This window comes from Lissotriton vulgaris, chromosome 5 (assembly GCF_964263255.1).
Source record: "Lissotriton vulgaris chromosome 5, aLisVul1.2, whole genome shotgun sequence".
NCBI lineage: Eukaryota > Metazoa > Chordata > Amphibia > Caudata > Salamandridae > Lissotriton > Lissotriton vulgaris.
The window spans coordinates 1,811,957,194-1,812,101,372 of NC_141693.1; the positions used below are offsets into that span (position 1 = coordinate 1,811,957,194).

A 144,179-nucleotide genomic window follows, 5' to 3' on the forward strand; every position below is an offset into this window, starting at 1 on the left:
TCAAAAATTTGCAGACTGAAAGCCTTTCTAAGTAAATCCTTGTCCATGCAAAACTCTAATTCACACTTATCACTCCAATCAAATGAAATTCCCTTTTTTAGAAGAGCTCTCAAATTCTTTGTCTTTTCTGCAAAGTTTGGAATAAATTTGTTATAATACTCAGTCCTACCCAAAAATTTAACAACTTCTTTTGATGACGGACTGACAAGATTGTTTATGGTGTCAACCAATTCTCTCTTAGTCTCAATACCATTTGAAGTTATCTTGTGACCCAGATAATGTATTTCCATTAAATAAAATTTGCATTTACTGGGTTTTAAAGTAACACCAATCTCTTTAAGTAAAGTACTTACTTACTTTACTTACAAACACCATTCTCTTTAAATATCTGTAACACTTCATGTACCCTTTCATTGTGAATAGAGACATTTTCAGCATAAATAAGTATATCATCTTGATGTATTTTAATACCTTAAATACCATCCAACATCTTTCCCATCACACACTGAAAAACTGCAGCAGCAGATGTCAAACCAAATGGCATGCGAACATATTTAAATGTACCAAATGGGGTGATGAATGCTGTTAAATCTTGAGAATCATGGTGAAGTCTAACCTGGTGATATGCTGATGTAAGATCCACCGTCGTGAAACACTTAGCTCCCCCCAGCTTTACCAACATTTCATTTATGTTGGGAAGAGGATAGTGATCCACAACAACGCACTCATTTAACTTGCGCAAATCAACACAAAGCCGAACTTTACCATTGGACTTGTTCACCATAACTACTGGAGCCAACCATTGTGTGGCTTCAACCTCTTCTATGATACCATTTATTTTTATTTTTCTAATTCAGCTTTCATCTTTTCCTTGACAATTAATGGTGCATTCCTAACCTTACTAACCACAGGTTAAGCTCCTTCTTTTATTTTAATCTTGTGTATATATTTTTTTATACAATCAAGATGTTCATCAAACACATCTGGACACTCCTCTACAAAATTAACATCATTAGGAGTCACACTATTCACATGAAAGTTTTGTATTAATTTGACTGAGGGAGACTCATTAGCATCTAAATATACACCTAAATCTTTTTGATGAATCCAACTAATAAGAGAGTCAACCCGGACTGAAATAGAAATTTTCCCTGCAGTTGACCTATCTTTGAACTGAATTGATCCATTAATATAACCTACAACTTAAATGGGTTGTCCTCCATATCCTTTGAGAGAGATATCAGGTTTTAGTAACTTTACTCTGTGTGCTAGATTATTCTCATAGAAAATCTTAGGAATTAAGGTTATCTTTGAGCCAGAATCAAATAGCATGGAGACAGGTGCCCTATTGATTTCAACTGTTTCCAGGGACCTCCTGTACATCTTGTATTTGCATAATAATTTCATCCTCCGATGAATCGCCAACAAATTCACAAGAAACCTCTTGAATTTTCTTTTTCAAATTAAAAGTAGCAGAACTGCGACAACAATTTGAAATATGACCTTTCTTCTCACACTTCTTGCAAGTGGATTTCCAACCCACACAACCTTTAAAATTAGCAAAATGTCAAACATCACCACACCTGTAACATTTTCCTGGGTTGTATTGAGAAGTATTAGTAAAATCTTTTTGTTGCGGACGTGAGGTGGTCCCAGAATCCTTTTGAGAAGAACGTGAAGTGTAGGTATTCATATTTTTCTTGCGTCCAGAAACAATTTGAGTAGAGTCATATTTTTGTATAATTTCTTCTTTTGGTGTTATACTATTTTTTTATCACTTCAACACAAGTTTTACTGTGTTCAAAACTCTCTGCAAGAGTAATAACTGCTGAAAGAGATGGGTCATCTTTATGCCAAAAACTTTCCCTAGTTTTCTCTACACAACAGCCTAACATAAATTGATCACGTACTCTTTCTTCAGAACTAGCACCAAAAGAACATGTTTAGCAAGTTTGCTTAATGTAGAAACACATTCTTCAACAGATTCACCTGATGTTTGCATACGCTTACCAAACTGATAGCGTTTTAAAACTCTTGAAATTTAAGTCCAATTTCCATAAATAATTTCATATTCATTTAAATCATTGCTTATTTCGGGCGATAAATCAGGAAGATGTTGAAAAACTTCTTGGCCTTCTGAACCAAGACAATGAAGTAATAAGGCTGTTTTGCGTTCCGCACTTAACGAAGTTCCACATACCCTTGCATAAGTGATGAAAACAGTTTTCTATTTTTTCCAAGGGATAAGTGGCTCTCCTGGATTCATAAGAAAAAATGGAGGTGGTGGTACGTTTTGCATATTGATGTAAATATGGAAATTGATTTCTAATATAAATAAAATAAGTAACTAGAATAAACTACAAATATTCTATTGGGCTAACACTGATTTACAGCATACATCAGTGTTAGCCATAAGATACTACATCCTCCTCACTACTCAATCTGAAATTTCACTAAAACAAGCCCATCCCTAACCATGCATTAATTTGTCCAACTCTGCACTTACATCCGCACCCAAATTCATATGGTCACCTTACTCACCCTGCAGTCACTCCTGTTTCCCTACTCTCACACTGTCTCATCACTCACTGTGCACTCACATGGGTACTCCTGCCACCCACCCAGCGCAGAGGGTTAACGTGCCTGCTACAAAGAACGTTTACCATACAGATCTGAGTGTGAGTAAACTGTGAGTAGCGCTGTTAAAAAATGAAATGTTTGACAGTGCTACAGAGAGATGAGATACATTGTCGGTGACTGGTAGTGAGAGAATCCATGGAAAAGGAGGAAATGGGGGAGAGGGCGCCAAAAAAGACTGTTGCACTGTGTGCGGCCAGTGCTAGTCTCAGCCCTGTCTGGGATTGTTAGCCCCCCCACCCCGAAGCTCGGGTCTAGATGCGCCCCTGTTGTATACTACGTACTTCTACCAGCAGGTTCCATCTTTCTTCCTCTCCTCAGATTTACCGGTTCCTCTTTCTTGGTTTTGTTCCTTCCTTGTGTCTTTCCCTTCTCCCCTTTATTTATTATTTTTGTAATATGTCCCCGTATGTTTTACGTCGTTGTTTTACGTTTATCTTGTTTTCTTGATTCCTTTGCTACGTTTAATATGTTCAGCTGGTAAATCTTCCCCTGATGCTGCTTTGTTTTTGCCACAGGGGCCGAGGTGGTGAATTAAAGTGTTCTGTTAAAAGCTAGAAGTGTAGGAGAGTTTGCTGTTATGTGCTGCTGTCCAGACAGGAAGCACCTGAGCCTCGAAGGCCCCCCGCCGGGCACAGGGGGCGGGGCGGAGGGGGGGATGAACGCCTTTATATGGCGCGGAGACGTTCGTTATCTCACCCGCACGTGCTGAGCGCTGGAGCGCATCCCACAACAAAGGAAGGGGTGGCTGAGAGGCGAGAACAGAATAATAGGGCGGCACGGAGTTCTTCACGCATTCACACAGAACAGTACAGGCTGGCATAAGGGCAACCTGGGATACGCCATGGCTCAAGACAACGGTGAGTACCCTCCAACCCCACTCCAACATGTCTGGGGTGCACTTCCAACCTGCAGCATCCTAACGCCTGTTAATCATAGCGCTACAAAGCAGCTGTCCTGCTGGGGCAAGCACTGTATGAAACAAATCATATCAATTGCCAAAACGAATGAATACAACATTATACTTTTAATATAGTTAACAGTTAGCAAGCTTAAACTTACACTTGTATAATTAATGTGTGTTGTCGCTGGTGTACTCTTGTTTTTGGCAAGATTTAAGATTGAGATAGCGTCATTATCCTTCATATTGTCGTTCTTGTCATGGCGTTGTTATCACTTTTGTAATTGTAAATATACATTGTATTTATATAGCACTTAGTAAAACCTACGGGACTTTGAAGCGCTTTGCGGCGAGTAGTGTTAAAAAACTAGTAGATTGGTAAAAAAAAAAATCTTGTTTCCTTGTGGATTAGTTATGGTAATTGTGTAAATTAGTGCTTACTGAGATCTGATGTTTTTACTGTATTGTTTTGAAGGGCTAGATCTGTTATTATTATCTCAAGTGGCAGTCATTAACACCAAGATATTTAACGCTTAGTTATAAAGCGTTCCCTGCGGGGTTCTGCTTCTAACCTGCAGGTCAAAAGTTTGAATCTCAGCAGGGCCGATGCAGCCTTTCATCCTTCAATAAGAATCAATAATTTGAGTTTGGTAATAGTGAACCATGTTGTTTGATACACTGAACAGTAAGAGCTAAACCCGTGATAGCAAATGTTCATAATTTAAAGCAGGATGATAGCCCCTATTGCTTCTAGCCGGGTGGCCTCTAACAGCCACCCCATGTTCGCCAAGAGTCGCCAGCATAGCCGCCTTCAGCTCCTACCCTGCCCTGCACACAGCGAGCTCCAGCCCCTAAGGACATAGTGCCAATATCGGCCCGTACCGGCTTACACACAACCCCCCCATCCCACAATAACGGACACCACACAAGTTGATGGAGAAAGTTGTTGCAGTTTATTAGCATATACATTATGCCAACATGTTGGGTTAACTTACGGGCGATCCAGAGCAGGCCGCCCCTCGCGACCCGCCCACCTGACCGAGCTATAACCCCCCGCGGTGTTAAACCTTAGGGGCGTTATCAGTTTGGGGGGGAAGGTCTAATCCCTCCCCCGGCGAACCTCTCGTTCGCCCATTTACTCAAACCCCCCCCCTCGGGGGGCAGAGCGTTGGCAACCCCCGGTTGCTCAGGTACACAACCGCCCGAAGGACTAACGGGGCGCCGTCAGTCCCCCAGGATCCTTTTACTGTGGATCTCCCTGGGGGATATATCGCCCACGCACCCTTCCGGTGCTCCTGTAGAGGGTACCCTTCTGTACCTTCCTGTATTGGATCGCCCTGTAACTCCGCCTGCAACACAAAAACAATTCATTAGTAGTAGCCCCCCCCCCACCCCGATCTGCCCAAGAGCAGGGTAAGCGGATGGGAGGGAAAAGAACGCCGGGCAGTCCGGGTCCGCGCTGCGGGATTCTCCAGAGGCGGGGGGCGAGGGTCTACGCGCCGCTGCACAGGAACAAAAGAGGACGCCTGACCCTCGCCCCCCGGGCTATATAGCCCTCCCCCCCTCTCCCCCAGGACCGGAAATGACCTCACGCGTGGGGGGAATCTCAGGTTGACCACTGGCTGACCACCGCGTCAGCCAACCACTAGACCGCTCAGGGTCCGTGCCATCCTATGGCACTAAGGATGGCCGCCCTCGCAGGTAGCCACCTTTGGTGTCCCGGGGCAGCCTGTCATAGTGCCAATATCGGCCCGTACCGGCTTACACACAACCCCCCCATCCCACAATAACGGACACCACACAAGTTGATGGAGAAAGTTGTTGCAGTTTATTAGCATATACATTATGCCAACATGTTGGGTTAACTTACGGGCGATCCAGAGCAGGCCGCCCCTCGCGACCCGCCCACCTGACCGAGCTATAACCCCCCGCGGTGTTAAACCTTAGGGGCGTTATCAGTTTGGGGGGGAAGGTCTAATCCCTCCCCCGGCGAACCTCTCGTTCGCCCATTTACTCAAACCCCCCCCCTCGGGGGGCAGAGCGTTGGCAACCCCCGGTTGCTCAGGTACACAACCGCCCGAAGGACTAACGGGGCGCCGTCAGTCCCCCAGGATCCTTTTACTGTGGATCTCCCTGGGGGATATATCGCCCACGCACCCTTCCGGTGCTCCTGTAGAGGGTACCCTTCTGTACCTTCCTGTATTGGATCGCCCTGTAACTCCGCCAAGGCTCTCGGCGCGGCAGCCGCCGTCCGAGAGTCCCCCCAACCTTTATCTTTCCTCTATTTACCACCCGCTGCCCCCATCGCTTCAGATAGGTCCAGCAGGAAAATGGCTATCCCTACTTCTGATAGATGAACGCCATCCTCATCAAAACAACCCCTACATTTGGTGTGCAACAAACTGTCTTATGACGCTGAAACCCCTCTGCTCTGTGAATGTGCGCATGGCACTGTTCACTCGTTTGCGGGAAGTTTGGATGACCCCCCCTGATCTAGCGCCCTTCCAATGCAGTATAGGCGTGATCCCAGACCACCCTACTTGCCACGGCCCCAACAGATTGCTCAAATCGCTCAGCGTGCCCCTCATTAACTGCAGCAGGGCCCTGCGCTCCAAGGGGACCAATTCCTCGCCTCCCCAATGCACAATTAGCAAGTCTGGTGGATATTCACCCCCGTCCAATAGTTGCTGAAATACGCGCTGCATGCTACTCAATGACCGCCAACCAGTCTTGTGTCACCCGCTCATGAGCGTATGTACCGTTTGCAACAGCTGGACTCCCAGCGCCCCCCCTGCTTTATATTGCCACTGGCAGCCATGCCTGAAAAGCTGTAGTCGCAGCACCTCTCCTAAATGAATGGGTACAAAACCTTTTTCCCTGTCTGTTGTAGCCAGCCAATTCTAAGCAAGCGTCCTTGACGCGCCGCAGCTGGTACTTGGTCAGGGCTTTTCATCTGCATGAATCAGCAGGTAACCTTCCCCTGCGGGCGCCGCGCAAGATAAGTTCCCACCAGTTGTACGGGGCAATACCTGGCGATTCCCAACCTGTTCAGCACTATTACATTGCCTACACCTCCTTGGTCTGTTGTATATTGCCTCTACATTATATAGAACGTCCTGGGATCAGACTGGGGGAGGTATGTGTGGCTAATGCAGGCCCAAAATTCTGAGCAAACAGACAATGCATCAACCAAGTGGCAATTAGCCGGAGAATCGCAAACTGGCAATGCTGTGGTCCCACTAAATGAGTGTCTTGGCGTGGGCCAGGAAGTATGGGTTATCTGTGTGGCTCATGCAGGCCCATCTAAAATGTAGTGCTAACCATCTATTCAGGTGCAGCGCTGATCATGCCTGAAAAGGCTGCTACGCCATAGCCTCCCTAAATTTCTTACAAAAGGAGCCCTACACTCCCAACCGCCCATCTGTTGACATGGTCGATGCTGCTTAGTGCACAAGCTTAAGAGGCCACAATAAAGCTTTCTCGCATAGTCCCTCATGAACTGGCCACCATTTTTTTTTTTTTTTTTTTTTGAGCTACACGGGTTCCCCTGAACAACCATTTAACTACTGTCTGTGATCAAACGCTCACCAGAGTACCTAACCGAGGGCCCTCGGCCCCGTGTAAACCCTTGCCGTTCAATAGACTATTGTTGCTACTTGCCCACCTCTGGGCCCTACCAGCAACTCTTGCCAAGAGAAATGCAGATCCTCCTGTCGAGACATAACCCTATCTGGCCAGAAACGTGCCAGCAAGAGTCGAATTATTCTGGGCCCCAGGAATCACAACACGCTATTTCAACGGCAAAGGCCACCCATGGTCTTGACTTACTTCGTGCCTGTTGTAGTGGACATATCCAAAAGCCCAGCAGTGCTACTTAGCGATCATGAAGGGATGGTGCATTGTACCAGCAACCCCCACCCTGGCTCAAAAGCCGTTATCTTGTTGTAGAAAGTAGCATCGGCGGGCCGTCTCCACCATGAAGAAGTCCAGCCTAAACTTTCTCGCCTAGCTGGGTTAGACATTACCAGTATGACCAGTGAGTACCCCATGACCAAGTGGCGAGGAGATTAGAAAGGGCACCCCTCCTCCTTTTGCCGGAGGTGACTTGCCATGACAGGAAGCATAACATAGTTATACTTCAGTGAGTACCGGTGTATTATTGTACATCAAGTGAACACGTTCCACAATGTTTGCTCACAACCCAGCATAGCTTCATAGACAATTCCACCAGTTACACTATTAAAGTGACGCCCTCCTGCGAGCCCTGTCAGCGAATACTTAAACATAGTCAGTCCCTCCTTGTGCATGATATCACAAGCTAATGTATCCCTGAGTATAACCCCAATCTTAAGTGCAACAAGCACACCCTTTTATTCCCAAACTTTAAGGCCTTGACTGTATACTACGGGTGGAGCCTGTGTACTTGTTCCCATTGTCATGCAATTTGGAAAACAGTTACACTAAACCCTGGACGTGCTGACCCAGAAACCCAATCACTGGACCCCAGTGTATTGTTCCCTAGATCGTGCTCCGCGCCCAGCAGGCCACCCAGCAAGGCAAGGGATTGACCATGAAGACGAAGACTGTGCGTTTCTAGAAGAGAGAGAAGATCCCTGAGAACAGCCTGTAACCAGTAATACAAGAAAGCGACATGCTAACTCGCTCGCAGCTCCTGGTCCCTTACTTACGCACCAGGTCCTGTACAAAGAACATGTACTGTCCCAGCACGGGAGATGCCTGCAAAACTGACCCTCCAACTGCCAGTTGGAAGAGGCACCCAATCATTCTATTACTAATAGTGAGTTGCTGCGAAAACGTATAGCAAACGCGTACCCCGTCCCTGTATAAAGATGGAACCACCTTCTGAAATAGCAGGAAATATGCCCAGGCCTGTCAGTAACCCTTCCCTAAGAGGGCGTGACAGAGCTGTACTGTATAAAGTCAAATTAGATCCCAACAGCTGGACTGTATCGAATACAAAGCTGATCCAAACCCGGGGCCCCCGGCTAAGTATCTACCAAGGGTAACCTAAATTACTACCGCATGTGTGTTGTGCCCTGAATGCACTCCTGCCTGGTTTGGGGAAATTACAAAATGACATGGAAAGGTATGCTATGCCCTTCTATACACCTGCATGGAATTAGCGTGCAGGACACCGAAATGAGCATGGCCAGAAGCTGCCCTTTGCATGGGGAAGGAGGAAGACAAGCAAGCTTGCCCTAATAAAATGCGCAGCCAAGATGACAAATGCACATAGGAGTGAGTAACATTGTTCACCCCTTACCATTCTACCCAGAACACCTCACCCCAGGCCTCCAAAATGACCTCAACCAAATACAATTATGCCCTCTAATAAAAGAATGGGAACCATACATAAGGCTAGCGATAATCCCCTTGATCCAGGAAGTGTCTTACCCGTGTGTTCATGAGCTATGAATCAGCCATCTAGTACAGAGTAGCTTTCTACCTGCGTTAGGTACCCTTATGTAACATATACTCAACAAATATCTCTTGGAACATAATTAATGCTCCATCTGTAACATGCATTTATGCTTCCCGTGGTTGGCCACGTGCCACCATGGCCTACGGAACTTTAAGTGCCTGAGATTGACTGCCTTTCAAGCAATCCAGAAAGCTCTCTACCTAAACCTAGAAAGCTTCTGTAACTAGTATTCACGCCACCTTACTTCCTGCAACGTACCTTTTGCTACCCCTAGTTTAGCCTAATTAAAATCAAGCCATAGTCATATTAGTCTCCACAAGATACTCCAATTCGTATGCAGGTGACATAAGTTCCCTATATACCCAATGTTACTTGGGGAAGGGGGCCCCAATATGGAATATCGCACAGATGCGTAAGGCATCCTCCCGCGTGGCACCGCCATAATGCCCGCCATACTAGAAAACCGGAGTCTGTCACCCCTGGACCTAAATTGAGAGACATGCTGGCGCAATCTGACATGAGGTGTACCCCAGAGCACCTTCTACGTGGTGAGGAGGTAGACTGGCTTGAAGAACATTCCGGAAGTAAACATAATTCCCCATAACCTCCTGGAGCTACTGCATTGAAGAAACGAGGTTCCCCCCTAGTACCTGTCATACTGCCTACAATATTAGAGTCTCGTCACTGGCCAGGGCAACAAACTAAAACACACACCTAACAGAATGCCGATAAAAGGCCGCGCCCGGTCAATAATACCCCACAAAGTAATAAACCCACGTCGTACAGAAGTCCGACCATGTCCATCCAACCTCTATGCCAATCACAGGCACCGTAACTGATACACAAGCCTCCAGCGGGGCCAGGTATCTCCACCTAGCGTGCGCGGCTAAGATCTCTTATAACTTCTCCTGCTGCCTCCTCTACAGCAACCTCACGCAAGGCACATAGCGTCATGTGAATTGCCGACGGCCACCACGGAGCGCGCCCGCAGGCCCACTAGTTCAGGCGCAATGCGGAGTCGCGCAGGACCATGCAAGCATTAAGCAGAGTGCGCCTAAATAATACTCAACAGTTGCAAACAAAGGAAGCACGTGCACCGTATTCCCCTTAAACCAATAATATCGGAGGGGCTGCTATGCATAAGACCGCCCCGGACTGTTCCCAAACAAGCACATACTAAAAACGTTGTGCCTCCAAAATGTCCGCCCACAAAGACATACACAAGAGTCAGACAATAAGCCAATCTGTCCCTACAAAATGGCCGCGCTGGGCGCCATTAACTCTCTGCACCGGACCTTAGTGCCCCACCAATGGGCCGTACCTGGCCGCCATTACCACGTGGTGCTCAAACTATAGCAGACCTTCTACTCAACTTTTAATTTATTTTGTAATTATTTATTTATTTATTTATTATTTTAAAGGCAACTGGCTCCTGATAAAGGCTGCGAGTTAGTAGACAAACATCCTTGAACCGGGCTGCATACCTTGCGCTGTTGATCTTTTCTACAGGCGAGACCTAACCCCAAAGCGACCAACAAGTAAAGCTAACATTCTGCGCCAACAGACCTAGCAATCCAAACGGGAAGAATAAACTCGAGAACTGTGGTAAGTGAGCAGAACAGATGACAGTGTTTGCGACTGAATGGCTCTTTGGCCGCCTGGGCCCAACACTCCCACCTACTTGCAGCATTCCCTGGATTATGGCAGGAATTGCCTGTGCACGTTAATTACAAGCAAGAGCGTTTGCGTCCCTCTTCTTACACGTGCGCTTGCCAAGTTGCTTCCTAATAAGACGTATGCCTTGGTAATGTTCACATGTATCAGATTTGTCCCTATTGTGCAACGCTCCGACACCTTCGGGTCAAGTCCACGCTATATAGATCACATAAATAAAATGCAGAAACTGTGCCTACTAAACCCGACACAGCCCGACTGCGTGTAAACTCGGATGTTGCCGCCAAACTTGCCAAGATACACTTAAAGGAGAAGTGTAGTCAGCGCTTGAAGTACTAGCGAAGAGAAGTAACTCGCCCCGCCTCCGCTCCTCCTGTTGTGAGGGGGGTCAGGAAAACGAGAACCCTAGCTCCCAGGCGCAGCTAAGGGCAGGATATTACGCCCAGTCACTATACTGATCAATAAATATACTTGTGGTCAAAGCATCAAGTGGCCCCTAGCGGTAGACGATCCCCAAGACCCGACCGCTCCTTGCCTGGCAAAGCAGACCCCTGCAACTGGTGTCCAATCACGCCCGAAAAAACCCACGACCTCGGGGAGATAACCGGGCCAATTCCAGTCCTGCCAGGGCCTCTAAACCCCACCCAAGGAAACAAGCCACAATTACAGCACTACCACGAAGCCGAATGTATGTGACCAGAATACCCCGCATTCCAAAGCATAACCAACGTGACATCCCAAAACACTGTCACGGAGCTATCCTTCCCCTGCTGAATGAGCACACACAGAGCAGAGGAGGCAAAGGAAAAGGAGGAGGTGACAGAGGGGAGTGGGAGGAAGAAGAGAAGGACGAACAGAGACAGGTCGAACGAAATACTACCATGGCGAAAATTAAAATACTGTTTTAGCGCGTTGGAGCGGAGGACTGAATGACCGAACAAAAGCCGAATGTATGTAACTAGAATACCCCGCACTCCAGATCCCACAGGAATCACATGTGCTTTCCACGGATGCAAGAAATGCGCCGCGTATCATAGCCCCCGTGGAGCAGACTGCTCCTCCACCCCCACCAAAGTGCACCGCCCCATCCCTGGGCAGGGTGTATACCGTTACCACATCACCGCCTCCTGTGAGGACGGGGGCGGCGGGCGGCGGCTTGTATTGGGCAGTGGAGCCTCTGCTGACGTCATCTGTCCCTCCATGAAAAGGGGCGATAGAAAATAAATGCCGAAAGGTGGCGGGGAGGGACGGGCGATAGCAGGCTACTTCCCACTCTGAATCAGTGATAACTTATACCTACGACCGAGGGACAATGACTGAGACCAACTTATAACTACGACCGAGGGGCAATGACTGAGACCACGGCTATCAAAGACACACACCCGCTATGCATGATCTTAAGTAATTTACCGAAGCTCAGCGCCACGACGTTAAATATGCACCACTGTTTACCCACTCCACGCACCCGTGAAACCGAACATGACATGACTGAAAATATGCAAAGCGAACATGACATGCCTGAAAATATGCCACGTATACAAACAGAGTGCTACCCCCACTGGAGCAGTATAAAATTAGCCTTTTTGCCCTCGTCAATTGCACGGCCCGAGAACAGGTCACACTAACCTCATAAAGAGGGCCCGCCGCTTCCTAGTCCCTAAAACCCCGCATAGCAAAATGAACTCCCCTTACCGCAACCAGAGCACTTTCCCAGGAATACGGGATGCTAAGAAAGTGCCGAGAATGAGACTCGAACTCTAGTACACCGGTCCGAGGTCGCACGCCCAAACAGCCAGGCCAAATCAACACCCAGCAAAGATACACAAGGCGGCCGAAGCATTTCATCACACAACACAGCTATGACCCGGGCCTCTCTGCCCCCCCCTCCCCCCAACCCCCGCTCCTTAGCGTCGAACTCGCTGCCAGAAGCGAGGACCCCCTCAACCCTGACTCACCTAATTACCCGGACGACAAAACAGCACAACGATCCCCGGCGTAAAGGAACACCGCGGCCAGACCGCATGGCTGGAGAGACAGCCCAAAACGGCCTCAGGGTGAGGGGACAGCGGACCACGAAAAAGAACGCCGGGCAGTCCGGGTCCGCGCTGCGGGATTCTCCAGAGGCGGGGGGCGAGGGTCTACGCGCCGCTGCACAGGAACAAAAGAGGACGCCTGACCCTCGCCCCCCGGGCTATATAGCCCTCCCCCCCTCTCCCCCAGGACCGGAAATGACCTCACGCGTGGGGGGAATCTCAGGTTGACCACTGGCTGACCACCGCGTCAGCCAACCACTAGACCGCTCAGGGTCCGTGCCATCCTATGGCACTAAGGATGGCCGCCCTCGCAGGTAGCCACCTTTGGTGTCCCGGGGCAGCCTGTCAGACACAGCCCTACACCGAGCATCGCAGCACACCGACCAACAGCTGCTGGGAGTGCATGCGCCTACAACTAACTCCCGGAGAGCCTCACGCGCCGGACAGCTAATACCCGGAGAGCCTCACGCGCCGGAGCTGAATGCTGCTACAGCTAACACCCGAAGAGCCTCACGCGCCGGATCTTCATGCTCCTACACTAACACCCGGAGAGCCTCACGCGCCGGATCTGCATGCTCCTACACTAACACCCGAAGAGCCTCACGCGCCGGATCTGCATGCTCCTACAGCTAACACCCGAAGAGCCTCACGCGCCGGATCTTCATGCTCCTACACTAACACCCGGAGAGCCTCACGCGCCGGATCTGCATGCGCCTACACTAACACCCGGAGAGCCTCACGCGCCGGATCTGCATGCGCCTACACTAACACCTGGAGAGCCTCACGCGCCGGATCTGCATGCTTCTACAGCTAACACCCGGAGAGCATCACGCGCCGGATCTTCATGCTCCTACACTAACACCCGGAGAGCCCCCCCCCCCCCCCACGCCCCCCCCCTCCCCCAACTGTAAGTTTGCAAGAGCTTAGATGCCAATGAGGACTTTGGAGACCAGGGAGAAGAATGAGGCTGAAGGCTGGGACCCTCCATAAGGCGGAGAGGCTTGCAATATCCATTTTGCACATGGGGGGGGGGGGGTACTTTATAAATACAGTTTACAGTCACATCATCATCTCCGTTTGACTCCCTCCCAGTGGTGCTCGTTCTTAGGAGAGATCTCTGAGGGCAGCTGCGTAAAATACATGTGTATTGTGTCTTGTGAAATCAGCACACCATTATGCAGCTTGCAATCTAACACAGGCCACAATCAAGCCTAGCTTTGTAATTAGAGTATGTGACAGCGAGCTGAAAAAATCCCCCCCCTGCTACTCAAGTCAGGCAGTGAAATAAATCAACATTTGTGTCTCCCTAACAGTTATGCCTGTGAACCTTCAATTAAATAGGTTGAGTCGAAGAACACGTGGACCATTGAACAGCTGCAGAGTCCACGGCCCTTCCGCCTGGGCAGGCAGTTGTTTTTGAGACTCTGTTTGTGTTGTCAGAACAAAACAGTAATATGGCATTACACAAGAGTGGTGATGTAATTGTCCAATTACCGGCGAGTACTGATATCCTAGCTAGACGGTGATAAGAACTTTCAGAGCATATTCAGTTTGGGTATTTCATTCTTCTCCATCAGCTCTCTGCTTTTTGTTCTTTTTTTAATGGAGCTCCCAAAATGTCAAAGTTCTACAAGACATTATTAATTTTATGTACCCCTTTCATAAAATCCCTTTGTATGCCTTATCTACTTGACAGTACATACACTGTCTGTGAGGCGAAATATTAACCCATTGCTTACCATTGGCTGGCTTCATTCTCACTCTCCTTCCCTTCTCTTGTGTTTATACCACCCCTGTAACATAGACACATTCGTTGTGTCCTTCCACTGCTCATTTTGCAAGCACTACTTGTTTCTCCTTGTTTAGGCACTCCATGAGAGTGCATGTGTTTTCTACCTGTCTCCCTAGTGTGCTTCTCACCCCCTCCACTATCTGTTTCACACCATCTCCTTGTCCTGTGCTTCTCCCATACCTGCTCCCATTACTGTCCCACCTGTTTACTTTTTCTCTCCCCCTCTATGTTGCTCTCCCTCCCCATTAGTTTGCTTCCCACCTTGGACGCTGCATGTGTCTCACTTCCCAGCACCCAGTGTTGCTTTCGCTCTGCTCTTGGCTTACCCTTCCCTCTTGTTACACCTGCCACCCCCTTTCGCCCTCCATGATTACATCACTCACCCTCCCTATGCTTCTGCTCCCCATGTGCTTCATGTTGCTGTCTCTCGCCCATGGTTCTCTCTTTGTGCTTGACTCCCAACGTAGCTGAGAATATTTGGATCCACTGCACCAGGGAGCAAACGGCCTCCATGACTTTTGGATCAATGACAAGGGGACACACATACTGCAGCTCCCCCTTTTAGGGAGCTTAGTAGCACCAAGACCTCCAGGAGTTACAATTACAGCCTGTAGTCTCACAGTGGGGAAGGTGAAGTCCTTGGATTTCTTTCACTGAAGTGCATAACTCCCCCTGTGACTCACATCACCAGCTGTGCTCCTGTCCTCCCAGAGATGCAGCAGTGGAGCAAAGCAGTCAGTCCTTGTTCCTGTATCACAAGTCTTAGATTTGACTACAAGGACTCCATAGTTTCACAACTTTAACATTTTTAGTTCTCACCTACAAGACACTTTCAAGCTGTCTGTAGGCAAAAGTCTATTGTGGACCACAGTGGTTTGAGTGGGATGAAAACATGTAGTTTGGGGTCTCTAAAAGAGGTCTGGGCACATTAAGGGTGCAGCTTAAACATGTGAACTACAATCCTATGACTAACTTTCATGTCTCTCAGTTAAAGCCTTTTGCACCTGATGCTTTTTATTGGATCTCTCCTCCTCCCATCATTGTAGATGGGGAACTGGAATATGAGGGCTGCGAAATTTGAGACTCTCGAATTTTCAGAGGTTTTTGCAGTTCTTCGTTTAATGGAAGGGCTATCCTACCAGCGAGTGTCCTTGGGTTCCTGCCTCTTCAGTCCACGCCCCAAGACTGGCTTATCAATTTTTCCAGCCTTTCTTGGCAAATTCTAGGAATTGGCAGAGGAGCATTCTGTTGTGTATGTGACTTCTCAACCGGATTGGATGAGCATGTATTCTGAACACTATTATAGTTCAGTGACGCACACTGCCTTCAGGCTGAGAATGAAGGCAGAGTCATTTGTACAAATGAATGATTAGTGCACAGCCTAATGTTCTAGTAGTACATAAAAACAATCTTTGTTTTATGGGTCCTTCAAAGGTAGCGCCTCTTGTCCTGGGCGTTCTGATTCAAGCAAATCCATGATGTTTACCCCGATTTTTTTCGTCCACAGCTTTCACATAGCTTATATGCCTGAACAACACGAGTCTGGCATGTTAGTATCGTTCGTTTTTCTTGCGCACTTTCTTTTTCCGTTGGCACAAGCATGATAACTCACTTTACATTTCACCACATTGGGCATGGTTTATCATGAGTTTATCATTGTCATGCATTAATAGAATGTAAGTAATGAATATATGAATTATGCTGATATGACACATATACATATATATCTCTTCTTTTTAGTGATGCTCCCTGATGAAGGGCCCTTGCCCGAAATGCATAGGAGAAGTTAAAGCCAGATGCATTTAAGTAATGTTGCAACTATGTGAAAAAAACATATTGACATAATATTGCCTCTGAAAGGATAGACATGCAACATTAAAACGTTTATTTCGAAAATTTAACTAAAGAAGTTTGGAAAATCATTTATTTTGAGATCTTGGCACTATTCCCGAGAACAAGTAGGTGTGCTCAAAGGGATGGGTTTCCAAAAAGGGACACTGTTCCTAATGCAGGGTGCAGAAAGTCACCAATGCATGAGGGTGCTAATGTCACACATACGTTAAAAAAGGAAAATAAAAAGGGGAGAAGAAACAGAATCCCTAGGTAAAGGGACCCACAGAAAACAGGGAAACCATTTTGTGTCCTCTGTTGCCCTCACACACCTCGAAAGGTGTCATGCTTCATCATCGGGCAGTTGCTCCTCATAGGGCCGGCGCTGCAATTCCCTACGGGTCCCCCGAGGGGTCTCTTTATCGGAGATCTTTTATAGGACTGCCGGATGGTGCATGCGGGTGTGTGTGTGTGGGGGTGTCGGGGGGGGGGGAGGGGTGGGTCAAATGAGGGTAATAAAAATGCGTGCAAGTGTAAAGTGAAATTCATAATGGGTAACCATGCAGCAATTGTTTTAATCATGTACCCTGAACAGATTTAACAGCTGAATAAGATCTAGCCCCAGTAGCATACTATGCCTGGGTATAGAGAGACATAGGTCAACATGTTTCGCGCCTGCGTCACCTTAAGGGTCGTTGGCGCTTCGTCAGGCACAGAATTATAAAATGTAAAGTGCACGTGATAAACGAATTAAAAATACCCTCATAATCGATCAGGACGGGCAGTAACCTGTATACCCAACATCTGGCTACAGCTGCATGTTTGTAACCGCTCCTGGTCAGTACCTAGGAAAGAACAAAATAGGGTATACATTTACATTAAATTTGAATTCAATCCAAATTTGAGCACCAGGAACACCTTGATGGGACCAGCAGTTTGTTAGAGTCAATTGTACCCCATTATATACACCTTCCCACACCCAGAACTCACTCAGACACCTAAATGCGTCTCACCTCACACGTGCCAAACAAGCATTGGAAAATCCAATAGATCAGCCTTTTAGAGCCAGGACCTCTTGACTTAGTAATGTCAATTCCAATAACCCTACAAAATGTAAACGAAGGCAAAAGAGATTTTATCGATATTAAAAAATTCAGAGTCATAACTTATGTAAAATATGTAATGTATAAACATTAACATATTGCTGAAATTATTGCCAAGGCACTCCCAAAGGCAAGAGCTATTGGCTTTGCAAGTGCATGTTTTGTCTGGCTTTAGTAAGACCTTTTAATTTTACTGATATTATATATATAATATATTTACTTGCAGAGGATTTCATCCAGCCTTTTTCATCCATTGGTCTTCTGTGGTGTCAATCACGTTTTTTTCCACCAACTAGAGCATACAGCATCGGGCACTGCGTCAGCCCATTTCAGCCATTGGCTAACCTCACAGTGAGTGATGGCATGCTGCTCTGTCACAAGGAGACCCTCCACACGTAAAGCAGATCAAACGGTTCGAGGGGCTACTATGGCAATGTGTGTTTTTGAGACCAAAGAAATGTTTCCATAAGCTAGTGTTTTATTGTTTTAGATTAATTAGGACTTGGTAGCTTCCTCAACAATGTTTTGCAAAAACCGCATCAAAACAAGCACTGACAAAGCCAAAGGCTGGCAGACAATTCCAGACCTACAGGCTTTGTCAATGCTTGTTTATTTACTGTACGCAGGCTTACAGCCTGTGGGGGTGTGTGAACGAATCTCACTAGAGGTAGAGCGCGTACCGCTGATGGTAATTGTGAGCGAGTGGGTGGAATGTAGCAAACAATGAAGTGTGAAACTTTCATGTCAGTAGCTTATTAGCCCTCAGTGCTTCTGAAATGACGCACAATACTTAAAACAGAAATCTCTGTGCCTGCAAAATACGCACACTGTTAGAAAAGTGAAAGTAGGTGAGTAAATCTGAAAGTACAGAAAGATAGTGTGAAAGAGAGGCTGCATCCAAACATCTCCATTTTTGATGCAAATATGACCAACTATCTGTCACTAACAGTGCTACATGAAAATGTCAGATCACTGTAAAAATAGCCTTCACTGTGACTTTGATTTTGCATTTCTAAGAAGTTTCATCTTGATCGATGTTGAGAAGATCAAAGAAACCCCCATTTAAGAAATGATAGTTTCAACTGAGTGATGGTCACGGGACAGGGTGCTTTTTTCTATAGGTTGTAGAATCTCACTTCTCAACTCACCTTTCAATACTTCCTTTGAAACTAATAAAACAGTACTGACTGCTCACTCAATCATGTCACCCCGTCCTAAATCCCCCCAGTCTCCTTACCAGCACATCATAGTGAAAGCTTTTGAATATACCCTTGTTAGACCTGGAATCCTTGGTATGGTTCCCCTAACTTTTTGCCTTCAGACCTCCTGTTTTAGCTGAATTTGTTTTTGCTGGCCTAAGGATTCTGCACCTTTTACCACTATTAACCAGTGCTAAAGGTCTTGTGCTTTTTTCCCAAAAACATGGTAAAATTGGCTTACACCAAATTGGTGTATTAAAAAAGTCCCCAGTAAAGTGCACTATGTGTGCACAGGGCCTGTAAATTAAATGATAATAGTGGGCCTGCAGCATTGATTGAGAGATCCACTTAAGTTGCCCTTTAAACATATCTCAGACCTGCCATTGCAGAGCCTGAATGCGCAGTTTTAAACAGCCATGTCGAGCTGGTAAGGTAAACCTCTTGCCAAACCTTCCTTGTTAATACATATAAGTCAGCCCTAAGGTAGGCTCTGGACAGTCCAGAGGGCAAGGTACAATGTATTTAAATAGCAGGACATGGACCTTTAAGTTTTACATGTCCTGTTAGTGAAAAACTCATACATTTGTTTTACACTGCTGCAAGGCCTATATCTGCCATAGTATAACATCGGGATTACATTATTACATTTTATATGTGTAATTTCCAAATGGGAGGATATAATTGGCTTATGTCTTGTGCCTCTGGAATACCAAGTTAAAATCCTACCTAATGGTGAAATCAAATTTTAAATTACAATTCTGAAAATGCCACTTTTAAACATGCGTGCTCGACCTCTGCTGTCATCTGAAGCGTAAAACCAGGAAGTAACGCATCTCAGTACTTCAAAGAGCGACGCCAAGAACAAAGAAGACAACAGCTATTCCAGGAGCTACCCTGCAAAAATTGCAAGATAAAAGTAAGAAAGGAAGATGTGCTCAGCCTTCCTGAGCACACCACCGAAGATTGCCCTCCACGAAGGAGCTGGCCTCCAAATCATGGCTAGGTCAACTCTAATAAGAACACACAAGTCCACACTAAGAACACCTGGCACTGAAGAAGATTTTTCATTAAACACCGCTGAGGTCCCCTCATGAAGGTAGAAATGCTTCGGCATATACCATCCTTAGGTCAAGAGACTAGTTGAACCACTAAAAAGTGCATATAAGGCAATGAGCAGTAAGTGCAAAGAAAGGCGCTACTTAAAACTTTTGATCAATATCTCTGAACTTCCCAGGACCGCTAAATAACACAATCACTTGAAAGCATTAGAGGACATGATGCAACTAGGTCCCTATACATAATAAAAAGGACACACGATACTGTTTTTAAAGTACCGTTTGTTAAAGCAATGTTTGTACCTTGCGCTATCATGAAGTAACAATGGTATACGTCATAGATGTGTAATATAAATTATGTTTCTGCACCATAAGAAGTTAGTCACTAGTGTATATGTAATTTAAGTTCATGTATTTTGTCATAACAAATTGTGGTTGATTTGGTTCACTTCCTTTGTGAGTTTGTCACAAGCTCACATGTCTAAACTAAATGTCAACACAACCATTTGTTTGTATTTATAAATGTTTGTCTTTGCCATTTCACAAATTGAAAACAATAAAATGTAATATAAAGAAATGAAAGAAGTCCTAGTGAAAGCATGGCTCATTAATTGTGCAGGTCTGTAAATCAACATTTTGGAAGAGGGGATTTTTGAAAGATATCTTCAGTGCCAAACTTTTTTGAAAGTATAACAAGGTTAATGAGAGAAACCCACTAAGGATAATGGTTCAGATCCTTGGGTAATAATTCATACCAATTGATGGTCTGGGAGGCAACCTACTATAGAGAAGTGATTTTCTGTTTCCAGCCCCCACAGCCCTTATTTGAATCACTCCCCCTTAGGAGACTAACTTTTAGAAAGTTGGCATTTTCTTGCCTTCGCCATTTGGTGCCTACAGCCTGTCTCTGGCCACATTACTGGATGTAGTTGGCAATTGGGCTTTGGGTATTACTCCTAGACAGCAACACAACACGGGAACTTAAGTGTTACTGAACAGGTCATCACTGACAGGATATGAGGGAGGAGCTGGACCCAGCCTCACTTACAACTGAATAGGCTGTGTCCTGTCCCCACACAAAAAGTTGCATACCCCCTGTAGTTAGTCTGAAGCCAGAGCTAGCCGGGCAGGACATCTGTGCACTTCAAAGACATGCCTCTAGGAGCTTTGATCCACTTCAAAGACAATGTGTATAAAACAAGCATTTGCAATGCAATCGGTCTTGCCATTGGGACCTTATAAGTATTTATCCATGCAGCCATAGTTTAAATACAATCAATAACAATAGAAAAAGCTATTCAATGCTGATCAAAAATTGAACTGACTTTTTCTGTTTTAAGGTAAGATGCTCTTACTACTAAACTGCTGAGTGCCAATACTATGGTCTTCTGAAAGATCACTAATTTTGCCACCCTTTAGTGTTTTTAAATAGAGAATCCTCCCAGTGGGCGAAGAGGGCACCCCTCTCTCCTTTGATTGATATAGTTATTGCAAATGGCTACTTTCCTGGCAGCACAAGCCTTAATTCGAATAAAAGCAGAATCACTCGTTCAGAAAAATTAATTACTGACAAAGGAGTAGGTTTGTGATGCCACCAAATTTGCATATGTATGCATTCACTTCACTTTCATTCCACTAAAGACATTAATTATATGCTACAAATAGCAAAGATTGCCGTCCAGTTAAAAAGAAGTCTAAAAAAATACACAAAGGGAAACTTGAAAATGATCACAGTGCTTTTTACTTGTGAACGGCATAATTCTACTTCACTGGAACAGAGTGAGAAAACATAGAAACACCTAATATTTTCTAGCCAGCCATATCGAATTCATGTACAATGAAATGAAAGCGAAATAATGGCGGTTCCCAGAGAAGAAAATATTAGCATTATTTTAGCTTTTCACCGAGTGCCACACGTGCTCTCTGGTTTGTAGATTTCCTGCCTCGACCCCCAGACAGACAGAGAACTGGTGTTAAAAGAAGTGTCACCCTCCGGTCTGAAGTCATACGAAATATCCTGCCAACCTCCATTGAGTATACTCACCTTTGTTTACTGTTAGGTATGCAGCTCGGCTGAGGTGAAAGCAGCAGGAGTGTCAGGGAGGTTTTATTTGTTGGGTTAAATTGGAGGAAGCTGCTAGGGATGGGAGGAGTTTTGGGGGGTGGGAGGCATGGGGAGATTAAGTGATCCCATAGGCCGCGGCTCTCCAACAAATGGATGCCAGAGGCAGTTTTGTGACAGAGCAGAGCGCAAAATAGACAAGCAAAAGCAAGAAAGTATTTTTACCAGAAAAGGAAACCAAAATACGTGGTTGTTTTTTCTAGAAAGCAGCGCGGTCAGGTCACGTGCTTTCACATTTTAAAATGACTTACTAAATATCCATTGAGTATACTCGCCTTTGTTTGCTGTTAGGTATGCAGCTCAGCTGAGGTGAAAGCAGTGGGAGTGTCAGGGAGGTTTTATTTGTAGAGTTAAATTGGAGGAAGCTGCTAGGGGTGAGAGGAGTTGCGGGGGTGGGAGGCATTGGGGGATTAAGTGAAGTGAAATTAGCGCCAGCGAGCAGAGGGCTAAAACAATAGGCAGAGGCAGACTTTTGGTGCGCATGTGTACGATGTAAATCATTACACGCATGAGAGAGTCTGGACAGATCAGGGAAAATAGAGTGAGAATGCAGGCAGCCAATCACGGGGGAAAAAAGCATTTACAAATGCAATAGGACTCTTATTTACGCAAGACCTATTGCACTGTAAACAAAAATGCAGGCGTCCAAGAAGGCAGGAACTGGAGTGGGTGTGGGGGTGGTGGTAGGCAGAGAAGTCAAAGACTGTGGGAGGGAACGGGGGATGCAGGGGAACTAAATACTTTTTAAAGTAAAGGAGCTGATAGCAATGGAAGGAAAAAAATGACGACATGGTCGTCAGGAGGCGGGACTAACTTGCCGATAACCAATCACAACGCAGCATTTATGATTTCGATCAATAAAAAAGATAGGTAGAGCTAGGATAAAAGTGGGCGGAGTTTCCCCACTATACTGTATACAGCATCTCTCAACGAGACAGCGCATGCACTGCCTAGGCGAGACCTAAAAAGGACCTCAGACACCACCACTTCAGTACATTTTTGGACCTGTGGATGCTCTGTCAGGAAGAAGGACTGCTGTGCTGCTTAAAGGCTGCCACACTGCTAGGCTGCTACTCTGCTGTACTCCTGCTTTGCTGGGCTGACCTGCTGCCCTCTTGCCTGCGTGAGAAGGACTGAACTTGCCTCTCTTGACCCCCAAAATCCAGAATGCCTGCAAGGGCTAGTTGAGTGGCTTCCAGATGTATAGGCCTTAGAGACATACCAGGCTTCCAACAACTTTGTACCTGCACCTGGACTTTGCTATGTGTGAGTCTTCCTTGCCAAGTAGTGCCACCCCAGTCCCGGACCCTGGGAAGTGGCCCTAAGGTGCTTAACCTTTGAACTGATGCATCTTCTCTGTCGAACGGCGTATCCTTGAGCCGAACCAATGCATCTCCTCTGCTGGGCAGTGCATCATTGAGCTGAGCCGATGCATCGCCACTGCTGCAGGGATTGTACCAGGTGCAGAAGGACTGCATCACCCTCGCCGTCCTTGGACGATGCATCACTGAAGGCGCGACATGTGTCTGGCCCAGTGCCTCGAATCCCTTGTCAACAGCAGCCTTTATGACGATGCTGGACTCCGCCTAGCAGCCTCACAGCTCTTCAGAACCAATGCATTGCCCGGTGTGAGTCGCATTCCTGATGCCAGGACTTCGCATAGCAATCCCTGTCACCTGAATCCTCGCCGACGACATAACAGGACCTTTCTTCCGCTGCACTGCACTTCTTAGACCCGGATCCATGCAACGCTCAGCAACCAGGATTTAAGTTACTTTGTTCAGCGGGCCTACCTGGATCCTTTTAGTTTGCCCAGTCTTCATCGTGGACGGCCTGAACATGTGACTTTGTCCTGGTTCGGTGCGACCAGATCTCCCTTGTTGGTGCTTTGTGCTTTTCAACTTAAAACATTCAAATTCAATATCTTCGGTTTACTGATTGGAATTTTCCTACCATGATTCTTTTTTATTTCTTATGATTTACTCTATTATTCTAGACCTGGTGTGGGATCATTTTGTGTGGAATTTTCACTCTTTTACTGTTAGAAGTGTTACACAAATACTCTAAACATTGCCTTCAAGTTAAGCCTGACTGCTATGTGCCAAGGTACCAGAAGGTGAACACAGGGTAATTTGGGGTCTGCTTGCACCTTACCCTGGCTAGGATTGTGTTTGCTGCTTGACCAGGGCTCACAACCCAGTCAACCAGGAAGCCCATTGCTAACAACCCTTAAAAGCTCATCAAAAAGACAGGCTAGGGCAAAGTGAGACCTATGACCCGCTGAAGCCTGTGTAAGTGTGGCTGAAAACCGCCACATCCAGCAGCGGTCCAGCAGGGCAAAAACTGACCATGACCACTATCATATCAAAGAATTCAGACTTAGCACCAGGTGAAAGCTAGCTTAGCATCAGCCTGTACAGTCCTCATTGGTCTATCGTCTTTAAAGAGGACCTTGTGACAATTTCAGGTACTACTGGTACCACTGACCAAATGTCTCACAAACTAAATTCACATGCAGGATTCCGTATGATAGTGTCAGGGTTAGACTCTTCACAGGAAATGCTTTAAAAACACCATGATAGTCTGGCAACAGGTGGCTGTGTTTGGATTGGCTGAGATGTCCACGCCCATGCAGCTCTGAAATAACTTACCAGAGATGGCATATAATTATAATTTCTATGGGTATTATTTAAAGCAATACAATGTTATCCTAAGGCATTTCAGCTAATATATATAAAAAATTATCAGTTCAAGTATTTAATATAAAAGTCTTCAGGTAGAACTACCCCCAAGTTGCAGTGAAGAGTGATGTGCTTGCTGCATTAATACAGACTCTGTTTACTTAGAAAGGAGAGGGACAGTGATGAGATATCGATGACCTCAAGTCTTGATGCACTGCCTGTTCCTTGTAAAATTGCAACAAATCCCTTGATAGCTCAGTGAGCTGAATGCCAGACGATGAGCTATGTGTTAATCTGTAGGTCACGATTTTGAATGCTGGCAATGCTGACTCATCCCCCATTCTTCCAAGGTTGGTAAATTGAGTACCATAAATTAGGAAATAGTCACATTTGTTATTTAAATCAGGTAGAATTGGTCACATCCTGCTATGAACTGTGAGTTATTATTATTTTCATATTAGTTTCCCATCTTGAGCAACAACATGCATTATTAGTGTGCTTTAACTCAATAACAGATTGCCATGTATCGAACTGATTGTGTTATGTTAAACTGTACTGTGTACTAAGCATAGCACCACCTGATAATGTATGGACTGTTTGATATAGACTGTTTTATTCTCTTTGTTTTGTAATAATCTAACACATAATTTGTTACACGTATCCAACACCATCAGGCCAGCTACATAGTTGGCTTTTGTAGAGCTAACAGCAACTCACCCAATAGATCCAACTTAGATGGATCATGTCACATCCATGCTAGAGCCAGAAGTCACGGAGCTCCCAACAACAGTTACCACTAATCACCCTTCAGAGCACCCCATTGCAACGAGTCCAGATCAGATGTCGAAGTGGGCCTGGTCTCAGGAGCATGACGTGCCCATAAGTTATTAATTTGACAAAAACATTTCCCCTACTTTATATTAAAGTCAACCATCACGGGACGGTTAATTCTGACATTTTAGAGGCCTTAGCTGAAGTAGAAGGGGAGAAAGTCTCTATTGCTGGGAAGCCACGGTAGGGACAGACAGCTGAACAAGAAACACGCCTTCTTGCCAGGGTGTTTGCTGCCTGAAAGAAATGTAAATGTGTGCATTTGGTTCATCTGCAAATGTAAAGGCTGCTTGGAAGCTGGTATTGGCTTTAATTGATAGACTCAATTGAAGAGTATTCTTTTTGAGAGGTATTGTAAGGTGACCTGAAGAGCAGTCAAGTGTGTGCTTTTAATGGACAGCTTTAAAAAATGTTTGCACTAGGTACAGTCTGTATTTTACTCAGATCTATATTTTTCTAAGCTCTTTTTTGACTTTAACCTAAATTTTGTGTGCACTTTGTGGCAGCCTATCTTATGCTGTGTGCAATACTATATTTATTTGCAGTGCTTGCTGTTAAAGGTGGGAACCTCGTAACACTAAAAATACACAAATCACTATTGCCACACCAACCGGAATCAAATTCTGTGGCTCTCTGGTTACACACACAGATTTCTGCAGTGATCACATTTACCAATAGAGGTTTCACCATATAAAAAGTTTATCTCCCACAGAATAGTTTAGCTTGCATTTATTTTTCATTTAAGGTGAGCATTGTTTTATGTGCATTTATTTGAAGGTGAAAGACCAACAAAAAAATTACAGAACATGTTTTCTTAGCCACACCTTTGATCCTATCCCCACACTCACTGACCCCATTCCTATCTGGACTCGGGATCATAGTTCCTTCCCATACTTTGTTTATTGCACTTCGACCGCTGGCCCAGATGCATTTACAACTCCAACTCCAAGGAAACATGCATGAATGTTACCCTGGCACGTTCATGTGCAGCATACTTCACCAAAGCCCTATTTTGACAGAGCAATATTTGACAAACCAACAGAACATTTTAGTGAGACCGCAGCACAGTTTCAGGGGCGCAACAGCCCTCAGAGCATATAACAGACCACGGTGTGGCTTCTCCAGCAACAAACCTCGCTTGTTAAATCCCGTTTGTGGAATCAGACCAAGCCACAGTCTGCCGCCACGGTCTCTCCCCCATTGAAGGTTCTGGTCCCTCGGGTCATCTGAAGACTCTTAGCTCGTCTCCTCTCTATATTTGGGACCTCTCAGGGCTACTCCATGGTTGTTGTCACAGCTTGAGAACTGAGCAGTCCAGAACACCTGTCTCCAGAGGTTCTTATATACAACGCATCCGATGATGTCACCTAGATTTGTAAATGATTATTTCTCTTATAAGCATTCGGGAGAACTGTAATTGTTTAAGCTTGGTTCTGACATGTATCATTCCCTCGAAGTCATCACAATCAGTGGCTGCGGCCAGTGCAAAACGACAAGCCAGACTGAAATCTGAAACTAAGACGAGGGAGACATCTTCCAGGGCCATACCAGCCCCCTGCTGCCAATCAGCACGTCATACACTAAATCAAAGCCTTTGAACATACACAAGAAAATCTGCTCCCAACAGGTGACGCCAGCGACCCACGACCAATTCAAGATTATTTGGGTGCTTAAAAAAACTCTGTGAACAATTCAAGACATGGCACCTCTTAAAGCTTCATAAAATACACCAGCATGAAATTCACGAGCTTGCACTGTATTTCGGTAATACACACTCTATTCGAAAGAGGGCAGTGCAACATAAGAAATCAGTACTGATACATTGATTGGTCCATGCTCAATATATGTCCAGTGTAAAGGCACTTGGATTTAGGATGACATTTTCAAGATGGATTTTGCATCGCTCTCTCAGGAGCAGGACGTGACGAAGCACTCTCTCTGGAAAGTAAGCATTGGCAAACCCAATAGGTCTTGGCTTTGGGCTCTATTGGCTTTGCCAATGTTTTTAGCTATGCTGTAGGGGCGGTTTCTCCACTAGGGCAGAGGAGCGTCGCCCCACTGCTTTCTCGCAGTGCGAGAAGCAACAACATAAAATGGTAATTACTACCATTTTGTGTTTCTGCTTCTCGCACTGCGAGAAAGCAGAGGGGTTTGGTTGCGGGCGGGCAGGAGGGTTGGGCTGCTCTGCGAGCAGGGTTGGGGAGCAGTGGTGTGCCCACTCCTGAGTGCGCATGGCAGGTTTGGTCGACCCTCTGGGGCAGACTAAACCAGTCATGCGCACTCTGCCCTCCTCGGAGAACATGGCCGGGCCATTAGCCCCTGGCTGGGCGGTGTCCTGACCAATCTCAACGCTCCTTGCAGCGTTGCGATCGGCTTAGGGGTGGGAGCCTGGCTGCCTGCTTCACATCCCAGAGCAGAGACGACGCGGGACCCGACTGGCGGGAAAGTAAGTTTAATATATTTTTTTAATTATTAAATTAACACCCTCCCCAAACAATCCTCCTTCCCCCCCTCCCACCCCACCCACGAGTCATGCCAACAGCGACTGTGTGGAGTATGCCAGATGCTGAGCAGCATGTCTAAAGAAGAATTAAAAAATGCTTCTAACTCTGACATCCGCATCAACTTGTAAGCATGCGCACCATGCTGGCACGAGCTTACAAAACTATGTGGTCACCTTTTTGTCTTTTTACTTAACAAATCTGATTTGGTTTGGTAAATAAAAAGAAAGCCAAGTTCAAAGAAACACACAATTTGGAAGATAGACAGGGATAGCACGCACAAGTCCCGACTAAAACATTAAAAAAACTTGCAGCAGTAAAAGAAACACAAATCAAAGGGATTGCTTTGAGTATTCAATGCATGTGTGATGATTCAGTGTACTTTTGAGATGTAAAATGGTCCCTCATTCATTGTAATGAAAACACTCCAAAGGAGGCGGAATAAAACACCAAGCAGCTGATAGCATGAAGTAAGAGCGATGTATACTTCTCTGGGAGAGGCCAAAGCCCACAGTATGTATATTTTAAAGACTTGGGAGCATATTATCAAGGAACGGCGTTAAAATTATCGCCGCTTTAGCGGCATGAAACTGCCGCTAAAGCGGCGATAATGGGCTTGATAATATGCATTTGAGAATTCCAATAGAAGTCCATGTTCTAGTGTTAACATTGGCATATTATCAAGCCCATTATCGCTGCTTTAGCTACAGTTTCCTGCCGCTAAAGCGGCCATAATTTTAACTCCGTTCCTTGATAATATGCCCACAGGTAACAAAAGGTCTGGAGTTAGAAGCTTTATTAATCCAGACCTAAAAAAGAAGTTGCCCTCAAACTGACTTGTACTCTTTGTTAAATTTTCATGGTCTAGATCAGGGGTCTCCAACCAGTAGTTCGTGAGCTACTGTAGCTCTCCTGCTACCTCCGAGTAGGCACTCACTACAGGTGATTTCTTTATCTCTATAGAGTAGTACTGGTTCTTTGTCAATGGTTGTTGGAGTTCAAGCTTTCAAATGCTTTATAGATGTAACTTTTGCTTTCAGCACTTTAGGAAATAGGAAAAGAGTTAACAGCAGCAGGTTCTTTTTATGTCATTCACTCTCTAGCTTTTGCATTTCCCCTGAAAATACACCTTTAACTGTAATGCACCATACAGTACGCGGCGTGAATCCATGTGTTTCTTAACCCCTTCCGTGCTCCCGTTGGCCGTTGGCCGACGGGAGCACTACCTTGCTGGTGCTGCCGTTGGTCAACGGCGGACGGAGCCCCGCCCACTCTTCAGAACGCCCGCACCGTGGCGGAAAAACCGCTGCGGTTAAGGCGCTAAGAAGGGGCGTGGCGATCTTTTTTTTGTCATACACATGCATGAGTAGTTTAGTAATTGGTCTGCGTTGTCCTACAGGGCAAGGGAGTGCTAAACTGGAATAGAAATCAAGAAGCAAAGTCGATGTCTCCCAAAGCCAATCTTATTTCAAACCTGCTGCCATCTAAATTCCAGTGTGGCTGCTGTGGGTCAGTCGGTCTGCTGTTCAGATTTGGTCAAATGCCATTAATATGACAGCATACAGTAGCCAAAATGAAATAACCATCATTAGCGTAAATTCAGAATGTAAAGCATTCCAGGGCAGTGACCGATGTAGTAGCAACAAGCGTCTACAAAATCAATAGTCTGTTAGCCTCAAAAGTAATCATTTTCATTGTGCATGGACGGGAATAATACATTTCAGTCTTTATTTACCCCATCCCAGCAGCAGAATACAGGAGGCCTTATTTACAAGAAAGTGACGCACCGGCAGTGCAAGGGGCTTGTAAATATGTTCCAGGATATCTAAGACTCACCCTCTTCACCTTCCTGTACTATATTGTACATTAGGCATTAGCGGTACCTCGCATCATCAAAAGGGATATGCAGGAGAGTGTCTATATTCTGTCATCTCTTTTGAGGTCCTAACAATTCTATAGTATCTTTTGAGGGTGCCATACTCCTGGGCTACATTTCCCCCTTTAAATACTCTGTGAGCCAGTATACTACAGTTGTTTTGCTCCTACTGCAGCTATGACATGTTCTGACATAAACAATAATGCATTTGTGGGATGTGGAAGTAGTGTCCTTTGCACAACTTCTGCATTTCATTACATATCTCATAGTGTGCCAGGGGTGCAGATAGGTCGTCGCAGCAGTTACCCACACACGTGACAAAGCAACAATGTCCTCCATATTGGGCCTATGGCAGAAGTAAACACATGGAAACCATCTCTATAGGAAATATTAAAACACAAAAATGTTGACTTTCTTGAACAGTGTATAATAGGTGCAAAAATTCCCAAACCAGAGCTATATAAAACAATCTATTCACCCTTGCACCACGTGGCAAAGGGTGTCTGAGTTACAAGAAGATTTTTTTTCGTGCAGGAAGGAATGTCTTCCTGCACGAAAGCAATCTCTGGAGGTATTTTTCTCTTTCTATGTGTGCTGCAAGGAAGAGTAAATAACGAGGAGAATTCATTTTTTCTCCTCGTTACGGCATCCTCTTGGAGGCGTAGCGATTTAACACAATCCCAGGTTTGCAAACCTTTGTAAATCTGGTATTGTGTGAAATTCATGGGGTGATGCATGTGAATGCCCATGTTCCACCCATGGACGACTCCCAGAATCAAATGTAACGCAATGCAGTGCAAGCCGTTGCATTGCGTTATATAAATATTTTTTTTTTACAAAAAGGCACAAATCGTACCATGTGTGGCTTTGCAAATATCTACTAACATTTTGCGTCATGGATGCGCCACAAAGGGGGTAAAGCCGTGATGCAAAATGTTAGTAAATATTGCCCTTAACCCTCTGACTGAGTCGATAAAACCTTCGAGGCACCTTATCACTCAGACACTTCTGTGGTTAAAATTCCTAAGCAAGGTGCTATAGCAATTTGTTTTTTGTCGTCTGTTCTTGTTTACCAAAACGTCCTTCCCCTTTAATTTAACTCAATTAAAATTCTTCGATGTGTACAGTATATTCTAATGTGCAGATTATCCAACTTCGGGTCATTTATGGCTTAGGAAGCCCTTCTTCGGGGGACTTCGGCACATATGCCTGTATCTGCTCTCCGTTAAAGTCAGGCTCTCTGGGACTTGATGATTCTGTATTAGATCCATACTGTAGACCCCAGAAGAACAAGCATTTGCAATGCAATAGGTCTCGCATTAGTAAAAGTTTAAGCTTTTGGCATTGTAAATTAGATTGTTTTTTTTATTTTTTGTGTTTGTACGTACATTAACACATAAACAAAGATTATGTTCAGTGTATTTTATAGTGACGAAAATCCAAGAACAGAAGTGAAATATTAATATCTTTTTGTGACATTTGTAATAAAGCTTGAAACATTGAGAGAACATATTCGAACCAGTGATGCTGTGGTGGTGCTGGGAGATGCTGTGGTTGCGCTGAGTGATGCTGTGGTTGCACTGAGGGATGCTGTGGTTATGCTGAGTGATGCTGTGGTTGCACTGAGTGGTGCTGTGGTGGTGCTGAGTGGTGCTGTGGTGGTGCTGAGTGGTGCTGTGGTGGTGCTGAGTGGTGCTGGGGTGGTGCTGGGTGGTACTGTGGTGGTGCTGAGTGGTGCTGGGGTGGTGCTGGGTGGTACTGTGGTGGTGCTGTGGTGATGCTGTGGTGGTGCTGTGGTGGTGCTGAGTGATGCTGTTGTGGTGCTTAGTGGTGCTGTGGTGGTGCTGAGTGATGCTGTGGTGGTGCTGAGTGGTGCTGTGGTGGTGCTGAGTGGTGCTGTGGTGGTGCTGAGTGATGCTGTGGTGGTGCTGAGTGGTGCTGGGGTGGTGCTGGGTGGTACTGTGGTGGTGCTGTGGTGATGCTGTGGTGGTGCTGTGGTGGTGCTGAGTGATGCTGTTGTGGTGCTTAGTGGTGCTGTGGTGGTGCTGAGTGATGCTGTGGTGGTGCTGAGTGATGTGGTGGCGCTGAGTGATAATGTGGTGGTGCTGAGTGATAATGTGGTGGTGCTGAGTGGTGCTGTGGTGGTGCTGAGTGGTGCTGTGGTGGTGCAGAGTGGTGCTATGGTGGTGTTGAGTGATAATGTGGTGGTTCTGAGTGATAATGTGGTGGTGCTGAGTGGTGCTGTGGTGGTGCTGGGTGGTACTGTGGTGGTGCTGTGGTGGTGCTGAGTGATGCTGTGGTGGTGCTTAGTGGTGCTGTAGTGGTGCTGAGTGATGCTGTGGTGGTGCTGAGTGATGTGGTGGCGCTGAGTGATAATGTGGTGGTGCTGAGTGATAATGTGGTGGTGCTGAGTGGTGCTGTGGTGGTGCTGAGTGGTGCTGTGGTGATGCAGAGTGGTGCTATGGTGGTGTTGAGTGATAATGTGGTGGTTATGAGTGATAATGTGGTGGTGCTGAGTGTTAATGTGGTGGTGCTGTGGTGGTGCTGAGTGGTGCTGCTGAGTGATGTTGTGGTGGTGCTGAGTGGTGCTGTGGTAGTGCTGGGTGGTGCTGTGGTGGTTCTGAGTGGTGCTGTGGTGGTGCTGAGTGATAATGTGGTGGTGCTGAGTGATGCTGGGGTTGCGCTGAGTGATGCTGTGGTTGTGCTGAGTGATGCTGTGGTTCCGCTGAGTGGTGCTGTGGTGGTGCTGTGGTGGTGCTGAATTATGCTGTTGTGGTGCAGAGTGGTGCTGTGGTGGTGCTGAGTGAGAATGTGGTGGTGCTGAGTGATAATGTGGTGGTGCTGAGTGGTGCTGTGGTGGTGCTGAGTGGTGCTGCAGAGTGGTGCTGTGGTGGTGCTGGGTGGTGCTGTGGTGGTGCTGAGTGATAATATGGTGGTGCTGAGTGAAAATGTGGTGGTGCTGAGTGATGCTGGGGTAGCGCTGAGTGATGATGTGGTGATGCAGAGGGCAGAAAGGCACAAAAAACGAGTCTAACAGAGGGCAGAAAGGCAGAAAAAGAAGCGAAAAACGAGTCTAACAGAGGGCAGAAGGGCACAAAAAACGAGTCTAACAGGGAGAAGAAAGGCACAAAAAACGAGTCTAACAGAGGGCAGAAAGGCACAAAAATCCGAGTCTAACAGAGGGCACAAAGGCACAAAAAACGAGTCTAACAGAGGGCATAGGGGCAGAAAAACAAGGGAAAAACGAGTCTAACAGAGGCCACAAAGACACAAAAAATAGACACACAGTACTCTCTCAGCAAACAGTGCACAGCGGGCCCACGCATGCGTGTTGCCAAGATGTGTCTCTGGAGGGTGAGCTGGGGCCATTGGGAAATGCAGATACAGAGGAGGGGATGTCACTCTGCATGAAGCACCGTGACAGTTAAACAAGTACATGGATGCATTTAACGAAAAGCCCCGGTATTATAAAGGACAGGTCATCTTTGCGGCCCATCTTAGTCCTTTCCCAATTCATTCAATCCCAGTTCAGCATTCATTTTCATAAAAGATCAATGAGCCGTATGCAGGGTGCGATGATGCGAGCAACTGGACACGCTTCAGCGGAGGCCAAACGTGAGCCAGTTTGTCAGTCTGTGGCTTGCTGGACACCAGGGCCATCTGTAGCAGTCACTGAGCCCTTCACCCACAGACCACCCGGAAGTGAACAGATAGAAAAACACGGACAGTGGAAACGTGCTGATCTTTATTACTGAGTGGGTAGAGAGAAAGCCCGAAGTGCACGGCGAGCACTGGGGCCAGAGTAGATACTGGAAGACTGCATCTTTACTTCTCTTGGGAGGTTTGGTAAATCTCGAACAGAAAGGCCTGCACGAGATGTCCCACCTCGTGTTACAAGGGAGCACCTCGGCCACTAGCTAGATGTAAATGCATTTTCACTCGCCAGAACTTACAACCCAAACAGGGGCGTAACACAGGCCCCCGCAGCCTACGCGGTGCGGGGGGGCCCAAAGCTCTAGGGGCCCCCTCGGCACTCCACTCTGTCCGGAGAGCTCCTAATTGAACCCGGAGGGGGCCCCTCTGCATACCTTGCAGGGAGGCCCCCTTAATTTTCGTTACGCCAGTGAACCCAAAGAACGTAGCGGTGTCCCGGGGGGGGAGGGGGAGGGGGCTGGGGTCTGTCTGGATGGCATAACAAAATGCTACAGCACTTCAGCGAGCAGTTACACAAGTCTGGGATCTTGGAAAGGGTGGGTGGAAAGCTGGTTCCGCAACTCAGTAAAGTAAAGAGCTTTGGCAGGAGTCGGGGTTTCAATTGACTTCTGTAATAATCTTAGTACACTTCCATCTGTGCCTCCTGTTTTTTTTTTTAAGTGCAACACTATGGACAGAATTGTGAGTGTCAAGGCATGTGTACCACCAATGAATCCAACAGAAGGTCCACCGGGTCCTTGGGGAAATATCGGTGATATATTGGGGATCTTTAAAGAGCCTACTGTTGTAGGGATAGCTAAATGGTGGCCGATAACCACAAAATCCGAGTCTAACAGAGGGCACAAAGGCACAAAAAACGAGTCTAACAGAGGGCATAAGGGCAGAAACACAAAGGAAAAACGAGTCTAACAGGGCAGAAAGGCACAAAAAACGAGTCTAACAGAGGGTAGAAAGGCACAAAAAATAGACACACAGTACTCTCTCAGCAAACAGTGCACAGCGGGCCCACGCATGCGTGTTGCCAAGATGTGTCTCTGGAGGGTGAGCTGGGGCCGTTGGGAAATGCAGATACAGAGGAGGGGATGTCACTCTGCATGAAGCACGTGAAAGCTAAACAAATACATGGATGCATTTAACGAAAAGCCCCGGTATTATAAAGGACAGGTCATCCTTGCGGCCCATCTTAGTCCTTTCCCAATTCATTCAATCCCAGTTCAACATTCATTTGCATAAAAGATCAGTGAGCCATATGCAGGGTGGCATGATGCGAACAACTGGACACGCTTCAGCGGAGGCCAAATGTGAGCCAGTTTGTCAGTCTGTGGCTTGCTGGACACCAGGGCCATCTGTGGCAGTCACTGAGCCCTTCACCCACGGACTACCCGGAAGTGAACAGATAGAAAAATACGGACAGTGGAAACGTACAGATCTTTATTACTGAGTGGGGTGAGAGAAAGCCTGAAGTGCACGGCAAGCACTGGGGCCAGAGTAGGTACTGGAAGACTGCATCTTTACTTCTCTTGGGAGGTTTGGTAAATCTCGAACAGACAGGCCTGCACGAGATGTCCCACCTCGTGTTACAAGGGAGCACCTCGGCCACTAGCTAGATGTACATGCATTTTCACATGCATTTTCACTTGCCAGAACTTACAACCCAAACAACGGAGTGGTGTCCCGGGGGAAGGGGCTGGGGTATGTCTGGATGGCATGACAAAATGCTACAGCACTTCAGCGAGCAGTTCTACAAGTCTGGGATCTTGGAGAGGGTGGGTGGAAAGCTGGTTCCGCAACTCAGTAAAGTAAAGAGCTTTGGCAGGAGTTGGGGTTTCAATTGACTTCTGTAATAAACTTAATACAACTTCCATCTGTGCCTCCTGTTTTTTTTTTTAAGTGCAACACTATGGACGGAATTATGAGTGTCAAGGCATGTGTACCACCAATGAATCCAACAGAAGGTCCACCGGGTCCTTGGGGAAATATCGGTGATATATTGGGGATCTTTAGAGAGCCTACTGTTGTAGGAATAGCTAAATGGTGGCCGATAACGGGACAGCTTCTACACGAAAAGATGCCAATGGCCAAGCAGCTGAAATGAGGGCCGTACACCCTACTTCAGATCTACTTACAGGGCAACCCACTGTTCTGTGAGAAGGAACACTCAGTCGAATGGCATAAGGTAAACCCCGGTCATTGACTTACGACAAGTGATAGTCAAGTGGAAAACTGAGGGATAAAAAGAAGACATCAGTGGAGTCTGGAGAGAGGGAAGTTGGATAAACAGCAAAGTGAGAACAAGTTCCACAAAGATATGAACAGAGTGGTAGAATGGCGGTGCTAAAATTGAAACTGGTGACTGCGCAATTACGCTATGAAACGTGGCTCGAGGACAGCTATGCTGATCAGAAGCAAAGAGGGTAATTACGATGTGGAGAAATTCAGTGATACTGCACTAAGGTAAAATTAAACCAGCAGAAGCACAGGCTTGCAATGCAGCCGCGGGTAACTCCAGAGATGGCGAATGTGGGAAGGAAGATATTCTGCAAGCAGCTCTCACCTCAGCTAAACGCTGACACAAACAAGCTCTTGGCATTGCGGTGGGGGGTGCGGGGGAGAGCATTCCTTTAAAGTGTGAGCACAGGCTTGCAATGCAGCCGCTGGTAATTCCGAAGATGGCGAGGGTGGGAAGGAAGATATTCTGCAAGCTGCTCTCACCTCAGCCAAACGTGGCTCGAGGCCAGCTATGCTGATCAGATGCAAAGAGGGTAATTACGATGTGGAGAAATTCAGTGACATTGCACGAAGGTAAAATTAAACCAGCAGAGGCAGAGTCTTGCAATGCAGCCGCGGGTAACTCCGCAGATGGCGAGGGTGGGAAGGAAGATATTCTGAAAGCAACTCTCACCTCAGCTAAACGCTGCCACAATCAAGCTCTTTCCATTGCTGTGGGGGCGGGGGAGAGCATTCCTTTAAGGTGTGAAGCATGGGGCGGGGGCGCGGATCCCTTTGAAGCACAGCCTTGCGGCCGTGAAAGCGAAACAGCCTGAGGCCGAGCGCTCGCTGGGGGAAGCTTCAGATGCCTGTGAGAGGGAGGCTGATGGCTTTGATGTGGACGCGCTTTCCGCACGAGTGCACCACACGAACTGTAGGAAATCCGCAATGGTTTCAGACCTTGGTTTGGCCTCTATACTCTCGTCCTATTATCCCTTGCGGGATTAATAGGCGAGACCTAAAAACCTGTAGCAATATCTTCAGCTTTATTATTTAAAGATAGAAGAGAAGGAGGATTGACCATTACACATTTGTGAAGAAAGAAGATGAGAAAGAGGCTTGAAACCTATCAATTATCGAGAAGACTTACACAGGAGGATCCTCAGCAAATAGAGGGAAAGAGAGCACTGGATTGAGGAAGGAGGCACAAGTCAGGAGCTCACAGCAGAATATACATGGGATCAGAGGAAATAATTAAAGAGAGAATACAACAGTTCCTTTGTTGTAGCTGAGCATGTTCGACAGTAGAAAAAATGAAGTGCACAAAATGGTGTCATTTTAGCCGAGATTATTTTTATGGCAACAAAGCCCTATGAGACAGAGAAGTTCACTGGGATCAGTGGTAGCTCCTCCCGTAAAGTGGCAGAGCATCACCCCACTTCTCGTAGAGCAGTGAAAAAGGGAAAAATACAATGCTAAGAACAACATTATTATCATTTCATTTTTTGTTACTGCAGGACTGCGTTAGGACGGGCGGGGCTGTTGGCTCAAGGAACAGGAGTGGTTTGGGTACACGTAAGTGCGCATGACTGCTTGGCCGGCCATCTTGGCCCGGCCAAACATTCATGCACACTTTGCATGTTCCCCACCAGGCTGTAATGCACAGCCTGGAGGAGAATATGCACACCCCACCCGCATTACATACGACGCCACCACCCTCTTAGCCCTAAACCCCGGTCGACACCCCAACTGCGCCCAAGCCGCTCCTGGACACATCCATGGACCCTTCTCTTGCAACTCCTGCAAGTTCGACGGCACCAAGTACAACTCCTCATCCACGAACACAAAACAGATATCTGACACCAACCACCTACAATGCATCCTGCTCAACACCCGCTCGGTCCACAGACACGCCATCGACCTTTGGAATCTACTCGACACCATCTCTCCTGACGTCGCCTTCCTAACAGAAACATGGATGAACGTTTCATCAGCCCCAGACATCTCCATTGCCATCCCGGAAGGCTATAAGATCATCCGAAGGACCGCATGAAGCAAACAGGAGGAGGCATCGCCATTGTTCATAAGAATTCCATCCGCATCTCAACCAGCTCAGACGTCAACCTGGCCAGCGCCGAACACCTTCACTTCTAGATCCACACCGACCCCAAGACCACACTCAGAGGCACCCTCCTCTACCGGCCTCCAGGACCCCATGCACAATTCAGTGATGACATCACTGACTTTATCACCCCTCATGCCCTCCCCTCCGAGGACTACATTCTTTTGGGAGACCTCAATTTTCACCTGGAAAAGAGCAATGACAGTAACGCCACCACCCTTCTGGACAATCTTGCCAACCTCGGACTCAAACAACTCGTCAATACCCCCACCCACAATGCAGGTCACACACTCGACCCTATCTTCACCTCCAGCAAACATGTCTCCTTCAGTCACACCACAGTTCTCCATTGGACAGACCACAGCTGCGTTCACTTCATCTACAATAAGACCACAACCCACAACCATCCTCAACCTACTCTGCGAAGAAACTGGAACAAAATCACCATCGACCAGATCTCCTCATCGCTTCTTCAAAACCCCCCTGCCCACTCATCGAACGCCAACCAAGCTGCCATTAACCTCACTCAATGGCTAACCAACAGCTCCGACACCCTAGCACCGTTGAAAAAATGCCAAATCAAACTAGGCAGAAAAAACGCCTCCTGGTTCAACGATGATCTTAAGAAATCTAAGAAATTCTGCCGCTCCCTCGAGAAGGCCTGGAAAAAAGACCCAAACACCAGCACCAAGGACGCCTTCAAAAACGCTACCCGCATTCACCACCAACTAATCCGGTCCGCCAAGAAAGCCGCACTCAAAGACCGACTAGATAACAACGCCCACAACAGCAAGGAATTATTCAACATCGTCAAAGAATTTACCAACCCCTCAGCCAACTCCAACGACATCACCCCCTCTCAAGCCCTTTGCGACTCCCTAGCTTCGTTCTTCCACGACAAAATCGCAGACATCCACAACAGCTTCGACAACCAACCCAGAGACCAACCCACCCAACCTTCTGCCGTACCCTCACCCCCCTCTAACATCCTCAACGACTGGAACCCAATCTCCACTGAGGACACCATCCGCCTGATGAACTCCATCCACTCTGGATCCCCCACAGACCCTTGCCCTCACCACATCTTCAACAAAGCAGACTCCATCATAGCACCACACCTCCGAGACGTCATCAACTGCTCCCTCAACTCCGCCACCTTCCCGGAAAGCTGGAAACACGCAGAACTCAGCGCCCTTCTGAAAAAACCCACAGCTGACCCCACCGAACTCAAAAACTACCGCCCCATCTCGCTCCTTCCATTCCCGGCCAAAGTCATATTGAAAGCTATCAACAACCAGCTCGCCGCCTTCCTCGAAAACAACAAATCCCTCGACTCCTCACCGTCCGGCTTCCAAGCCAAACACAGCACTGAGACCGCCCTCATCGCAGCAACAGACGACATCCGAACTCTACTGGACAATGGAGACACAGTCGCCCTCATCCTTCTTGACCTCTCTGCAGCCTTCGACACAGTCTGCCATAGCACCCTATTACAACGCCTCAGAAACATCGGAATCCAAGGAAAAGCACTGGATTGGATCACCTCGTTCCTCACCGGAAGAACTCAGAGAGTCCGCCTCCCACCATTCAAATCAGAGGCCACTGAAGTCATTTGCGACGTGCCACAAGGATCTTCACTCAGCCCCACCCTCTTCAACGTATACATGAGCCCCCTCGCGACCATCGCACGCCAACACAACCTCAACATCATCTCCTATGCTGATGACACCCAACTGATCCTCTCACTCACCAATGACCCGAACACCGCCAAAACCAACCTACATGAAGGAATGAAAAAAGTAGCCGAGTGGATGAAGCACAGCCGTCTGAAACTGAACTCAGATAAAACAGAAGTCCTTATCTTAGGTACCTCCCCCTCCGCCTGGGACAACTCTTGGTGGCCAGAGGCCCTTGGAAAAGCACCCATCCCGACGGACCACGCACGGAACCTGGGCGTCATCCTGGACTCCTCACTCTCAATGAACAGACAAGTCAACGCCGTTTCATCATCTTGCTTCAACATTCTTCGCATGCTCAAAAAAACATTTAGTTGGATCCCAACCGAAACTAGAAAAACGGTCACCCACGCACTGGTCACGAGCCGCCTGGACTACGGAAACACCCTATATGCCGGTACCACCGCAAAACTCCAGAAAAAACTCCAACGCATCCAGAACGCTTCAGCCAGACTCATACTAGACATCCCGCGTAAAGACCACATTTCCGGTCACCTGAAAAACCTCCACTGGCTCCCCGTCAATAAGAGGATTACATTCCGCCTCCTAACCCACGCACACAAAGCACTTTACGAACTTGGACCCGAATGCCTCAACACACGACTTTCCTTCTACACCCCCTCCCGCCAGCTACGATCCTCCAACCAAACCTTTGCTACTGTACCTCGCATCAGCAAAACCACCATGGGAGGAAGATCCTTCTCCTACCTAGCAGCTAAAACCTGGAACTCACTTCCCACTCACCTTCGCCTCACTCAGAACCACCTAGCATTCAGAAAGCAACTTAAAACTTGGATATTCGACAAATAATTCCCCTCCCTTCTTCAAGCGCCTTGAGACCCTATGGGTATGTAGCGTGCTATATAAATTATTTGACTTGACTTGACTAGACTCCCTTTCCCTATCTGAGCGCCTATCCACAGCGGAATCGTGAAGCATGAAGAGATTCTGCAGTACGTAGATACTAGAGATGACATTCCCCACAGGCACCCAGAGTATGTATTGGCAACCAGTAAACACCTTTTAATGTCTAATTAATCAAAGATGCTCACTGTCCCAACTCTAAAGAGGCCTCCTGAAAAGTCACCAACACCAAAAGCAGGCCTCAAGCCTCTACCACTGCATGCTCCTTCACAAACCCCCAAAGCAATTTGAAAACAAAATTATTCAGTGCCCTCCAGATCACTCATGAGTCCATTGACACTTTAACATTGATCACCCTTTTTCCCAAAAAACAAAACTGTCATATGTGCACTCTCTGTCTCTGGATGAGGCACAATAATAGAAGGAGGACATGGGAAAACTAAACCTGACAAGTACCATGAATTAGCCTCCTTACTTTGCATTGGAACAGCTATTGGAGGGTGAGGCAAGCCCACTGTAAGATCACAAACGTCAGATCTTGCTAGAAGAGGAAGCCATCTTAGGGCCAGGTGAGTCTCATTAAATTACACTGGGACTGCCATCGGAGGGACAAGCCTCAGAACAGCAAAAAAAGGAACCCCAGGAGCAGAAAGATCCACTCACCAACCACAGAGCAACAAAATACAGAAAAGCGGTGGTGAAACTCACCACACGAATAGTGCTACACCACCCATGAGCCTATAGGCAATGCCCAATAGCTCCTGACGGACACAAGGGTGCCCTTCATCCACTTTAAACAGAGAAATTGCACAGATAGAGGAGGACTCAGGGAAGACCAACAGACAAACTCTGCAATGAAAATCATGTGTTCAGAAGTCTGGATGGTCAGATTCATCGTCCACCGCTCACCACCGTTTAACCTTATGAGCTCCCAAACTCAAGATCCCAGATGGGTAAAAGAGCATCGCTCGTTAGAGCACACCTTGTGCACCTCATGCAAAATTCACACTTCTGTGCAAGCCAGATGCCTTTTTAGGTGTCGCCTAGCGTTGCAGCGCGCATCCGCTGCTCGCTCTGCGAGAGCCATAGTAATTGATAACATTTCAGAAGGGGACTTGAAGCCCCGCCCCTCTTTTCTATTGGCTTGCATCATTGTTTATGTTAAACGCTGCCGTGTGATTGGAAATCATGCTTTTTTGTTACCGCCCTGTCCAATTTTAGGACGGCCCATCTGGACAGGCGGACGCCATCCTTCTTTTCCGTGATGTAGGAAGTCGTGCTGCTAGCTTATTCTGCTCTCGTTTTCTGTGCGCTATGCATTGAACCTAGACCTCAGGCGCATGTTACACATTACAAGCACTAAACAATTATATGAATTTTTGAAGACTGCCGGGACGCCACAGGTGCCCTGTCCACTCGGCGCAGCCGAGGATGCTGTGTGCTCTCTTTGTCGCTCGCACGGGAACCGGTGCGCTCGTCCAACCGAGAAGCGTCACTACTATAAATTGTAGTGCACATCGCCGTTACAGTTTCTGTCAACACAGCCAGCGCTGCCCAGGTCAGCAAGGCTGCGAGCCACATGTTCCAGCGCACACACTCAACGCCTGCTCTTTGCCGTGGGTACGCTTCAGGACCCGTGGGGGTACCAAACAAGCAGACAGGTCGGCACAGAAGCAACGCACCGCCGGGGTGGGGAGTGGTAATGGCGCAGCCGTCTCCGCAGTTTGACTCCGAGAAAGTCAGCTCGGCTGTTCACTTATTAGAGCGTCTCCTTTCGCTTTCTACAGCTCGGGCACTACCAGACGGAAGCACGGAACCTCTCGAGTATGAAGCAGGCGCCCCGGTGCCTGCAGCGATAAAAGTGCAGCACTGAGGTGCGCCAGTGTGCTGAGAGCAGCCCTGCGTTTGAACCAGACACCCCTCCATCTCCCACCTGGGGTACTCACCGGAGGGAAATGACATTTTGGGGGTCCCTATCCTGGCCCCGTGTGTGTCATCTTGCCCTGCACAGCCTATGAGGGGGTTAGAGGGCTTCTTTGGGCCACGACGAGCTGCATCAGTGTGATGTGACTTTCATCATGCTCCAGACTGCACATCACCAGGAGGAGGCGCGTGCCGGGAGACACACTTTCTGCACACTTTGCTGCTGGTGCTACACACGCTGATGCACCACACATCTCATGAACATGGGAGAGTGGCGGCTTCCCAGCAAGGGTAAGTTCAAGGGCGAACTGGGGAAACAAGGACGAGGTGACATGCAAACCTCCATGGAATGCAACAAGTTGGTGTTTCAATCTCCTAGGTCATCGGACAAGCCAGGACTACACAAGGCTGCAGCACACTGTCACTACACACACATGAATCAACACAACTCTTCATGCTTTCTAGCTCCTCTAATAGACCTTTGGGAATGGCCAATTCACTGAATGATGTCACCATACAGCTCAAAACACACGTTAAAGTGGCATTCTAGAATTCTTATTGTAGGGTTTGCAGGTGAAATTAAATGGGTGGAGAATTTCTTTTTTGTTTTAACGGTTAAAGTGCTTTAATGTCAGAACATGGGATCATGTTCGGAAAAACAATGGCACTCTGAGATACGCAGTCTCACTAGCACAGAATTATAAGAGTAATACGGTTGTCTTGATTAAATGATGTCAACAGCTCGACATTACTGCAGGGGCAACAAGGAACTGAGGGGCATATTAGCAAGAAGAGGCGATATTATCGCTAATCCAGGTTTGCAGCATTTTGTTACCGCTGGATTTCATCGCCGAGATAGCGCGTTATTAGCAACGCTTATCTCTAAGGCGATAAAAAATCCAGTGATAGCGGCGAAAACCAGAAATAGCGTGAGAATACCAGCGCTAAATTAACTGCGCTAATGAAAAGCTTGCTAATAGGCAAGTGTGTACTTAACCTAACAATCCACCCCCCATTGACAAGATGGCTAAGTCAAGTTTTTATCAGGCGTTAAAATCAAGCGATAATCTCGGTTAGCAAGACTTTTTTTATCGCTTCGGGGCCTTGATAAAAGGGGAAGTTGTGTTAGCGACTGTTTCCCTTTACTTTTAGTGAGGAACGCCTACTTTGCATGTCATTAGAGATAAATATCGTTGACATGCAAAACGCCCAAAAAATGGGCTCTATTGCCAGTAAACTGTCGCTAACAGCTGTTATCGACAGCTTGCTAATAGGGAAATAAAAATATTGCTGCTTTAGCGGCAAAAAGTGCCGCTAAAGCAGCAATACAGCCCTTGATAATATGCCCCTGACTTTGTGCTGTCCATAAATATATTACCTTTCAATAATCAATGAAAGTAAGAATTGCATATACATGTGCTTCCATTGTGCTTTCCTCACTGCTAAGTATTTGCTGATATATTTTGAAATATTTGGACAGTTATTTATAGGTATTCAAACGTCAGGAAGAATAAAATTGACATCCTTATTCACTCAACTAATATTGATCGACTAATAACTAACCAAAGTTCAAGTACCTCACTACTAATTAGAAAAATATACATTTGCTCCATTACAACTACCAGAATCCACCTCACAATTCATTGTGTGATCTTTAGGGCACTCCACATGAGTAAACCAGACTACCTTTTTTCTAAACTCAACAGGTCTGGTGGGGCTGCACTACTAGGATTACTTTCCTTGCCAGGCCAGAATCCAAGGCTACTCAGAAGGAACGTACAAGACAAAAGGCTATCTGCGCAACATTTTGGGAAGTCTTTCCTGTGCACCTCAGAGTTGCTCCTTTGTTGGTGTAATGTTATGTTATGTTATGTTATGTTATGTTATGTTATGTTAGTTGATTCTTGTATAGCGCGTAATCACCGGCAGGTCTCTTAGCGCTTTTAGAGAGAGGGCCAGAGGACGTTAGAGCAGTTACATAACATCATAGGGAGGGGGGTTAAACTGAGTGCAAGGCCTCCCTGAACAGGACCGTTTTGAGCTGTTTCCTGAAGGGGAGGAGTGCAGGTTCCTTACGTAGGTGATCAGGCAATAGGTTCCATAGTTGTGGGAGTAGGACAGAGAACGTTCTTCCTCTTGTGGAAGCGATATTGTATTGTGGAGGGACCAGGGGGCAGGCCTCGGATGACCGCAGTGTGTGACTCAGGATGTAATTCTCAAGGCGTTCTTTGATGTAGACTAGGGCTTGGCCGTAGATTGCTTTATGAGCGATGCAGAGGCCCTTGAATTTTGCTCTTTGCTAAATAGGGAGCCAATGCAGATTGCACAGCAGGGGGTGGTGTGGGTCCTTCTGGGCTGCCTAAAAATCAATATGGCTGTGTCGTTCAGTACCACCTGTAGTTTATTGATAAGATTCTGGGGGAGGCCAATAAATAAGGCGTTGCCATAGTCTAATCTGGAGACTATTGTTGCTGATACAATCATCTGTAGTGAGGAGTTGAAAGGAGGGGATCAAGTTTCCATAATTGTCTCAGGAGACCTATACAGGTTCTGACCACTGTGGTGACCTGATTGGCCATAGAGAGCTCGGAGTCTATCTTGATGTCTAGGCTTTTCTCGACGGGTAGTGGTGTGGGGAAGGTACCCAGTTCTTGGGGCCAGAAACGGTCGCTCCAGGGATTGATTTTCGTAGGTATGACGAGGACTTCGGTTTTGTCTGGGCTAATTTTTAGGGAATTGGCCGCCATCCAGTTTACTATGAATCTGAGGATGTTTTGTGCCAGGTCTTCGGCATGCGCGTAATTGAAAACTCAGCAGTCCATACGGGCTAGAGCCGCCACCAGAGGCTGTAGGTATATGTTGAAGAGAAGCGGTGACAGTGCAGGGCCCTGGGGGACGAGGTGAGGTGCTCACCCAACTGGATCCTCTGAGACCCGCCTGACAAGAAGGATGTGAGCCACTGGTGTGCCTGCCCGCGAATGCCCAAGTCAGTGATTGAGGCCAGCAGTTGTGTATGGCTGACCGTATCGAACGCCGCTGATAGATCTAATAATATCAGGGCGCTCGGTTTTTTATTGTCAGCCATAGTTCTGAGCTCATCGAGTACAGACAGCATCACCAGCTCAGTACTGTGGTGGGCTCTAAAACCCACCTGTCGGGCTTGGAGTAGCTGATGTTCCTCCAAGAAGGACGAGAGTGTCTTAAGGACATGTTGTTTGACCACTTTTGCCAGGAAGGGGAGCTGTGAGATGGTCCTATACTTTTTAAGGATAGTGATGTCTGCTCCAGGTTTCTTTAGCAGGGGGGTCACTCTGGCCTCCTTCAGGTTGGAGGGTAAGTAGCCTGTCTCTAAGGAGTTGTTCAGAAGGGCGAGGATCTGCCTTTCCAGTCCGGGCAGAGCCATTCGGAAGATACTCGGGGGCAGGGGTTTGCAGGGGAGCCCAATTTAGTGCACTTCATCAGTAGTGTCAGGGATGGGGAATAATCTAGATTAGGGAAGATGGTGAGTTGCTTGCAAGTTGGAGGAGGGACCTGATTCTGGACTAGAGAGCCCTGGTTGACAGGGGTGTTATCAATCCCAGAGATGATATCCCTGACTTTCTGGAGAAAGAAGGTCTGGAACATGTTGCAGTCGACGGGCACGGCTGTGGACTTCAGTTCAGACTTTTGACTGAGTTCTTTCAGTATTCTCTCAGTCTCTTTCTGTTTGTTCGGCATGTCTACAATTCGTGCCTCGTAATATTCGGCTTTCCTGGTCATAATGGATACAAGGTGAGTAGGGTGTAATAGGTTGTCAGCTCCGTTGGATCATATGATGTATGCCATCGCCTTTGGGCTTGGCGGAGACTTTGCTTCTTTTCCCTCAACATCTCGTTAAACCAGGGGGCCCCCTTGCCCTTGTCTGTAAGTCTTTCTCTCCGCTCCAGTACCACTAAATCTATGGCACAGCATAGGGTGGTAGTGAGGGCTTCACTCTCCTGGTCAATTTTCCCTTCCTTAAATATTAGTGGGGGAGCCTATGAAGGGTATCTACTAGGTTGTCCGCCTCTATATTTTTCCAGCTTCACAATCTTCACTCTCAGGGAGGTTGCGATAGTTGGATATCAAGCAGGACCCAGCAGCTAATTAGCGAGTGGTCTGACCAGGCACAGGGGCTGATGTCCATTAAACTGGCCCGTGGTTGCAAGGTCCAGATGAGGTCCAGGGTATGCCCTTTAATGTGGGTGGGCCATCCACCAGTTGATGGAGTCCCATCGAGCTCATTGCTATCTCGAATTGCCTAATGAGCGGTTCTCTCGGTACAATATCCCAGTGATAGTTGAAGTCGCCTACCACTAGGAGACGTTGGTACCGTGAGCATCGGTCAGTAATAATCTCTGAAAAGAGATCATTAAATCTGGAGGTTGATCGTCGGGGCTGTAAGCAACCAGGAGTAGGAGCAGGAGGATTTAAGTGAGATTTCAACCCCTACTATATCTGCCTTGTCAATACTTTCTGACACAATCTTGGCAACCATCATACGAGTGTTAAAGAAGATGGCCACACCCCCTCCTCTCGTCTTACCTTGTCTATTATGCCAGGGGGCATCAAAGTCCCCTGGGAGGGCTGCAATGATGTCTGGGACCGAGGTATCGCCCAGCCAGGTTTCTGTGAGTGACAAGATATCTATGTCTCCGTCCTGGAGGAGTGGGAAGACTTTGAGGCAGTGTTTCTGCAGAGTGCTCATGTTAAGAACTGCCACCTTTAGACCTGGTGGGTTACCTGTTACTGTGTTTTTGTGAAGAGCTGGATGCGGGGTCGTAGGTTTGTCCGCTCCATTTCTCAGATTTTTTGGGGCTCTCAGCTTGTCTACTATATTTTCGCCTAAGGCGTAGCTCCCTGTGGCTGGCTAGGGTCTGTAATTGTGCTGAGTAGATCCGGATTGAACAGGGGATCTGGCCCCGGGCCCCGGTCGGACGCGGATGGGGCGCAGACAGGCTTGCTCCAGCGTGGCTATTAAGCTTCTTCCTTCTGCCCACCAACCAATCAGTTCCGCTTAGCAGCAGCTGTTCTCCCCCTAAGCACTAGACAGCGTTAGCAGAGCCGAAGTGCTGGGACCTGGGAGGGCAGTGCAGGCGAGGAATAGGTGAGCTTTAAGTTTTAATAGCAAGTGCAAATTCAGTTTTAAAAACGAGTGCAATTCAGGTTTTAAACCAGTGTCAAATTCACACAAGTTTCAATTAGCAGCAGGGTAACGTTATAAAAACAGTAAAATGCTAAAACAGTATTTCCAAACACCAACTGTTAGCATGCCATGAGGACCGCCTTGTTGGCTATGGCGTGTCTCTCTCAGGAAAGATCCAAAATCCACCTCTTCACAATCTTCCTACGACGTATGACTCTCCCTTCCTTCTCCACCTCACTTCCCGGCGATGCCATGTTTTTCTGTATTAGAATCCTCAATTTCATTGCAAATGTACTTACAAGTATCAGTATCCTCGCATATTCGCTATGTATTCTCTTCCGCAGTGCAGTGCTCACCAGCCTTTCGGGGCGACGTTTGTGTTTCATAAATAATCTCAATAAAATAAATACAAAAATACAGGTCAAGTTTTAATTTCATCCAGATAGAACCAGCATTTGCAGTGCAATAGGTCACGCATTTGCGAGAGTTTAAGCTATTAGCATTGTAAATGAAAATGCCTTTTATTTAGGGCTTAAAACCAAAACATAAACAAAAGACATTGTCATTTACAATGCCATTAGCTCAAACTAAGGTAAATGCGAGACCTATTGCATTGCAAATGCTTGTTCTCAACTTAGAGTGAGATGAAGCGGAAGATCTCCTGGTAACTTTCACTTCTGAGTCAGTCACAAGGTACAAAGGCCTGGCAAAGTGCCTAAATGATACGTTTGATCCACAGCCCAGCATCAATTATGGGGGATTCATCTTCACTACCACACACCAGGGACAACTTTGTCAGGAGTTTGCGAAAATTGTTAACCTTCTGTGAATTTGACAATACTGAAGATGTACGCCTGTAAATCACTGAAAGGGCTACTCTTCGGCATTCTGGAACAGAGTTCTAAAGGAGGAACTCATCCTGGCTTTGATACCTCAAAGCACCTGCACTGGCTGATGGTCAGTGAGGCTTACAATCAACATAGAGGCTGGAGGACCTCAAATGGGCTATTCAGAAGGGGGGAACTGAGAGATTGGAGGCAAACCTCAATGGCCAGGTGCCACAAGGCATTCTTCTCACTGTGCTCTGCAGTCCAGCAGAAATGTCGGAATTTCAACCAAGAAAACCACTTTTTAAGTGTTTGCAGGGACACCACAGACGTGCAGGGACAAAAACTCACTCATGACACTAGACATATGGACAATGAAAGTCATGCCTCATCCACTGAAGCCTACCCAGAAACAGGAGACTGTGAGCACCTGTACTTGATGTCGGCAATGAACGAATGTAGGGGTCAGTACTTGCAGAGTCCGATCCTAGCTACAGAGCAACTGAGCATTGAACAAGAATAAGCACCCCTAGATAAGTTTCAGAATCATTTACTAGTTAGTTGCATACATTACGCTAAAGCTGTCTTGAATAAGTGAGACTCCATTGAGGTGCAGATTAGCAGTGTTGGCAATGTGAAATTTACACATTTCGTTGGACCATGTAAATATGGATTCTAGCACCAGAATGCCAAATGGAGCATGCTCACGTGCTAGACCCAAAGTAATCAAGAAAACTGTATCCATAACACTACAAGTGAGGCGACATGTTGTCATGTTTGTTCTGGACAGTCTAGCCACGTGCAACATCACTTGTGCATTGGAGCACGACAAGATGTCAATTCCTCTGAAACCGTCACCATCCAATGCAGATGTCTTCAGTTGTGCGGTGAAGTGCTGAGTGACAAATCTGGGAAAGTTCTGTGAGGGTCTCATGTATGACCCACCTCACTCCAAGAAGAGGCTCATGTGCTCAAAGGTGTAGGTACCCGCACTGGGTCTTGCCAGCAACATCAAGGCAGAATTCCCAGTACTGATCGTCAAGATCTACAATGTGTCGTCCCATGATCAAATCATGAGCCAACATGGGGTGGTATTTCAAGGACTGGTGAGAATGAAAGATGTGAAAGTGGTCCAAAATGACCAATGTGTGCCTGTTCACCTCACCGAAGCAACCGACCTAGCTTATGTGGACTACCTAAGATCTACCCTAGGCATAGAAAGCTGCTGTTTCTGCTACATAAAAGACCTCACCACAGTGAGGCACTACTCATGAAACTCACCAAAGACAACATCTTTCATGGTCACAAGACGCCTCAGGACCTTTAATCATATACAAGGAGAAAAAGTCTTATTCATGGGACTGAAGGCCCTGGTAGATGAGACCATAAGACATGGCACATTTATTAGAGAAGAAGGAAAGCTCCTGGACTGGACCAACTATGGATATCTGACCTCCCAGATACAGAGTGGTCAACGATGGTAGTGAACTTCTATGGACCCATAAAACTCTGGTCACTCCTGGTGGTTATCATTGGACACCCTCACTTTCCTTTAGTGCGTCAACCACATCTGCTGCAGCCATTGTATTTGCACTCAGTGGTGATAGGGCACTGCAGTCGCTCCCTGCCCAGGCCCCTCCTCTGGATACTGACCACCACTTCCTTGTGCAGTTTAGAGGACAAGAAGTGGGAGGAGGAGGGACAAAGAAAAGGGGCCGAGGAGAGGAGTTCATGGATGGAGTTAAGCTCCCTAGAAGTGGTTACTGAGCGTACTAGTCATGGAATCCAGGAATAAAGACTTCCACGTGGGTACCAACCTCGATTCAGTGTGATCATTGCAGCCAGGCTCAAGGGCCGTACAGGAAGTGGCGCTCAGCCACGGATCAGTGCTTCTCCAACAAGCTCCCTTTCCTTATCGGAGCCTCTGCTGAGTCCTCTCCACGGGAATCCACCCGCCGCTTACCTCTTGGTAAGTAAGGCTGGGGCCAGGAAGGTGGATGGCCTTAGCTGGAGGGTATATCCAGGTTGAGGGATCCCATTAGGAGGTTGAAATTGAACTGGGACCTGGAAGGGGGTGAATCTCTCCAAGAGAAGCAATGCTGGGGTCTCGAGGCCGGCTCTGCTGACTGGAAGAGGTCTGGCTTCAGGGTCAGGCCAGAGTCACGCAGAGATATCTGGTGTGTATGACGTCAGGGCCTTGTGTAATGAGTGATACTACATTTACTCTGTCACTGATACCCGACAGCTCTAGGTAACATCACCCCTTACCTAAAGAGACAGGGATACTACATTGAAGTGTATGAGACGAGTGACGTGGCTGATCGTGATAAACTGGACTTCAGTGAAAGGAAACGAACCACCGGCCAGGGCCGGCTCTAGGCTCATGCTGGCCCTGGGCAGGGAGCGTAGGTAGGGGGCCCGGAAGAGGGGGTCCGGGCGGGGCGGAGCGCGCAGGCCAGTAAAGAGGGGAGGGGGTCAGGGAGTTTAGAAGTGGAATAGAGCCGGAGGCCGCCAAATCCCTGCCAGGGGCCACCACGCAAATATGTATCCATCCTCAGAGGATTAATATATTAAGGATATGTATTGGCGTGGTGGCCCCTGGGGTTTGGTGGCCCTGTGCAGGTGCACAGCTTGCACATGCCTAGAGCCGGCCCTGCACCGGCGTTGATGTTGAGAGGCCATGAGCTAATTTAGTCCGCGGTAAGGCACGTGCCGGAGACCCCTAGGCAGGGTCTGACATCTGTGCTGCAGCGAATGATGGATGTATCCTGCCCACGAGACGCTTCAACCGCGCGAGGCTGCTTTATTCCGGTTCTGTGGGCCTGGCTGGGCACTGCTATGGGTTTATTGAGCCTCGGTCTCTGCGGGAGGTTATTCGCTCTTTTTGCACATGAGTTGCGGTGGACCCATGACATGCCCAGGTGTAAGACGCTGAGCCAACAGGATGCGTTGTATGGCTGGGTCTCCAAAAATACACTTCAAAAACGTGCCCTGGAACTCCTATTACTGCAAGTGAAAAACACTATGTAGTATTTGTTATATTAGCGCTGGGACACCTCACATAAGGTAGCTATGCGCCTTAGAAAATGCATTATTATTATTATTTCTACAGTATTTCTTTACATCAGATGTTTTATAGGGTGAAAAGCATAGTGACTTACAGACGGCTCAAAACACTGATATTGATGAACAATGTATATGAAAAAATATTTATACTCCCAAAAAATCGTGTTCATGCTTGTCTAGAGCGGGTTGTGTTCTGAGGTATTTTCTATGGAGAACTTTCACTAACCAGCTTTTAATTGCCTCTCTTTGGGGGTTAAGTCAACTGCAGTTTTGGCAGGTTGCATTTACATTTAGGTTCTCATAATGTGGTACTCCACCACTGGTTTCTCCTTGAGTTTGTGAACAATTGTCGCCTCATTATGCGGCAGATTTACAATAACTGGCTCATCCCTGCTTATCAGCAGGGATGCGCCAGTTATTGTGCGTCACGGCTCCGCCACCATGGATGCGCCGCATTTACAATGCGGCGCACCATGGGGCAAAAATGGACAGATGCGTGACGCATCTGCTGCTGTAAAGGCAGCGCATTGCTGGAGTTGCGTCGCAAGCGCAACGCAGCTCCAGCAAGGCTCGGGGTGCCCTATCCTTACAATGCTGCGTCAATCCTTGCGCCTTCTAGCAGGCGCAGGGTTTTGACGCAGCATGACCTTAAAAGTGGCTGAGTGAAATCTTGTAGATTTCACTCAGCCACTTTTAGGAGGCGTTCCTGCGCAGGGACGCCCCCCCCCCCACCTGCGCAGGAACGCCTACATGTGGTGCAGGGCTTTAGAACATGACGCATCTCCCAGATGCGTCACGTTGTAAGTACCCCGCACCATGGTGATGGATTTGCGCTGCCGCTGCGTCACTAAAGTGACACAACTGCGGCATAAAAGAGGCGCAAGGGGCTTGTAAATCTGCCCCTATGAGTGCACCGGTAATCCCGATTCAGGCACAGGTAGTAGTTTGTATCCGGATACAGTGTACTACCATGGCAGTTTTACCCCATTTTTGAGCTGGCTTCCCTATGCAAATTTCCCCAGGCAAATGAAATCTACTTTGGGAAAAGAGGCGGGCAAGAGGCAAAAAGGTAATAGGGTAGCCAAATTTCAATACCCCAAAATAGGCCTCGATCCAACTGGTAATTCCAAACTGGTAATCATTACCCGTGGCAATGCCGCCCCATATGGTATCAGTTTTTGGCGTGTTGTTATATAGCCAGGTGGTGTTACTGGCAAGGCCGGACTGGGAACCAAAACCGGCCTTGGCAAAGTGCTCGGCCGCCTCCCACCCCTCCCCGGGGGGTCGGGGGTGCCGCTGAGCTCTTTGTCGGGCCGGTTTTCGGCCGATTTTGTTACAGGGCCGATTTTGCAGCTATTCTGCAAAAACGGCCCTGTAACAAAAACAGCCCCCAGGGGCCCAAAACCGGCCCCCACCCGTGCGGCACACCGGGGGATTGCCCGGTGCCCACTACGGCCAGTCTGACTCTGGTTACTGGGCCAATTTATCCTGGTTCTCCTAATGAGGCCTGAATATCTTTGCCTATGAGCAGTGTTCAGGAACTGGCTCCCTTCTTTGGGCAATGCTGTAATTTTGGCAATCTGCATTTCAATGAACTTTTAGACCGGTGTGGGGGCTGAGAAACCTGGACAAGGTATTCTCTATTTTAAAGCAAGTGAATTATGCACGAAAAACTAAGAGGCATATTTATTAAGGATTTTCATCACCCTTGCGCCACGTTGCTCAAGAGTGACGCAACTCTTAAGTTTTATTCATCAAGCCATGCAAGGCCACCATGTGTGGCCTTGAGCGGAATCTAAAGTAGCGCAATGCATTGCAAATCGCTACATTTCAGATCAGTTCAATATCATATGCCGACGACACCCAACTCATCCTGGTGTTGGACAGGGAACGGCCTGGTGCCGAGGAAGATCTCAAGGAATGTCTAACAGCAACATTTAAATGGATGACTGACAATCATTTAAAATATAATGCTGGAAAGATAGAAATCCTACCGTTTGGGAGTCATAATTTGTTTTCCCCAAAAATGTGTTGGCCTGTGGATGCAGAAGCCCCTCCCAACACAATCACATCCGCTCGTAATTTGGGCATCAAATTCGATGACCAACTGTCTTTTAAACATCAAGCGGTGGCAGTAGCTGGGACGTGCTTCCAGATTATAAAAGCCTTGAGGAAGTTTTTCGATCTTCTCCCGTTGTCGGCTAGAAAAACAGTTGCAGTGGCTTTAATAAACTCCAGGTTGGACTATTGTAACGGCTTATATGCTGGAGCCAACAAAACTGTTCTACACAGGTTACAAATGGTTCAACATGCAGCGGCCCGCCTTGTACTACGTTGGCCTCGCAGGTCCTCAGCCTCAGCAGCACTTAAAACACTCCACTGGCTACCAATAGGTAAAAGAATCCTGTTCAAGATCCTTATAATTACCTTCAGGGCATTCCATCAACAAGTTCCAAAATACCTGTGCAATGGTTTTAAAAGATATCACCCGACACGCTTTCTGAGGTCTGCCAGTCAGAATCTACTTACAATTCCCCGATTCAAGCTGGTAACAAAGGGTGGTAAATCACTTTTTGTACTAGGTTCCAAGGCCTGGAATAAGCTCCCGCCCTTTTTACGATCATTGTCCCAAGAAATCCACTTCAGGAAAGCACTAAAAACTTGGGTCTTTTCTTTATCCGATGCGGCCTGTTGGGCGTTGGTGTAATATGTAGTGCAGTGTGCAAGTCATTTCTTTTCCCTCCAACCTCTTCATCCAGGTTGGGTGAGCGCCAAGATACTCCTTAGAGTGAAAGATGCGCTATAGAAGTGTTCTTTACATTACATTACATTACATTGCACAACTCTGCCCCGCGGAGGAGTTCGATTGGTGCAGCATGGGTGTTACCATGCATCCACCCATGGATTATGGCGCATTCCCAGATGGGAATGCGTCAAAATGTTACACCTCGCCAGGTGAGGCTTAAAAAAGAGAAACATCTTTATTTCTCCTCATTTTGTCCTTTATGTGTGCTGCAGAAGACGAAAATGCCTCTCTGAACTGTTTTTGTGCAGGAAAGTGTCCCTTCCTGCACAAACACAGGCCTGCTTACAACACAGGCACCCTCACATCATGGTACAAAGGTGGCTGTGATAGCACTAGGAGCACATTGTGCACCAGCGCTGGAAAATTACAGGAATGCACCGTATAATAGTAAATACAGCCCCTGCTGCCCTTTCCCTATCTCGCAGTGCAGCAAGGTGACTTGCTGCGTTTTGTTGCATGAATATTAAAATATGCCACTACTGTATGCCTCAGTTTCCTGTGTGCATAGGCTGCAGCAAGCCCCCTTCACTTTCAGGAAAAATTGCCGACCAGTGAACAGAGCGGGTGTGCGGACCAGGCGCAATCAGAACATAGCACCCAAACACATTTTTCATTAAACAAAGGCTTCCAAGTATCTTTTGCTGTTCACCTGGAAGTTCAGACTCTCCCAACGCAATCAGTATCTGGACTGGTATCTGAGTTGAGAAATTACCGAAGGAGAACATTACAAACTGCATTCCACAGGGTTTATTAAATGTAAGGACAGGGGGGCTTATTTATGACCCGTAGTGACACTTTTCATGACGCAGCATTTACAAGGTGAAGTATCTAGGTAGATGCGTGACCTTGCAAAGCCCTGCGCCACATTACCTGTGTCAGGCCTAATGTATGGAGAGTGGGCGTTCCCAAGCATCAAAGCCTCATAGGAGTGGCGCAGTGAAATCTAGGAAAGTGTCCCTTCCTGCACAAACACAGGCCTGCTTACAACACAGGCACCACCACTTTGTGTATTTTAAGTGGCTGTGTAACTTCACCTTACTGTGTATTTCTCCTTTCTCTCCTCCTTTCTACACCTGAGGTGGAAAGCCGGGTGTACTCTTACTATCTCCTTCTCTTTTCTGACGCTCGATCCCTCCGCTTTGTTGGGTGGCAACGGCATCGCGGGGGATCCTCTTCCACTTTCTCCATACCCACACCGCTGACAAGGTGCCGCAGGGTATCTCGGGAATTGTAGGCTGCCTGCATTGGGAACGGCCATTTTTGGAGGAGTCAGTGATGCGGGCTGCCTCACTCTGCCTGCTCAGGTATAAAATTAGAGGCACTTTCCTCCGCGCAGCGGACGCGCTGTGCGGTCGCGCCTATCCCGCGCCAATCCCGTGCCAAAGGAGCGCCTAAGGTAAGCCCGTCTGCGCCCGTCAGCGTCCCGGAGGCGGACTGGTGCAGGCGGGGCTATCTGCCTTGGACTCTCATAAAGCATGCTCACCTACACCTCGCTGGAGCTTCTCTCCCTTAGGGGCAATACAGGCAACTGTAGTAGTATTTTTCCTGGGAGGCACGCCTTGAAAAAGCAATGTCCTATTTGTGGCTGGCGACTTACCCGTGTGCCGGCTACACCTCCCCATGATCCCCCCAAACTTCTCCCTTGTCTGCTTCTCAACACTAGATCCCTCACTAGGCACTCCCTAGACATCTACAACCTCTTGATCGAGGCAAACCCTATATGTCTCTTTCTAACTGAGACCTGGTTGGGTGATGCCGCGGTCCCGGACCTTGCAACAGCTATTCCCCCCAACTATGTCATTATCAGGAAGGATAGGACTTCGGGCAGGGGCGGTGGCATTGCTTTGATTGTTGACAAATGCTTTTCGTGCACTATTACTCCTACTGATGACATTTGGAGCTGGGAATTCTTTGGATTCTCCCTATCCCTGTCACCTCACCAAGTGTGTGCAGGGCTTCTTATATATAGACCCCCTGGTCCCTTGGGTTCTTTTTTTGACGATCTCCTTGCAGCGGTCTCTGCCTTATGCATGAGAACGACTCACTGCCTATTGCTGGAAGACTTTAACATTCATTTGGACTCTAATACCGACACTGATGCCATTAAGCTCCTGGATATTACTGCCCCACTAGGTTTGTCGCCTTCTATCACCGTCCCTACGCATGAGAAAGCCATACTCTCGACCAAGTGTTTTCCACCTCACCTATTGTTGTATTTCGTCCCGAACCTGTGCTATGGTCGGATCACCACTTAGTCAACTTTCAGATCCCAGTGACAGATACAACTTTATTCAGGTCTCTAGAACGCTTGCGGCAAACGTCAAGAGCCTTCCATCGTGTATCCCCTGACATGCTGGCGCATGCTCTTTCCATCCATCCGTGCCAGCTGTCAGGTAGTCTAGAGGCTGATCTCGATCTTCTGCACAGATGGCTAGTCGATAGATTCGACGAGTTAGCACCTGAGACTAGTTCTCGCAAAGCCAACAGTCTGGCATCTGCCCCGTGTTTCACGGCCTTGCTCTCCAAACAGCGGCGTAGGTGCAAGAAAGCGGAACGTACCTGGCGCCGGCATTATGAGGTAGCGGATAAAACTACATATAGGGAAGCCATCAAACTATACCATAGTAACATCATGTTAGAGAAAAAAGCCTACTATGCCAGAAGAATCGAGGCCGCCGCAGACACTAGTAAAGAAATGTTTCTTATATTAAAGGAGTTTACTTCACCTAGCTCTGTTCTGCCCACACACTTTCACTCTGAATCATGGGTGTTGCATCTCGCTAATTTCTTTACTACCAAAATCAAAACTATTTAAGACTCTTTCCCCTCCACAAATCTGATTTCACCCCCAGACACTAATCTCCCTCTGTACACGTCCTTCTCCGGCGAGGGTCCCTCCCTGTCGGAATTTCCCTCTCTATCTCTCTCTTCTTCTTCCGAGCTTCTTTCCAGACTCAAATCTGGATCACCTCAGGATCCTTGCCCGGCAAAATATCTTGGGAAAATCGCCTCAGTGATCAATTCGTTGATCAATCCGATGCTCAATCTCTCCTTGAGCACGGGTGAGGTCCCTCAGGCCTGGAAGCACGCCCTGATTCTGCCGTTGTTAAAGAAGCCTAATCTTGATCCTTTGGCCTATGCCAACTACAGGCCCATCTCCCTCCTCCCGTCACTGGCAAAAGTGGTGGAGAAGCATGTCCACATCTCTCTCTCCAACTTCTTGGAATGTAACAACATCCTTCATGACACCCAGTCAGGTTTCCGTGCCAACATGAGTACGGAGACCGCACTCCTTGAAGTCACCAATGCCATCCGTGAGGTGTTAGACGAAGGTGGAAAGGCCATGCTGGTGATGCTGGACTTGTCGGCGGCCTTCGACACCATTCCCCATGGCGGTCTTCTTTTAAGACTCTGGGAGATCGGGCTACGGGGAGTGGTGTTCAGCTGGTTTAAGTCCTTCTTAGCGGGCCGCCGCCAAACGGTCTGGGCCCCCCGTTCTCTGCTGAAGTGCCGCTATTGGAGGTCGGGGTGCCTCAGGGCTCAGTCTTGAGCCTCACCCTCTTTAACATCTACCTGGCACCCTTGGTGGCCTTGGCAGAGTCCTTCGGTGCCCAGATCGTTTCTTACCCTGATGACACCCAGCTTCTCTTCACCTGCAAGAAGGGCTTGGACTTTGACGGCGTGCAGATCAGAGGCTGCCTGGGGGCAGTGTTTAAATGGTTTGAACATCATAGCCTCAAATGCAACTCCGATAAATCGGAGCTGCTGTTTTTTGGCTGTCCCGCCGATCCCAGATGGCAGTCTTGGTGGCCTCCGGCCATGTTTCCTCCGTCGGCTGTTTCCTCCAAGGCAAAGAATCTGGGAGTGCAGATTGATGAGGGTCTTACTCTGAAACCGCAGATCCTAGGTCTTGTTGGAAAGTGTTTCGGCATTTTGAAAATGCTTAGGAAATTTCTTCCTATGCTCTCTCTTACTCATCGAAAAGTCACTGTACAGGCCATGATAGGCTCCCGCTTGGATTATTCCAACGTCCTCTACCTGGGCATGCCTGAATACCTGTTATCACGCATACAGGTAGTGCAGAATTCGGCTGCTAGAACCATTTATGGCCTTCATCGTAGAACCAGCGCAAAAGAGCTATTGGAAAAATTGCGTTGGCTCCCAATTAAGAAACGGGTGGCTTTCAAAGCACTTACACTAACTTTCAAAGCACTTCACGACTCTTGAGGTCAGCCTCTCTGGCCTTGGCATTTGTTCCATCCATACGTCGGGCCCGGATAGGGGGTCACTCCTTCCGTTATCTGGCACCCAAGCTATGGAACTCCCTGCCAGCTCCTCTGAGGAAAACCACAAATTTGTTTCCTGTCCCTCCACTGCTCCCATCAGTCGCATCAGGTTTTTAAAGCGCCGGGACACTCCTCGGAGTAGCTGAGTGCTATATAAAATCATTAATAACATAACATAACATAACATAAGATTTCACTGTGCCACTTCTAGGACGCCACTTCATCAAAACCTTACGCCTGCCTTATAGCAGGCATAAGGGTGACGCAGTGCTATGTGTGTGGGCCTGCCTCATGCATTGCTGGAATTGCATCTTGCTTGCGACTCAACTTCAGCAATGTGTGACTTTTGCGCCGACAGATACACCAGGATTCCTGACGCATTTGTCATTCCTTGCGACATAGAGCGCCATACATGAACTACAGTGCAACCATCATGTCGCATGGAAGGTACAGTGAAAACTGTTATATCACTGTTTTCATGCAGCAATGCAAATGTTTTCATAAATAAGCGCTACGGTTGGAAGTGAGGTGAGCACATCTAGAGGAAGCTGCCATACCTTCCTCTTAGGCTCATCTTCTGGCAGCTGTCAATTTGTAAATAAATCAGGTTAATTGGGTATTAGGAGATAATTTGCGAGGGGGGGCCTGCAATTCCGACTGCCTACGGGCCCCCACATGTATTAATCCAGCACTGCATCTCTTTCTGTCAGACATTTTGCAGGCAGTGTATCGCAGGGCACATTAAAAAAAATATTTTGCAGTAGTACAGCCAGCACAGCGGACGTCGTGAGTACAAAGTACCAATCCTCCATGCACAAACGCTCATTACAATGTACTGTTGGTATTGACAACTGCAGTATATACATGGCAAATCTTTGCAAGCTGCTAGCAGAAGTGGGTAGTAAAGGATCTTATCTCTAGGCACGTGGCGCTCGCAGTGGAAGGCACAGTGGCTTGGACTGGTGATTGACGACCAATGGAGGCAGTAACTATTTGCAAAGTGTTCATTGTCAACATCTGACAAAGTTAAGCTGTCAATATCTGATGTCTTATACTCTGTACAAACGTCTGAAGGAGGTAATAGCAACCCTGATGTCCTATTCACAATCTGACACCTTTTATGGCGTTGGATGCTGAGTCAGAGATCTGTTGTCCTTACAGGCCTGAGCTCCATTGTGTTTAAAAGAAGACCAAGAGATCTGTGTCATCTTCTAAAATCTTTATCACTAAAAGTACTGACCAGACAAAGGCTCAGTTAGAACTGCCAACCGTCCAGTCATAACTTGGTAATATTCTTGAGCCACTTTACTGATCTACATTCTACATCCTTCTTAATCGGGAACACATAAGACAGTACACATCTCCCCCTTATACATAATACTTCACAACAAAAGACACACAAAACATTACCACCCCAAAACATTACAAATAATCATAAACAAAGAATTTTAAATAATTTACATCTCCTGAAGACAGTTTCGTCCAAGATAAACCACCATCATGTGGAAAAGTTGTGGAATTTCTAGGGAACATAATTTATTAGTTGTGAAACACTATCATGTGCAGAGCTCACATTCCTGGTTCGTAACTCATGACTCCACACACTCCTTTGCCTTCCAGAATGATGACTAGGGCACTACTGGCAACTTGTCCTTATTCCACCACTTACCGTCCTCCAATTGCACAACAAACTCCTTATGATGATGATGACTTGCTTGACAACAGAGAACCTAGCACACGTTTCAGAATTATGGCTGGCAATTTCACTGTTGCAAAATCACACACAGACACATTCAGTTTTCTCTTCTTCCTTTCGGCATACCTGGGCTGAGCCTGTTCTCTTTTCATCAAGATCAATCAAAACATTTGCTCTACATTGAATATTTTCACATCCAAGATCTTAACAACTTAGACATAGGCACCATACCCCGTAAGAGCATAAAATGAGATACTCCTGATGGGCAAAGTCCTTATAGCCTCAAAGGTTTCCTTAATTTTTGCATACAATGTAAAATATTGGTCAAAGACAGTTGAAAATTATCTTAGATGGTCCTATTGCACCTCTCGGCAAGATCATTAATTCTAGAATGATACAAGTATCTTTTGGTATGCCTCACACATAAGCACTCCAGGAATCCTTTGAACTTGAAAGACGTGAATCATGTCGCATTGTCATTTAGAATTTTGTCAGGAATACCTTCACAGGCAAACACAGATTCCCAAATATGTATAAAATTTATATTATTTGCAACAATCACAAATTTGACTTCAGACTAACCAGTAGAGTAATGGACCATAGCAACAGAAATTGCCCTAAGTATCCTAAGGTAACTATAACTCACACCCTCGCCACTGCTAATTACCCTACATATTACATCAGTCATGACATCTTCTATAACATCCATACTAATATAATAAAGAGAGAGCCCAAACCTTTGAGGCGGTTAATCTGAGGAACCACAGCACCAATCACAACACCCAATACAGCGTTGGAAAGGGCAGTTGCAGCAGAAGGACATAGGCTATGCAAGCCGCCCACCACAAACATTTAAAAGGTGAAAGAACCGTGCCAGCAAAGGAGTCCCTTGTGGGTGTGTCAGCGTTGTGCTGTGGGCGTGTGCTGGGGGCATGACAAACGCTGGGGGCGTGTGGTACATTCCGCCCTTCATGCCATGTCTCATATCGTGTGCTAATCCCACTCTGCTCCCTTTAAATACCCCTGAACCCATAATCATAACCCACCCTTACTCCCTAAAATACCCCAACACCCTTAAACACTAACCCATTTTAACCCTATAAATATACCCTGTACCCCAAAACCCAAACCTATCCCTAAACCCTAAAAATACCCCTGTACCCCAAAACCCAAACCTAGCCCTGAACCCTATAAATACCCCTGTACCTCAAAACCCAAACCTACCCCTTAACCCTAAAAATACTCCTGTACCCCAAAACCCAAACCTTGTCCTGAACCCTAAAAATGCCACTGTACTCCAAAACCCAAACCTACCCCTGAATCCTAAAATACCCCTGTACCCCAAAACCCAAACCTAGCCCTGAACCCTTAAACTACCCCTGTACCTCAAAACCCAAACCTAGCCCTGAACCCTAAAAATACCCCTGTACCCCAAAACCCAAACCTAGCCCTGAACCCTAAAAATAACCCTGTACCCCAAAACCCAAACCTACCCCTGAACCCTAAAATACCCCTGTGCCCCAAAACCCAAACCTAGCCCTGAACCCCTAAAATACCCCTGTACCCCAAAACCCAAACCTACCCCTGAACCCTAAAAATACCCCTATACCCCAAAACCCAAATCTAGCCCTGAACCCTAAAAATACCCCTGTACCCCAAAACAAATACCTATCCCTAAACCCTAAAACTACCCCTGTACCCCATAACCCAAAACTATATCTGAACCCTTAAAATACCCAAACACCCCAAAACATATACCTCAGTACCCCAAAACATATACCCCTATACCCATACTTACCTTATCCAAACATTAAAAAAACATGCTTTTACCATTCATGCATTTACAACGAATTTCGTTGTAAATGTATGCGTGGTAAAAGCATATAAAATGTAATGCCATGCGTTATAAGGGCATTGCGGAGTCATGGTACTTTCGTAATGAAAGTATGCGGAGTGATGGTATGCGGAAAGAAAGTTGGGGAATAATGGGTGTTTACCCTCCCCCGGTAAGTACAATTGGTGGCATGGCGGCCCACATCTCCAGCAACATACTCCTATTTTTTCACCACCCATTTGAAAAATGCACAGGTCTCTCTCATTGATGGCCAGCACTGACATACACTTTTAGACACACCTCCCACCACAAGTTCTAGAATTGCGAACTATAGAGCTGGGGAGCTACGTTCGAATCTCGGCATCAGCTCAACATCCTGTGATTCCAGGCAAATCGCTTTGTCTCCCAGTGCCGACCACAAATGAATGTGTTCTTCTGTAATGTAAATTGTGCTCATGCCATGTTGTCAAGTTCGTTCTATATAATATTGCAAGGAAAAATAAAGATGGAAACTCGAGTTCACACACTACAGAACGCGCACTCTTAAGTGCATCAGCAGTGCACTGTGAATCGGAGCGTTTCACAGGCCTGTCACAGATAAGAAATGCTACCAAAACGAAATCCTACAAAACAATATACTACTGGCCGGTAGCAATTCATACCCGACAACGTCGGGACGGGCTGCTAGTCATTTATAAAATCACTGCAACATTTGCAATAAAATTATTGATGAAAAAAAGTGGATGGCGAGGGCACAAGTTACCTCAGGGCAAGAGCTATAGTATCTTGTGATAACTATAACTATACCTGCTGAATTTCTATGGTTGTCAGTGAAGATATATATATATATGTCCAGAACCCGCTCCAAAGAAAAAAGGCAGAGACCACGGTAGGGGAACAGCTTGGAGTCTCTTTATTGCAGAACTGGCAGATGGCCGTATGCATTTCGGCCGTGTGGCCTCGTCAGCACCCAGGTTGTAACAGGAGGTGAGTATGCTGCCCAAAGTGTCCTGCCCCAAATATAGTTCCCGTTGGCTCCACCCATAAGCTGAGATCAATGTCACCTACTTCAGATTACCAATGGTGGAACAAACTGCAAATCCCAGCATGCAGTAGTTTTCCAGGATCAAACGGCCGCATGACCGCGGGAACTGCAGGCACCTCGAGCAGCTCTCTCCCAAAATCCTACAAAGCCCTCCACAACATCGATGCTCCTTACGTCCCCTGACTGCACAGCCACCGCAATCAGGTATGTTTTTCACGGGGACAAGTCTGACATTGCGCATCGCCCAATGCGGAGTTCCATGACTCCGACACCGCTTCTATTGCTCCTGCGTGCAGTGGTGGGCCTGGTCCTTCCGATAACTCGGATGCAACAAAGATTCTGCCGAAACAAAACAGCGCCAGTGATGACCAGGTCAGCTTGTGTGCAGGGGTCTCTGATGCACGCCGCTGGCTAGCAGTGCGAATTATGTCCAGAACCCTCTCCAAAGAAAAAAGGCAGAGACCACGGTAGGGGAACAGCTTGGAGTCTCTTTATTGCAGAACTGGCAGATGGCCGTATGCATTTCGGCCGTGTGGCCTCGTCAGCACCCAGGTTGTAACAGGAGGTGAGTATGCTGCCCAAAGTGTCCTGCCCCAAATATAGTTCCGGTTGGCTCCACCAATAAGCTGAGATCAATGTCACCTGCTTCAGATTACCAATGGTGGAACAAACTGCAAATCCCAGCATGCAGTAGTTTGCCAGGATCAAATGGCCGCATGACCGCGGGAACTGCAGGCACCGCAGGGCAGCTCTCTCCCAATATCCTGCAAAGCCCTCCACAACATCGATGCTCCTTACGTCCCCTGACTGCACAGCCACCGCAATCAGGTATGTTTTCCACGGGTACAAGTCCGACATTGCGCCTCGCCCAATGTGGAGTTCCATGACTCCGACACCGCTTCTATTGCTCCTGCGTGCAGTGGTGGGCCTGGTCCTTCCGATAACTCGGATGCAACGAAGATTCAGTCGAAACAAAACAGCGCCAGTGATGACCATGTCAGATTGTGTGCAGGGGTCTCTGATGCACGCCGCTGGCTAGCAGTTCGAATTACGTCCAGAATCCTCTCCAAAGAAAAAAGGCAGAGACCACGGTAGGGAAATAGCTTGGAGTCTCTTTATTGCAGAATTGGCAGATGGGCGTATGCATTTCGGCCGTGTAGCCTCGTCAGCGCCCAGGTTGTAACAGGAGGTGAGTATGCTGCCCAATATCTGCCTTATCGACGGCAGAAAATAAGCGCGCCAAAATAAAGGATGGTATTGCAGGCAATACAACTCCCAGACTTCCATTAACGTGAATTAGGGGCGTGACATTATGTAGTAACTTAGTCCACGTTGCTTGTGATGTTTCAAGAGGATTTATTAAGATAGGTCACAGCATTGAAGTATAGATGTAATCAGCCCCATCAGGAGCAGCCAGCAAGGCTGTCAGCCCTTCTCCAACTGTCTGCTTCATGCACCAACATTCTAAATGACATCAACATTATAGTGTTCTACAGATGGAGGAGTGTAAAGCATGTAAAACATTTAACTAAGATATTACACATTAATTAAGGAGTTGTTGCCTACCATCAGAGCAATCTTTTCCAGCTGCCTCTGATGAAGGGATCACCCAGAAACGCATTGACATACGAGAAGCTGCTTACAGTACCAGTCTATGTGCCCATCAGTACCTGTAATTTAGGCTGGTAACCTACATGTCGTTCGTGTGCAGCTCATCTTGGGACACCACGTGTTATTGATTTATATGCGACAACCCAGCCACAGAGTCTGCACCACCCCATGACACCCAGGGGGCCACGACAATAGATTCACTGTTTCCACATGTGGAGCGCCATGCCAGGATTTATGATGGACACGATGACTGGGGCCCAAGTCGGGCCTTATCGACGGCAGAAAATAAGCGCGCCGTATTAAAGGAAGGTATTGCAGGCACTACAACTCCCAGACTTCCATTAACGTGAATTAAGGGCATGACATTTATTAAGGAGTTGTTGCCTACCAGCAGCACGATCTTTTTCAACTGCCTTTGATGAAGGGATCACCCAGAAACGCGTCAGGCATACGAGAAGCTGCTTACAGTACCAGTCTATGTGCCCATCAGTACCTGTAATTTAGGCTGGTAACTTACATGCCGTTTCTGTGCAGGTCATCTTTGGACACCACGTGTTATTGATATATATATATATATATATATATATATATATATATATATATATAAATATATATATATATATATATATATACATATATATATATATATATATATACATACATATATATATATATATATATATATATATATATATATATATATATATATATATATATATATATATATATATATATATATATATATATATTCATTATAGGACTACCCTTCATTTCCTGAAATAACCATCCGGCAGGTTTTTTGACACTCGGATGTCATTTGAGATGTCATGAATGATGTAATATGTGACATCATCAGCAGTGGATTGCGGGTGCGCGATATATAGTTAGTCCAACTAACTATATAGGAGCAATTTCAATGGTTTTTTATATGTTAATTCCTAACTATATAAGGCCTGAAACCTATGTTTTTTTCAGTGAATTTTCAAGGTTTTTTAAATGCTAATTCCTAACTATATAAGGCCTAAAACCTATGGTTTTTTCAGTGAATTTCAAAGGTTTTTTAAATGCTAATTCCTAACTAAATAAGGCCTGAAACCTATGGTTTTTTCAGTGAATTTGCAAGGTTTTTAAAATGCTAATTCTATTAGCGGATAACGTTTAAATTTGTTAATATCCTTGTGGGACCACCTGAGCAGCCCTAGGGATCCGATTTTTGGACCGGAGCAAGATGCTCTCTGATTGTGCCGTATTTCTTGCCTACTGCTCCCCTGATTGTGCCATATTTCTTAATTCTGCCCCCCTGATTGTGCCAGAGGAGCGGAGCGGGCCATCTTCTTTGAGAAATTTGCGAAGATTCATCAACCAGCGCCAAAGTTATTCCCAATAGAATGTTGCGGATTTCCTATGGAAACTAGGTCCTAACTATATATACCCACTGGCTATCGCCAGTAGGTAATATATAGGTAATATATGGAGTTTTTTCGGATGCAAATTACGGAAGCTGGCTTGCTTTCGTTTCGGACCCCCTTTCCAATTTGAGGCGCCACTACAAGCCACTTCGTTTTCTACGTTTCCTGGAGGAAATTACATGTGGCAGCCCCCTCACGCAACCTGGAAGAAGACACTCTGAACCGGCTGTGCAACGCGAGCATTCATCGGCGGATTCGGAAGGCTCCGCTTGACGAGTGACTGCGGTAAACGCGGTGAGTTTAAAGTTGTCAAAAGAAGCGGAGGTGGAAAGGTTTTTCCCGTCTGTAGGGAAACAGCGCATATCATACACACCACGTGAAAACGCCAAATCATCTCGGTGGTGTCAATTTGCATATTGTGTTTAGCCGGGTAACCAGAGGTGATGTCTGCGGAGGAGTTCCGTGCAAGGGAGGAGGAGGCGGAGTTACTGTTCAGTGGAGTGATGGCGCCAACCAACAACACCAGTGCGCCGATTACAAACACAGAAGCACAGGACAAACCTAACCTAAAATCATTATACAAAGAACTTGAAAAACAAAAAAGACTGGAAATAACGAAATGGTGGGAGCATTATTCCCTTTCCAAATATGCAGAAGTAAAAAGGGTGCCGCGAGGACTGAGAATTATGCTAGCACCTAGCTTCGAAAATCCCAACCCATCCATGCTAAAAGAATGGGGTCAGAACAACCTTGCGGCTTCAATGAATTTAGTTCTCATCCTCATTAAATATGCCGCCATTGACAGAGAAGCCATTCTTAAAACAATCACGGAGTTGGAAGATCAGATAAACGCATTGGGGGAAGTGGAAGGGGCAAAACAGTTGAAAGAAGCCATGAATGACCGCTTAAAAAAGCATGCTGATAAAATTAAAACGAGAAAAATCAGCAAATTTGCCCGAGATGCCTCTGACTACGCAAATGGACAAATATTTACCTTTGCCAGAAAATACAATGCTACTAAGAGGCAACAATTCAGAGGTGCATCCAATTCCACACCCAATGCACAACCTACAGTATCTGAAATTAATACTCATGAGGAAGCTGCAGGTGGCGCCAGTAGTGACTCGCTATCCAGCTACAGTGGATCTAGTGGATCTAGCACAGATCTAAGTGTCAACAACCAACCCCTGCCTGTTTTGGAAATTGATGAGGAGCTGGGTTTTTTAGTGGAAGAAAAACTGCGCACATTGAGGCCACGCCAAAAAGCAACGACAAAACCCGCCGCAACCAAAAACGCCGGGAAAGGCGAAGAAGAAGAAAACAAAGGGTCCAAGAAACCACAAAAAAACAACCAGCAATGGAAGAAAAAGAAACAGTAATGGACAGATCAATTATCAACCTGTCTAATGTAGTTCTGACCAAGGCGGAGCAACAACTTCTCGCTTTGGGCTTAAACTACTGTCCTAAACAAAAATTCAACTATGCTTCCACCAGGGTGGATGTTTACTGTTACATCCGAAAATTAAAACTTCAGAAATTCTTTGCTCTACAACGACTTAAAACTCCGATTGGCACCAACAGCTCTGCCAATTCAAATACTACTGACACAAATCAACCTTTTGCAGTGTCGGATGCCCCGGCGCTTCTTGCAATACATGGTTTAATAAATGATGACAATGTGGAAGTAATCGGAGAAAGTGAAATGGAGAGTACGCAAATCCGATTAGAAAGAATCAACATCGCTAAATCAGGAGCAGGTATTACTCCTTTTAAGCGTAAATCGGATTTCGTACCTATCATGACCCGTGATGCAGTTGATGTTTTTCAAGATTGTGTCATTACTGAAATGAAGGAACTGCATAAAACCACCAACATCCACAAAAAAACAAGAAAGAAATTTGATGCCAAACAAGCGCAATACTCTGCATTAATGAAGAAATTGAAAGACAATCCGGACATTGTTGTTAAAACGGCAGATAAAGGTGGTAACCTTGTTATTTGGCCAAAGGCAGCATATATTCAAGAGGCTCAAAGACAGTTATCAGATCCAGTTTGTTATAAAAAATCTACAAACAAAGAATACATCAAGGCTAATGAGAATTTGAACAAACTGCTACAGAAACATCGAAGAGAGGGCCTTATCTCAGAAGAAGAGTATTTATTTATGCTCAATGAACATCCAACTCTACCTACTATGTACTTGATCCCGAAAGTGCATAAAGGACAATCACCGATACCCGGGAGGCCAATAATCTCGGCAATTAACAGCTGTGGTGAAAGAGTTGGTCAATACGTGGATTTCTTTCTGCAAAAGTGGGTAAGCGGACTACCTAGTTTTGTACGCGACACTGGAGACTTTCTTGCCAAAATAGAGGATTTAGAATGGCAGAATGATATGCTCCTAATAACTTTGGATGTTGAACAATTATATACCAGCATTGCACACACAGATGGTATAAATGCAGTTTCTCACTTTCTAGGCCAACGGCCAATAGATTTCTATGAACACAACAAAGTGATTCTGGGCTTAATAGAATGGTGTTTGTATAACAACTATTTTTTATTTGGCAAAGAGATTTGGAAGCAACTGAGAGGCGTGGCTATGGGGGCCTGCTTCTCCCCCAGCTATGCGTGCTTGCACGTTGGCTGGTGGGAGGAGCGGGTCCTCAATGTCACGCATCAGGTGTGGGTACGTGAAAAAATTGTCCGTTACCTTCGCTAGATTGATGATATCTTCTTAGTGTGGCAAGGTGATGAAACAGAAGCATGTGCGTTTATTAATGCCATCAATGATAACCCATATAACCTCAAGTTTACATCTAAAATAAGTAACAAACAAGCAGAATTTTTAGATGTTACTGTCTACATTGATGCACATGATAGAGTGCAAACTACTCTCCATCGCAAAGCTACTGCAGGCAACACTACTCTTCACGCCTCTAGTTTACACCCAAGGCACACGATCCAAAGCATTCCCTATGGGGAAATACTCAGGCTGAAAAGAATTTGCAGTAATGTTAATGATTTTGAGAGTAGTGTTAATGACTTACGCATTCGCATGAAAGCCCGAGGTTACACTGAAAAAATGTTTAATCAAGCATTAGCAAAATCAAAAGACAGAACCAGGGCAAGTCTGTTAAGCACTTCTTCTGAAACTACTAACTTACCTGGCGAGACAATTGATACCACCAAACAGGAATGTCCCAGGTTCATCACCAATTACAGTAGCCAACAAAATAAAATAAGACAGATCATTAACCATAATTGGCCTATTGTATTAACGGACAACGTATTAGGTAACATGCTTCCTAACAAACCCATGGTTACTTTTCGACGTGCTCTCAGTATGGGTGCTGTGCTTGACCAAAGTAGCCCGGAACTCAAGTGCAAACAGAACTGGCTAGTCAAGGAGGGATTCCGGAAATGCTCTACTTGTAGAGCATGTAAATTCGGAATAAATAAGACTCATTACACTACTCCCTTCAGTGATACAGAGACCCCAATTAAAGGCCAGCACACTTGCAAAACAGAATATGCTGTATACGTCCTGACATGTACGTGCGGCCTCAATTATGTAGGCAGCACCATACAACCTGTACATGTCAGAATTTTACAGCATATACGAGCAATTTTGCACTCTGATCCAGCATACCCAGTAGCACGTCACTTTTTGAGCACTCACAGCAAAGATATCAATTGTCTATCTTACTACGTGATAGCCTCGATTCCAAAGCTAAGACGTGGGGGCAACCGTGAGCTTAAACTCAGGCAATTGGAATCACGAATGATCCTCGAATTCGACAGTAAATGGCCCAATGGGCTTAATATTACTGAGGATCTTCGTCACTTTCTATGAGATGCTCTGTAGTAAACAGTACCTTGGTTTCTTTTCCACTAGATAGTCAGGTTCCCTGTTATCTAGTGGGTCAAATCTTCTAAGTCCAAACAACGTATGATGGTGCCGAATTCACTAGCTGTATAGTTGACCAGTCAAGTTCCTTGTTGGTCAACCTACCATTGATAAATGTAACTCCTTACCTTCCTCTAATATTGTAAATATTGTTATATAATAATTTAAATACACGTATTTTATCAAAAAAATGAAAAAATATTTTTGTACACTTTTTATCACTGTATTTTACACCGGGTATTTTTAGCAACTATGAATTTTACACATGGTGGTTTTATTAAGTATCCATTGTTTTAAACTTTTGTATGAGATCTATAGGTTCATGTTCCTATCTCTGACTTCATGCATTTATGCAATGATTACAAAAGGTACTCAACAACATGTGGATTCAGCACTTTATCCTCACCTACCTCTCCTCCCTATGCACTTTATCACTCTCCACCATTCGCAGACTTGGAACCAGTCTAAAATGTAAATATTGGCACTTTCAGCAATCCTATAATTCCCCAGTCACCACAATACTATATATAGACATTTTTACGGTTATGTATATAAGGATTTATCCTGTTATGAATTTTGTGATACCGTATTTATCAAATCTGCCTACAATCTTGGTTTTAAAACTTGACATCCCATGTTTATTTTTATATTAATTTGTATGCAAACAATATATAATATATAATATTGAAATGTGGTTTGTTTGAAAACAAGGGAAAACTGTAGACTGGGCAGTACCTCTCTCCTCAAGATATGGGAGTAAAATGTTTTTTATGTCTATGCAGTTGTATACCATGTGACAGGGCGGGCCAATTGGGTGTGCACAGCAGTATAAAATTAAAAAGTTGAAACTGGTTCATTTGCATGTGAACAAGGGCTTTTCCAGCCCGAAACGCGTAGTGCCCTCTGGCTTACCGGCTTCTCTGCAAATAAAGATCCTGTGCAGCGCATTCTGTGGTCCGTCTCCTATGTTCCCTCGCCGGCTCGACGTTGGTTGACCAGGAAGTGGTATTTTGGAGTTTTTTCGGATATATATATATATATATATATATATATATATATATATATATATAATGTATGTATGTATGACCAAGCTCCTTCTTGGAGTGAAACGCGTCAAGGAAGACACTTGTCTCATTATGCCTAATAAATGAGCTACACTGCTTGCACTTTCATCTTGTGTGGTGGTCCGTGATTGAAAGGAATTCTGAAGAGGTCCGCACCTGCAGTTTGCCTGCCTTGCATTTGGCGGTCAGGAGTTCTTTTGCATATATATATATATATATATATATATATATATATATATATATATATATATATATATATATATATATATATATATATATATATATATATATATATATATATATATATATACATACACACACATGAATTATAGCTAAATAAATATCATGGAATTTGTTCAACAAAACAGCAATTGGATGGTACGAGTTTATATGATGAAGAACTAAAGAACTATCGAATGGAATAATTGATCTAAGAAAAAAGAAGAGAAGAAGGAACCATTAAACAGTGCAAACAATCTGAGAAAAACAACCGAATGAAACAGAAGAGTTAAGAAAGAACAGTGAGGTTAAACAGATGAATTAACAAATATGAAAGGAATAGAATGTAATGATTGATCTGAGAACAACAATTTGTGACGACATCTGAGCTAACACAATCTGAACTGATAAGAAAACCAATCGGACGGAACAGATGCGATTAATAATACAACGAAACAGCTCTAAAATAGTACTGTGCAATGTTATTTCATGTAGGAGTAGGCTAAAGTAATTCAAGAACATATTATTTTGAGTCAGATAAATATTGTAGATATGTCTGCATATATTGTATTTTTCTATGACCAATGAAATATCCCTTCAATTGTTTTTCCATGTAAAATGGAGTGAAGTACAGATCTAATACATACACCTGAGATGTAGAAAGTCATCGAAGCAAGCAAAAAATTGCTAGAGTGAAAAAACGGATCTACAAAACAGTCTGGAATACTAGCAGAGCTAATTGGATGAAGCACGTAAACACAGAAAGAGAAAAGAGGACACAAGTAGAGTTAATAGTAAACATTTGAACTACAAATTTGTTTTAAAAAGTAATTTGTGTTGCAAATCATGTTTAATTTCCCCGGACTAAGGAATAATTAATACTTATGAATGTCAGGGAAAACATGGTGGCCGCTAGCTAGAGCGGTGCGCACGTCCCGACGGAGGCTCCAGCCCTGATGCCCCCACCTTAATAGAAACCTCTACGCAGTTAGATACAGCGTCTTCACGGTGGGCTTACCTGCCTGAGGGGTCCTGAGCGTCGGCCGGAGGTGGTTTCGGCACGCTTGCTGAGTGCTTGGTGCTCGGCTCGGCTTCTGCTCTTCCTGACTCGGCTCGGCAGTTCGACGGCTCGCCGGCTTGGCTCAGCGGATCTCCTGGTTGCCGAGGTCGGAGCAATCGATGTGCTGGGGGCGGGTCTCTCTCCCACACCCTTCCGCTGGTGCGAGGCAGCCGTGGAGCTGCGGAGGAGCAGGAGGGCGGCAGCATACAACATTTTCACAAGAGGAGCCACCTCAGCCTCAGCAATACGGTGCGGTAAGCGGGGTCTTCGGGTGGAGGGTGCCTTACTAGAGGAGCAGTTGGAGGCTAATAAGATAGCAGTTTTGGACAGTTATACCAACACTAATAGTGCTTCAGGTGTCAATGCTGATCACGACTGCCCTAGCCACAAGCACTCAGAACCTGATGTAACAGACAGATGTTTTTTTGACTTCAAAACTACAAAATCGAGGAGTAAGTTCTGTGCAGCTCCCGAGGAAAGACTTTTACCCAGCTCCCACCCCAGACCTGATTATTGTTAAGAGTAAACTGCAAGCCCTCTCCAGTGCAGTCTTATCTCAGAAAAATAATAAGGCACAGTTCAAAAAGAAGAGAGCAGAAACAAAGAAAGGGTTCACTAGCGACAACCTGGGGAAGCGAAAGGCAAAGGGAAAGGGGAAAGGAAGGCAGAAGGACATAGATCTGGAAGACGCAGACAAGAGTGTCGGTCCAGACTCAGAGAAAGTGCTTGAAGGGAGTCCTGAAAAAGAAACAGAAACAGAAATAGAAACAGAGTCAGAAACTGTGTCAGAGTCAGATTCACTACAATCACTGGCTCTTAAAGTTCCAAGTGGCAAAAAGAGGCACTCGGCAACACACACCACTAAATCAGTAGTGGTGCAGCCAAGCAACAGCCAGAAGGAGTCAACCCAGGGCAAAGGTAATTCTAAAAAATCTAAAGCTACAAGAATTACACCTTCTCTGAAGTCCTACTTTAAGATCCTACCCCAGGTCCTAAACATAAATCAAGATCGCCAGGGCCTGACCACCACACAGGCTACGTCCATCTCAACTAAAGTCCCTGCCTCACTAGCTATACCCAGCGGCACCGAGCTCCTAGCAGCGGAGGTAATGGAACAGGAGAAAAATTCAGGCTTGGATAACGATGCGGTAAAGCGGAGCAGCGCCACGATGCCACCAACAGAGCATTCGGTCATCAACTCAGTAGGAACAGAAACTACGAGCATAGAAAAGGTTTCGGATCCAAGCTCAGGTGGCAACAAAGAAGACAGTGAAGATACTATCCAGCACATACTCCTCAATATGAGAAAGGGGATCAAATCTGGATTTGAAGAGTCATAGAAATGCTTTGCGGAATCAAGGGAAAACCAATCCGAGATCCGGACCATGTGCGAGAATTTGGAAACCAAAGTGGACGGGCTTTTCGAAAGAACCGGGAGCTTAGAGAATACCATGGGGGAGCTTAAAGCAAAATTAGACCACGCGGAAACGAGGATTCTGACTCTGAGAAGAGAGGGGGAAGCAGTAAAGGAAAGAGTGGAGTCTTTAGAGAACTATTCAAGGAGGAACAATCTTAGGATTTTAAAAATCCCGGAAGGAAAAGAGGGAAGCGAAATAAAGAATTATGTTGCGACTCTGCTTAAGGATGCTCTTAACCTAGAGGAGTCGGTATCAGATTTGGAGTCTGACATACAAAGGATACACCGTGATCCCTTCCGTCTCAACCCAGGCAGGACCAAACCCCGGAAGATCCTTGTGAATTTCTTAACTTACGCAACGAAGGAAAAGATTCTCAACTTAGCATTTAAAGCTAAGACATTGAAGACCCCTGACTTCTCCTTCGAAGTAAGGTCAGACTTATCTAAAACCACATTAGAAAGGCAATGGGAGTTGGGACAACGGATGGAAAAGTTTAGAGCCCTAGGAGCCACGGTACAGATGCGATTCCCCGCCTTCTTGACGATTATGTTCAACAACAAAATGTACAACATCAAGACTCCTCTTGAGGCAGATGAGTTATTAGTCTCCATCAGCGAATTTTCCCATACTTCCTGATTTAAGGAGGGGTCAACAGAGATAGAGTACAGGAGGAAAAAACGTGTAAATTAAACGAATAACAACTGTGTTTCCCAGTCTAATAAAAAAATATATATATATAAATATGAACAAATCATTCATAAAGATAAATAATGGGAAAAAGGAAAAAAATAATGAAAATGAGAGAGATAGTTACAACTGACTCTCCAAAAAAAAAAAAAAAAGGGGTTATAACATGTGCACCTAAAAAGGGAAAAAGGGCAAAGGCCCAAATAAAAAGGGGTGGAGAATAAAAAAACAAATTTAAAAAAAACTCCTTCCTCTTTCTCCCCTTAGTCTTTTCATTGATTTAAGATTTGATCTCGACCTACCCTTTTGTTTACTCCTTAGAGACGTTAATCATGCCTATCTCTAATGAGGGGAAAAAAAACCACACACACCACCACATAATATTGATTAGACTGACCGAACAATGAGATAGATGGGGCCTCAGGCGAGAGTACATCGGGGGCGACAACCTGGCTAGCCATCCGGCCAGAGTAAGTAGGGGGGGGGGTTTCCAGGAGAGGGAGGGGAGTAGGCGGGGGGTGGGGAAAACACATAAAAGTTCTCATAAGCAAAAATCTAAATTCCGAAACTCACTGATTCCAGGGTGTACTATGTAAACTGAGTGGTCGATATCAAAAACAATATACAGATAATTGATGGATGGACGATTAATGGAAAATATATATATATATATATAATGGGGAGAGCAGGTCAATTGAATGGTAAAGAAAAATGAGAGACATTAAATTTCTCTCCTGGAACGTAAATGGCTTGCGCGTACGAGGGAGAAGACATAAAATTATGCAGTACCTTAGAGACTCGCCCGCGCAGATCATAACGATCCAGGAGACCACTTAAATAAGCAAGAGATTACAGACATCCTTAAAAAATTGAAATGGGTTGATAAGGTGATTAGCACAGACCACAACGCCAGTATTCGTGGATTTGTCATCATCTTCAAAAAAGGTGCCAGGGCTCATAGTGAGGATTGGAAGACAGATCTGAGTGGTAGATGGTTGATAGCTAACGTTCAGCTAGACCTAAGGCGATTCCCCCTAGTGGGTTATTATGGTCCTAACCAGGATAACCCCTCCTATCTAAATATATTACAAAATCACTTGATTACCATCACCGATCCAATAATCTGGATGGGAGATTTTAATCTAGTGTTGGACCCCAAATTGGAAAAATTCCCTAGCTCTAGGGCAATAGTCCATAATAAAACAAAGACGCACTTTTGTGCTGCATGTCCAATTTGGGACTGGAAGACTTTTGGAGACAAAGAGCCGGGAAAACATTGGGAGTCTCTTTTCATAATTACAAATATAAGCATAAATCCCAAATTGACTATGCTCTATTTAGTTTCTCCTTAAAAGACTCTATAAAGACCATAATATATTTACCACAGCATTTGTCAGATCATTCAGCCATCCTCTTCTCGCTAACACTAGATCAGCAACCTACTTTTGCCTCATGGTCTTTTGACTGTACCCTCTTATTAGAGGAAGTGGAAAGAGAGCACCTCATATCTGAAACCACCTCTTTTCTAGAGTGGAACATAGACTCTGCTCCCCTGGTTAGCGTGTGGGAGACATGGAAAGCGTACATAAGAGGCTGTATTACCAACCGGGCTTCCTACAGAAAAAAGAAATACAGAGAGGAGCTACTATCAATAGAGCAAGATCTGGCCCGATTGGACTTAGTAGATCAAGCGCCCTCGGTTAACCTAGAAAAGAAGAGAGAGCTAAAAGATAAACTGGAAACACTACTACAGGAGAGATTAAATAAACGATGGCAGGCCAGTAAACTTTCCCATTTTGAATATGGGGAATCAGCAGGGAAGCTGCTAGCCTGGAAAATAAAAGCGGACCAGGCCAGAAATCATATAAAAGAAGTGAGAGTAGATGGAAATTGGATAATAGGAAGACTGATCTCGAAATTGGCGAAGCCTTGAGTGCTTTCTTTCATAATATTTATACAGACGAGATTAATGTTAATATTGAGAGAAGAAATGAATGGCTGGAAAAAATGAACCTTCCCAGGTTAAACGAGCACCAGAGTGAAAATCTGGATAAAGAGATAACTGAGGCGGAAGTCGAAAGTGTCATTAAACAATTAAAATTGGGGAAAGCTGCAGGACCGGATGGCATTCCGGATGAACTATACCGAGCGCTTATTTCTACACTCACCCCAGTTCTAACAAAGCTATTTAACAACATACTAAGAGGGGAGACACCACCTAGTTCCTGGGGAGAAGCAAACATCGCCTTAATCTTAAAAGCAGGCAAGGACCCAGCAGAATGCGGCTCGTATCGTCCAATCTCGCTTCTCAACAACGTCTATAAGATCTTTTAGTCAATTCTGGCTGCACGTTTGGGAAGCGAGATTGGAACAATTATTCATCATGATCAAAAGGGATTCATAAGAGGCCGACAACTAGCCGACTTAACATACAATCTAGTCGGAGCTATAGATATTGCCTCAACCTTTGCTCTACCTCTGGCAATTATGACCCTCGATGCAACAAAAGCATTCGACAGGGTAAACTGGTCCTACCTAAATGCAGCCATGGAAAAGTTTAAATTAGGCCCCAAATTTTGTAGAGCAGTAGGCTTATTATATAAAAACCCAAGGGCAAGTCTGTTACTTCATGGCACACGCACAAATCCCTTTGAAATCAGCAGAGGGACAAGACAGGGGTGTCCTCTTTCCCCCCTACTATTTAATATTTATCTGGAAACATTTGTCCACACTATAAGAGAGGATACCAATATTCCGCCTTTCTCTTTCTCTGGTTGGGAGAAGAAAGTCGGTCTGTATGCCGATGACATTCTTATTTATACAACAGATCCGACACAGGCATTTCCTACGGTCATCAGAAGCGCGGAGGAATTTGGGAAACACTCAGGTTATGAAATAAACGCTGGAAAGACAGAGATAATGGCTTGGAACATTACAAATCTTCAGCTTCCGGTAAAAATCTCAATGCGTTACCTGGGGATAAAAATTACAAAAGACCCAAACCTTCTGGCCCAGACTAATTTAGATCGGATCTCTCGTGAATCCAAATCATTGATGAAATCCTGGTCTTTTCTCCCTCTCACCATCTTTGGGAGAACCAGCCTAGTAAAAATGTCCATTCTCCCCAAATATACATTCATCTTCAATACCATTCCATTAATATTCGATACCAAACAACTACTAAAATGTCAACAAAACATCAACTCATTTATTTGGTGCTACAAGTCAACCAGGCTGGCATGGAAGAAGTTAAGAAGGAGAAGGGAAAAAGGAGGGCTCGCCTTGCCAGACCTGGAATACTATGCTTGGGACTTCCATCTGACCCACTCCAGGATGTTACTAAAGACCCCACTAGGCAACTCGAACGGCCATATGTTTAAAGCAATGTTACTGGGTTCTGATCTTCCATTGGACGGATTCCTATTCAAGTTTGGGCACCAGAGATTCTTCAAAAAAGTCAGGCTAAAGTCATTACATTGTCCCATAAAAGAATGGTCGCAAATCAAATTCAAGGTTGGGATTGCATACTTTTCTAACTACGCACCGATCTGGGATTTGCCAGGGCTCTCACTGCATTACACACAGATGATTAAAACAGACCTACAGGAAGCAGGAATAATACGATGGGGAGAGCTAGTGGCAGAAGGCTCCTTCATGGAATGGGAAATATTCTCAGACAGGGTAACCTCACCCCTATCCTGGTTTGTTTATAGACAACTATCCAGCTGGTTGTGGTCTCAAACTAAGAAAAAGATCAAATTTGGAGGATATAGCTCCCTAGAAAAAAAATCTATTTGAGAAACCCTACAGAGGTAAGGAGGTTGCCTCTCACTACTGGAACATCATGGAAGAAAGGAGGACAAGCTTAACTTTCCGATAAAATTATGGGGAGGAGATGACCCCAGGCAGAAAAGAAATGGATAGAATCATTTACCCTTCTCTATAAGATCATAAAACCCGCCTGGTTAAGGCGCAATCAACTATTTACATTACACCGGGCATATTATTCCCCCAAAAAACTCTCGAAGTTCCAACCAGGGAAGTGTTGTAGTAAATGTTTTTTTCCAGCAGCCTCAGACCTACATATGTTCTGGGAATGTCCGAACATCACTACTTTTTGGCAAGAAATCAAGATATCACTTGAATCAATTCTCAGAATCTCTATTCCTCTCTCATGGTCTTTAGTCATTTTTGGGCTAAGTAATAACATCAAGGGTTTAGAAAGAGAATTTCTATACTATGCTATCCTACTAGCAAGAAGACAAATTTTCAAAAACTGGGTCAACACTAATCCACCGACCCATGCAGAGTGGCTGTCTTCACTTTATGTAACATCGAAAGTAGATTTAGCTAAAACTTGTAGCCCCCGTACCGTGAGATTTTGGAATTTCTTAATTGAGTAGAGAAGGAACAGTTAAGATGAGGGTTTTTTTTTTTATCCCGGGGTTAGATGATTAAGCCTGAGTCTCCATGTCCTACGGGTGGCACCCCAAACCATAGTGACATTGGACCATCAGCCAACAATGGGCTTGTACGGAGTTAGTTCGTGTGGGTTTCTCTTTCTCTGCGGTGACATCAGGCCAGCCTTTCTGGAAATTATGAGACCACTTTATGGTTTCTTGATGGTACAGAGGCGACTGTGTCTTGCGGCTGGAATGCCCCTGGATCGGCTAAGTGGCTAATGAGGACAATTTTTTTTTTTTTTTTAAATTAATGTCAGCATTGCATTCCTTTGTTATAATTATGAAGCCGTGGGTGTCTACCAGTTCAGTGAGTGAGGTGGCGCCCTCTCTTTAAAGGCAGTTCCAAGTACACTTAGCACAAATATTAAAATCTGATTCAAGTAATGCATTTTGGAACATTTGGTATAGTTCAGTTTATCTGCAGGAAAATGTGTGGAAAAACATTATTTTGCAAATGTTTAAAAAGGCATTAGGTTTGCTGTGCTTGCTTATAGTGCATCCCACTTTTTGACTGATAGCACCGCTCTCGGAATGCACCTGTTCAAAGAGAGATTTCTCACTTCTCCTGTCTGTTTCTCTGCAGGTGCAGGGATGCAGGCCTCAGTTTGGTTGGCACTTATTAGTTTTCAGGTAAGTGATACAAAAACATAGATTCTATGGTATGCTAGTAAAAATAAATGTGCAGTACACCTTTCATTTTAACACAATGAAAAAACTTGTTATGAAAGTATGTGTGGCGTGGAACTTGTATTAGAACATTGGAATGTTGGGAGCTCCATTGCAGACAATGGAGTGCTCCCTGCTTTTACGGGCCGGTAAAGGCCCGCAGAGCAAGAATCCGATGTTCTACAAAGGCTTCTCGAAGCTCGAGGGGATTTATATTCCCTCGAACTTCGAGAACCCTTTGTTTAATTTGTTAGAACATTCTGCCCTCTAGTGGCAGAATGTTCTAATAGTCTTATAGCCCTTCGTAGCAGGGCTATACTAGCTATTAAAGTCCCGATGTCTCGTTAAAGTCCCTTGCCTTCGGCTAGGGCCTTTAACTATTCAGCGGGCCTTTAATAACCGGCATAGCCTGCTACGGCGGGCTATAAGGCTATAATCAGGCCTGTGCAGAGTTTTACTCAGTGAAACTCAACGAAGTCCCAAAAAAACTCTGCCACACTCGGCAGAGTTCGGTCGGTAAGTCGGGCTGCTTTTTAGAGCTGGGAGTTTGTCCTGCGCTGAAAAATCAGCACGAACAGCACTATGTGCTAGAGGACGCTGCTGCTTTCTGCGACTCGAGTAGATATTCTCCCGGAGCGGCAGCTTCCTTAACACGAGTAGCAGATTTCTCAACGCAAGCGTTCCCGACCTGCTGCCGCCACGGCTGCGTCAAGAAATCTTGCTGGGAGGAGGTCTAGTGCTTGATTTTTTCTTGGGAGCACTCTCCAACTTAACGTTAGCGAGTGGCTCAAGATTAAAAACCCTGCTCTGTGTCACTTTGCAGACTTTTTCAGAACTTTGAGCTCTGTGCAAAGTGGACAAAACTCTGTAAACTCAGTTGAAGGAGCGGAATTCTTCGCCCACCCATACTTCACATCTCCCTGTGAATAAAGTAACTGCCTCTAGCTGCCTAGCTATTCACTCTCAGTGGGACATGAGGTATAGCTTCTACCTGACTTGTGTTGCGATGCAACATAATTAACAAACTTGAAATATTTTATTCCTTCACTTACAATTCTTGCAAAATATACTAGAACTCTAATAACTTGTGCTTTGAGACCTATTCCTAACAATAATACATGATCCTGACTTAATATGCCTTCCTATTCTATCAAAGGAAAGCTTCAAGTCAAATACAACAAACTGGGGGTCAGATTTACTAGTTTGTCATGTAGCACAATGCAGCAGCCACAAATACGGTGCTGCATGAGAAGGAGAGCTCCAAATTTGCTGAAATATGGGACTCTCTGACCTTCTCCCTAATGCCGATGCAGAATTGCGCGGCTGTGTGCCACGGACATACTTTTGCACCATGGTGCAAGGGTGTCTCTATGAATCTAGCATAGGTTTTGTACTGAAAGTATACCTTCCAGTACATAATACTATGTTTAGACTAACTCTAATCCTTTTCTCTCTTTGTATGTGTGCTGCACAGTGCAGCACGCATGCAAAGTCAGAAAAGAAAGGAGAAATAAAAACATTTCTCCGTGATAGGGCCTATCTGAAAAAGGCGGTATTTTGTGAAGCTAAACCTTGTCTACTCTTTTATGTAAATAGAGCTTAGCGGCAGAAACCTTGGGTGGTTGTATGGTAACGGCCATACACCACCTATGGTATGCCTCTTTGGTGCTAAGTAATGCAAAGCATTCAAGTGAATTTCCAGCGCTAAAAACCTTTAGAGCTGGAAAGTAAATTATTAAAAATAGATTTAGGGTCATTTTGCATCACGTTGTGACTCAAACACGGTGCTAAAACATAGGTAATATACACCTCAGTCTCAAATGAGTTCATAAAAAGGTTTAGGTATTTTAAAGTTTGTTTCCATTAACTACACAACTTCCAGAAATACTCTCTGTATTCTTAATGTCCTTCAATATAATCCAATCCAAAGAAGCAACTGGTTATAGCAGAGGTAATTCCAGATGTGCATAGCAAAGCCCTGGATGCATCAACAATATATATATTTGTGCAAACTGTGAAAAGGAATATATATATATATATATATATATATATATATATATATATATATATATAATATATATATATATATATATATATATATGTATATATATATATATATATATATATATACGTATATATACGTATATATACGTATATATATACATATATATATATATATATATATATATATATATATATATATATATATAAAATTGCCCAGCAAAGATGCCATGGGCCACAAGGAAAGTTATACCACCAAAAGTGTGTACTACGTGAGAGACTATTGCCTGCTGGTAAGCGTAATTTGTTGTCGGACCAATGTCATGTAGTGAGTTGCCCATGTTTGCAAAGCCTTAGTCCAGACAACGCTTCTTGACAGCTACTTGACAAGTGAGTGTGTGTGTGTGCACATATAGCTGCATCATGCAGCATTACACGTGATTTTTGTGAAGGTTAAGCTACAGATGTCTCTTGCTAGAGGATGAGGAGCCTGAGAACACTGCACAACATCTCACTAGTGGAGAGGTGTGGCTCACTGGTTAGAGGCGGCAGACCCGGAAGCAGAGAACGGCCCGGGACCAGGGTTCAATTCCCGACGCGGCAGGGTCGTGGACCAGGTCAGCAGACTCGATAATTCTCGCCTCGGTGCCTACTCTAACCAGGGATCACACTCAGCAACTCTGGGCATTAGCTTGCCTCATCTCTACAACGGCCCCCCACATTCGCCGGGGATGCCTGGTTTCACCTTGGAGATACCCAGTAGGGACCATCTCACAGGGATAGCCAGGACGGGTTCCCCAGCGGTCTACAGCGCCACGACGCCTCAGGGCAGCAGTGCGCTTTACAAGACCACATACACTAGCTATGCCATGTGCAATGCGCTAAACCTTAAAGAAGTCCTAGTGCTTGGCGGCAAGCTGTCAAAAGAAGGTGGGCCGCAAATGGTGACTTACAAGCCACTTTTTCCAACCCAGCTGGGCCAACCCGAACTTGTCTCTGAGGATTCTCAAGTATTGTATCTTTGGATGATGAAAAGAACCTCCCATCCATGTTATGCAGTTCAAGAGCAAGCTATGATAATAATGACACATTTTTCTGTAGGATCAGAAAAATCAGCTGGTGCTTTTTGTGGTTTCTTAGAGCACATTTTAGTCATCCAGAAAAAAGTTTAACACCTAATTTGAGTAGTGAAGGGCACATGTCAGTCTCAGTGGCAACTCCTCTGCTATGGCGTAGGAGCGTCACCCCACTGCTTTTAAGCAGTGCAAAGTGGAAACATAAAATGAAAATAACTATAATTATTATCATTTTATGCTTCGTGCTGCTTTGCAGGTGTGCGGGTGGGCGGACTGCTCTGCTCTCAGTGCAGGGCAGGGGAGGAGTGTTTTGCGCACTTTCCCTGTTCTCCATGCAGGCTGTCATGGAGAACATGGCCGGCCCCCCCTTTCCTGGCTGAGCGTCGAACCAGGACACTCAGACAAATGGTCAGTGGGGCCTAGTTGTGTTTCCTGTTCCTCCAGTTCGACGAGGGGAACAGGAGCAGAAACGCGGGATCAGGCGGCAAGGTAAGTTCAGTTTACTTTTTTTATATTGCGCAACCACCATCTCTGCGTGCGACCCCCCACCTGCAACTCTCTCTTCTCCACCACTGACCCTGCCTCACCCCGACGCCCACGAGCCATGCCGGCCACCACTAGTCAGTCTCAAGATTAAAAGCTGACTGGAAAACATTTTTTACAGGTACAGTTAATGAAGCTTCATGTGCTCTGCAGAAGAGCCTTCAAGGCGGTATGAAGCTACGTGTGTCATGGCTGGGGCGGCCTTAGGCATGTGCAAGGTGTGCACCTGCACAGGGCCACCAAACCCCAGGGGCCACCACGCCAATATATATCCTTAATATAATAATCCTCTGAGGATGGATACATATTTGCGTGGCTGCCCCTGGCATGGATTTGGTGGCCTCCGGCTCTGTTCCACTTCCAAACACCCTGACCCCCCCCCCTCTTCGCTGGCCTCCGCACTCCGCCCCGCCCGGACCCCCTCTTCCGGGGCCCCCTACCTACGCTTCCTGCCCAGGGCCGCCAAGAGCCTAGAGCCGGCCCTGGTCATGGCACTAAGAAATGAACATTTGTTGGAAGAATCGTTTGAGGGCTGATTGACCAACCTAAGCTAATCATTCAGTTTCCATAGATTAGCATTTGTTGAAGGCGTGCATCAACTTTCAAGTAGTTGATTGCATTTCCAAGCACTTGTGGATGGTACCATGAGAATACCTGGAAAAGGACAACATACAATACCTTATGAAAAACATGTACACTTCACAATCCATCAGAAAATACACTTTGGTCGAGTCACTAAGTCATTTATGAGTACAAGAAGTAGTACTACAGGAGTATTGTTTCCCGTACTTTTAAATGCATTTGTGCCTTGGCCACGAAATGTCCAACTACCTATTAGTAGACATAAAAGAGGGCACAGTTCTACCAATTTTTACTAATTGTATATGATTTTTCTTTGAATATTCAAATTGTACTCCCATTTTAGATGTTTTTGGGTCCAATCCACAAAGACATTTATTAGTACGTAAACTACTATAGGAATACAATTTTTTGGATCCATAAAAGTCTTTGTAAGTCTGCTACTCTGCACAGAGCCGACCACCTCTGAGGTAAAGATTTTGAAGCAGGTAGATTTACCCACCTAGCACAATCCACCGGACTGACTTTGGTTGGGGCAGTCCCTTTGTTTTCTACTGCAGGCTCAAATCAAGCCATGGAGAGGGGCAGGAAACATACAACATCACACACTCTCAGTCATAGGCTTTCACTTTACTTGCTTGTGTTCGATCACTTTTGGGCACTGTCGTGTGGAGCTCTCGGGGTGACTGAGATCTATTTCACATCTGTGAACCTCTGGCGAACATAAGATGTTCGTCTGGGGTTGATGACTCATACCTGTAGAAGCCAATCACGTTTCTCCTAAGCCCTTAGTACCCCCCTCCTAACCTTACTATAAAAGTCTGTGTTCCTTGACTTCAATTTCCAACCCTACCATGGTATTAAAACCATTAAACACCAAATGCATACAATAGTCCCTTTCTCTGTTCAAATTGCATATTTAAAATTTCTGGCGGTGAGCCAGTGGACAGTCAGCTTCAAGGCCTCATTCAAGGAGAGAATGTCCTCAGAGACTTTGATGTAGATTTGTGTATCGTCGGCGTACATAAGGTATGAGATATTGGCGAAATAGCACCTCTGTGAGCCATTCAAGGTAAAGATTGAAGAGGGTAGGGGAAAGGGTTGATCCTTGGGGACTCCAATCATGATCAGAGAGGGAGGGGATAGATTACAGTTGATAAGGACTCTCTGTGAGTGATTTTGGAGGAAAGACCTAAACCATTCAAGGACGGTGCTATCCAAACCCATCCTGATTTTGAGGCATTCAAGAAGAATTTCGTAGTTAACCATATCGAATGCCAAAAATAGGTCTAGGAGGATTAGGAGACAGGTTTTGCCTTGGTCAAGGGCTTGGAGGGCGTTATCCATGATGTGGAGGAGGGTGGTTTCAGTGCTGTGTCCAGGTCTGAACCCGGATTGGAAGTCATCTAGAAGGTGGAAGTTGGTGATGTGTAGGCTCAGGTACTGTTGCACACATTTTTCCAGAACTTTGGCTAGGAGTGGGATGTTAGATATGGGTCTATAGTTGTCGGCGGAAGCAGGATCCAGCATACATTTTTTTAAGATGGGCACGACTTAGCCAGCCTTAAGCGAATCAGGTATTGAACCCTGTAGGAGAGAAGTGTTGACTATTGCAGTCCAGGAAAGGATGACAGCCTGAGAGGCAGCAGCTAGGCAGTTAGAGGGGAAAGGATCATTGAAGTGATTGTTCTGCTTTAAGGAGGTTATAATTCTCGAGATAGAGTGTTCGTCATAGACTTTAAAGTTGGATTAAATTACTTACATTTTTGTTTTTGATTCACTATATTGAAAATAATTAACACATTCACATAACATAGAGGAATGTGCTAGGTGAAGCCTGTTAGTTATTCGCAGTAGGAGAAGGGATGGATCACTAAAAGGAGATATCAGGCTGTGGCTATAGCTAAAAGAACCCAACATGAAATAAAGAAATTGGGGTCAGACGCATGAAAGCTTTTTGTAGTTGCAAACTGACCAATTCACAGTCAGGCCATTTGTGATCACAAAAATTCTGTACTTACAAACAACAAACGGCTATTTGGTAAAATGCTTTTGGGGAATTGTTTATTTGGAAGGGGCATGTTCAAGATGTCCCTTTCTAATGCTGAATCTAAATTGTATGTATTAATGTTTTGCATATGAAATCCAGTCGGCTACTAACACGTAGCAGTAGGCCATTTGCAGACAGGAAAGGGTCTGTAAGGGACCCCTTCACCTTTGAAAATTATGCAAAAATATTTTGCTAAATGTAGGCAGAGATCCAAAGGACCACTGCTTACTTATTAAAAAATGTTAGTTACATTTTTATAGTTTAAAAAAAAAAAACAGTTTTTCGTTAAGGAATATGCCCTACATTTGAAAAAAATTCTTAGTTTATCCCATTTGCCGTGGCCGCGATTTCGTGGCAGTGCAGCACTTCCGCAAAACGGGCGGTGCCGCGTCGGCCGTTGGACGTTCGCAGCACCAGCGAGGTAGTGCTTGCGACGTCCAACGGTTGACGGCAGCACGCAAGGGGTTAAAAACAATCATAGACATGGTGGTCTGCTGGCCCTAGTGGGCCACACATGGGTGGCTGCTCCATTGGAGCGGAGGACCAACAATCCACTTAAATTACTCCCATAGCCCCAAAGATTAAAAATAAAACGGTAATTCATTACCATTTTATTTTTCTTCCCCCGGCCCTAAACAGAGCGTCGAGGCGAGGCTTGCTGAGTGACAGCAGCAGGGAGGAAGCTGGGCTGCCTTTTGTACTTGTTTAAAGTACCCATGTCTTTTTGGCCGGCGGTCTTGCGACGGCCAGCCACACATGGGCACTTTAAACATCTCTAACCTAGCTGTGTTAAGACAGCTGGGTTAGGACAAGTGCAGGCCTCCAGAGTGATATGGAGCGCCGAGTGAGGCCGCTCCCTCCATTAGGGCACTGCTCTCACCCTGCATGAGATCAGGGCCAGGAATGGTCATGGGAGTTTCCTGGTGGCTGGGTTGCAGATAGAAGAAGTCCTGTGTGGAGGGAAGTGTATAATTATTTTTTAAATGTATATTATTTGTGCTCGCACGCACTGGTCCCCAGGCCCCTGTAGGCGACTGTCACCACTGTAGCCACACACCCTTTGATGGCTGCGATTCCTTGTTGGTCGCAATATTCACGAGGTAGGTCAATTTGCGAGGAATCAGTATTTTGCAAAACAACCTATTAGCAGATAGGCCGGTTCACAAAATACTGGTTGCAAATTAGGACCGATGTTTTGTGAACAAGTGATTTGTACATCTGGCCCTTCTTCACCTTGTATGTGGATGGCTCAGATTTTGAGTGAAAACCCTGCCCTTTAACTACTACACCCTGACTAAATAGATAAGCCTCAAATGGCCACCCTGGATTTTGGGGTAAAAAATGCTTTTATGCTTTTCTAAAAAGCAAACTTTTAAAACTTTTCTTTCACTTTTCCAAGAATTTTACTGGCTATTTTTTCTGAAAATATTGAATGTGTGAGATTTGATTTCTGTGAAGAATGCAGCATTTCCCTGTCTTTCACTTGGTTTGGCACACCGACTGACTCCCTGTCATAAAACGTCTTGCTTGCTTCATTTGGTCTGGTTCTGTAATATAACTTCAAGCCAGTCTTCTTCTTTGGTACGTTCCCGTCACTCCACATGCGACTTGTAGTTCCCATCAGACATAAACATAACAACTGTCTGTGGTTACAGGGCTAATGTCCTTTGGTTATGTCTAGGGAGGTGATAGTGTGTGTACAGTTAGCGAGGCAGGAGAAACTGACTTTATGCACATGAAACAGAAGCTAGGAGGTTAAGACCTACATGTGGGATGTTTGGGATGTTTCCACAGACCAGTTTACAACGTTTTCCGATCTTAACAGCTGCTAGTTTGGCAGTGTCTACACGAATGAAGAGATGGAACTAGACCCCGGTGTTTAAGGACCATCGCCCATGCCTGGGCTGTTCTTGCTGCAATGCCTTAACGTTGCTTCATGTGAAGTGCCTGGTTCCACTGCTGCAGCTAATCTGTGATCTTGGTCCTCATGCACAGCGAAGAGGATTTTGGATTTTGCAATGAACTCTGTAGCGATTTTAAGTCACGTTGCAAGCACTCTCGTTCGGGGATCGTCCTGCAGTCTGTCTCTGTAACCATTATACCCCTTAAAGTTTTTCTGGGAACCCAGTGTACAGTGCTTAATCTGAGCAGGAGTTTTCTGCTGCTCGACGCCATCACTTAATTGTCAACACTGCACTTATGACAGTCTGCCATATGGTGGCGCTGCTCATCCAAGTTAGAGATGAGCAAAACAAAGGTTGTTTATGAATACAATGTACCTTTAACTTTGGGGACCTGGAATAATCTGAACTGTCGAACTGCAGGCAAGAGAGATGGTTAGTAGATGTTTTGGTACCGTCATCGGCAGCAATGACGGGATATGGGTGTTGCAGACAGTGGCCTTATTACAGCCCTAACATTTGTTATTTTACAAATTAAGCACTGCCAGTGTAGATTGTGTTGCAATAGTGTAGGCATACCAAGACCCAGGATATGGGAACTCCACTCAGTGAGTTGTAATAGGATCTTATGGAGCATGGGTTCTCACAGATTTCCTAGTCGATTAGCACAAGAGAAATGCATCCCCACAGCCTCCCTATTCGATAAGCGTCAATTGGAGCTCGTGGCCTGTTGATAAACGTGACTTTGCAATTCCTACGCAGCTGACGTAAGGCTAAACCTCCCCCTCCCAGGTTTACACCTTTTCTAAAAGACACATCTCTTCATCTAAAGTCGTACAATTTACTGTGAATTTGGAAGAAACCGATTGCACAGTGTCAAGGTTCGCTCACATATAGAGCACTTCATAAACGCCTTTATTACATTCATATTCAAACCCCACCACTGACAATGTTCTGCGATGTGTCTGCAGCAAAAGGGTTAATGGGAGATGAAAACATACAAAATTTGAGTAACTTCATAAACTTTAGAACTGAGGGCATATTATCAAGATAGAAGATAAAATGATCGCCGCTTTATCGGCAGAAAACTACTGATAAAGCGGCGATAATGGGCTTGATAATATGCTCTATGGAATTCCAATCCAAGCCCATGTTAGATGTCTTCACATCTATCATGGGCGTCGATTGGAATTCCATAGAGCATATTATCAAGCCCATTATCGCCGCTTTATCTGTAGTTTTCTGCCGATAAAGCAGCGATAATTTTATCCCCTGTCTTGATAATATGCCCCTGAGGGCCTTTTTCAATAGCGCATTTCTTATGGATCTGGACTGGTAGAATTAAAACAAAATAGTAATCATCCATTTAATTTCCAACCTTAGACTCCATTACCCACCTAGCCTTCAATTCCTGTATTTATGTAATAAACACATTTAATCCTGCTATCACAATACTGCAATCAGACCTCAACCAGTCAACTCTGAGCGATACATAGTTTTCTCTTTTCCTGTACAGGGAAACAATAGTGCAAGTGTTTGTGTTCGGTTGTCACTCTCCTCACTGCAGACAGAAGGTTGGAAGGAAGTGGTTAGACAGAGAGATGCTCTCTGAAGGTGCTGGGCTAGGCTTCCTTCCGCCGAGAACTCTCACTATCTCTCTCTTGCACACCTACAACGTTGGAAAGACCCTTAATTCGAGATTACACATGTCTTGCAATTTTCAGAAACAAGAAACGTACTGTGCAATCAATTAGTTTGTGATAGACTGACATGTTACGGGACTCCTTTGGACCTGAGGACTCCTGCTTCAGAGGTCAGTGGTGGGATGGCTTGAGATCCGAACTGGAAGGGTTGTTGCATGCTTATGTCTGCCTGTCGTGGTCGCAGTCAATTAGAGGAACATCTTGGCAGTCTACAATATATATGCATATAAATATGATTGAAAACAGATATATTCACACAGGAGGTACATATATATGAGCGCACCGTCCTTGCACTGTCCTTGCACGTGCGCGGACCTTAGCGTGCGCGAGCTGCAGGCTGATTGGCTGCCAATGTCTGGCAACACTCCAAAACAGAAATTGTTGGCAGCCATCTTGTGCCTCGGTAGACTGAGGCACAGGAAAGCAGAAAAACAAATGTGTAGAACTCAAAAAGGGGGCAGGGTAGAAGTACCCTGACCCCCTAGGCCTACTCAGGGGGTCCCACAAGGACCCCCCAGGCCCCCCCCAATTTCTTTTTTTTTTTAAATCGCGGGGTCCGCGCACGGTGCGCGCACCCCGTGCCAAAAAAAAAAAAAAATTAAAACATTATTTGGGTGGGGGCCTGGGGGGTCCTTGTGGGACCCCCTGAGCAGGCCTAGGGGGTCATGGTGCTTCTACCCTGCCCCCTTTGCATGTTTTGCACCTTTGTTTCACTGCTTGGTTCTACCGAGTCACAAGATGGCTGCCAACACTTCCTGGTTTGGAGTGTTGACAGACAGTGGCAGCCAATCAGCATGCCTTTCACAGGAAAGCAGCTTGCTCATTGGCTGTCAACACTTCTAACCAGGAAGTGTTGACATTCATCTTGTGCTAGGTAGACCGAGGCACAAAAGAAGCAGAAAAACAAATGTGTAGAACGCAAAAAGGGGGCAGGGTAGAAACACCCTGACCCCCTAGGGCTGCTCAGGTGGTCCCAGAAGGATATTTACATATTTAAACGTTATCCGCTAATAGAATTAGCATTTAAAAAACCTTTGAAATTTATTGAAAAAAGCAATAGGTTTCACGCCTGACATAGTTAGGAATTAGCATTTAAAAAGTGGTCCCAGAAGGATATTAACATATTTAAATGTTATCCGCTAATAGAATTAGCATTTAAAAAACCTTGCAAATTCACTTAAAAAACATAGGTTTTAGGTCATATATAGTTAGGAATTAGCATTTAAAAAACCTTGCAAATTCACTTAAAAAACCATAGGTTTCAGGTCATATATAGTTAGGGGTTAGCATTTAAAAAACCTTTGAAATTCACTGAAAAAACCATAGGTTTCGGGCCTTATATAGTTAGGAATTAGCATTTAAAAAACCATTGAAATTGCTTCTATATAGTTAGTTGTACTAACAATATTTCGCGCACCCGCAATCCACTGCTGATGATGCCACATATTACATCATTCATGACATGGTCAATGACATCACTGATGACATCTCAAATGACATCACTGATGACATCATCCACGTGACAATCACATACACCTTTTTATACACTAGTAAAATCTTTCATCACTCTTTGTAAAATACAGAGTATTATATTTGAATCCATTGACACAGCAATACAAGTATCTAAAAACCCACTCATTGATTCCTAGATGTATACACACATCTAATCACTTACCTGTAGATTCACTCATACATGCTGTCAATGATCAATAGAACACTATCAAAAATACTTATACACCTATATCGACATTACACACCAAAACACAACCTATTCACATATGAAGTTATCCTACTCACTTATGCAAACAATGGATCATACTTACATACTTACTTAGCTACACACTTATACAAACACCACTTCATCTATTTATTTAGATAGTAAGTCAAATTTAGCGTAGAATAAAATCATTATTACAAGTATACAGTTATCCATACAGTCACGCACACAATCATTGAGTCTTATGTATACTTATTTATATACAACAATTGACACATACACTGCCTTTTATTTTTCTAGTTTATCTACTGAATCCACTATTCACACATCTTTGGGCAGTCACACACCCTCCACCGAACCTCACACACATTTACTCTCCCATACAAATACTCTGTTAACTAATCAATAACTAATATAGACTTTCACATAGCTAGTAACCAACTGGAGAACCAGTTTACACAACAACTGGCAAAGTGATACAGATATTCACACAGTTTAGTCACTATCCACTATATTTAGTGAGACACTATAAATTGGTAAAGTCCTCCATCCAAATATTTATTTTTATATATCCACTCATACTTCAAGGCAAATTGCTCTATATATAATGCATATTTAAATAACGAAGCAAACCACATTCACTGGATGATGTCATCAGTGATGTCATTTGAGATGTCATCATTGATTGTTACTGACCATGTCATGAGTGACGTAATATGTGACAATGTGACATCATCAGCAGTGCATTGCAGGCACGCAAGTTATAGTTAGCTGAACTAACCATAACGAGGGAATTTCAATGGTTTTGTATGACTGAAATGTCCAGCTAACTATAACATGTGTGAAACCTATGGTTTTTTCAGTGAATTTCCAAGGTTTTTTAAATGCTAATTCCTAACTATAACGTGTGTGAAACCTATGGTTTTTTTCAGTGAATTTCAAAGGTTTTTTAAATGCTAATTCCTAAATATAGCGTGCCTAAAACCTATGTTTTTTTGTGTGAATTTCATAGGTTTTGTAAATGCCAATTTTTAAATGTATTAATTGGTATATTTTTTATACCGATTTACTACATTGTTTTAAACTATTTATTTTTAGATATTTCATTTTTTGAATTACATTACATATTTTTAATATACATTGAAAAAAAATGTTTTAAAAATATTGAAATTGTAATATTTGTGTTTTTTTATTTTATATATTTTTTAATGTAGATATAATTTATATAACAGGCAATGATATCCTATGGAAGGAAATTCAAGTTACTGGTAAGTACGGTTAAAATCACTTTTCAAGATCCATACTGGGCTGAAAGATGCAGCACTGAGGCCTCTCCTGATAACAGGTGAGTAAATCGGAATTCGTAGTTCGGCTGATTTTTTTATTAATATTTTAAAGTTCCAAAACTCCACACACAGAAGAATTTAAAAGTGAAACCAGTCAATGTTAGCCTATCAAAGGAAATTCAAGTTAATGTAAGTACGGTTAGAATTACTTTTCAGGATAAGTATTGGCCTGAAAGATGCAGCACTGAGGTCTCTACTGATAACAGGTGAGTAAATCGGAATTCGTAGTTCGGCTGATTTTATATGAATATTTTAAAATTCCAAAACTCCACACACAAAAGAATTTCCAAGTGAAACCAGTCATTGTTAGCCTATGGAAGGAAATTCAAGTTAATGTAAGTACGGTTAGAATTACTTTTCAGGATCAGTAGTGGCCTGAAAGATGCAGCACTGAGGTCTCTCCTGATAACAGGTGAGTAAATCGGAATTCGTAGTTCGGCTGATTTTATATGAATATTTTAAAGTTCCAAAACTCCACACACAGAAAGATTTCCAAGTGAAACCAGTCAATGTTAGCCTATCAAAGGAAATTCAAGTTAATGTAAGTACGGTTAGAATTACTTTTCAGGATAAGTATTGGCCTGAAAGATGCAGCACTGAGGTCTCTACTGATAACAGGTGAGTAAATCGGAATTCGTAGTTCGGCTGATTTTATATGAATATTTTAAAATTCCAAAACTCCACACACAAAAGAATTTCCAAGTGAAACCAGTCATTGTTAGCCTATGGAAGGAAATTGAAGTTAATGTAAGTACGGTTAGAATTACTTTTCAGGATCAGTAGTGGCCTGAAAGATGCAGCACTGAGGTCTCTCCTGATAACAGGTGAGTAAATCGGAATTCGTAGTTCGGCTGATTTTATATGAATATTTTAAAGTTCCAAAACTCCACACACAGAAAGATTTCCAAGTGAAACCAGTCAATGTTAGCCTATGGAAGGAAATTCAAGTTACTGTAAGTACGTTTAGAATTACTTTTCAGGATCAGTACTGGGCTATTTGGCCCTCAGGGGCCATCAGTATTGAAAGAAAATTAATTCCTCAACTTAAAACACGCCACGTGGCGCGTTTGCACAGTGGTGAAGGAAAGGGGCATGGCCTGAAGTTACATGTCTGCAAACACATCCTGTGGTGTATTTTAAGTTGGGGAATTAATTCTTCCTCAATCCTGAGGGTCCCTGGGGGCCAACTAGCCCACCAGGTACCTCCAGTATACGCCAGGGGGCTGCGTTGCAGAGAGCTGTTCAGAGGTCACGCCCCTTTTTACAACACTCTGCAACGCAGCTCCGTGGCGCTTCCACTTGAACCTTCATCTTTCTAACTTCCTCGATGCCTCAGGTTTCTTGGACGGGTCCCAACATGGCTTTAGAAAGCTGCATAGCACGGAGTCTGCCTTGACTAAGGTCATGGATAACATCCGCAGAAAAGTTGATTTGGGTCAAACCACCATGCTGGTGCTGCTGGACCTTACAGCAGCATTCGACACCCTGTCTCCCCTTACTTTAACATCCAGGTTAAGGGAGGCAGGGGTAGAAGGACCGGCTCTCAGTCTCCTGAGCTCCTTCTTACATCAACGAGAGCAGCGTGTCATGCTAGGTGAGTACCTCTCCCCTGCTAAGTCTTTGCAATGTGGGGTGCCACAGGGGTCGGCATTGAGCCCGACCCTGTTCAATATCTACGTGGCCCCCCTTGCAAGACTAGTAAGATCTCAGGGGATGGAGGTAGTGTCGTATGCCGACGACACGCAGATTATGGTATCCCTGACCCACTCTGTGAATGAAGCCGCGTCAAACTTTAGGGCCTGCATGCAACTTGTTGCAGAGTGGATGATTTCCAACTCCCTAAAGTTGAACGGGGACAAGACAGAGGTCCTGGTCTTTGGCAAAGATCAGGGCATGTGGTCAGGTGAGTGGTGGCCTCCTTCCTTAGGCATCTGCCCCACACCTACTCAATCTGCCAGGAACCTTGGTATCATCTTTGACACCCAGCTCTCTATGGAGCTTCAGGTCAACAGAACGGTGGCTACCTGTTGGGGCGTCATCAGGACCCTGAAAAGGATTGTCCATTATCTTTCCCCACAGGCACGGAAACAGGTGGTGATCGCCCTTGTTGGTTCAAGGCTCGATTACTGTAATTCACTGTACGCCGGGGCCAACAAGGGCCTTCTGCAGCGCTTGCAGGTCATACAAAATGCGGCAGCGAGGTTCGCCCTTGCCCTGCCCTGGTTGTCATCAATGACCTTGGCGAGGAAGAATCTCCATTGGCTGCCTATACCCTCAAGGATCACGTTTAAACTTTTATGTCTAACATATAAGGCTTTAAGTGCAGATTCGGCTGACGCCCTTGGATCCCTATTAACTAGATATGTCCCGAACAGATGCCTACGCTCTAGCGAGCTCAATCAACTGGTAATCCCACGAGCCAAGAAGGCTAGATGGGGGAGCAAAGCTTTTTCCATTCTGGCACCCCAGATGTGGAATTCACTCCCCCTGGAGATCAAGTCACTGCCCTCTCTTGACCTTTTCAGGAAGTCATTGAAAACTTGGCTTTTTATTAAAGCATACCAGTAAGCTCTGTTTCTGACTGCTGACAGCTAGTCATTTGATTTAGGCGCCTTGACGCCCATTGGGCATAGCTGCGCATTATAAATGCCATTTCATTCATTCATTCATTCCTGGAGGTACCTGGTGGGCTAGTTGGCCCCCAGGGAACCTCAGGATTGACAAGGAATTAATTCCCCAACTTAAACCAGGCCACAGGGTGTGTTTGCACACGTGTGAACTCAGACCCGCCCCCTCCCTTCACCACTGTGCAAACACGCCCCGTGGCGCGTTTTAAGTTGGGGGATTAACTCCTCTTGAATCCCGAGGTTGCCTGGGGTGCAACTAGCCCACCAGCTACCTCTAGTAAGCACCACAGTGCTGTGTTGCAGAAAGGTGTAAAAAGGGGCATGGCCTCAGAACACCACTCTGCAACACAGCCCCCTGGCGCATACTGGAGGTTCCTGGTGGGCTATTTGGCCCCCAGGGACCCCGAGTATTCAATGTGAATTCATTCCCCCTCTGCAAACGCGCCAGGGGGCGCGTTTGCAGAGTGCTGCATGAAGGGGGCGTGGCCTCTGGTGGGATGCCGGTGTTTTTCTTTTTTTTTTTTAAGAAGGGGGGCTGTGTAGCCCCCCTTCTTTTTCTATTTTTCTTTGCCCTGGGGACCCCATCCCCAAAGGCTTGCCCTCCAATTTTTTTTTTATAAAAAAAAGGGGAGGGGGGCTACGTGGTCCCTCTCCTGAGGCTTCTTTTAGCCCCGGGGACCCCATCCCTCGGGGCTCTGCGTCGTTTTTTAAAAAACATTTGTTGTGGAGGGGGGCCACGTGGCCCCCCTCCCGGGCCACTTCTGGCCCCGGGGACCCCATCCAGCTAGACTGCGTACTGCCTTAACCACGAATATTCGTTGTTAAGGCATATGCGTGTTTAAGGCAAGCATTGTTGAGCTTGCGTAGTCGGAACACACATGGTTAAGACTGTTTCCCGAGATACAGGAGCCTGCCACACTTTTTTTTTGTGAGTGGGTGCCTTGGTCCCACCCAGGAGGGAGGAGCCTGGTGGGAGCAGGTTATGTTTCTGATCCTGTTTGGAAGGGACTTCCACTTCTGTTCCCTGACTGCGCTGTCCCATGCAAGAAACAATACAGTGTCCCGGGTCCTGGGGTCCCCAGGACACGGGCCGCATTGGGGTTCCCAGTGCCATATTATAGCTTGGGGAGGGGAGGCCATACGTTCCCTAACCAACTTGTTTTATGGGCCCCGGGAGATGGGGGACCCAAGAGTCTATTTAATTGCTTGGAGAGGTGGCCACATGCCTCTGGGAATCACTGCCAAGTATTGAGAGTCCAGGTATCCCTAACCTGCTCCCCTATATGCTTTTTTTTCCAAAACATGGGGACTGAGACCCTGAGCCCTACATCTTTGTTGATGTTGTCAATCAGATCACTATCTTTTGATCTGTTGCTTCCGCAGATGTTTTGATTTGCTAATAACTTTAATGCCATTCGGGATAATTCCCCAAATAAAATTCCCCCAAAAAATCTGAACATGTCAGCTCATTGCTGGAAATTTTTGGGCTGAACCATCAAGCTGACACTGAGAAAAAGGGGGGCTCCCAAAACCATTACCCTCATGCAATTTACCATAGGAAATTTGAACAGCTTTGCTGCAAAAAAGGCTGAACGGAATTACACCAAACTTTGTAGAAAGCCAGAAAGTGTACTTTGTGGTGATTTGATGTAAATCCATTCACTAGTTTTGGCTGAAAATGTAAGTAGATTTCATGCCACGGTTCAACCGTAGATACACCATGGTGGATCCGCAAGCTTAAGCATACGTTGAGATTGGCTAGCTTCACCCTGAAGGAAAAGTTGCACCCGCCATCCTAGGACTTGGGGACTTGGTGTACAAGTTTAGCAAAATTAAATGAAACATGATATAACGAGGCAGGATACCGGTACCCAGACCGCCTGGGCCTTGTGGGGAGGGGGCAAAATAAAAAAGACCTGGAGCCATTGCCAGGGCTATTGCGGCCCCTGAAGAATCAAGGCAGATCCACAGTGTTACAACATTTTTTAAAAAGGGGAGTTGGAGGGATGGGGGCTTTGCCAAAGGCTGTGTGCATCGGGAGCTGCCCATTCGCAGAGGTTGGGCACAGGGTCTGGCCACAGAGAAGGAACTGCTCCCAACACCATGTTTCACACAGTGGACATCTCATTTTATTGCTTTGATATATCTATAGATCGATATTTTTCTCTATATACATGCATGTATGTGTATACATATGTGTGTGTGTGTGTGTATGTATATATATATATATATTCACTGAAAAAAACATAGGTTATAGACCATATATAGTTAGGGATTAGCATTTAAAAAACCTTATTTTATTTGCACAAAACCATTGAAATTCCATATATAGTTAGTTGCACTAACTATATATCGCGGACCCGCAATCCACTGCTAATGATGTCACATATTACATCATTCATGACATGGTCAGTGACATCACTGATGACATCACTGATTACATCTCAAATGACATCACTGATGACATCACTGATGACAACACCCAGTGACTGTATGTTTCTGTAAAGTTAAAATATGTCTTACATATTGAAGAATGAGTGGATGTATAAGTGTCTGGATGAAGGATTTAGTAGGTGCATGACTGACTGTATGAGAGAATGAATAAATGTGTCTCACTGAGTGTATGGGTTAGTGATTAAAGTGTCTTAATTTGGCAATCATTATTTATGTTGTTCTGTAAACTGCTGCATGTTTAAATCAGTAGCTATATCAGTAACTATATGGGTTATTGAATGGTTGCCCAAGTATTTGTATGGGAGACTGAGTATGTGTGTGGGTGGCTGGGAGGTGTATAACTCTGTGCATAGATGTGTGAGCAGTTGATTCCCTAGGTGTATGGGTTCAAAAGTGCATGTAGAAACAGCTGTATGGACAGTTGACTGTGTGCATGAGTATATTGGTGAGTGAATGGATATCTCAGTGCAACATGTCAAAGTAAGTACATATGTAAAACACACTCCATGTGAGAGTTGACATATATAAATAACTGAACATAAGAGCCAGTGAATGTGTGAGTGGCTGTATGAATCATTGTGAACTTGTATCAAGGATTGTATAAGAGAGTAAATATGTGTTACTATATGTTTGAATAAGTAAGGTATGTATAACTGTATAGTTGAGGAAATGGAGATGTGATTGATTCTTTGCATGACTGACTAGGTGTGTGAGTAACTCCATGGATGTGTGACAGTCTGTGAGTGCCTGTTTACACTGAGTGTATCTAAGGTTATATTAGAGTCTGAAGATGTATTATCACATAAATGATATCATCAGTGATGTAATCAGTAATGTCAAATGAGATGTCAGTGATGTCATCAGTGATGTCATTTGAGATGTCATCAGTGATGTCATCAGTGATGTCATTTGAGATGTCATCAGTGATGTCATCGGTGATGTCACTGACCATGTCATGAATGATGTAATATGTGACATCATTAGCAGTGGATTGCGGGTCCGCGATATATAGTTAGTGCAACTAACTATATATAGAATTTCAATGGTTTTGTGCAAATAAAATAAGGTTTTTTAAATGCTAATCCCTAACTATATATGGTCTATAACCTATGGTTTTTTCAGTGAATTTTCAAGGTTTTGTAAATGCAAATTCCTAACTATATATGGTCTATAACCTATGGTTTTTTCTGTGAATTTCATTGGTTTTTTAAAAGCTAATATCTATAGCTGTAAAATATATTCTTTATTAAGTGACGTATCACGTAGCCCGTGAGACGCCTCATGATGCATCGCATAACCGTGACGTATCGTCTCTGCAGCGCAAACCAAACCCAAAACGTAAGCGCGCCAGAACACGCTTAAAGATATATATATATTTTTTTAACCTTAATTAGACAAAATCCACACGTGCACATATCACAAACGTTCAAAAAACACAATATGTCGGACTCCCGTTACGCTGCCGGTTAGCTGCCCGGTTAACGTACCAGGAAGCACCTTTACCGCGAAAAATCGCAATTCTTTTTTCTTTTGCCCCGCAGGGAACTTTAATAGCCCCCTCATCAATCCTAGGGGTTCAGGAGGGGTCTGCCTTACCCCTTTCATTCATTTACACCTTTTTTTTTTCCACCTCTTGTCTCTCGATCCTACCGAGAGACAAGATGGCGGCCGCTCCGGACTGTTTACAATGTTGACAGCCAATCAGCTACTCCTCAGACTCCCGTTACACTGCCGGTTAGCTTCCCGGTTAGCTGCCCGGTTAGCTGCCCGGTTCGCGTACCAAGACGCGTCTCTACGGCGAAAAAATCGGATTTTTTTTTTTTTGGGGCCCCGCGTGGCTCTATAATATCCCCCTCATCAATCCTAGGGGGTCAGAAGGGGTCTACCTTGCCCCCTTTCCTTCATTTCCCCCTTTGTTTTGGCCTCCTCTTGTCTCTCGATCCTACCGAGAGACAAGATGGCGGCCGCTCCGGACTGTTTAGAATGTTGACAGACACCGGAGAGCCAATCAGCTTCGCTTCGCAAAGTTCCGATACGCGAAAAGTTCGCTAACCGGAGCGCTACCCGGAGCGCTGTTACAGATATATATCTTGTTTTAAACGTTAATTTCTCAAAATCCACTGAAGCACATATATTGAGACCTAGCAAAGGCACATCGGGCTAACTATTTTGCCAAGTTTCGTGGAAATCCATTCAGCCGTTCGGGCTACAAGTGAGGCCAACCGCCCTATGGAAATTAACATGGGAAAAACGCGTTTTGGGACCCCCCTTTTTTCTCGGCCCCCCCTTGACGAACCCCCCCCAAATTTTCAGGAGCTGCTCAGAAACAAAATGTGCCATTTTCCTGAAAATTTCAGCCAATTCCGTCCACAAACCCCAAAGTTATTAGGCATAGAATTTTCAAAAGTTCCATAGAGAAAAAATCCTAACTATATATACCTACTGGCTATCGCCAGTAGGTAATATATATATATATAAATATATATATATATATATATATATATATATATATATATATATATATATTCACTTAAAAAACCATAGGTTTCAGGTCATATATAGTTAGGAGTTAGCATTTAAAAATCCTTTGAAATTCACTATTATGTGAAGAAAGAGACCCCAGCAATAACATTAGTTTAATCACCACATTCAATGGTGAGGAGAAGAAAGTGAGAGGGATACTAAAAAAGCATTGGCCACTACTTAAAACTGACATCAGTTTAGCTTCTCTGATTCCAAATGAACCCTCTATTGTGTTTAAAAGGGCTCCTTCAATGAGGGATGCCTTGGTTAGATCTAACCCAGAGGTGATTCCTAAAACTAATTGGTTATCAAATAAGTGCGGCTTCTTCAAATGCATCTCTTGCAGAGCATGCAAGTTTGGGATTAATACCAGCGAGTTTCATTCTGCTTTTGATCCCAAACCCATTAAAATCAGAAACCATTACACCTGCCGTACAGATTTTGCGGTTTATGTGCTCAAATGTACTTGTGGACTCAAGTACATTGGAAGCACTAAACTTCAGACCTTTAATCGTATCCTGCAGCATCTCAGAGCCATTGTAAATTCTGATGCAAATTATCCGGTGGCTCGCCATTTTGAATTAATCCACAACAAAAATGTAAACGACCTTAAATATTACATCATTGATGCGGTGCCTAAAAACATCAGGGGAGGAAATAGGGAGAAAACCCTCAGACAATTGGAGAGTAAATATATCTTACTGTTAGACACTAGGATCCCTAAGGGGATGAATACAGGAGAGGATCTTTACTGCTTTCTATGAACTGCCATTATATATTACGGTACTGCGAACCTCATGTATGTAAATTTTGAGGGGCATTATGTGTTTCTTTCTAGCTCTAACATTTATGTCAACGTGTGAGTAATCAACTTGTCTGTTGCACTCCATAAGTCTGTATATTTGTAGGGTGTGCTACCCGTGGACTTGCACCTGTTTATCTGTTCAGGTTGTTACGATCTATGACCTTTTGTCGTTAGTAAATTTAAGACATGGATTTAGTTGTGCCTTTGGGGGGACAGATTTCTCTTGTAACATTATAAAATGAATGAATTTAGGCACTATGCCATAATTTTTTTGTTGGGGGGCAGATTTCTCGTGTAACATTATAAAATGAATGAATTTAGGCACTATGCTATAATGTTTTTTTGTTTGTAAATATATTTATTCATAATTGTTCCACTTCCCCGCTGCCATTTATTGGGTTGCATTTTCATCCGGTGTCATGTCATGTAACCCTCCTAATGGGGGTTAACGTGCCATCCCATGTGCTTCCTGTATTTTGATATGTCCTTTAGGAATTGCACTAGTTGTTTTGCACATCTGCACTTTCACATTAATCGATTTTTAGCACTTGCACTTTCAAGCAGATTGAGTTTATCGATCAATTGTTGCATTCAGCACTTTAATGGAAGACTTGTTTTACAAGAGAAACTTTTGTAATTTGTAAATATTGCCTCCGATATACCTACGGGGTATAAGAACTTTACATTGTGTATAGAGATGAATTTAGCATTTTTTAAACAAGTTCGTATTAATGTACTATTTATAATTATCTACTCGGAGATGAATCAGTAGTATGTCTTCTATGTTTATTTTTGCTGACGTTGCACCAATCTGCATTTGCACCTTATTTAAACACAAGCATTGGTTCCTTATGTCATGTGATCAAGGCTACCATGTTGTAGCCGAAACGCGTCATGCTGGTGACTGTGGAGCAATAAACTTACCTTAAAGGATTTTCGGAGCGTTGCTGTGGTCTGTTCCTACGTTGTGTATCCGGCGGCCAGTGCCGGTTGGTGGGAGTTTTGAACGGATATATATATATATATATATATATAAATATCCCTCAGCCCAGCGTAAGACGGGTAGGAGCGGACTGGTAAGACAAAACATCAAATATCATGCTCTTGCAGGAATGGGTGTGGCAGTGTGTGGATGATTTATAGACGAAACTGATGCTACGTTTTGGCCAACAAGTGCCTTGATCACATGATCAACAGAGCTCAGTGATACCATAAATCAAGTGCAAAAGATACAGGACATATAAAGCAGACTGGGTAAATGTGAAAACGGGGGCCATCTTGGAACTGGCTGCCAAACATACGGAAGTATTTCAGTAACATAATAAAAGCAATACAAAATACATGCGGTCCGCCTAATATTCTTCTTGGACAATATTAATATACTGGTGTGTAGATACAATTTATTCTAACAAATCATAATAATGATCGTGCCTGGACTTATCCAAGTGGTGTGTATAACATGTCAAGAATCAAATGAATGATGAGGCATAACATAAGAAGACAAACAACATCTAAACTCAAAATACATCATCAAGCCCAAGTGGGCAATATATATAATGCACATACACATACAACTGCACTAGGATCTGCAGACAGGCAAAAATCGATGCAGCAAAGTGTACCACCAATCAGGATCAACAAATTAGATCGATGGGCTTAGGCACATTAAACAATCAGACCCTCCAGGATATCGCAATTTTGCGATTTTCAAAAAAATCGCGAAATCGGCAGTTTTGTAAAAATGCAGCGGTTTTTACAAAACTGCCTGCGAAATCCGGCACTTTCTATTGGCTCCGTTGCTCGCATCACCACGGAGCCAATAGAAAGGGTCAGGGGGTCAGGTCAAAGGGTCTCCCGTGTGCATTACCCCCCTCACCTGTGTGCCGCCTCCTCACTCACCAGAGCAGTGTCTCCGGCTGCCGGTAAGGATAGCTACAGGGACTTGGCATGGTGACTTGGCATGGTGACGGAGAGGCAGGAGCGACTTTTATTTACACAGAAGTAGGTCCTGAGACCCCCGCTCAACGACAATTCGCAGTGCAACATGAATGAGGGGGATGAGTGGAGCAATGACCATCAATGAAGAAGCACAGTTTAGATGAATCCACGTTCAGTAAGCTATCAGTGATTGCAAGCTTTCTCATGAGTCCTGCCTTCGGTAGAACACTGTTCCCTACGCGGGTCTCGCTGTAAAAACAAGACGCAGAATGCACTGTGAACCATCTCTTCCTATGTTGTGAATAGAGCAGGCCACTGTGTGCTCGTGTAAAGCATGTTTAATCTTATGACTCATTTATGGAATATTATTAGCGTCACTGATGCTGCTTTACAACTTATACCATTCAGTTCAGATAGAATCGCGGAAAAAGACTCAGCATGATAACAAACATACACAAACAAATACAGATACGTTTTTACAACTAGGTTACATGATCTATGATCTATTTAATGCATATTGTAAACCTCTGAAATGCACCAAAAGTGTTTATTTCTGAAATTATTATAACATGGATAGAACATGCAATAAAATGTCATTCCAAGTGCCACATATGAATGTCACGTACAAGCACTCGACCTATGTGGAAATCTCACACATATCGCAAGGGTAAACTTGGCAGCTACGTCATACTAGAGCTTAATTAACATCAGGACCTTAACGTGATAAGGCACTTTCTTGTAGCAATGTTTAGGTAGAAACCTGTCCCCAGATAACACCATGAAAGCAAATGTGTGGGAATCCATAGACATTTTGGGTGCAGTCACGCCTCGGTCACTAAGAACTCAGGGGCATATTACCAAAGGCATTATCGCTGCATTAGCGGGACTTTTTCCCGCTAATGCGGCGATAATTTTATCGCCCTATTACCAAGCTGTCGCTAACACCAGTTAGCGACAGCTTGTAGGCGATAGCGGGCATTTAGGGGCCCACTTTGCATGTCAGCGATAATTATCGCTAATGACATGCAAAGTGGGCGTGCCAAGATGTTAGCGACAGAAACAGTCGCTAACATCTCTAACTCCTATTAACAACTTTTGGAAATATTCGCGCTAAGCGCGAATATCTCCAAAAGCTAACGCCAGCTAAAAGCAGTTCTTAGCCATGTTATCCAATGGAAGGAGGATAACATGGCTAAGAGCATTGTCACGATAATGCATGAATATCGCTGATTTTTCAGCGATATTAATGCATTTCACAGGATGTTTACCGCTTTTGAGATAAACCTTGATAATATCAAGGTATCTCAGCTGTAAAAATCCTCGGTGCTCGGCGATATTTTTTTCCCGCTAACCAAGCAATAGCGATAATTATCGCTATTGCTTGGTAATATGCCCCTCAATTGCTAGTTTGTGACTCGAGGGTGGATGGCAGAGAGGTTTTAAAGCATGGACACAGTGGGTAATTGCCCAGGGCCCTTCAGTATTTCCTGGTCGCCTGAACCAAAGGGGAGAGAATGTGGTCTCACAGCTAAACTGTCGACTTTGGTGCTGGGAAACCAAGTGAAATCGACTGTGTGATTCTGGGCAAATCACTTAATCTCCCCGTGCCTACCGAAAAAAAAACGAGGAGCATGAATCTGCAAAAAAAAAAAAAGAAAACAAACAATGAGGTTACATAGTCAACGTACATGGTCAAGATTAACATGCCTTTTAACCAAAACAAATGGGCTGAATTGTAAATAAACAAAATGTACATAGCTCCATGTTGTAAAATAACTCAAACAATAAGATATCTGTGTTTGTTGTAAAAAAAAACCAAAATAAAATGCCGCTAAATGCCGCTAAATTTCCATTTTTGTGGTGCAAAATTTTAATTTTTGTGCCGCTAAATTTGCCAATCCATGCCGCTATATCCTGGGGGTCTGAACAATAAGGAAGGGGGATCACACTGCAAACATCCCCTGTAATAGAACAGTTGACTGATAGACAAAAGATAAACAAAGATACAGATGCCCTACAAAAAATGTTTAAAAAAATCTTATCTGTGCAGGAGCCAAATATCCAGGTGCAGTTCATAAGAGAAGGCTAGGGGGCTCCCGCCAGGAGGCAACACCACAGCTAGACGAGATTTCCTTCCATTCTTCCTGAAATAGAAATAACCATACAACTCTTAAAACAAATATACAAACAATAAAAGCTAGCGAGTTGACAATAGTGTGTACGGATGTGAGCGAGTTATAGTAATTTGAAGGTTGTGTACAAATTGTCAATTTGAGGTATAACTATAGTTTCAGAATTTCTAATGTTTGTGTAGTTTAAGTTTGGTTTGTATAGAAAGAATAAATAAAATGTCCCTAACTATAATCTTTAGCCTTTTTTTCATTGATATATATATATATATATATATATATATATATATATATATATATATATATATATATATATATATATATATATATTCAAAGAAAACCAGGTTAAAGTTGCGCTCTCAGGTAATCAGACAAACGAATCCAGAGTGTAATATGAGCAGTTTATTACACAACGCGTTTCAGCATAGAAGCCTTGTTCACGTGAACAAGGCTTCTATGCTGAAACGCGTTGTGTAATAAACTGCTCATATTACACTCTGGATTCGTTTGTCTGATTACCTGAGAGCGCAACTTTAACCTGGTTTTCTTTGAATACTGATTTACCGGACTGCTTCGCCGGCATTTGCGCCAACTCCCATGGGTCCCAGCACCCCAGAAGAAGCGTTTCTCTTGTCTTTTATATATATATATATATATATATATATATATATATATATATATATATATATCCATACTAATATAATAAAGAGTGAGCCCAAACCTTTGAGGCGGGTAATCTCAGGAACCACAGCACCAATCACAACACCCAATACAGCGTTGGAAAGGGCAGTTGCAACAGAAGGACATAGGCTATGCAGACGCCCACCATATACATTTAAAAGGTAAAAGAACCGTGCCAGCAAAGTAGTCCCTTGTGGGCGTGTCTGCGTTGTGCTGTGGGCGTGTTCTGGGGGCGTGACAAACGCTGGGGGCGTGTGGTACGGTCCGCCCTTCATGCCATGTCTCATATCGTGTGCTAATTCCACCCTGCTCCCTTTAAATACACCTGCACCACATAATCATAACCGACCCTTACTCCTTAAAATACCCCAACACCCTTAACCACTAACCCATCTTAACCCTATAAATATACCTTGTACCCCAAAACCCAAATCTATCCCTAAACCCTAAAAATACCCCTATACCCCAAAACCCAAACCTAGCCCTGAACCCTATAAATACCCCTGTACCTCAAAACCCAAACCTACCCCTGAACACTAAAAATACCCCTGTACCCCAAAACCCAAACCTAGCCCTGAACCCTTAAAATACCCCTGTACCCCAAAACCCAAACCTAGCCCTGAACCCTAAAAATAACCCTGTACCCCAAAACCCAAACCTACCCCTGAACCCTAAAATACCCCTGTACCCCAAAACCCAAACCTAGCCCTGAATCCTAAAAATACCCCTGTACCCCAAAACCCAAACCTAGCCCTGGACCCTTAAAATACCCCTGTACCCCAAAACCCAAACCTAATCCTGAACCCTAAAAATACCCCTATACCCAAAACTCAAACCTAGCCCTGAACCCTAAAAATACCCCTGTACCCCAAAACCCATACCTATCCCTAAACCCTAAAACTACCCCGGTACCCCATAACCCAAAACTATATTTGAGCCCTTAAAATAACCAAACACCCCAAATTATATACCTCAGTACCCCAAAACATATACCCCTATACCCATACTTACCTTATCCAAACATTAAAAAAACATGCTTTTACCATTCATGCATTTACAACGAATTTTGTTGTAAATGTATGTGTGGTAAAAGCATATAAAATGTAATGCCATGCGTTATAATGGCATTGCGGAGTCATGGTACTTTCGTAATGAAAGTATGCGGAGTGATGGTATGCGGAAAGAAAGTTGCGGTAAGTACATTGGTGGCACGGTGGCCCACATCTCCAGCAACATACTCATATTTTTTCACCACCCATTTGAAAAATGCACAGGTCTCTCTCAATGATGGCCAGCACCTACATACACTTTTAGACACACCTCCCGCCACAAGTTCTAGAATTGCGAACTTTAGAGCTGGGGAGCTACGTTCGAATCTCGGCATCAGGTCAACATCCTGTGATTCCAGGCAAATCGCTTTGTATCCCCGTGCCTACCACATATGAATGTGTTCTTCTGTAATGTAAATTGTGCTCATGCCATGTTGTCGAGTTTGCGCTATATAATATTGCAAGTATAGATAAAGTAGGGAAACTCAAGTTTACCCACTACTGAACGCGCACTCTTAAGTGCATCAGCAGTGCACTGTGAATCTGAGCGTTTCACAGGCCTGTCACAGATAAGAAATGCTATCAAAACGAAATCCTACAAAACAATATACTACTGGCCGGCAGCTATTCATACCCGGACAACGTCGGGACGGGCTGCTAGTATATATATATATATATATATATATATATATATATATATATATATATATATATATATATATATATATATATATATATCCAAAAGGTCGTCGTAGTACACTCTGCCTTCCGCGCAGAACAACGAAGAAAGCGAGACCACAAGATAAGTGCAGTTTCTTAGTGTAGTTTATTTCGTGCCAAAGTTAGAGCCTGCAATTCCGCCATGAAGCGTTTCACCTCGAGAGAGGCTTGTTCACATATATATATATATTTGTGGGTTTTACTTACCTTATTATGAATACCATGCATTGTAACATCAGGTGCGTGGTAGAGGCAGCATGGAAAAAGTGGTAAAAGCATTCGTTGTATCATCATACAACCGTTCTCCTCATTGCAAGTCACAAAGGAATGTAGCAATACTTTGTTACCCCAAATGCGGTCGCAAAGCTGTAAAAGGTTAAGGCATCTTAAGCTGGGGTGAGAATTAATGTGCAAAAATGTAGTCATCCCTGTAGGACAGCTTCTCCATTGGAAATCGATTTGAATGCTCCACCCACTGTCTTTCAAAATTGGAAACACTTTTTAGAGGTAGCATCTGTCTCTTTAATGGATGTGGGAAGCTTTAAAACAAAGTTTACTGTTTGGGAGAGCAAAAGCAAGGACCGTGGCCCCGGCAGACCACCATCACTGCATTAACAGCCTTTCAGAGCGGCTCGAAAAATGCAACCTACGTAATTAATATTCATTAGCCTGCTGGTTTTGCTATGCCCTCTAAATGCTGCAAATGGGTAATTCGCATTTCGGCTTTTCTGTACCACATCCTCAAATATGTTGTTGTGCACTTTGCCCATCCCCAGTTTATGAACGGGGAAAGTACATCAGAAACTTAGGGGCATATTACCAACGATTAGCGATATTTATCGCTAACTAGGCTTAGCAACGATTGTTTTATCGCTAAGCATCACCGGATATTATCGCTAAGATAACGTGCTATTAGCTACGTTTATCTCCAAAGTGATAATTTTTCCAGCGATAGCGTGAATATCACTGAGTATACAGCGATATTCACGCATTAGCGACTAAATGTTCTTAGCCATGTTATCCACCTCCCAGTGTATAGCATGGCTAAGAACTGGTCTGGGCAGGTGTTCGTTTTTGGCGATATTCGCGCTTAGCACGAATATTGCCATCGCTAAGCCTGCCTTGCTAATAAGCGTTAGCGACGTTAGCGACTGCTTTCAGTCGCTAACGGGTTGGGAACGCCCACTTTGCATGTCATTAGCGATAATTATCGCTAACATGCAAAGCGGGCCCCAAACCGCTCGCTATCCCCTACAAGCTATTGCTAACTGCTGTTAGCGACAGCTTGCTAATAGGGCGATAGAATTTTCGCCGCTTAGCGGCCGAAAACGGCCGCTAAAGCGGCGAAAATTGCCTATTGCCGCCCTTGATAATATGCCCCTTAGTTCCTTTAACTGTGTGGTTGTAATTGGCGTGTGAGCAAGCCCTATAACAGGACTTTTGCATAACATAATAGTGGGAGGTGTAGTACTCAGCTAGTCTGCTGCCCACCATCGTCGCCAAATAGCCACGGAGCAGGTGTAGGCACCTTGCTGGGGGGTCAAGGTGCGGGCTCAGGCTCTCTCACATAGATTCTGGGGAGTTCCATTTTGTAGATCCCTGCTCACAATGATTGAGTAAGGAACATGTGGAGCTTGCAATATGCGTACCTGTGACCTATACTGTATTCCCATCACTACTCTGCATATTTCTTGAACTCGCCGCTCCCTGCTTTTGTCTCCTCTCTTGGCGGTTGAATAACTGTGCGCTTCAGAATGATATAAAATATAATACCATTAATGTCTGTCTGAACATGTTCTTCTTTTCTCCTTTTAGCTTTGTGCTGGTGTCCAGAATACTACTGATTTATTTGACGACTATGATTATGATCCCAACTCCACCTTAGATTATAAGAACTATGAGTCTCCATGCCAGAAGGGGGATGTGCGCCACTTCAGGGCGGTGTTCTTGCCAATAATGTATGCTGGCATCTGCTTCGTGGGCCTTGCTGGGAATGGCCTGGTGATGCTCACCAACATCTACTTCAAGAGACTGAAGACTATGACTGACCTATACTTGCTGAACCTGGCCCTGGCAGATATCCTCTTCCTCCTCACCCTCCCGTTCTGGGCTGTCAGTATTGCACAATACTGGTGGTTTGGTAACTTCTTTTGCAAGATGATCTACTGTGTCTTCAAAATGAGCTTCTTCAGTGGCATGCTTCTCCTCATGGGCATCAGCATTGACCGCTACTTCTGCATTGTCCAGGCGGCTTCGGCACACCGCCACCGCCCCCGGACAGCATTCATTGGAAAGCTCTCCTGCATCCTCATATGGATTGTAGCCTTGATTCTCGCCATCCCGGAGATGGTGCATAGTGGAGTGAAAAAGACCAACAATCTGGAGCACTGCACCATCACTTCCATCAACACTGTGAACTTCACAACAAGCCTAAAAGTATCTCAGATCATCCTTGGCTTCCTTGTTCCTTTGCTGGTGATGTCCTTTTGCTACTTCATGATCATCAAGACTCTCCTGCAGGCACGGAACTTTGAGAAATACAAGGCCATCAAGGTGATCATTGCTGTGGTCATTGTTTTCATTCTCTTTCAGCTTCCCCACAACAGTGTCCTTTTGGCCAAGACTATCTCGACATTTAACTCAACTTTGGACTGTGAGAGGAGCAAGCAGATGGATATTGCAGACGATGTGACCTATAGCTTGGCCTGCTTCCGATGCTGCCTCAACCCCTTCCTCTACGCCTTCATCGGTGTGAAGTTCCGCAATGACCTTTTCAAGCTCCTGAAGGAGCTTGGATGCCTGAGCCAAGAACAGCTGCTCCAATGGTCTACCTGCAGGCATCACAGAAGAATCTCTGTTGTGATGGAGACAGAAACAACAACCACATTTTCCCCCTAAGAGAAGTAAAAACAGCTATACTTATCTAGAAAGTATGGATGCTTTAGAAACTTGTTAACAAGATTCTGCACAAGCTAGTCCTCCTAATTTGCTTGTGAAGATCCCACACTGTTACTCTCTCTTCTAATATGGCCACCACAGATATTGAAAGAGTCTCTTTTAATTACGTCTGTGAAAAGGGCCTCAGACAGGTGTTTTTAAGTGGACCAGTAACCCGACCCCAGGAGAAGAAAAATTATCAAAGACCTCAAGTTGATCTCCTGGATATTCTATTCAACTGCTGATGTATATGATTACCTGGGTTGAATGAATGCACAACATTCTGTGGAAAAAGGGCTGTCAATTAATGACCATGGAAGACCAGGATGGAAGATGGTATCAATGAACTTGAGAACCAAAACATCTTTAAATCCAGATATCATCTTGAACTGAGGACTCAGAGAATCATGCTTCATAAAACCTTGAGCTGATCCAAGGGTTGGACCAGAAACAACATCGATATTGTCATCATTCTTTCATGGATCGGTTAATGCAAATTTAACTATGAACAATGAGAAGCTCTTGCTCTGATGCCTAGACATGGACCATAGGCTTCTCTCCCCTCACAACATCCCACTTACATCTACAAGCATAACATAAGATTGCATCACTAGAAGTACAAGATCTAAGTTGCAGTGGAGAAAAATATGGTCCGAATTTTCGAACTGCAGAGGCAGCATGTGATGTACGAAAACGAGAAAATGTGGGACATGCAAAATCTGTTTAAGCCGACCAATGGTACAAACAAAACAACTTTTTAATTTTGACCGTGCCATTTGTGAGATACAATATTGAGCTACCAATCATCACGCATCTTTGGGTGCCAAATGGACCAATGAACTAAGACAATCTTCCATATTGTAATGGGAATTTCTATAAACAATATGAACAATATAAGCTAACGCTCTATATTTTATATTAACTCAAAGATCTGTTGCTGCATGCTTAATGTTTTAAGGTTGTCAATATCTCAAGCTTTCTAATAGAGTTTTTTTCTTGGATGTTAATAGAATTAATATTCATTATTTTCAAAGGCATGAAGAGAACTTTCCACATCTGGATTGGAGTGCAATGCAAGCAATAGCCGCCTCTTACTAAAACTGAAATGAAAGTCCATTGCAAAAGGGAGAACTCAAATCCACATGCTTCCAAAATTTCTTGAACAGAAGACATAGATCTTATTTTAGAAATGGAGTAATCACTTGATTTCCAGAACAGGAAAATTAGAGACATTGTTTCAGAAGCTATTCAGAACCTCCAGGGTCATTTATCCCTGCATTGAATAATGGCCAAGACATCAAACCTATTAATGATTTAAAGTGGCCATGCAGGGAAAAGAGAACATTCTAGTTTTTAATTAAAATATGAATTCACACAAAGGATAATTTTATTGTTCATCTTAATTATCAAGATACTGCTGAAGTGTTGCAAATATCTTAATTGTTCTGAATGGTGAAAATTCTGTACACTTGACCCCTCATTGAAGGTAATCAGGAGAACAGTTTTCGAGGCCAGGGGATTTTCTTCAGAGGCATAGGTTCAGTTGGTGGAATAAAGCAATCAATGAAAATGCCCAAACGTAAGAGTGTCAAAGCACAGGAATGGGAAAGATTGTATCCTGGCGACACGGAGCGGGGTGATAACCTTACCATTCTAAGATGGTCAGTCTCAACTCAACCAAAATGTACCAGACAGAAATGACCACCCAAATTAAAGCGTTTTAAGTGCATGAGACCCTCGGGTTCTACATTTGTTTGATAATGCTCAATTCTGTTTTTGTGATTGTGTAAATGAACATGCGTCCTTTTCATAATCTGGAAAATGTTGTATGATATACAAGACACCAGAGGTATCAAGCCTGCAGGAACCCACTCATGCCAAGCTGTGTGATCTGAGGTTCCTGGTCATTAGGCCAATTTAAAAGCGTGCTGACAGATACCCAGGAGGAATGTTGCATGTGTGCATGACATTTTTTTGTGCAGGGAATTATAGTCCTGTGTGTTTTACATACACATCAATCAATCAATCAATCAGAGTACTTGTAAAGCACGCTACTTACCCGTGAGGGTCTCAAGGCGCTGAGGGGAAGGGGTGCTGCTACTGCTGGAAGAGCCAGGTCTTGCGGAGTCTTCTGAAGGCGAGTAGGTCTTGCGTCTGCTGTAGGTGGGTAGGGAGAGTGTTCCAGGTCTTGGCGGCGAGGTAGGAGAAGGATCTGCCACTGGAGGTTGTTCGTTGGATGCGGGGGACATCGGCGAGGGCGAGGCTGGCGGAGCGGACCTGGCGGGTCGGGGTGTAGAAGTTGAGTCTGCTGTTCAGGTAGGCTGGTCCGGCGGTGTAGAGTGCTTTGTGTGCGTGGGTGAGGAGCTTGAAGGTGTTCTTCTTGTCGATGGGGAGCCAGTGTCGGTCTCTCAGGTGGGAGGTGATGTGGCTGCGCGGGGGACATTGACGATCAGTCGGGCGGAGGAGTTTTGGATGCGTTGTAGTCGTCGTAGGTGTTTGGCTGGGATTCCTGCATAGAGTGCATTTCCGTAGTCCAGTCTGCTGCTGACGAGGGCCTGTGTCACCGTTCTTCTTGTTTCGGTCGGTCCACTTGTTGATCCTGCGGAGCATGCAGAGGGTATTGTAGCAGGAGACGTTGTTGACCTGTTTGGACATGGAGAGGGAGGAGTCGAGGATGAATCCTAAGTTGCGTGCATGGTCAGTGGGTTTCGGTACTGTTCCCAGTGTGGTCAGCCACCAGGAGTCGTCCCAGGCTGAGGGGGTGGGTCCGAGGATGAGTACATCTGTCTTGTCCAAGTTCAGCTTCAGACGGCTGTTCTGCATCCAGTCGGCGACGGTCTTCATTCCCTCGTGGAGGTTGGTTTTGGCGGTGTGCAGGTTCTTGGTGAGGTAGAGGATGAGCTGGGTGTCATCGGCATAGGAGATAATGTTGAGGTCGTGTTGGCGGGCCACTTGTGTGAGGGGGGCCATGTAGACATTGAACAGCATCGGGCTGAGGGATTAGCCCTGGGGGACGCCGCAGATGATGTTGGTGGTCTCGGATCGGAAGGGCGGGAGGCGGATGCTCTGAGTTCTGCCGGAGAAGAAGGACGTGGTCCAGTCAAGGGCCTTCTCTTGGATTCCGGCTTCTAGGAGGGGTGTCTTAAGAGTGCGGTGGCAGACCGTGTCGTAGGCGGCTGACAGGTCCAGGAGGACGAGGGCTGATGTTTCGCCGTTGTCTAGTTCGCGCCTGATGTCGTCTGTGGCAGCGATGAGGGCTGTCTCGGTGCTGTGGTTTCGTCTGGACCCGGCCTGGGATGGGTCCAAGATGTTGTCTTCCAGGTGGCGGGCCAGTTGCATGTTGACAATTTTCTCTATGACCTTTGCCGGGAGCAGGGAGATGGGCCGGAGGTTCTTGAGGTCCTTGGAGTCCGCCTTGGGCTTCTTGAGGAGGGCGTTGATTTTGGCGTGTTTCCAGCTTTCCGGGAATGTTGCTGTTTCGAAAGAGATGTTGATGACCTTCCGTAGTTGGGGTGCGATGGCAGCGTCTGCTTTGTTGAATATGTGGTGTGGGCACGGGTCTGATGGAGATCCTGAGTGGATGGAGTTCATGACCTTGCATGTCTTGTCGTCGTTGACGTTGGACCAGGAGGTCAGGCGGTTGGCGCTGGTGGTGGTCCCATAGGGGGTGGGGTCTGGCGTAGTTGGGGCGGTCATGGTGTTGAATCTGTCATGGATGGCAGCGATTTTGCGGTGGAAGAAGATGGCTAGTGAGTTACACAGTTCTTGTGAGGGCGGTATGCTGTTGGCGTTAGCCCTGGGGTCGGAGAGTTCTTTTACGATGCCGAAGAGCTCTTTGCTGTTGTGAGCATTGTTATCCAGGTGGTCTTTGAAGGAGGATCTCTTGGCTATTCTCATGAGGTGGTGATGTCTGCGAGGGGTGTCCTTGTGGGCTGCGCGGTTGTCCGGAGTGCGTTTGTGGCGCCATATCTTCTCCAGTTTACAGCAGGCGCGTTAGGAGGTCTGCAGATCGTCGGTGAACCAGGTGGCTCTCTTGCTGGCGTGGTTGTTGGACGGTTTCCTGAGTGGGGCGAGGGTGTTGGCGCAGTCGTCGATCCACTGTCTGAGGTTGCGGGCTGCGTCGTCTGGGTTGTTGGGTTCGGTGGGTGGGTTCTGGGCGAGGGTGGTGATCAGCTGGTCTTTGGTGGTTTTGCTCCAGCAGCGGCGAGGCAGGTGTTGGGTGCAGTGGTGCGTGGTTGGTTTGTTGAAGGTGAAATAGATGCAGCGGTGGTCGGTCCAGTGGAGTTCGGTGGTGTGGTCGAAGGTGACGTGGGTGCCTGTGGAGAAGATGGGGTCCAGTGTGTGGCCAGTGGCATGGGTGGGTGCGGTGACAAGTTGTCTGAGGCCGAATTTGGAGAGGTTGTCGATCAGGGTGGCGGGGTTGGCGTAGTTGTTGTTCTCAAGGTGGAAATTCAGGTCCCCGAGGAGGATGTAGTCTGTGGAGGCGAGTGCGTGGGTGCTGGCGAGGTCGGCGATGGAGTCGCTGAATTGTGCGCGGGGTCTGGGTGGTCTGTAGATGAGTGTTCCTCAGAAGGTGGTGGTGGGGTCGGTGTGGATACGGAAGTGCAGGTGTTCGGCGGTTTTAAGGGTGTCATCTGCATGGGTGGCGACCTTGAAGGTGGACTTGTGGACGATGGCTATTCCTCCTCCGATTCCATTGGCGCGATCCCTGCGGGTGATCTTGTAGCCGTCCGGGATGGCAATGGCGATGTCGGGCGCCGAGGAGTCGTTCCACCAGGTCTCAGTCAGAAAGGCCACGTCTGGGGCAGAGGTGCCGAGCAGGCCCAGAGCTCAACTGCGTGTTTGCATGCGGAGCGGATGTTGAGGAGTATGCATTGGAGGTGTTTGGGTCCGGTCCTTGGAGGTTTGGTGGTTCTGTTGCAGGTGAAGCTGCAGGTGTGGCAGGTAAAAGGTCCGTGAGTCCGTTTCGGTGTGGCTTGGAAGCAGGTGTGGTTTCGGCCGCCGTTGAGTGCATAGACCGTGCTGGTGTCGTAGCGGAGTCTGTGGTTGTGGCCTTCACGGGGTCCAGGGGTTCTGGCGCTGGGCGCGGTCTAGGCACGGACGGGCACAGACGGGCTTGCCTCTGGTGCGACAGCGGCGAGCCCGCTGCGAGCGTCCGCTGCGTGGCCGCGTAGCGGACGCCATTAAAGGCGGGGAGGGAGGGAGGAGCAGCTGGGAGGCACGAGCGGGGCGGGCAGTGGATGACGAGGGGGCGGGGCCACAGGGGAGCAGCGGCGGGAGAGGGTACAGAAGGGAAAAGGGGGTGGGGGGGCGAGCGGTCGCAAGGGCGGGGAAGGCTGAAATTTCAATCAAAAAAATGAAGTAAGCACAGCTCAGCGTTCAATAAACACAGTACAGTGCACAGAGCAGAAAACAGTGGCAGAACGAGCACGGCACAATTAACAGGCACAACTGGGCACAGATACTTTACACAAATAGCAGTGCTGCAGGGGACTGCTGACGAGCGGCACGATCAGGGGGAGCAGCAGGAACGAACTCCTGATGAGAGCGGTAGCGAGGGGGAAGGGAGAGGCTCACAGGTGGTGCTGTGCGGCAGGAGGGGGGCGACCTGGCCTGTTATAACAATGATTTTATGGATACGTGCTGCTTTTTAATCATACATATAAGACTAGTGTAAGAGATCTAAATGCTAGAAAGAGTTGGACCAGTCCCACCAACATGTATCATGAGTTAGAAATTAATAACACTAACTTTCTTTAGACTATGACTTCACATTGCCGTTCTTTCAAAGTAGTATAAATAACAGGTGTTATTGCAACCTAATTGAAACCTTCTTAGTTTATCAGCCCTAGCTTTCACCTTTAACAAACGCGGAAACCCGCAGTGGCGATTTCTAGCCGATCCATGCTGCTTCATTCAGCCGATCCTTGCTGCGACAATCAGCTTAGGTTCATATCCACAGATCCCGTCCCTGGAACCCCACGGAGTACGCAGCCTCCACTCATCTTTAACCACATCCCCCAAGGTGTGTCCCCCAGAACTACAGGATTTCATGCCATGATAGTCTACCGGACTTCCATATCTATTTCCGCAATTTCATTCAACACCATTCCTTCTACCTCAACCCAGTCCTGAAGATGATCCCAACTAAGACCGCTCGAAACGTCGTCGACTATTCAGCGCAATAAAAGGCGCATATCCAAGTGTGGCTCTTCCATATCATCACTGAAAACTAAACACTTTCGCATTGCAATTTATTTAGAGGCACATTGTGTCTTTCTAATTCACTGTATATATGTAACATTTCTTCACCATGCGCCGTTCTTGCTGATCACAATTGTCACTTGCGTCGCCACCTCGATGTCACTTGCACATTTTAAGCACCAAGTACAATTCGGGTTGTTTTACTATCAATTTAAGTATAGTGCTGATACAACTGTACAAATTGTTTTTTCCTTTTTCTATTTCTCTTCCTAATTATATGATGCCATGACCACACTTCGTAAACAAACAAGTCTCCTTGTTTTTGTTCGCGTAATGCCTTTCGCATATATGTTTAATTGTCTTACTTGAATAATACCAGTTGGGATATTGTGTTTGTTACTCAGATTGTTCACCCTAATCCCAACGTGGTTTATGGGTCACACTCCTGTTATACTCTACTAGCTTTAACCTGGGCATACCAGTTTGAATTTGCCAGGATTAAACTCCTTAACCTGGAGAAGTCACAAAGACGGCAGCAGTAAACTCTTAACTTGGCTAACTGTATTGTGGAAGGGAAAAATAGAAGCATAGGACAGATAGAAGGAAATCCTAAACTAAACACTTTTGCAAGGTAATCAGTCAGGCAAAGCACAGCACAACAGAGATGTTCAAGACAATATTAAAAGAGGCCTAGCTCAGCAGCAGTTCCTCCATGGGATGGGAGAAGCCTCGCCCCAATATATACACACACACACACACACGCTGCTGGACAGAAAGCGTCAATAATGAAATGGTAATAAAATGATTGTCAGCAGTGAGGAGTGGCCACTTAACTTTGCATTGCGCATCTTGGTTTGGCCGGCTACCTTGCAACGTCCAAACCGACATGCGCAATTCAAACCTTTCCTACCCTGTCTTGAACAGCCAGGTTGGAGAGCAGGCTCAGACCTACAGCGCCGTTTGGATCGTGGAGCCAGCCTACCCCAGCCAATCAAGTTGCTTTAGAACAGCGTCTTCATTGGATGAGAGAGTTTGCTGTGGGCTTCGCACTCAGAGGACGTGCTGCAGAACGACCAGGACGTACTGCAGAACATTAAGCAACAGTGTAAGGTAAGTGATTTTTTTATGTGCATATTTCTGTTAATGTGTATATTAGTGTGTATTTGTTATGTGTATATGCGTATGTGTTATGTGTATTATGTGTATATGTATATATGTGTATATGTTATGTGTAATTGTTATGTGTATATTTTTTGTCCCCCCCCCCCTAATGTGATTTGCCACCAACCGCAACTGCTGATGCTGACATCTGGAACTGAAGGTTACCCCACAAAGGAGACCTATGAACATCTGTGGGATATCATCTAAAAAAATCAGCCTTGTTGGGCAAATGATTACTGATTCTGCTGTATTGCTTTGGCCTTTAAATAGTGCTTACCCTTTATGGTGAGGAACTGGAGCGCTTTGTGAATGGGCACAATCATTCTTTAGCTCACTCCGTCACCCCAGTTCAGACATGGCCATATGCAAATCAGTCTGACCTTGTGCCTCATGGGAACAGTCCAGCCCAAACTGCCAAGCCATGTCTTCCCTGGACCGGAAACAATCATCCTGGGACCGGTTTCTGGCTAATCAGCCGCCATCAGCCAGGGTAGCTTGAATCCAGTGGCAAAGTGAGCAAGGGACCCACGTCTGGGCATACCCTGCCAACTTAGGGCGAGCAAAGCAAAACCAAAGGGGATGATGGACGGAGTGTTGAACATTGCAAGCACTCACCCCCAGTCAACTGATCTGGCTTTAATCCATCATCATTCTTTAGCTCACTTTGCCACCCCAGTTCAGACATGAACATATGCAAATCAGTCTGACCCTGTGCCTCATGAAAACACTCCAGCCCGAACTGCCAAGCCATGTCTTCCCTGGACCGGAAACAAGCATCCTGGGACCGGTTTCTGGCTAATCAGCCGTCATCACCCAGTCTAGCTTGAATCCAGTGGCAAAGTGAGCAAGGGACCCACGTCTGCTGATACCGCATGTATCCTGACACCTGCATGCCCCCAGGTATGCTGACCCCTGCATGCCAAACGGATGGGGTTGTGCGGCACTCAGTTGGTTAATCTTTTATTCTAGGTAATCCAATTATCGTGAATCCTTATTTGACTGTTTGGGTGCTGGTGGGTTTGCTCCCTCCGACCTGTGGGGAGTTAACGAGTAATGTCTTGTTTGTACAGCACAACTGAGAAGACACTCATGACACATGAAGAAAGTTAATTCCTCCTTGAATGTACTTTTTGTGCACTTTTGTCTACTTTGATTCAAGAAATTTGCGAAGATTGTTGTATCTCCTAAAGGAGTGCGGTTGGGTTCACTGTCAAGCTTGACAGCATACAAACAAGACCCCTGCATGCCACCATGTATCCTGACCCCTGCATTTCTCTCCATGTATCCAGAGCCCTGCATGCCCCATTGTGTATCATAGCCCCTGCATGGCCGGGCCTAGCTATCAAGAAAAGGAGGATCAATAAAGAAAGGTTTGCGAAATTAGTTTTTGCAAACTTATTGAAGAGTTTTGTTAACAAAATTCATAATGTAGGCAACGTTTTTTTGTTTAAAAGCAAATTTTGAAGTCCTGTAAAAAGTAGTTTTTCTGAAGCATCCCAAAGAAAAAAAACCTTTTTCGGAACAATTTTAATGAAAAAACACTTTTTCATAAAAATCTTCTTCAAAATGTTATTCTTAAGTTAAGGTTATCTGCCAGGCATGAAGCAAGGGTTGTAGGGATCAAGTCAAGGATGGCATAACCTCTGTAATATTTCACTTAGTGAAGTGAAAGGAGGGAGTGCTTCCTCATTGTGACTATATACTTCCACTACTTCTTGTGCAACTGTTCATATTCTGCTAGTAAGAGGCGGTTCCTGTAGAATAGAGAAGCCGCAGCAACCTGCACTTCCAGGTTCTCGGGGGTTAGGTCAGCGCTCTAGCTGAGCTGACTAATATCTTTAAATAGCGGGGAGGAGCTCAGTGACGAGGCGGAGAAGGGAAAGCCGGTGGCAGAGGCTATCTCGATCTGCTTTAGCGCTGGACTAACGCTGCATGCGCTGAAACGAGCGTTTTTAAAATTGGCGATTTACGGCTGTGTTTTTAAAACTGTAAGCGTGTGTAGTGATTTAACTGTGTGCACCTTAACCCCGGGCTGAGTCATAGCTCGTGGGTACTCACCCTTGTTATTTCCCGCCCCGGTCCCCCGCGTCCATTCGGGACGTTTGTAGCGGAGGGCGAGGTGGAGCCCTGCACTTCCGGGTTCTCGGGGGTTAGGTCAGCCCTCTAGCTGACACGCCCCTCCCTTTAAATGTGCATGGGAAAGCGGACTCGCAGCGGACGCGTGCAGCGGGCGCGACGAAGGCGCGCCGAAGTCTCGCCTAAGTCAAGCCGGTCTGCGCCCGTCCGCGGCCGGTCGGGGCCTGGGGCCACGACCCCTATGCTTTCCAGGCAGCCCCCCATACGTTATGGGAGACAACAACTACTAGATATATGCCCCTCCAATATGGGAAAATGCTGGCACACTATGGAGGCATTAACCCTTCACAACTGCCCTTTATGCCCTTTTAAATTTTGTCGGGACCCAGCTAGCGATACTGACACAGGAAGGGTCATCGGCGGCTTACTTAACTGTAGATCTTTAAGCAAGCACAACACTCAGATATGGGATCTCCTCGAGGATGAGAAGATGGATGTTCTCTTCCTGACTGAGACATGGCTTAATGAACATTCAGAGCCTGATATCATCGAAGCCATCCCGCCTGCCTACTCTCTAACCAGACTTGATAGGAAGGACGGGAGGGGTGGAGGCATCGCTATTGTCGTAAAGGCCCCGTTTGAATGCTCCCTGGTGCCCATACACATAGATAACTCGGAGGCTGGCCTTTTCACTCTCAAATTGGGACCCCAGACTACTATATCTGGAATCCTGGTATATAGACCCCCTGGGAATTTGAAAGAATTTAAACCCTACTTAGTGGAGGCGATTGCGCATTTAGCTATTAGGCAAAGCAGACTTCTGATATTAGGAGATTTTAACATCCATCTGGAGGATGAATTATCCAGGGAAGCTTTAGACCTCAAGCTAGATTTGCTGGCCCTACAAATAGAATTAAAGAATAATGCCCCCACTCATATACATGGTCATCTATTAGACCCTGTTTTCAGCAGCTGGAATGGTGTGAGCGTGAATCAGCCCGTCCCTGTTCCCTGGTCCGACCACTTCCTAATACCATTCACTATTCATTGCCCTAATATAGACACTCGCCGAGGAGAAAAAAACTGCTATCCCAGACGTAAATGGAAGAACTTCTCATCTGACACCTTTAGTAAACTATTAGAGATTGGAGGTCCACCAGGAGGTGATGACTGCGAAAGTGCCAACAGGAATCTGGAGAAGCGTATTCTAGACGCATTAAATGAGGCAGCCCCGAGGTGTCCTACAAAGACTAAAACCCGAGAAAAAAAGTCTGCCCCCTTGTTTACGTTGTAATTACAAATGGCCAAATCCGAATGCAAAAAATTAGAGCGCAAATGGCGGGTTGATTTTTGCCCTCAAATCAAGAACGCGTACAAGGAGGCTCAGAGAAAATATAAAATTTCACTTCGCAGAACTAAGGCTGGGCACTATAAAAGTCGTATTGAGGAGGCAGATAACTCCTCGCGTAAATTATTTAAAATCTTCAAAGAAATCTCTGTAGTAGCCAGCGAAAACACTCCTGAAAAAGACTCAGTAGAGGAATGCAACAGAATAGCAAATTTTTTCGCTGGAAAGGTTCAAGATATATATGCCACCTTCTCGGGCGACATAATCTGTGGACGTGACTTCGAGGAAACTGTAGGAGTAAGCAAGGTAGAGAACTGCTTTAGAACCTTTCTGGTACCCCCTACAGAGAGACTGTTAAACATCTGTCGTAGTATCAAATCAGGCTCCCCTAGAGACCGTGCACCCCCCCGGGTGCTGGGTGAAAGCATCTCGGTACTGGAACCTTACATTAGGCACGTTCTCCAAGTCTCCTTCACCACCGGCACTCTTCCGGGTGAATGGAAGAAAGCTATAGTTCTGCCTATCAAAAAGAAACCTAATATTAGTCAGGAGGTGCTAGCAAATTTGAGACCCATTTCCCTGCTGCCCTATTTAGCTAAAGTGGCAGAGAAAGTGGCTAATATACAACTTATGGCTCACTTGGAGAAGAACAAACTCCTACACCCCTCTCAGTCTGGGTTCCGACCGGGCTTCTCCACTGAGACGGCCCTGTTGAAAGCAACTGAGACCCTGCGTCAAAAGGTGGACTCCGGACACACCATGGCACTGATAATGCTTGACCTTAGTGCAGCGTTCGACACTGTAGCTCATTCCATCCTGCTACAGTGTCTGAACAAAGCCGGGTTCACGGAGTCCGCACTAAGATGGCTTAAAACATTCCTTACGGACCGCAGCTTTCAGGTCCAAAAGGGCTCGTTTAAATCCTCTGCCATTGCACTTGAACAGGGAGTGCCTCAGGGCTCAGCTTTAAGCCCTAGCCTGTTCAATCTCTATTTGGCCCCCTTGGCAGAAGTGGGGCAAGCGTTTGGTGTAGATTTAGTCTCATACGCTGACGACACCCAACTGCTGATCTCCCTGTCCCAAGCCCCTAACACAGCTGCCTCCAACTTCAAGGCCTGTATGCAGGCCTTAGCAGGATGGATGAGCTCACATTGTCTGAAACTCAATGGCTCAAAAACTGAGGTTGTGGTGATCGGAGGGAACAACTCTAGCTGGACAGGAGACTGGTGGCCAGGAAGCCTGGGCCCCACGCCCAAGCCGAGCAAGGAGGCCAAGAATTTGGGAATCTGGGTTGATCCCAGCTTGTCCTATGAGGGCCATGTAAATCGAGTAGTGGGAAAATGTTTTGGAATACTCAAAACCCTCAACCGCACGCTGGATCTACTTCCGTTAGAGGCCCGGCGAACCTTGACTCAAGCCCTGGTTACATCCCGTATGGACTACGGGAATGTGCTACTCTTAGGTACCTCCGAAAAAAACCTTAAACGATTGCAAGTCCTCCAGAATACCGCTGCCAGGTTAGTACTGAGACTCCCGAAAAGAGCAGCTTCCCAACCTGCCTTGGCGTCGCTACACTGGCTTCCGGTCAGAAAGAGAGTGCTATACAAAGCACTCCTAATATGCCATAGGATTGTCTGGCATAAAGCCCCATCCTATCTTTCTGACCTGATACAGACATATGAACCCACCAGAGAATTACGCTCTGCAGGAGCAGGACTACTAAAAAATCCTCGTGTCAGAAGAGCAAAAATGGGTGGACGCTCTTTCAGACATCTGGCAGCCAGCAATTGGAATAAACTCCCCATCAGCCTTAGGCTAGAAGGATCTGAAATTAAGTTCAGAAAACTTCTCAAGACCTATCTGTATAAAAACTAGCTATCTGGTTGATCGCAGGGTGGTAGTCTGCCTCTCTCTTTTTGGTTTTCTTTTTTCTCCGTAGCGCGGGGACACGCCGTGAAGGCGTCACCAGGCGCTTTATAAATTTCTTTATTATTATTATTATTATTAACCAGTTCTAGTCAGTCAGTCACCTAATTCAATTAACAGTAAAATCATATAACTTCAGAGACACGTAATTAAACATTAATAATATAGGTATTAAAATCTTTTAATGGAACTTCCCTTGTCAGCTCAGACCATCTTCAATACCAGCTGCATCATCTAGCACTCCCAATTATCTTGCAGACAAGCTCACCATCTGTGATGGGTCGCAGCACATAAGCAAGCAGGACACCACTGGGCTGCAGATTAAGAAGTGTAACAAATAAAATATGAGACAACAGGCCTTTTCCATTCTTTGCTCCCAGGATCTTGAACAGCATCCCCGTATCCATCTGGAGAGCCCTCATGCTGCTCCAATTTAAGAAAGAGTTGAGAACTCATCTATTTACAGAATGCTGCATCACAATGCACTCATCGTCTACAACTCAGCTTCCTTTCCTGTTATTCGCCAGTTTTAAGGTTGCCTTTGACCATTTACAGCGTTCTGCTACTTTTGGCTTGTGTTTGCGCTATAAAACTACCAAATAAATACATACAATGCATACATTTTACTAATATACCCATCATAATCAGATTTTCCACACTATTTGGCTTTATTACAAATTATACTGCATTAAAAAAATATAGGGCCTAATTATGATGGTGGTCCAACGCCATCTACTGCTGCGGTCGATTGTGATTTTGATGTGTGTGGTCGGAGGCAGCAGTCTGAGGGACAGACCGACACTTTCCGACGTGCTCCAGGAGCCTGTTGGTCGGTAGGAAACTCACCATAATCCCATAAGGAGGACGTTTCTCCCATCGGGATTATGATGTAGGTTACCAACAGCCATTCCATGTCAGCCTTCAGAAAGTGACATTGGGGACCCTAGCAGGGCCCCCGTACCTCCATGGCCTCCGCATACTGCCCTGGGGGCAACTATGGTGCCCCCCCTGAACATTCCTGCATCGTGTGGCAGACACCATAAGGTGCCACAAAAACAAGTGAGAGGGACCCATTTTGCACCATAGGAATAGGGTTCCGTCTTAGGCTCAATAAACATCAGTATATCCTTTGGTGGACCATATAATGCAAACTGATCTTCACATTCATTCAAACCACGTACGTCACTTCACACAAAGATAGTGCAAAGGAAAGTTCCCAACTTTTGCTAAATACAGTGTGACACTACACAGATGTAATAATCAGCTCATGTAAATAGATTTATTAAAAATGCTTTAAAAAAATTGTTAATTCATTACAATAAAACCCATTATCAAAGGGTATCAAATCCCAAATGTTACATACAAATACAATGCACAGATTACATATACAGGAAACAAAACATAATAAGGAAAAGGAAATAAGGAAAAGTATTTTTTTTAAAGAAGAAAGTGAGAGTATCTACAAGACAATACACTTTGTCATCATAAAAACCCATCTATAACGAGGTAAAATTAAAGCTGGAACTCGATATGTTGAAAATATTTCCTCTATTGTGCCAGCCAATATCACAGAATAGGAGAAAAGGCGTTGACGGGTTTCAATGGTATCGTCCTTGTTTAAACCATCTTTATCAAGATTATTATGTTAGCCCTGCGGGAGCCGGATTCTACCCTTTCAACGGTTATTACAATGGCTGACACTGGTATACTAACAAGGAATGTCCGGGGGATGCTCCTGTAGATATACGGTGTATTCATACTTGTGCTAGTGGATGAAGCATATAGCGTTCCTGCAGGAATCCCACCTCTCACAGGTAGAGGTCATGCAGTTACAGAAATGGTGCAGGGGTCAAGTATACTCTACCAACTACTCTACTTATACTCGCAGGGTTTTGATGTGGATAAAGGCAGGGGCCATTTTCGTTGCAGATAATACTGTCATAGACATGGGGGGTCGCTATGTCTTTGTTGAGGGCTGCCTGGAATTATACTGTGTGCCGCCTGGAGCAATAGACAAGAAGTAAGGAGGCGGGATCGACTATGGCACTCTGGATGGGATCTAAAGGATAGGGAAGCACATAAGACTCTGCTGAGGAAATATAAGGCTGAAATCATAAAGGCCAAACAAGAGCATTTTATGGCCTTGACAACCTCACTGTCCTCTCCTAAAGAGCTCTTTAGGGTAGTGGACTCCCTTATAACCCTCCAAACCCCAGATCCCGTAGTAGCATTCCAAGAGCTTTGCAATAATATTGCCTCTTTTTTCCAGGCAAAAATATTAGACATCTACTCTGCCTTGGAGCTGCAAAGATCTCTCATCAGTGGGCCTCCCGCCCCGGGGGCTATGGACCATACCCCTGCAGAAAAACTCCCTTTGGGAACTCTAGATTCTTTTCCCCCTCTTACTTTAGAGGATCTGGATAGCCTCCTCAATAAAACCAAATCTGGCTCCCCTCTGGATGTATGCCCTCTCAGGATTCTTAAACAGTGTAGGGATACTCTCCTGCCCCCTCTGGTTGATATTATGAATAGAGCCATGAGGGATGGCCTCTTCCCCACCCAATGGAAAAACGCGGAGGTAAAACCTTTACTTAAAAAGGCCTCGCTGAATGCTGCGGTTCTAAAAAAATTCCGGCCCATATCACTGCTTTCAGCTCCAGCAAAGATGTTAGAAGCACATCTTAACAAGCATCTTGCCGCATTTGTAGAGAGCTCGGGCTGTCTTGACTCTTCCCAACATGGCTTCAGGAGGGAACACAGAACCGAGTCGGCCCTCACCATAGTGTTGGACAATATCCGCACGCGTGTCGATGGGGGACAGACCACCCTTCTGATCCTACTGGATCTGACGGCGGCCTTCGATACCCTCTCTCCCTCAGTGTTAACAGCTCGGCTGAGGGAGGTTGGGGTTCAGGGGGCAGCCCTAGATCTACTCACTTCTTTCCTCCATCATCGAGTGCAAATAGTGATGTTGGGGGAGTACCTATCTCCATCCCTGCCTGTGCAATGTGGGATCCCTCAGGGGTCGGCTCTTAGTCCGACCCTATTCAACATCTATGTGACCCCACTTGCCAGGCTCATCAGATCCAATGGGATGGAGATAGTATCCTATGCGGATGACACCCAGATCCTTGTCTCTCTCTCCCAGTCAGGCGCCCCGACTGCCTCCAATTTTAGATCTTGTATGGAGGCAGTCGGTCAATGGATGGTTCTTAATTCATTGAAACTGAATGGAGAGAAGACGGAGGTGATGGTGTTTGGAGGGAAAGATGACGTATGGTCATCCTGTTGGTGGCCAGACTCATTAGGAGTTTGCCCCACCCCTACCTCCTCTGCAAAAAATCTTGGGGTCATGATTGATCCTGCCCTCAACTTGGGTAAACAGGTCAGCAGAACCATCTCTACCTGTTGGGGCATTATCCACATCCTGAGGAGGATCAGGCACTACCTATCACTAAAGGCAAGGAAACAGCTTGCAGTTGCCCTCATTGGCTCCCGGCTGGACTACTGCAATGCGCTGTATGTGGGACTGAATAAAAGTCTACTACAGCGCTTGCAGGTAGTCCAGAACGCTGCTGCCAGGTTTGTCTTGGATCTCCCCAATCGTGCCTCAGCTACAGCGGCTAGAAAGCTGTTACACTGGCTTCCTGTTGAGGACCGTATCCACTTCAAGACCCTATGTATGACCTATAGGGCCCTAGCTAAAAATAGTCCCACTGGTGTAGGATCTATCTTGTCGCGCTATATTCCCTCTAGGGAGCTGCGTTCCTCTAGCAGACTTCTTTTGCCAGCCCCTCGATTCAGGAGAGCTAAATGGGGTGGCAGGGCTTTTTTCCACCTTGGCGCCCAAGTGGTGGAATGCCCTCCCACTGGAACTAAGATCCCTACCCACTCTTCAGGCATTCAGAAGTGCTCTGAAGACGCATCTCTTTGTGCAGGCCTATCTGTAATGGTGTCATGCCTATGTTTATGATATGCTTTGTTAGGCGCCTTGATGCCTTCGGGTTATTGTTTGCGCGATATACATTTTATTCAAATCAAATCAAATCATATATGCCCCTAACTCTGAACAGGCGGCGTTCTTGGGTGCCCTGAGGGGGGTTTGTCATTATGTGGCAGACTTCCCTGGCTACAGGGCAGTGACTTTAACAGTGTCATTAGTGTAGACTTAGACGATCCTTCCCACCTTTCCTCCACATCACCGCCAACTCAAATGCTCATGTTTTAGCTAACCAGCTACATCACTGGAACCTGCTTGACATTTGGTGGTGCATAATGCTCTCACAAGAGTATATTCGTTTTACTCGCATTCCCACAGCCTACATGTCCATGTAGATCACATTGTTAGCACACCAGATCTAATCCCTCATGTTACAGACATAGACCACCTTGTTAGCACACCAGATCTAATCCCTAATGTTACACACATAGGCCACCTTGTTAGCACACCAGATCTAATCCCTCATGTTACAGACATAGACCACCTTGTTAGCACACCAGATCTAATCCCTAATGTTACACACATAGACCACCTTGTTAGCACACCAGATATAATCCCTAATGTTACACACATAGGCCACCTTGTTAGCACACCAGATCTAATCCCTCATGTTACACACATAGACCATCTTGGTAGTACACACTCTGACAATAATCCCCAAACTCGATGACTATGCTGGGATTATGGCCCTACCCCTATCCCAACATGGCTCTTACAAGCTACAGCTTTGGATAATCCACCATTTCGGGCTTCCCTTAATGATAGCATATTGAACAATTTTGGTATAAAGGCGCACTCTGCCACCTCTCGGCTGACGAGTGTGACGCCCTCAATGTGGTGATTAGACAACATTGCCTGGGCAATACCCTGAACATGCGCCACGAGACTGACCATGAAGTCTTACAGGTGGAACGGATGCTGCTCCAACTTGAGAGGCAAGTTTGGACGTCTGCTGTAGGCTTGACGCGCCTAGGTCTGGCAAGACACAAACATGCCACTTTGCTAGAGAGTAAACAGGTCAGTTTGCCAACAAGGGATTTGTTTGTAAGATTAATTTTCGTTTGCAAAAAAATAATTTTCAATCTCTTTGGTCAATAAAGCAACTCTTATAGTTTTAGGTTTCCTACACATATAACAACGTCAGATTTAGTCAAAAAATAATAATACTTGAAACACGGGTGTATAGTAGAAAAATACATTTTATCATATTGAAAAATCAAGGGATACTGGAATTTGTCAAGCTCACAATGTAACAGGAAGTTCTATGGCACCCCAGGTTTTTTTGCTGGGTTTCCAACGCTGCCTAGCGCGTTACTAGCGCAGATTGTAGACAGTGCTTTCCCAGCGCTGATTGTATACAGCTCTTCAAAGCGCCGCCTGAGCTCCAGCGTACTCCCGGATAGTAGAGGATGGGGCGGCCCGTTTCTTGATTGTTCTGTTACGTAGAGTGGTCTATGGGGGTGTGCTGTGGAGTGTGCTGGAGGCCCAGCGGGGCACCCATATTTGGAGAGTGGAGTGAAGCAGGGGCGTGGCTACCCCTGGTGCAGCTGGTGCAGTGCTTGGGGCAAGAGCCTGTGGGTGGCTTCCTTGAAAAGAAGGTAAAGCTGGATACTCCGATAACCACCATCAACACTCAAACATTCTCTGTCTATCAAACCACACGGAGAACAATCCCCGCCCCAACCGTTTTCAGTAAGATCACCTGCGGCCACCTCTCTTGACTGCTGTTCACCCCTTTTGCTCCTTTCTCGCCCCGGCTCCTTGCCCGACCAGGTTTCAGGCCGGGCAGGGGGCCAGTTAGGACTGCGCGGTCGAGTGCGGCTACAGCTCTGAACACGCTCCTATCCGGAGGCGCGGAGCACAAGAGCAAGGATTGGTGTGGGTCATGGGACACCTCTGGGGTGCCCTGTCAACTTGTGCGGTGTGGTTTTGTGTTCGAGGGTTGGTGTATTAACCAGCTATCGCAAACATGGGCTTTGCTGGGTTTTGGCAGCTTTGATTCTGCCTCATAGATGGTGGCTTTAGGCACAGACTGAGGAGAGTACATGTTGGCACCAAGGGGCTGCGCGGCCATTTTTCTTTCGGAGTTGGCATTGTTACTGAGCAAAACTTACCCTGACTGACAATCGTTTGATTGGAAGCACAGTCCGTCAAGCTGACTGCTCCGTAGAGCACAGCTTTTCAAACTTTCCATGTTGGTGACACACATATTTGTGAAAAAAATTTCAGGGACACGGTAAAGCGAGCGAGCGAGCACGACCCACCCAAGAGGGGTTTGGGGGGGTTCTCCCCCGAGACATTTTTGAAAAAGTAGTGGGCAAATGGTGCATTGCCAAGCAAATTTGAGAAAGCATGAAGGTTAATAAAGCAATTGTTAATCTGGTCTAACAAAGCCAGTGACTGGCAAAACTGAGTGTAAGAAAGGTTAGGTTTGTTTGTGCATGACCTGTGCATGCTGTACAGACAGTTCAGTCCTGGTCCATAATTTATATATTGGTCCTGTGCCAGTGCATTACTGACGCTGCTGGCGTTATCCCCCCCTCAACCCATTGTAACCTCCTTCAGCGCTGTGCACCGCTTCACACACTCGCACATAGTTGATCATTGCTGCGTATTCTCTTCAGAGAGGCCAGGTATTGGATGGGCGTACATCAGCCATGTGATGTGACTACAGGCCAGGTAATGTCCCCCAAGTGACTTATGTTCATAATATCTTTCCGCAGCTTGCGCCTGTTTAGTCCCCCCATGCACCCAAATGTGTTGTATATACCGAATATTTTGGCCTCTTTTTTTTATTATTTTTTTTATACCCAAACCTGCCGCATACTACAGCAAAGCCATTGTTCCTGCTTATTTATCTTATGCAAATAACAACCATTGACAAAGCCAAAAGACCCGACATATTGTCAGTATGCTGCTACTCGATGTATCATATATCTGGATGCAATGACAGAAACAGCCGAAATACGAGTGGGGCAGCACACTAAGCTAAGCACGAATTATTATTTTTGTTTTTGCACGTTATTTAAGCCACTCCCTTTATTACATTACCCATGCTGCTGGCGTTATCCTTTCAATCCACTTTTTGCTGCTGTACTGTCCCTCACATTTTAGGAAATTAAGCCGTTATGTGGGGCTGTTAGACAGGACGATGGTATGTGATAATACAAGTTATTTCACCCTTCACCCCCTCTAAACCTGTTGTAACCTCCTTCAGCGCTGTGCACCCCTTCTCACACTCGCACATAGCTGACCATCGCTACATGCTCTCTTCAGAGAGGCCAGGTATTGGATGGGCGTTCATCAGCCGTGTTATGTGACTACAGGCAGATAATGTCCCCCAAGGGACTTGTGTTCACACTATCTTTCAGCAGCTTACACCTGTTTAGTCCCCCATGCACCCAAATGTGCTGCATTATACCGCATAATTTGGCCTCTTTTTAAAATAAAGAAATTTTTCTACACAACCTTGCTGCATACTATAGCCCAAGCCATCTTGCTGCTTATTTATCTTATGCAAATAACAACTATCGCTGCGTGCTCTTTTCAGAGAGGCCAGGTATTGGATGGGCGTACATCAGCTGTGTGATGTGACTACAGGGCAGGTAATGTCCCCCAAGTGTTGATATATATGTCGCCCATGTAATTGCGCAGAGAAGTCTCTGAGATAGGAACAAGAGGAGTTGCGGTGTGGAGAGCAAACAGACATTGGGTGTCGATATTTTTCATGATGATTCCAACAACAAGGCAATTCCCAATAGAAGCACGGCTCAAGGAAGGCATTATACTGATCTTTGTTTCTTACCAACCGTGAACCATAAACATGCTAAACTAAAAATGCACTGGTGCCATCTCAAATGCCAGTCGTTGGTTGTGTCTGATGGTAATAAGTTATGAAGAAAGAAGGGGGAGAGGGGGTCTAGAAGGGGATGGAGAAATACTGGGGATAACTTGTCAGCGTGGGAGTAATAAAAGAGGAAAGGCCAAGGCACACCGAGAAATCATTGGGTCAAGCTCTCAGCTATGGTGGCGGTTGTCAGCACTTCCGCTTCTACATGGTTCATACATAAAGCGAGGAGGATGCACCTATGCATATTTCCGCAGTCCAAGTGTGTCCTCTCTGTGAAGCGCCACACTTTCAGCCTGCGCCCAGTTGTTCATTGACCGCTGCCTGGTCTGTGGGAGATATCCATCTTGTAGTAATACGACATTTGCCAATAATAAACCCCAAATCCAGAAAGAAGGGGGGTGGGGAGGGTCGCTCTGTGTTTTTTATTCGTGGGATATAGTCCCAGCAGGCATGTCTCCCAGTAGCATTGGTCTGCGCACTCAGTGAAGTAGATAGGGCTGCTGTAACGGCACACCACTAATTATGTAGAGATGGGCAAGCCCATATAAAGTGTAACAAATCCACAACTATACCCGAGTATTTTGGGCATACATAATCTGTTTTGGTATCAGCGCCGGGGCGGGATAAATCTGTCTCCCAGCACCGCCGCAAAATGAGGAGTTTTTGGGTGGCGTGAATGCGCACACATTCTGCAAGCCATCGCGCAAGATGCTTGCCGACCCCCAAATCACCTGTAAGTAGTGGCCTTTGAGATCTGTTGGATGTTCCTTGCATAATAAAAACAACAATTCCCGGAATGAAAGTCCACTGGCACTGTTCGTGTGCGTGTGTGTATGGAGGCGAGCTTACCTGCTGTATCAAGTTCCAGATCACGAGGCTCCGCTGTGCAGCTGCTCTGCCCTCCGCCTTCCGCCTTGTCGCGTGCACGTCGTAATCCTTAGGTGAGAGGGCTCAAGTCGCATTCCCCGGCCTAATATCGGCCGGCCTACGTCGTCGCATCTCGCGACTCACCTACGTGTGGGGCGCGACACAGTAACGTGTCACGCCACACAGTTTGGAAAGCACTGCCGTAGAGGCTGATGGTTTGCCATCATCAAGAATGGGACCTCCATGTTTTGTGCCTGGCCTGCTTGACTGTGGGTGGCGAGGGAGAGGATGCAGCTTGGGGGACTCAGCATCCATCTGAGGTTCTGTAATTCTCGAGACTGACTCCATTTTATATTGTGCCATCATTTTGTGTTGCCCTCACGTAGGCCTGTGAAGGTAGCCTGGCGAATAAAGTGGCCTGGCCTTCTTTGTCCATGTATGCATTATTAAGGTTTCTTTTTGACTCTGAAATGAACTGTAAGAAACTGACCTCTTCACCTGAAACTGACCTCGCAAAGCCAATTTCCCTGATTGATCTTTGTATGAGATTGCCAATCAATGTTCAGGACATCAATAACTTTTAGTTTCCTAGCACATGCCTTATCTTTTTCATCATCTATTACTGTTTCTTTTTATGTTTCTTCATTACATGGGTTATGCTTTCAATTATAGGTTTGTCCGGCTTTTGGAGGTTGAATTTGGGACATTCTTAATGATTAACTTTTGGGTTGGGATACTGTACATGTAATCATGCCATGCCCTGCAGTGCCATCTAAATCAGATTAACCTTTGTGAACTATGTAATTATAATGTTTTGCCGATATCCTGCTAAAACCCCAAAGGCTACTCACCTGCTTACCCTCCAGATTTTCCATTTGTTTAGGAATGTAATAAAAAGTTAACTGATACAACTCCCTTACATGCCTGGGGCAGGATAAAGAGTATATAATATGTGAAGTGAGACCATTCGGGCAGACTGCCTCATTCAGTTGCTAAGGCTTCTGTGTGACGTAGTCTCACTCATTTGAGTTTAATAAAGATGTTATTTTATATTCCAGCTTCTGTGTCAACTTCTTTGTATTAGTGGAACCCCTGAGAAGTGGATTTTTGATTTCTACAAATGGCGCCCATCAGAGAAGTGGCTATCTGAGGAAGTGATCTTGTCAGAAGACAGCAATCTACTGAGGAGGACAGGACAGGACTCTACTAGGAGGTACTCTGTGCACGGAGGTTCTGGGGATTCTTTGTGTCTGCAGCCCAGTATATTTCTGATCTTCCTGATTTTGATCCTCCACATGATGTCACTCCTGACTGAGAACCTTTTTGGTGTGAGTATTTAAAAAAAAAGACCGTTAGGTCATTTAGAACTTGGCAGTTAAAATTTTGTACAACCATTTGTTTGGTATAGCTTTGGAATTTTGGAATTTGTGTTGGCCAACTTTGGATTTGTATAGGTTTGTATATGCGAATTGCAATTTGTGATTTGTGTAGGCAAGTAATGAGGAGATTTTTCTCTATCTGATTTTGTTGAACAGTGCACGTACGAAGAGTACTTTAAGCACTACTCTGGGTATAATATTGTATATTCTTCAATATTTTTGGCAAGCCTGTTTTCAAACGCACATCAAAGAATGTGTTGCTTTTTGGAAGGTACCATAGTGAGATGTGAACTAAAATTAGCTAGCTCCCCTAGAAGGAATACTTAAATAGGTTTGGGTATAAAAACATATTTCTTCCTTGGTGATTTTGTATTCCCAGGGAATTAAAATATGGACATAATACATACAAGGATCCTCTGTTCTGTGCAATTTTATGAATGGAGATATGCAGAGCGATTTTTGGTGCTCTGCCAGCAAAAACTAGTGAATTGAGTGTATGTTGGCTTCTTGGACATACACCAGTCTGTTGGACTGTTTTTTTGGCAGTCTTTTGGAACACTATTGAGAAGCGTTTCTTGTAAATATGACTTACAACTAGTATTTACAAATGGTTTGGTTTAAGTACAGTCTGTGGCTGTCCTTTGTTTCCGTCCTATATGTTGATCTGTGGGTTAAATGTGTATTTAATTGTCTATGTGGTTTTTCCCATTAGTGTCACTTCTGTAAGTGAATAGCGATTGCGCAATTTATGAAACAAATGGCTAAAGCGCTATATTGTGTGTCCTGAGTGTTTGAACCCTCTATGTTTATGTCTGAAATGAGCTCAATGTGTGTTTGTGTTTTTTTTTTATGTTTTCAGTCTGTTAAGTAAAATATCAGATTAATTAATATTAAGTAGAAATTAAATAAAAATCCAGCAATTTACCATGTGATATGCTAAAATAGCTATATGTTGCTATATAATTTATAGAGTAAGCAATTACACACATGTACAAACTGTTAAATGCTTAATTTTTTTTTTTTTAAATCACATTCACTAGGAATAAAAAAGCCCTCAAAAACGAAATTGTGTATTTTGCAAAAAATAAACTTACAGCATTTTCCTTTAATACATTGTATTAGATGTTAACAGGCAAACACATCATCTGAATACATTGGATTTTGCTGTATTGCACACACATTTTAAAACTTGAAATGTCTGTTTTAAGTAAGACTGCCACCGTGCTCAGGTTTCAACACTGTGCAGGGCTCTTTTTTGAAGGCCATGAATAACATCGGAATGTTTATTTAGCCAGGACTTAGCCGTTAGTTAATCACAGTTGGAACTTTGCATTTCAGAATAGTGTTTTAGAGGGTTACAAAAATAAGGTTCATTATTTTGTAGCACAGGAAGACATTTCAATTGCTGTTTTCCTCTCTTTAAGCATTTTTTGTAAGCATATTCTTGGTTCTGCTGCTAAATAATGATTGTCCTTTTTAAAAAAAAGTAGCGCGAAAATCTGTCATGTTTTAAGTTAGGCTTTTGTGCTTAGGCTCTGTGACGACCGGATTTTCGGACCAGATAGAATCAGCTCACAAAACACCATCAATCCAGCCGAAACGTAACCATCTTCCTCCTCAGGACCCATTTATCCAGGCACCTGGGTACCTACCTGAGGATGGGGAATTAGCAATATACAAGCTCATATCATCAAAAACACCACTAAATCTATAGGATTACTAGGAATACTCACTGATTACTAAGGACTTCTAGGCTCTACACCACACTCATACCTTATAGTCTCGCGGTAACTCAGACCCAGACTATGCTACCCTCCTACTCATAGTGAAGGGGGGAGGTCCAATTACTTACCATTACACACTGATCACACTCAGTGCTCACGCAAGCCCATCTATCTTTAGAGTCCTGTAAGACTGTTTTCTATCTTTAGAGTCCCGTAAGACTGTTCTCTATCTTTAGAGTCCCGTAAGACTGTTCTCTATCTTTAGAGTCCCATAAGACTGTTATCTATCTTTAGAGTCCCGTAAGACTGTTCTCTATCTTTAGAGTCCCGTAAGACTGTTCTCTATCTTTAGAGTCCCGTAAGACTGTTCCTTTTACACAAGCCACAATCCTCTGGGTATACACACTGACCACAATCAGTGCTCTCACTAATGCCACTCTCTCTCTAGTGGCAATCTCTGTGCTATGAATACCTTCAGCTCTCTCTCTCTCTGTTGGGAAGTTTCTCTCTCTATATATATATAATATCTACTGGGAATGTCTCATCATATTTTATGTGGTACACAAGAATGGCCAAATCACAATATGCAAAGGTTATTATCAGTGCTCCTCTACTCCCTTGCTCAGTTACCATTTACCTGGACGGGAGTCGCATCCGTTCACATAACAGCATCTGACTAGAAGAAAGGTTAACTTTATTATGAATAATAAAGATTGCACAATGGTTCACTAAGAACTGGGGTTCCTTTATTAATTAATAACATCAACAATAACTAGCAATCTAGACATAGCCTGAAAAGTAAAAGGGGAATAGACACATACACAGATCTGCGGGGTCTCTGTATTATAATGGAAAGCTTTGTTACTAACACATAACTGTAGATAGCTAAAAAGGGAACTGGATTATAACAGACTGCACACCGCTGAAAGAAAAGGGGTTAGTTAATACAGTAGGGAATCTAACCTAGGAAATAAAAGACAAGATTAATGTATATGGGCACTAATATAACAGGACAGATATCACCTGATTAGTATGAAGTCTTGTTCTAGCTGTCATCTGGGTTCCTCTCTCGTCTGTGCCTTGGCTCATCTCAGATTCTCCCCTGCACTCTTGGATACACATCTGCGCTGATCACTCTGCACTGGATTCCTCTCCCCCACGAACTGTCTTCAGCTTTTAACTTCAGTCTAATGATATAGTTTCTGCCGCTCTGATAACCGTCTGCTTCACTAGCTTCTTCACTCTGTCTGATTATCCCAGCTCCAATGTCCAACTCACTCCAGCTGCTCCCACAGACTAATCCACAATATAACTTCAGTCTCTTCCAAGAGGCATCACTCCAGACTCCAGCTGTTAACTGCCTGCTCCAACTGATCACAACTCCTTCTGATAAGTAACTCCTTCTGACTGCTTTCTTCAGCTCCAAATATAATCTGATCACAACTGCTTCTGACAACTCCAGCAACCAACTGAACTGAACTGTTCCAAAGACCAACTGACTTCTACTATTCCAAGAACCGACTGACTGCTCCGCCTCTTCTGCACTTCGCTAATATGGAATGCTCTCCTCTAGTGGAAAGTTCCAGCCAGTAGCCTCCTCCCACCAAATCCATGTACCAGGCTCCCTGCTCCAGACGCCCTCACAGTGATCAGCTGCTTGTTTCGTCTAGAGACTTGAGCCCAGGGACACTTCTTGTTAAGATTCAGCTCTGGCCGGTTCTCTCTAGTTTGCAAAGAGCGAACAACACCTCATAACTAAAACATCACCTTTACCCTGCAAGCATCTCAGTCTGCAGAGGCAGGAAGCAAAATGGAGTCTCTCTGGTTCTGGGCCTTGTAGGCCCGAAAAGGATGAAATAGACACTTAACTCTATCAGAGTACATACACAAACCATACCAATATGTAATATAAAGTCAGAACTACAGGATCCACCCTCTACTATAGGTAGGATGATGAAAGGACACATAATTATGTCAAAGCCAATAGGCAATAGATGGATTAGAGTCAAGAATAAGGGATATAAAGCAGCGATCCTCTAGTTTATGCTTCTAGGTCTGAAAAGGGGCCTAAAAGGACCAAAACAAGCTAAGAATAGGGATCCAGGATGGTAGCAAGCTTAAAGTCACCATCACTCAGAAATAGAGCCAAAAACCCGGTCAGAACAGGCTCATAAATGAATGCGTCTAAAAATGATAGGCAAGAGATGCAGTTTGCTTTTATTTGTGGAATTATCAAAAATGATTGGGTTTAGTAAAAATATTTATTAATTATGAAAAATAATTATTAAAAATAAGTGCTTCTGAATTCGTTTTTTAATATTTATAAAGCTTAATACTCATACTATGACTTCCTAGCATTAAAATTTAATTTAAGTTGTGTTCTATCACATACTGAGGACATTTGCATATGGAATTTCACTTCGCGCAGGCGTAAAAAACTCATTTTTCCAAGGATTTACATGAGATATGTCTAATGTCCAATCTCTGCAATCTGTAAAGAACATTCTGAGGATGATTAATATGTAGCACAATTATAGGATATTTATTTTTAAGTGCCCCAGGTGGCAAAGTCGAAATTGGGTGAGGGCACTATTTAGGCAGCATTTTTTTCATTTAGAGTAGCTTTTAAAGTGCCTTAGGCTTCAGTAAATGCATACATTTAAGTATAATACAAATTTGCAGGTTGTTCTCATTCGGGGTTGCTTTTAGTGGCTCAGTGAGCCAATGTGCCCGGTATAGAGGTTTGTGTTTAATATCAGGGTTGAAGGTTCTAACTTTAGCTGGACCTACTGAGACGTTCATCCATTTGAGGTTGATGAAATGGGTGGTAGCAAACATTTGTTCTAAAGCTGGTATGTTATGTTATTATGTTCTGCGAATTATTCACAGTAAATATTTTAATAATCTAAGAATAAATACATTTTAGCCCCTAAAAGAACCTTTGGGTTGGGATACTGTACATGTAATCATGCCATGCCCTGCAGTGCCATCTAAATCAGATTAACCTTTGTGAACTATGTAATTATAATGTTTTGCCGATATCCTGCTAAAACTCCAAAGGCTACTCACCTGCTGACCCTCCAGATTTTCCATTTGTTTAGGAATGTAATAAAAAGTTAACTGATACAACTCCCTTACATGCCTGGGGCAGGATAAGGAGTATATAATATGTGAAGTGAGACCATTAGGGCAGATTGCCTCATTCAGTTGCTAAGGCTTCTGTGTGACGTAGTCTCACTCATTTGAGTTTAATAAAGATGTTATTTTATATTCCAGCTTCTGTGTCAACTTCTTTGTATTAGTGGAACCCCTGAGAAGTGGATTTTTGATTTCTACACAACTGGGGAGCCAGTCCTGGCGTCGGCAGAACATCCGGTGTTGCTTGCGAGCCAGAGCCCCCCCCCCCTCCCAAGCTGAAGAAGAATAGCCGTGTTCTGGTGAATGTGGTGGAGAGAACGGCGCCATGAGCCTGGATTTCTCAGGAGGTGTGTGAGCGGTTCGAGCAGGTATGTGGGGTGGGGACCAGTCTCGAGTCCCGACATCGGTTAGCCTCTTTTACCCTGGGCATACAAATGCAGGTTCCTTTCACCCTGAGTCAGGCTGGCCTTGTGCCATGTTGAGGTATGTTTTGGTTTGCTGCAGCACAGGCCGCGTTCCAGCATTCGGATGCGGCAGATTATCCTCACTGGCTTCGCTGACGGGAGTGGGGGGGTTCTGCCTGGCTTGGGTGCATACCCTGGTCAACCAGAAACTCCATATACAATATTGGTAGAGAATACCCAGGAGTGGTGTGCGATCCTGTTGAAACTGCCCCACAGGCGAATGTCTTAGGCCACATGGCTTGTGGAACGCTCCTGTTGGGGGGGCCTGGCTGAAGGGCTAGTGGCAAGTAGTCTTGCGCTATCATCGCACTGTTAAGCCTAGTCATGAGCTGATGGAATCAGGGGAGCTGGCCGTGGGTCAGTGAGCGCGGATGCACTTAGCAGCTTGCAGCCAAATGTGACACGGTTGGTATCCGATGCAAGGGGCATATGACCTGCACACTGATGTATCCCGGATGACTAGCCCTTGACCATTATTTGCTCCTGCTCACTCAGAACTCGGTGTAACGGACGGTACCCTTCCCTAGAGGCACGACGCCGAGCTGTTCCTAGGGGTCCCTCCTAGGACTCAGCTGGCTATCTTACTCAGGATTGGTTGGCAATCAGTCGGCATCTTCGTATCCGACTCACATTTGCATCTGACCTTTGAGACCGTGTGTCGGGGGGAAAGGTCTTTCAATCGGTGCCTTTCATTTTATTTATGTACGTTGGCTTTAAAAGAGGTGCCTTTAATTTTGCAGTACTTCAAAAGACCACTTAAATGCCACTTGATTTTCTGTCTCCATGCTTTAATAGGGGCGTTCACACAGGGACATTGTAACTACCTGCAATCTAAGTGCTTGATTAGGTGAGGCTTTCCCATCCAATCGGTCATCAGATTTCCACTCTCGGAACACAAACTCTTGGTGCTACCTTAATAGCAGTTCTGCGGACAAAGGCTTCTGTTTGGAAGAGAGCTCAGTGGGTTAAGGCGTGCACCGCAAGGTTCTGTGGGTAACTAAGGTTTGCTTCCAAGGTTTGTAAAGTTGATGAGATGGGCCAGGTTCTGCTGCAAAGCACTTTGCATAAACTATAGGTCACAATTTGAACACTAGCAAATGTCCTAATGTGTCCTTGCATTTGGCATAGAGTTCGAGGTGTATTCCTCAGGACAGAGATACTTTCCTAACAATACAGTTCAATGGAGGTATGTGCCTGCTGCAAACACCATCTGTAGTGTTCAGTGCATAAGGAGCTAGCTCATTCTTTCACTCAGTGAGAGTGATAAAAATTAGTACCAGTGGGTTGCATTGCAATTACCAGCATTGTAATTGTATTTAAATTGGAAAACGATAGGCTATGCTAGCTATGTACAAACAGCAGAGGATTGCTTCAGGCAGGTGGTGCTCTCCTTTTCCCACTGTCTTGCCTGCTCCCTTGTTTACTAGCAGGAGTTTGGGAGGGCAAGACTTCACTAGTATGGGTGACTGGCTTAATTCGATGGACAAATCCAAAAGGTTTCACAGTACTAACATGTGAAATTTTCAGCTGACAGTGCATAGTTTTATTCATATGCACAGTATTATTAATTTAAATAATAGATGTATTGACTAGCACGACCAGTGGATGTTCAAGCACCAAGGCAAATGGCAGTGGTGAGGTTGCTATGCTGTAAGGATATAAAGGTTAAATACGACTGCCAGGTCCTGCTGGTGTGTCAGCCAATTGGCCACTTATGGATTTGAAGGTGAGTTCAAAGGGCACAGACACGGTCATGGTAAAGAATACCTGGACCGATTCAGCTTTTGGGTCTGGAGTTGGCTTGACCTCATGGTCTTAGGACCTAACCCCTGTGGTGTTCAATCAACCATTCTTCCATCTGTGGTGGTTAAAATGAATATCAGTAAGTGGGGTAAGAGATATCTCTGATCCAGTGGCAACATGCCTAAGGGAACACTTGCACTTCAAAATACACAAGCGTCATGCTCCAACAAGCGCAATACACAGATAACTGGTAAAGGAAGTAAGGCGGACCAGACAACTCTTACTTCTAACTGCATTGGCACATCTTGTCCGGAGTGATTGTCAAAGGCATTGCACTTCAGCCAGGCAATGTCAACAACCTCCACACCAAGCCAATTGTTTAAGGTTATCCTGGGCCGCTAATACACAGCCCGGTATTAGGCCCCTGAGGTTGTCAGTGTCGTGAATTACAAAATGTAACTGAACAGGAGGTGTGATCGTAGTTTACACTAGCAGAAGTTTGGAAGTGCACGACGCCACCTAGGGGGGTGGATGGCTGATTTGATGGACTAGTCCAAAATGTTTCACAGCAAATGCACGTGGAAGAGTGTCAATTACCTGTGCATAGTTCATTCAGACACACAGTATCATATTAATGTAAATAATCGCTGCAAGTGCAAGCATGAGGTTCCCTCCATGTCAACAACTGCTCGCATTGTCAGCAATACAACTGCCTGGGAAGTCTGGGTGCAGTCACCACAGTTTAAACAGGCAGCAGTCTGGCATGAAAGGAGCCGCTTAGCAGTATGACTGGTGCACTGGAGGATGGAGGGTAATTCAAGGGAAACAGGTGGGGTGACAGCAACGCAAAACTGTCAGCTTATGCTGGGTAGGAGGTTCTGTATCACCAATCAGTAGGGTGCCAATCGGCAAAACCAGTAAATATGTTTAAGATATTTGTGTCTCTGGCTTGAGGGCGGTTTTGAGACATTCTTCATTTAGAGGTACTCCCCAGTGAAAATTGTGTGCTTCTTACAGTTCTAATGACCAATGCGGTTATGGCATCTTTACAAGGGGAAGAGATATAAGTTAGGCACCTAATTGCTTACAACTCAGCACATTCAGGCGGGCATTGGTTGATTGCAAGTTGCAACCGTGAGATTCCCTCATTACGTCAGCAGCTGGGCACATGGCCAGCGTTACGCAGCCTGGGAGTCTGAGGGCGAATACCGCAGATTAAACTGTAAAACCTAAATTACTGTGCGAAAGGAGGGATAAATGGCAAGTACACAAAGACTCCCTTGCTCAATGTCACATATTCCATGGCGGGATAATCACCAAATGATACTGGGAACCCTAGATTCTAATAAGTATCATGGGTAATATACACACAGCTCCCCGTTCAAGGGGGTTATGTATGCCCCACCTGGAATTTTAAGGAGACTAGAAGGTAAGCTGAATGTGGAGTTGAATTTGTGGAGGGCAATCATTCCCGGGATAACAGAGTGAACTAGGTCTCCAGTTGGATTGAGCTCCAGGGGTCACGGATCAAGCTTTAGTTAAGCAATCCTGGCAGATGGAGGAAGTTGGCACTCCAAACCGGGTGGTGCGACTGCATTGGGGATCACAATACGAGCATTCCAGGTCACCATGGTTTAGCAGGTCCAGAGCAAAGGTCTGGTCAACTGCAACGGAGTATGTGCCTGCTCTGGGGGCAGGTTTCGGGTTGCTTAAGTTACGCACAGTATTCCTTCCCCTGATAGCCTCAGTAGGCTGGTTGTAGAAGCGGTCATCTAACAAGGGTGCTGCTGTCCTATAATATAGCCTTGATAAGAGTAGAGCTCCCTCCTGGGAGGCCATCAAATTCCTTATTTTGGAAAAAGGGGACTCCTATATATCTGATGAACTAGCTATACATAGGGAACAAACATTTTAAATAAAGATCTATAGCCAGTTCAGTCAACCAATTGACATAAGCAATTCTAGGTCAAACTATTTTATAACATGTACCCATACACTAAAATACTAGAACCATCAAATTCACACCAAAATTGTAACAAATAGATATAAGAGATAATTTTTCACTTTAATATTCAAAATTAATTTCAATTCCGTTTTTAATGTTTTCATTCGCTATGAATCGCTATTAGGGCCTCGCAAAACGGGAGTATGATGAATCAGGCTGTAAATTTGGAAATCAAAAAAACTGGACATTTTACAATCATAGAAGTAGGACTACAATTTTGCTTCGACAGAGCAGCACAAAATGACTCCATTCCTTCCTATGGGCCAAAAGGCCCATAGGAATGAATGGGGAGTATTCCTTATTTGCGATTAGCAATTTGCTAATCGCAAATAAGATAGCGATTTGAAGGGTGCCAGGGGTGTCCAAAGGACACCCTGTAGCACCCCTCAAAAGAAATTTTACACAGGTGTTGCACACACACATGTCCAAAGGACATGTGTGTGTGTAACATGCAACTCAGAAAAATGCATTTAAATGCATTTTTCTGAGTTTTCGCAATTTACCACGAGGTCTGACCTCGCGGTAAATTGCAGCAAGAAATTGCGAATTCGCAAAATTAAATTGGATGTTGAATTGCATTTAAGGAATCTCAAATAGAGATTCCTTAAATGTCATTCCTCGCAAAATTGCGAGATCGCAATTAGCGATTTTTACATTTGGGATGCTGAATCCCAAATGCAAAAATCGCTCTCGCAAAGGGCCAGATTCTCAGAATCTGGCACTTTGCGAGCGCTATTTTCTTTGATGAATCGGGCGGTTAGTCACTCAATGCAGGGCAGTTTAATGTAAAACAAACTGCAGTTTTCGCGGAGAAATAAAAGATGCTTAGCGTATTTTTTGGTAGATATTCTCTCCCTTGGGGAAGGGTGGGCAATACCTACCAAATCAGCAATAGGGAGGACTTTGCGAGGGCAGTTTAACTCCACCCACCACATGCTGTGAGGCTATATTGGAAGTGTGTGGAATAAAACCGCCTTAGCACAAGCAAGGCAACAGACATAAGATTCAGTTAATAATAACAAAAGCACTTTGGAGGGTGGTTGGGGAGGCGTATTATTCTCCTTTCTTAAAATTCCGGGGTAACTGCAGACATTCACATCAAGCCCCCCTTCTTCCTCAGGCAATTCTCATTTCTGTAATGATTGGGTGGATTAAAAGGATTGAGGAGGCAAGGATTCACCTACCTACCCACTCCTTTGTCCATCATGATGCATCTTAGTATTTGTAGTTCCATCCTTTTTTCGTAAATCATTTACAGTAACTGCCTTCCTTCAGTGAGGCTTGATTCAGATATCCTGTTTGTGTCATCAGATAATATTTAGGGCAATCCCGGATATTTATTTTTGAATCATGACCCCTGCAACCTAGTAATCCTGTGTCTCCTCCTGCTCATTAAGTAATCCCACAGACCATGCGCGTGAGCTCACATACCTCCTACTAATTCACAGATCACTACTATTAATTTAATCCACCACAACAAAAATGGAGTGACAACATGAAATAGTTTCCTTGTGCACAAAATAATATTCCCAGTCGCCAACAATAACCAACAATACTGGAATAAGGATTAACCTTGAGTTGCAGAGCAGAATGCTGCCAGTCGTAAAGCGCTTCAATGCCTTGTCCATGGAAGTAAGTGCTACAGTAGCGACTGCTACCGAATGAGCTGTGGGGATGGGGGTGGTTAGGGTGGGCGGAGCAGAGAGGGGAAGGAATAAAAAAAATCAGTTACCTGGATGCGGCCGGCCGGCCACTGCCTCTCCTCCATCCTCTTGTCTTCTCCCAGGCAGCAGGAAGCACACAGTCTCCCAGACTCCCCTGACCAATCACAATGCTGCTGAATGGTCTGAGCGCCGTGGTTCAGCGCTCAGACAGGGGCTGGGAGGTAAAGAATTCACTGCTTCTAAATGCCCGTCCATTTAGAAGCAGTGAATTCTTTGAACTGCTATTTTTTCTGCGCTGGTTTTAATAGGAATGCAATTGAAGTTTCTTAACAGATAAATTCTTGTTCTCTTGCAACTACTATTTTAATTACGCAC

General features: G+C 45.2%; 1 protein-coding gene across 1 annotated transcript; it reads left to right on the top strand.

Annotated features, from left to right (window-relative positions):
* Positions 1–3,334: 3,334 nt before the first annotated feature.
* On the top strand, positions 3,335–111,634 carry CCR7 (C-C motif chemokine receptor 7). Its single transcript, XM_086924224.1, has 3 exons — positions 3,335–3,497; positions 79,394–79,440; positions 109,134–111,634. Exons 1-3 carry the CDS (start codon positions 3,482–3,484, stop codon positions 110,214–110,216), a joined length of 1,146 nt encoding a protein of 381 aa, XP_086780350.1. The 5' UTR covers positions 3,335–3,481; the 3' UTR covers positions 110,217–111,634.
* Positions 111,635–144,179: the final 32,545 nt, after the last annotated feature.

Coding starts and splice junctions, on each gene's coding strand:
- CCR7 (XM_086924224.1), top strand. Junction 79,441..109,133: donor TGGCACTTATTAGTTTTCAG/GTAAGTGATACA, acceptor TTCTCCTTTTAG/CTTTGTGCTGGTGTCCAGAA.